Raw genomic sequence first — 102,687 nt, forward strand, 5'->3', positions numbered from 1 at the left:
GTTTCTTTCTGAGATGAGGAGGACAGACACCCTTCCTTGCACATGTGTATACATAGCTCAGGCTTCATACCAGGAGCCAAACAGGCAGAGTTGAAGTGGCAGCATCAGTGAGAAAATACTCCTGAGTGACTTCTCAGATCAGCGTATTTTGATTGTGCTGATTATCTGTGCTGCCTTTCCTAATCTCCAGCTTTGTAAGAAGTGGGAAGTCTATTGTGTTAATATCCAGATTACCTAATATAGCTTCCCTTGGCTCAGCAACCAGTCACATAGGCCACCGCAAGTTCAATAAGGGATCAGAGGCACCAGTCAGTTAAATTCTCCAAACATTTTTGTTGGAGCAAAATTGCAAACATTTATCTCACTAGAAGGATTTACAGATTACACATGGCACTGATAAATAGAGTATCAGTTTAATGTCTGACAGGTCACCTCTCAGAGGACTAAAACTTGCGTTTGCAGAGGGATAGAGATGGTTATCAAATGATCTTGCCTGTCTCTTTCCTTTATGAAAGCTGCCTATTTTGTGGTGAAGTGGAACAAAAGCAAAATAATTTGTAAGAGTTATTTTGAAGCCAAAAACAAGTTCTCAGAAAATCTGTCTCCTAGCCTTCTAGTACATATGAGGTTGTTATAAAGAGGATTATGATCAACCACTCATCATGTCCACCAAAGGAAGGACAAGAAGGAATCAGCTTAAACTGAAGTAAAGAAGATTTAGGCTAGGCAATAGAGAAAACTTTGTAATGACAGGAGCCACGTGGCACTGGGAGACATAACCAAGGGAAGTTTTTTTTTTTTTTTTTTTTTTTTTTTTTTTTTTTCTTCCCAACTTTTCAAAGAGAAGATTAAGCAAACACCTAGCATGGATGGTTCAGCAATGCTCAACCCTGTCTCAGTGCATGAGGCAGTGCAGGTTGGGAGGGTTGGGATTCACCTCCCAGTGAATTCCTCTGACTCTCGTGCTAATCTAACACAGCCAGAGGTTTTGCTGGTAGCCTAGTGCTGCTGACGGATTCGTAGAAGAGTAAATAAGTCCCTCAGACATTTTGCCCTCTTAAGCATCCTAAATTGCATCTTGTTGGACCTCTTTTGTAACGAGTGCTTCCCTGCATGCATGTAATTATTTGTCCAGGCTATTGTAGATCTGGCTGCCATATAATCTCTGGTGGGTGCCATATAACCTCTGGTGGGGCAACAGAGGGAGCAGACTCAGGTGCCTGAAAGCATGCTACAAATGCCCGAACTATCTCCTTCCCTAAACATAAAACTGCTGATCTGGAAACGATTTTTAAAAAGTGGGTTGGGTTGTTTTTCCAAATATTGTCATAGTTACTCAAACCTCCTGTAAATAATCTGCAGCAAAATAGCACAAATGTTGCACCCCAAAGGATTCTCTCAGCTGGGAGAAGAATCCTGGCCAGAACAACTGTGCTCCAGATGAAATGATGCCACTTCCCCTTCCCAGGACCTTGAGTTGATCTGATCTGATCTGAAGGGCAGGGCTTTCTGTGCCCAGATCTTGCTGGCTGCTTGGCCCTACAGACATCTTCTTGCATTAAATTACCGGTGCCACCATAGCAATCTTTGCCATGGCTGACCAAGTACTGAAAATGTAGAAAACTGCAGTCAGTGACAGCAGAGGACTGAACATGACGTGTTTTTTTGGTAATGGGCTGACACCAGGCTTTGCGTGACTTGTCACTTGATGTGCAGGCTGCAAAGTTGCGATTAATGTTATATAAAAACCACCTCCCCTCACCTTCATGTTCTCACATAAGAGAGAAACTTGACAAAAATTGGAAAATGTGATTGTACAGCTCTATAAATTAGCAGAGGGATCCCAGGTTCTGTTAGTTCCTGAATTTATTTAGAATTATTTTTTTAACTGCCTAATTTCAGCTTGATGGGCCCCGTTGAGAACTAAGCAGGTCATGTAGCTAAACTAAGCAAGAGCTTGTCTTCTTTATGAACTGCTTGTGAGTCATGTTTATACTCAAAGGGAATAGTGTCATGCATTAATTGAGTCTCACTGGTTTAATTTTCGATTGACAACTAAATAGGTCTGGTTCTTAAAAAATTATGCAACAGAAAAATCTCTCAGTAATACTCTGATGACAAATCTTCCCAGGTACATTTTTTGTTTTGTTTTCAGATCAGTACAAATTGCAAATGCAGTTGAGGTTACGTCATTCTGTTTCAATAGATGTTATTATAGTTCACTGTATTAATCTGATTATACTGAATTTTGGCTCTTAGTTAGAGTTAAATTATTTTTACTTATTTAATACAGCTGCATGTTTAACACTTAATAAATTACTAATCATTTTAGTGAATCTGATTTTGTCCCAAAGCAAGCTCAGAACAGAATAGAATAGCTTCAGTTGGAAGGGACCTACAAAGATCATGGAGTCCAAAACCATGGAAATCTTCCAAACTGCTGGATCCAGAAAAAGGCAACAGGGACATAGCTTAACGCTCAGTCTTTCCCAGCTGTTTACAGATGTAAAAGAGACTTTAAGGCTCTTGATCTATAACCAGGGAACAAGAAAGCAGGAGTACACATTATCTATGTATAGATGTCAACCCATTGCCCAAGCTGTGTGATGCCCGTGACACTTCTGCCTCAAATACTTACTTGCCTTCAATTAGGAGACTTCCCAGCAGAGAAGAAATGTGTGAGATGGCAATAGCCTGAAAACAGAACTTTGTTAGAAGCCTGGTAGGAAGAGAACTTAAGCAACAAGGATATGTGCAAAGGGAAGGGTACCTCTGTTGGGGTGTTAGCTTTGGAGGTCTGCGTGCTGAGGGAGGAAGACTCCTTCCATCTCTACTGCCCCATCCTCTGCCCACCACAGCTGGAAAAAGACCAATGGACAGTGGTGGACATATCCGCAGCTGGAACACTGAAGGCTCTGCACAAATAAACCCCTTGCTAGCAAGCACAGGGTCCTATCTGTGCATATACCCAACTGGCTGTTACTTGATTTCTATATGACATGGCATTGAGGAAAAGGACTGCTTAATTAATTCTGAATTGATATGTGAGCATGGGAGTCTCACTGACCCTTATCAATTCCTTGTTTGAATAAAATGGGAAGTGGCAGTGGTTACAGTGCACAGATTACTGCTTCTTGACATTTGCCTGTCCAGCTGCAGACAGCTGATGCAGAGGGAAGCTTTGTAGGGATTTAGCAGTCACTTTTGCACAACTACGGAGAGGTCACTGAGATGAAAGATCCAGGCTCTTCACAGGGGTGCACAGCATGATGGCAAGAGACAGCCGATACGTTGGGACAAGAGAGGTTCAGGGTAGACATAGGGAGGAACTTCTTCCCCACAAGGACAAGCCAGAGGCAGAGCAGGTTGTACAGAAATGTTGGGCAGGCTCTGTTACTGGATGTTTTCCAAGTCCTGACTGTCTACAGCCATGAGCAACTTGGGTTGATCTCAGAGCTGATCCTGCACGGAGCACGAGACTACAGACCTCCCAAGGCCCTTTCCACCTAGAGTTATCCTGTGGTCCTATGGTTACTTTAACACCCTCTGTTAGCAAAGGATCTCCCACAGGTGGGATCAGCTTGGCTCAATCTCTGCCCCTGAGCCCCCCTCTGCTGCCTGTTCTCCTCTGGCTAGGTCACTTCTAAGGGTCCCTGGTGTTGTGTCTTTGTGGGTTGCTGTCGCAAGGTTGCAAGAACAAGATAGGGTTCTCAAACAAGATAAGGGACAAGATATGAAAGGGGAAAAATCTACGACAGGCTAAATGTGAGCCTTTCAAATTCAACACTGTAATTTCCCCCTTCAGTAAAACACACAAATCTGCTTCTTCTTGTGTGCCCCGCATTATGGGGCACATTTTGCAGGCCATCTGTGGAGGTAATTCCCTTGTGTCAGTCACACTACTGAATATATAGTGGAACAGCTTCTGCAGAAATAGGAGAACTGATTATTAACAAAAATAGCCTTTGATTAGGATTAGTAATTTATTTCAGAGTAGCAATGGAAGTCTTGATACCACTTAGGAGTACATAACATTTATCTCCAATTGACTGTGTTTTCACACCTCGTTTTCCTTGAAGAGCAGATGATCGAAAAATAAGAAACCTCTCCTAAGAAACTACACTTTTATAAAATATTTTGCTTTACATAGAGCATACATTTTTACCATTTTAATTTACTAAACTCTACGGATTGTCTTCTTGAAATTATTCAAGACTGTCCAGTATCTGGGATGATCACAGTAGTTTAGCTGTGATGGGTACCAAGAACTCCAAATGTTTACATTTTCCAATTACGGCTATGATGAGGCAGGCACAGAACATAATTAATATGTTCTTTATTAAAGAAGTCAGCTTCAGCCATCTAAACATGTCCTAAATGAAAATGTCTTCAAAAGATGGCCTCTGTCCCCTTTTCTTCAAAACAAATAGACATAAAAGTAAGAGACAATCTTATACTGCATCTCAAGTCTGTTTCATGTAGTCTGTTCAGCTAGCATCAGTCAGAAATGGTGCTGCATTTCCTCTGCCCATGTAGTGACAGTACATTTACCCAGAGACTGCATCCTTGGTCAGAAAAAAAATACTCCATCTTGTCCAGAATCTATATAGCCTCTTGAATAAGAAGGGGCCCTCTAAATAATAGACTGTATACCCATGGCTAAAGCCTGCTTTGCTGAGCGGAGGGAGTTGAGTCACAACTACAGAAGTCTTAATTCTGGCTTTCCATATCTTAACTCTGATATATATATATATATATTAATCCTTTTTTCACATTAATATGCCAATGAATTGTATAACATGATGAGTGGATTTGTGTCGCTTTTTTGTGACCTAAAAAAGAGGTGGGGGTAGTGAGATCTGAAGGTGACACAAAGTTATTTTGGTTAGGTAGAACCAGTGAAGAGAAAATGCCTAAGTGCTCTCTCCTGCCCAAGTGTGTGGGCAATGGTGTGATAAAGCTACGTTGGTGCTCACAAAAGCAAGTTATGTCCAGCAGATGAAAAAGCCTGAAGCACTCGGCACAGTGCTTGGTCCTAAATTGCCATCACCAAAGGCAAGGCAAGACTGGGATGCTCACTTGGAAGCTCAGTGTCAACCAAGTCACATCACCAACAAGGTGCTGGGGTACATAAGGAATGGGGTGGAAAATATACATAAAATGATGATATCACAGTGCCATTGCAATGCAGTGATACATCTGGAATATTGCATTTGTTTCTGGTCAGCATAACACAGCAAAGACGTATTCAGAAAGGATGATTTAGTTTAAGGAGCTTACCCTTCCTAAGATCCCTCTGCAGAAAAGAGAGAGCTTGGGGCTCTCCTCAGAGGCACTTCAAGCATCTAGCAAGTGGCTATCATCCTCCATACTTCAGAATAATCTGGTTTTCTCCATTAAATCTGAGGTCAACGTTAGCTCTTTCTCTATCAAGACACTTTCTCTATCTATCAGCCAGGGGAGTTTTAGGCTAGATGTTAGGAAGAACTTCTTCACTGAAAGGGTTGTGAGGCACTGGAACAGGCTGCCCAGGGAAGTGGTGGAGTCACCATCCCTGGAAGTCTTCAAAAGACGTTTAGATGTAGAGCTTAGGGATATGGTTTAGTGGAGGGCTGTTAGCGTTAGGTTGGAGGTTGGACTCGATGACCTTGAGGTCTCTTCCAACCTAGAAATTCTGTGATTCTGTGATTCTGTGACACACAGAAATGCAAAGCACAGTTAATGAAAATCATTAGGGAAGTTGAGAAAAAAAAAAAGTAAGTTTGAGGAAGTTGTTTGATTTACATAGGGAACAATCAGAAGAGTACAAGTTAAGGAAGTCAAGAGCAGGTAGATCTGGCACTTCTGACTTTTTGATAATATGAGGGCAAAACCCATCGGTGACATTGGGAGGCAAGTTGAGGAAGGCTGCTCCACCCAGTGTGGGGATGAAGCTTCATTGCCTGAGAGCTTTTCAAGATTAAAGAAATGTCACACACTCTGCAGGGGATGAGAACATGAGCAATTATGCTAGAAAGGGTTAAAATGCAATCCCTCGTGTAGCTGTGCTTCAGATTACAACTTTGTGGAAAGCTGGATTCTCATATTTGCACTTCTTCCAGTGATGAGCAGTTTGTTCACCGTTTGCCTGCTCATAATGGTTTGGCTTTTCTCCGTGAGGTGTCTGGCACAGCTGTCCTGGAGACAAAGCGTCCCACCAGCCAAATTAGCCTTGTGATCCCAAGCCATTTCTAACTACACCGTGGCTGGCTGTGCAGGAGGAAACAGAGCACGGGGACACGCCTGAGCGTGCACGTTAGAGCAAGCCAACAGCCAGAATGCTGTGAGTGAAAGCTCACCCGCCCCCTCACCTTTCCAGTGGGGCTCCTAGCAGGCAGATTGCAGAGAAGTACCATAATATCCTGAAAAACAGTGGTGAAAAGAGACTGCTCAAATGCATTTACAACATCCCACCAAGCCGGAGGTGGATCAGCGAGACCCAAGCCATACCTAGCAGAAATCTGTCTAACCTGTTGTTACAAGCTCTGGAATAAGAGGATGCTCTGCTCAGCAGGGGTGTGCCACCCTTCTCCCTCACCATCCTAGCCACTAGAACATTTTTCTACTGTAACTGGATTGCTTCTTGCATTGTCTTATCCGCTATGGCCATAAAACAAACAAACAAACAAAAAAACCATAGCTCCAAAGAGGTGCTCTGAGCCTTGGGCTTTTTTATGTGTAGCCCTTTTCCCCACATTTGGTGATCTCCTTCTGGCATTGCCACAAGCATGGACGATGCAATCTTGTGGCTAGGTGGCTGTATGAGCATCAGTAGCAGGAACCAGAGGGGATCTCACATTTTGCTTCCAAGTGCATTTGTGGTAGGTCTTTCCAGCCCCCTGCTCACCCCTAGCACATACACACACACCACTGCCCATGTATGGCCCATATTGTTTCTCTTATATCTACAACACTGATTTCCTTGTCATGAAAGGAAATTTGGTGGATTTGGTAAATGGCAAATCACACCAAGCCACATCTCACTTTATGGAGTTAGAAATCACCCGACTATTTGTTTTAGTCTTTTCTCAGGAATTAAGTTGATGGTGATTATTTCTAAATCCCTGTCTCCACAACTGGAGATTTGTCCCTAGTTTTAACAGTGTGTTTGTTCTAGTCTTCTTCAAAAAAGGCACTGGGCTCTCTGAGCTTCTCAGCATCATCTGCCAATTTCCCTATCCATGGGTTAATTCTTCCCTCAGTTTCCCTTTCATTACTATCAGAAATACACTTAAAATGCCATATTAGTATAAACAAAGAATAGGCAAAGTATTTTATTTTGTGCCTTAGACTTCCTGATTCTGTCTCTGTATGCTCATGCTGAGTTTTTTTTTTTTGTTTGTTTGTTTGTTTTCACCATTCATTTTCAGATATTTGACCTAGTTTCTGCGTTCTGCACACTCCCCTCTTGCACTTGAGATCATTGAAGAGCTTGTGATTTCACAGAAATTTCTTACTGCGTTTTCTACCCTTTCTATACGCTGGGATATTTTGTAATTTTGCTCCTAGTGACTTTATTTATTTCATTTTTTTTTTTTAACCAAACATCAATTCTTTCTGGAGCTCTTTTCTTCCACAGGATCGATTCCCAGAGAGTTTACCTGCTAGTATCCTTTGTTCATGAAAGCCTGCTGTCTTCAAGTCCTTCGCCTTCAGGTGTATGTTTTCCTTCCTGAGGCTTACAAACCCTGTATCTCTCTCCTCGGCACTGCCCTCCACCTCCACACTCCCCAGCAGTTCCTTTCTCTTGGTTGGAGCTGACAGTGGAAATGCCACCTGGGAAGCTGCTTTCTTTACTGCTGCATGAGAAAACACCAGTGCCACACTCACAGAGCACGCTGTGCCCTGGTTAATCACTTTCTTCAAAACTGCTGGAGTAGCTAAAGACCCCCAAAACCAATCGGCCCTGTTTTTTAAAATCATTCTGCTAGCTGCTCACAAAAGAGCATCGTCTGAGTTTCTTAGTTAAGGGAAAGGAGATGAGTGTAATGGATGTAATTTTTTACTGTATTATTTCCTGGTGCTATTTAGAGATCAGGTCTATCTTGTTCTACGTTCTGTGTCTGAAAGAAATGCATGTATCTGTTTTTCCCTTGCTAGTTCATATTTCTCCAGCTCACTGCTTCCCATTTCTTCCTCCTGTGTGTAGTCTTGTGTAGGCAATGCAGGGCATCCTAATGGGAGGGGAGGGAGAGAGAAGCACCTCTTTGCAGGCAAGACCTCTAAGGGACACTCTTTCACCCTTTAAAAAACTCAAGATACATAAATTAGGCAGTAAGATTTTGCCCAACCCCGCAGCCAAAACCAAGACTGCTTTATTCCTTATGTCTTTAATAGGCAGCTCTTCTTCTTAATCTAGGCAACTTAAAATTTGGTACCGAGACCGTACTGGATCACTAAGTTTAGTCTGATGGTTTGATCTTGTCGTCTTCATCACGACCTGACTCAATAACCTGAAACAGAAACATTATAGCTACATCAAATATCAATAAAATTACACGCAGATACAAAGATTAACTCATTCCAACTTGACTTTTCACTGCATGATCCCGTCCTCGTCATCGAAATAAAAATTATTCAGCCGCAAAAGGCCCTTGAGCATAACATGACATTTACAGCATCTATGAGTATTTCTTGTTTATTTCTCATAAATTTCCTTTGGTAATAACTTAGTCACTCGGCAATGCTCTACAGTACACACATATATTACATGATTACCTCATATTTTATACAACACATGTTAAAGTAATTAATTTTCCCAGGCAAATGTCATACCATTTAGTTCATCGTTACGAGCCAAATATTTGTGCAACCATTTGTTACAAATACATGCATAACCACAGAACACTTCGGCTTCATCATATTTAATAAGCGTAATTTAAGGGGACACTGTCAAGGCTGTTAGCCTCAACTTTCACATTCATTTTTGTTCCACTTGCAATTCCTTCGAGGATCCAACCTCAACCCACTTGTTTACTTGCAAGTATCCTTGTTCAAATATTTAACACACCAAAATAACTACGATCTTGCTATGGTGTGGAACGTACTAGTGATCAGATAATTTCATGTCTGAGGATGATGGAAAGGTTTCATCTTTATTTGCACATTCTTCACCCTTTTTATCAACAAGATCTGGAGTTTGACCCATCTTCAAGGTAGAAGCACAGCAAATATTTCCTTCTTCATAAAATTTCCTTCTTCATAAAACGAACTGAGCTGAATCAGAAATTCAACCAAACTTCAAGTTAGGGCAATACATTTATTTCTCTGCAAACACAGGTTACCTCCAAACAAACAAACAAATGAAGCCCCCTTTGGACAGCAGCTTTAATTTCAGCACAAGGAAGACAAGTTAGCTGTGCAACATCAGCACCAGTTGCCTTGAAAACTACATTTGAAGGGCATGAAACCACTTCTGACAGACAGTAAAGTCTGCTTCTCCCATGCCCTAAATTAGGCCTTCCCCATACTCTGCACACACTGATACAGAAGTCCGAACAGCAGCAATGGAGCTGGGCAGTAAGAAATTGTGCTCAGGGACTCGACAGGCTGAACCAGACGGCTCCATTCAAGCTAACAACCCAGTAAATCCAATTCCCTGCAGACCGCTTGTTCTTCAGCACCTTCGATCAACAAGTGCGGAAAGGGGGCCCTGACACTTTTCTCACTTATTTTGGCCTTCGATGAGAAAAGCAGCCGTGAAGAAAAGAAGCAGAACCAAAAGCAGTAAAAGTGGAAATGAGAAGTTGTAGGAGGAAGCGAAAAACCAAGAAAACAGAAAGAGAGAAGAAGGAAATACAGAGAAGATACAGCAGAGATACAGCAGAGTTAAGAGTGAATAGAGCTGTACTGCACCTTGGTGAGACTTCTTTTATATCGCTGTGAATAGTCACCTTTATTCAAGCCAGATGCACTCAGACTGGAACAGGCAGAGAGAAAAGCATACCAGGTTGTGCAGAAGAAAGAGGAACTATCATGCAAACGGCGTGCCAAAAAGTCTGGTTTGCTAAACTTAGCAAAAAGCTGAAAGGAAATGTGATTGCTATCTATAATTGCATAAGGATCAGGCATCAAATGGCAGAAAAAAGAGACACAGTATTTAAAGGACAATGTCAAAACAAGGATGAAAAGGATAAGTTTCCCAGGAATACATTTAGACTCCTAACTTTAGGAGCCTAAATGTATTCCTGGCTGGAATGTACTTAGGCTGTGCTGGAAGTTAGAATAGAGTCTTAATCAGTGAAGGAATTAAATCTGGGGCAAAGCTCAACTCCTAACTCATTCATAATCGACAAATTTCAGTCAGTTTTGAGAAGCTGGTATTGACCAAGACTTTTGATCTATACGGATGACCTCAGGATCATTAAGACAGAGCTTGATTAGTTTAAGAAACAATTTCTGGTATGATTCCAGTAACTGCCAATGTATTGGGCTCTGGGACCGAGGGGATTCCTGTCACTCCTGTTCTGTCGTTATTCTGGCAGACTTCACCAGTTTTGAGACCACTGCTTGGAAACCCAAAATGTCCTTCTGCCTTTGGTATCTTGCGCTGCCTTAATATTTCTATGGACAATGTGCTATTATATTTGAAGCAGAATGGATGAGTCCTCAAAGCAGCTTTGATCTGTACTAGCTCCTCAAAGCAGCCTGAGAGGATAGCTTGAAAGCTTTTTATTTAAAATAAGTGGCATTTCCTCCCTCTCTTTTTAATTGAGATAGATGCTGAATGTAGGGCAAATTGTATCATAAGCTTGATAGCAGAAAGAAAGTATACTTCTGAAACAACCTGGATCAATTGCAGTTCCTTGTAGTTGTCTGTAAAATATCTATTTATTGCCATGAGAATTAAAAAAAATAAATAAATGTTGTTTATTTTTTATTTTATCCATCAGTTGAAAAGATTAAGCTGGAACACGGAGAACGGGAGGAGAGGGAGGAATTGATCAGTCATGCAGCCTCAACTGATGGCGTATCCTCAAGGCAACTTGCAAGACTTGGAGAAATGCCGACACAATTTTCCTAGGCAGAAGGAAGCAGACTGGCAAGTCTTGCTGAACAGAGCCAGTGCTGCTGCTTGTGAGTGTCTTGCAGTGCCTCCTTGGGTAGATGTGAGAGCTTTTACAATAGATACTGATATTCAGGCCACAGGCAAGTTAGGCCACTAGTACAAGTACGAAAGATGTGTATTGATGCTCCTACTGAGCCAAACCCCTCATTTTTGTCAGCAAGACAGTGTGAACGCAAAAAGAGGAAAGCCAGGAAACATTTGTGCTGCAAACAGCTCCAGTCCCACTCGCATCACAAACTGGTCAGGAATTAAAGGAAGGAAACCCAACAAAAGTCAGGAGGGAAGTAGCTGCATATCTTCCTTATCGTGGCCACAAGTGTGACCCGCTGTTCTGCCGCGTCTGATACCATCGTTAGGTTTCTGGATGCTGCATGTGAGCATTTCCCTGACTCTTGTGGGACCGCCTAGGGATGGCTGCCACTTCAGGCTGCTGGTGTTAGAGCCACGGTGCCTCCCTGCCACGGGGCCTTTGCATTTCCAGGGGATTTGTCCTCGCTCTGAGATAGCTGTTATCTAGACGGAGGAACGTGTGCTTTGCTCTTTGTGCAGGTGACAACGTAACTTGGAGGCCTCGGCTGCGTTTTGATGAGGGGCTGTGTGGCTGCCGAGTGCTGCGTTCATACTTTCCTCCCGCCGCTTTGGTCGGTCTCTCACATAACATCGCGCTTGCCTACGCGCCCCAGCGACAGCTGCGTGCCGCACTAAACGTGTGCCCGTGGTTTAATTGCCCAAATCTGCATTCCACCCCTGAATTCAATTAGAGGCTTTTCTGTCGGGTTCGTTTTACTAGCATGGCTGCATCTCAAATCAGCCCACATCATGCGGGTGCAGAGGAACCGAAGAGCTGCTCTCCATGGCAGGTCTCACTGAATATATGCAGCAGGGGCAACTCAAGACTTGTAACGCAAAGGCTCGGAGTGCCTCTTCTGCTGCTGCTTTCCGAAGTGTGGGGTACCCAGAAAGGTCTCCCCGACTTTGATGAGAGGGAAGTCAGGCTGATAGCAAACATCCCAGAAAAGCTCACACCTTATGTAAAGGAGCTGGGTATCAGATGACTAGGAACTTCAAAATGCTTTCAACAGGCATGACAAAGAGAAACACGCCTTACAGGCTTATTCTGTGAGGCGGTAAACTATTTCCATCAAGTTTTCAGAGGTGGAAGAATTTGCAAGATCCTGTGATGGGGAGGAAAGGCAGCCGGATGCACAGCCTCTAGCAGGGGGCCAGACTGCACAGGGAGTACCAAGGGGGTCCTGCAGTTCCCATTCTTCTTCTCTGCCCTACACTTTGCTTCCCCAAAGGGCATTACAGATCTGAACAAAGTCACTCGTGCAGATGTGCCTTATTAGAGAATGCTGAATTGGAGCAATTAAGCATGGAAAGGTCATTCCAGATAATGAGACCTTCCACTGGATATAACCATTTCTATTCTTGTATTCCCCACAACATGGCCAGGAGAAGGAGGTTATGGGCCACGAGCTGTGGAAATTCATGCTTTATACCTTGCCTTGTTGGGGCTGTGGGCAGCTGCAGCAATATTGTGCTAAGTGACCAGGTGGTACATGGTCAGCACAGGTACATGTGGCTACAGAAATGCCAGATTTTTTCCTCTGTGGGTTGTCTGGAGCACTCCACAGCTGCAGCCAAAGATTACAATCAGAACATTGTTTTCTGGCCACTGAAGAGGTATTGTCAAGTGCTACATGTTCATTGACTGGTGAAAACAAAATGAATGAGGGCATAAAAGACATGAGAAAACATAAGGAATCAATATTTCTAAGGATCCGTCACTGATTGTGATGGTGCTGTTGAAGGAAGGATGATATCATTTGACACATATTGCACTACAATGCACAGCCACTTCAGAATTTGCCCCTTTTTTTCCCCAAAGTTAACCAGCTACAGGTAAGGCTGCAGTTCTCTGTGAGTATGTGTGCTTAATTCCTCTGTTTGTATCCTCTCTGTGATTTCTGTGGTGGCTGTAACAGCGTTTCATTTTTTTCTTAGACAGACCTAAGGAAGTAGGTACTAGCAAGCAGTAATTTTCTGCTGTTAATTTCTGTGCATGAGTTTTAGTTATGTTCCGGTCTTAGCGTGCTTGCATGATGATCCACATAGTGCCATAATTCACTTTAAACTAGGCAATCTGGGAACAATCTAATTTTGGACGACCCAATCCTAACATGGCCTGTAAAACCACTCCCAGAAACAGGATGGAGAAATATGTATGACTGAAGCACAGACTTGTATTTACAGTGAAGTGGCATTAAGTTATGCCAATTTCAGTCACATTTTCCTGGTGAATTCTGAACTGACATAACTTCGGCTAAGGCAAGGCTTCCCCCTCACACCGCCGAATGATGTCTGACTGCTTCCTCTTGTGAGTGCAGGCAGCTTTTTGTTCTGATCTGAAGACAGAACAAACCAGGAGTCAGGTTCTGAACTATGATGTGATCCCAGCTGGAAAACAAAGTGCTCAAAACATGACTGGAAGAGAAGTTTCAGTTCTCCAAAGATTTTGCAAAAGAGAGACAGGGAGAGGGATGAAGTGCATAGGTTGGACGTGGTCCTCCACTCAGACAAATGGACCCTGGAGCCAATGCCATTTGGTCAGATTCAAAGCAATATTAAAAAAAAAAAAAAAAAAAAAAAAAAAACAAACAAGGCTGTTTCTGGAAAGTTTGCTGAGATTACAGTTTGAATATCCTTACTGATTTCAAGTTTGCTAGTAAAACTCAAAGCATCTATGTCTTTTTAACTCCAAAATATTTTCTGTGCTTTCCCCAGCTTTAGCTTCCCTCGCTTTCTTCCTCCTTTGAACTGTACAACTAATGCAGTCCTATGTACATTCACCACGATTATCCTTGGAGTACTGTCAGAATATAGTTAATTTACTACTGCCTACCGCTTGCCTTTGTTGTCATTAGCAATCTTCATTTAATAAAAAGCTTTTATCAAAAATGGTTTTCCTGTAGTACTTTTATTTTTCCCAGAAAAGGCATTAAAATTAATTTGTTTTCACTTGGTCTGTATTCTTGAGTGAATACAGCAAGGAACAAAAAAAGATAAACATGTGAGAGAAACCCCAAAGAGAAGGTAATGTAGAAAGAAGAAACTCTGCTCTAAGTAGAACATACTCTTTTTATATTTCCACATTTGAAAAAAAAAAAAAAAAAAAAAGACTGGCAGAACACATCATATTGCAACTGTGCTTCTGGTGTACTGGGCAGATGCTTCCTTTCCTTCTCCACAGCTCCCTGCGGCTTCTTTATGGGATGAGGCAGAAGGTAATAATCCTAAGCAGAAAGACTTGACCCAAAGGTCAGGGAGGATTCACAGGATTTTCTGTTGGAAATGGATTGTAGTCTCCATCCACCTCACTAACCTTCCTAAGTAAGTGTTGCTGCTGTTCCCCTCGCACGTTTTTCACCTGCGTAGCCTCTGCCTGTACTGCCCGAAACCGTGGAGCACCAGCTTATTATCGACACTGAGAGGGTACTAAAACATTTCAACTGCCCCGCTCTGTAATGAGCCACAAAAAACGAAGAGGAGATACCAGAGGATAAACGCAGTGAAAAGAGACCCTAATTCTTCACTGCCGTGCTTTCACGACGGCTGCTATTCCAAATGAGAAGTTGTGCCACCAGCTGCATGGGGCTCGCGGGAATTGGGTACAAAGCACCAGCAGCTACACTGGCTCAGTGATTTTGGAGAGGCATATTGGCATGTAGAAACGCTTTGGAGCCTCTTCCTGAAGATCCTCACTAATGAAAGCTGTGAAAACCTAAAGGTATGTTTTATGAGTACACTGCTGTCTCCTGTGCAATGCTTGTCAGATACACAAAGATGTATTAAAAGGATCACACGGATGTAAAAAAAACAGGTGATGCTGAGGAGCTGAAGAACAGCAAAGTCTTGCATGCCTGGCAATAGCCTTCCAGAATTTGCACAGCTTTCTTTCCCTCCTTACCTTCCCCATTTCAAATTTCTGGAAACAATTAAAAATGAAGGATTTTTCTGTTGAAATTAAGAGTTTTTGAAACCAGAACGTTTTGACAAAATAAAACTGACAGCAAGCGCCACAAGAGCGTTCCATGGGAGCTGCGCGGGGAATGCCTCCTGGTCTCCTTTAGACCGAAAACATCGCCCGTGCTGCTCCCCGAGCCTGTTTCAGGGAGGAGAGACGATGTGCTGTGGGAATTTCATGGTCTGATGCATCACGGAGTACAAAATACGGCAGGGGAGATCCACTCCATCCACGAGAAGGAGGACGTCGAGCAGCTGAAGCACAGCTCCTCCGAGACAGCACGAGAGCCGTGACAGAATTTAAATATTTGGGTTTCGGCTAACTACTTGATCCATTTATTTATTTTATTAGAAACAGTTCCAATTAAAAAAAAAAACAAAAAACAACAACAACCAAAAAAAAAAAAAAAAAACGCTCGTGAAGAGCCCTGTACAAAATGGAGGAGCACCACATAGGGTGCTGGGCTCTGGAGGCGACCTGGGAGGCGTCCTGCCTTGTTAACCAGGAAAATGTGAGCTTTAATGAAGGGAATAAGCTTTCCTCTCCCAAGCCACCCGTGAGAAACTCTCACTGCGCCTCCTGTTTGCAATTTAAATGGCGGCGTTAACACCACCCACTACATGAAACGAGCGTGAGTGGTACGAGGGCTGCTTTCATTTTGGATTAAAACACCTTTTAAACGTTCACCTCGCCGCAGCAAGGCGCGTAACCCAACGCTAGGTCACTAGTTTCACGATCTCGTTGGGGTAACATGAAAAAAAAAGACACAAAAAGACGTGAAACCTCCCCAAACACGCTTCCCCCAAGCCCACCAGGGCTCCCAAGTCAGACATGATGTAGAAAAAGTCCCCCCCACACACCCCCGAGGCACTGCTGCACTCGGCTCTTTCCGTCAGCGCTCGGCTCTTTCCGTCACCTCTCGGCCCCTCGCGGTTCTTTCCGGAGCCCCTTGCCAGTGCCGCTCGGCTCTTTCCGGAGCCCCTCGCCAGCGCCGCTCGGCTCTTTCCGGAACCTCTCGGCTGTTTTCGGCACCGCTCGGCCCGTCTCCAGGCAACGGCGGCCGCCGCGGAGAGGCCGGGCCGGGCCGGGCCATGGCGCCGCCGCCGCAGCCGCTGCCGCCGGGGCTGTCCCTCGGCCGCACCGTGAGTGAGGGGGGAGCCCCGCCGTAATTAGCAAATTAACAGCGGGGATGCCTCGCCGGCAAGGCCGGGAGGAGGGACCTGGCAGCCGCCCTCGGGCGGGTTGGGTCTCTGGCAGGGGAGAGGCGAGCGGGTGAGCCGCAACGGTTTTGTAGGGCGAGGGCTGTTAGGTACCCGGGGCAGGCCGGGAATGTACCAAAAAAAGCATTTTTATCGTCAACTACCGTAGCTGACAAAAGCCAAGCCTCTTCAAGCTCGTTCAGCAGTGATAATTTTCTGTCTATGACCCCAATACCGTGTGGTGGCGTGGGGCTGGAGGTAAGGAAGGGTTTGGGAAGCCTTCAGGAGGCAGGGAAAGCTGTGGGATTTCATTAATAACCCCACAGTGCCCGCAAGGGGCTCCTGTATCGTGCTGGGGACAAGTCGTGGCCGTCAGAGCCCTGGTTGCTGCCGCCTGGCTGCTCCCGAGTCTGGTCCAGGCAGGAGGTGAGGTGATACCATAGCTCGGGCAGGGTTTCCACATCATTTGTCAAGCTGCCTGCGTTGATGCCAGCGATACCACAAGCATCGGAAGCCCTTCAAGGTGAGGCTGCTCCCCGCTGTCTCCTGGGAGCCCGCTCCGAGCAGTAAGTCAGCCTGCGTGAGGTGCAGTCTGGTGGAAAGCCTCCGGGAAGCTCTCTCCAAAGAACAAGGGCTGGGGGAGGCAGGTGCAGCTGCCCAGGTGGCCCTACAGGGAGCAAAATTGTGCAGAAATACCTGGAATCTCCAGCCCCGTTTGGTGTGTGGGCTCATGCCAACACAGGACCTCTTGCAGGAGGAGCCCAGCCTACGGCACTGAGGATAATTCAGGCAATTTCTTCCCTGTGAACAACAGGCTGGGTGCCGTTGTTTTAGAAGGGCAGAAAGGAAAGATGGGATGCTGAACACTCAGTCTGTCTTGCTACATTCAAATTTGTCCTATAAAGAGTTGGTCGTGTATATAACACCCCACAGTGAGCACATCAGCAGCATTGAAATAAGGGTGCGCCATTCCTGTCTGCGAGATGGAAATAGAATAGCTCAGCTTGGGGTTATGCAGGACTTTATTGTTCTCCAGATTTCATTTACCTTAATTGATGGAGATTATTGTGTTTGGAGTATGATGGAGCTGTCTCCAGAGCCCCACAGCAGCAGTGAAGAGGCTTTGTGATAGAGACATGATGTCTCCTCTCTCAGAGATAAGGCACAGTGCTTGGCTACACAAGTTTGCACAAGATACGTGTAGACAGCATTGAACACCCCATGCTGAAGTACATACAGTGTGTAATTAGGTGTAATTTAATTTTCATACAAATGAGAGGCCAAGGAGAATATGTTAAAGGGAGAAAAAAAAAAGGGTTTGACGACTGTACACGGAAAAGAAAGCAGGTATTTTCATGCTAGTGCTCTGAGCGTTGCCATCAGGGCATCTTATCGCACAGAAACAACAGGAGCAAAGCGTTCCCTGAAGAGGGACGAGCAGGGGATGGGGGACTGCTGTTCCTGTCAGTCCTTCAGTTATAGTTACGGGTATTGATCCCGCTCCTTCTCTTAGCACTGTTCAAGTTACTGCTGCAATCCTCTCTTCTTAGCCCCTAATGCTACCTGCTGAATATAAAGGCCCACGGAAGGCAATGGCAGAGGTGTGCTTACCCATTTCATCTGGCTTGCATGTGTCTAACAAGGAGGCTGAGCTGACTCCAGCAGATCAGGGCTTTGAGGTGGTCCGGAACACAGCCAAACTCCCTGGATTGATTGCCCTTGGCAAGTGGGAATTAAGACATCCCTTCACAGCGCTTAGAGCCTCCTATCTAAGAGTCAGTGGCCCTTGCATTACGCTCCGTTATGATTATTATTACATATCGACAGCTCTACCAAGACTGTTTGCTTCCTCTCCAGCCTACAAATGGCAAAGCTTCACCTCAAGCTGAGCACGTCTTCCCCTTGCTGCTGAAGACAACGAATTGTGAGGCCAGGCAGCTTGCAGCTGGCGCTGCAAAGGGCAGCAACCCTTGTCTGGTTTCCACTTGTTGTTTTTCCCCATAAACGTAAATGACTGGCACCTCTTTCCAATTCAGCAGCTTCCCCAAGACCGCTGCTGCTGCTGCGGCTCTGTTTAGCTGTGACAAAGTCTAACTGCTCGGGCATCAGCTAATTGGAGTCGAGGGTAATACAGCAAGGTGACAGACGCTTTCAGAATAGCTGGAGTGGTTCCTACGGTAACGTAACACCGTGTTTTCCTCTGTGCTGAACGAAGAACAGGGATGAAAGCGACAGGCCTAGCCCAGCAATGCCATGTTTGATGGTTGGCTTGATGGGGGAGAAGGGCGATTGCTAGCAGAAGGCGTCAGAAGCATAAAATATTGACAGTCCACAAAAAGAGGAAAAGGAACTCTGTCTCTTCACAGCCCCCATCCCAAACCTTCCTGCAGCTTCCCATCAGGGTTTCGTCTTGGCCTCTCTCCTTTATATCCTCCTGTCATCTCCAGGCTGTACCAGCTCCAGCAGTAAGAGCAAGCTCTTCGTTCTTCTCCAGGCGGCTGATGTTGGTGCATCTTGTCCTGGGGTGTGTTAGAGGGGCACCACGGCTGCTGGGGACAATACTGAAACCTCTGCAGCCAGCTGGGGATGAAACACGCCTGGAAAATCAGTGACTAAATGTGGCTTTCCTCTAGGAACTGAGTGCTAGCTTTGTGAGAGATGCTACTCATAAATATTGTGGGAACTTCTGGTACCTGTCTCGGCTCTGTCTGCTGGTGACCTATGCTTTCCATGGGGAAGGAGGTCACATGCATTTCACTGGCAGAGTTTGCAGCATTTGCACACATTTCCATAGTGTAGCTGAAGCAACCAGGACGCTGTCAGCAGTCCTGGGTAGTTCAAGAAGTGTCACAGTTCATCCCGACACAGGATTTGAGCCGGACCTCCACGGTGCAGCTGCTGTTCTCAAGACGGTCGTGAAAAATGGGTATGGGGAAGAGCAGCAGAGTGCTGCCAGTGGCTTCAGCCCTAACTCCTTGTGGGACTCGGTTAACAAGCTGTGGCCCTCGAGACAGCGGCTGTGGTGAGAGATTTCCAGTTTGGTTCAGCAGAGATGTGCAGCTCCCTGGTGAGCTCGCTGTGACTCTGGACCGGAGCAAGATGCAGAGAGCACGAGGCAGTGCTCCCCAGGGACTGCAGTGGCTGAGCTCACAAAGCCAAAAGCTCCAGTCAGAGAATCCTGACCTTTGCATTCGTCACTGCTCAGTGTATCCCCAATATTTATTTCAGGCTCACCTCGCAGAAGATGGCCAGCTTTGCTCAGCAGATCTACAGCCTGTGTTCGCACGGCAGACACAGTAAAGCTCCTTCCCTGTGCTGCCACAGATTCCTTTTAGAAGTCATTTGGTATTTCTGTGGATGTAATATGATGTTCTGTCACTGTTTAGGGCCGAATGAGGTCTGAACTCATTAGCTGAGGTTTCCAAAATGTCATTTTTCTCTTTTGTGATCTTCAAGTATAATTACGTTTTTGCTTAAAAGAAAGAACACGTTCAGATTTTTGGAAGAGATTGTTTTGCATATAGATTTAGGTGATGTTCCCAGAGAAGGGGTTTTTATAAGTAGTTCAGAGATTAATGATCTAAAATTATCTTTCTGTCAAACCCTAAAAAGTTACAGGAACTCCACAAAAGAATCTTAATAGAATTGTGGCTGTTGGACCACTTAATTTTCATATGAGATCATGAACTGTGTTGTGATCACTAAGTTCTGGAAAATTTCCAGCAGGATCAAACCTGGGTTTCTTTGACAAACACTTTGCCACGCTGTAACTTGCCAAAACCCAGTAATGGATGAACAGAAAATGCCTCTAGAAGATGCTTCGAGGACATGAAGAGCTTTCCTCAGGATAACTGCCACCCTCGCTCACTGTGCTTTGATAACTGTGCCTTTCTCCCTAACTCATGCTTTGGTAGTAGGGGGAAAATAATTAAATACTTGTGGTGCCAAAAGGTGGATCTGCTGGATAGAGCCTTCAGTGTAAACCAGATGTTTCTGCCTACAAATTTCCCTTTTAAAACCCAGCCTGACTCTAGCTGTTCCACATTTGGCCTAATACATGCAGAAAGCTCCCTCCCATTCTGACTTCTCCCCAGCTCTTTATCAAATTACCGAGGAATTAAATTAATAATAATAAAAAAAAAAGGAACAGGATGAGAAAGGGCAGCTCAGTAGTGTCCAAAAGAGAGGGAGAAACCCATCCCAGTTGCAAATGTTTTGCAGAGCTGGTGCCAGACCCAGCTGGTGCCTGTCTGGGCCAGTGGGCACCCGTGGTGGGGTCTTCAAGGATGGGTATGATGACCACTTCCTAATGCCCAAAGGTCAGTGCTTACGCTGTGCACAGAAGCATGAAATTTTATATCCCAGCTCAAAAAATATGCTGACATTACGTATTTTGTTTTGGGAATTACTCCTGCAAATCTACAGCTCTTCTTTTAATCTTGTTAAATTCTTGGCTTGAGCGGTGCTGCATGGCAGGGGGGCCCACGAGCTGACTGTTTGCTACACAAACAAGTCTTTCCTTGCATCAATTTTCTCTTTTATTCGGTTACCCTTATTCTTGGCTTATAAAAATGATGTGGTTCAGGGCTTCTTGTTTTGAAGGGTGCTGGCTAGCTCAGCCTTCGTCAGCGTAAGCAAGGTATGGCAATTTATTATTATGGTATTAAAAACAAGCAGTTGTAAAAATACTAAGTCATGTATTCTTTTGCATACCACTCCCCTTGCATTTTAAGCAGAAATTAGACTAAGGTAGGGGCTGAGCTGTCAGTGTAAAGGGCAGCTCTCCTACCCATGGCATTGGATTTAGAGCTCTGCAGGGTGTGCAAACAGCTGCGGTTGTAACCTGCAGCGTGCAGCAGTTTGTATATCCGAGCGGTGAGTGCTACGAGCCATGAGGCTGGGGAGCTGCCTTTCAACTTCCTCACTCTTTTTTGTATCGGCAGAATAAAATAAATACTTCGGGCCCTTTCGGATTTTGCTGCTTCACTGCTTGCACCTTTCCCACAGCGCTGCTGTACCGAGTGTGCGTCGTGTTATCTTGGAGCACTTCGATGTTGCCACGATGACAAGTGGTGATTTGTCCCTTTGCTGTTACTCTTGGCCAATTTTTCATTCCCTTAGTATTTTCTAAGTGAAAAGCGTTGCTGAATTTTTGATTCGACTTCATGCTGTCTACGCCTTTTTTGGGAGGACCAGTTTAAATACTTGTGCTATAATTAGTATTGCTCAGTCTTCCAAATTCAGCAGGAGAGGCAGTTGTGTCCCTCTGCAGCATTACCCACACCCTTGCTGCTCTCAAAGTCCTGCTGTCCAGCCTTTGCACCTCCTCATGGCCTGCTCTGTGCTCACCCGTGGCATCAGTTCTAATATTCACAAGCATTTATTTAGCACTCTGCTTTGTGAATGTAAATAAGATATTTGATGTAGGTAATGAGAGCAAGCTGCTCTCGGGGTACTCCTGAACCTTTCAGGTTGTCCTCTGGAGGTTTTTCCCCTCTGCCTTTTGCAGAAGATCTTGCGGGTGACTTGCTTCCTTCTACCACGTGCCTCAGTCCTTATTACTGGGAACAGGTCGGGTAAAACAGCCAATATCATCCTGTTTCTTAGTGTGGATGCATTACTGGAATCTTTCTGATCTGGTTTTTAAGATGGGCCAGCACATTGACCACTGAAATGTATCACTTCACTTGCTGCATTCCAGTTGCTTCAGGGTTTTAGTCTCTATTAAAAGTACTTATAGAGAAACTTTTACATGATTAACCCCCATTGTGTAGCTAGATAACTCATTATTTAACTCTTACGGATTTAAAAACAAACACCCAGATGTTGTTTCCTCTCTTTTCTTCCAAACTTTTAACAGTTAGGGAAAGAAAAGTTCCACAAATCACAGCACTGGGGTTTCTGCAATAATGTTGCTATGCTGGTCGGAGAAGATAAACCTGGAATAGGAGGTGAACCATTACCTGGACAGAAGCTGAAACCTAAATACAGCGTGTTTCCTGCAGGGATGGGGAGTGATGCTCCTGCTTGGGTAGCATTTGACAAACAGGTATGTACGTACAAATCTGTATCTGCACTTAGGAAAGTGAAATTCAGTCAGTCTTGGGTAGGTTACTTGAGAAGATTACTTTATGCATCCAAAAAAGCTCCTAGTTAAAGAGGGATAACTACTATTTTTGGTAATATTGATATATTGTGCAATTAATGTAAACATACATCATGCTATATAGCAACAAAACATTTCTGTATTGGGGTACATCTCCTACAGGAGATAATAAAAGTAAGAGGGTGGTTATTTTGTGTGTGGGTGTGTGTGTGTAAATGGTGACAGCAAGTAATTAATTGGCAACCTGTTAAGAACAAATGTGCTCCTTTGCCAGTTTTTTTCATTGCTTTTCAAATGGCCAAACAAGGAAATGTGTAGCTACAAGAATGTAAGGTGGGCCCCAATCCAGGAGAAAATTTGCATGGGCACACGGGAACCACTAACCGCAGTGCAGTGCTTGAGGCTCAGAACTCACTTATCCAGTCATGTTTGCTTGCTCAAAGTCCTGTTGACTTTTATGTGAACTGTTCACGTGTAGGGATATAGGTAGATTGTGCCTGTTACAAGCACAGGAATTTAAAATTAATATTATATATATATTTATTTTGTAGGTGTGTAGTGACACCTTTGAAGTTAGAGAGTTATCAAATAACTGTGATCTAGGATGATATGAATTTTGTAGCATGCTGTCATTACTTTCCATTTTTAAATTTATGTTAAGTGCTACTTGGCGATGGTTTATTTCTAAAGCAAAAAGCCTACAATCAGAGAAGGAAAAAGATACAGAAGAAGAAATCATTCAGCAGACTGCAGAACTATTGCATGACAAAATGATTAAGGTATTTAAATATTGGGAGGAATGACTAATCATAATTTTTGTTTTAAAATGAAAGTCATGCAGGTAATTTCAGTACAGTTATTGCCTCCTTGGCAGACCAGAACTACTACAAGAAAATGTAAGACTTGATACAGATGCACGTGATTTTGGTTAGCATTGTCTCTGAAGGGCCTAGTATTGCTCACCAATTTTTCAGCAATGTGCTGGAATATAAATTTATATAATGTGCCAAAGCGTGAAGGCCTCAGCCAGTCCTGCACATGCTTTATCTGCACCCTTCTTTCAATGGGGAGGTGTGCACTGGCATCCTGGGGACGTACACAGTACGGGTCTGTAGGGTTTGGACCCAGGTTTATGACATAAAGGGGTCGCACAGGAGGCAGTGGGGACCTGCCTCTGAACATCAGGCACTGAACTTGGCTGGTGAGATGATCTAGCTGGCCTTCCTACTCTCCTCGTCTAGTCACTGTATTCCTTCCTCCACAGGGCAATCAATACAGGGCAGGAGTTCACAGGTTTGGAATTGGCTCCTGGAGGGCTCATGCCTTTGTATTAATTGCAGACAATTAAAGGATACTGCCCAGCTAATTTAGCCTCCCCTGGTAAGAGCCTTGAATGCAGCTGTGCCTGCCAGTGCTGCAGTTTGTGACTCAGAAAAGTGGACCCTATGAAACATAGCTTGAAGAGATGTTTATCTTCTTAAATGTAGTCTATTTTCTTACCCATTTTTCTTTGGTTTCTAGCTTTCAGCAATGCCAGTTTGTTGGAGGAAGGACAGGCTTAATACATCTTATTAAGTGGGTTACGAAATAGTTTTTGCAACTTCATATGCCTAATAGGAAGCAGGTGTAAATTTAATTTCTTCCGTGATTAAGTACACACACAAGGCCTCCTGGGCTTGAAAAGATGTTTATAATTTGACTACCACAGGTGCTAGGGAAACCTTGTGCCAACTTTACAATATGCCACTGAGTTTATTCAATATTTGTTACTTTTTATTTTCATGCCTAACTTCAAGTTTTTTTAAAAAGTGGGCACTTTGTACACAGCAATATACTACAGATGACACACGAGTTAGGAAGTGCTGAACTTTGACTATTTCTAAAATTAACTTTGCTTTAACATGAAAAATAAGTTGTCATCTTTTATGTTTCTTCCTTCCACCTCTTCACCCTTCCTGAATTATCTGTTTCGATCTACAACATTGCGGTTGGCTGCTGAATGTATTGTAGTTATTAGAGAATAAAGTTTAAGTGCAAAATAGTTTGTACAAACTCATCCAATGAAGTAAACCACGACAAAAGTAAACGGTCAGTGAAAGGAATAAATATGGTGTATTTAGGACCTGATTATGCTGGGAGGTGTGTGCAAACAGACCCTTTCACCTGGCTGGTGTCATGAGACAGAAAAGAGCAGTAACAGAACTAAAAAGAATTAATAATCAAATAGTTGAACAATGTTTGTCAACCAATTGTAGTGGGACTGTCAGAATGGGGAGAAGAGGGTATGTGCATCCTGTGGTTGCATGGCTTAGCAACAGCTGGGCAAGGGGTGAAACTCAGCTTCCCTGTTAGTTGAGCCCCAGGTTGCTCAGACTAGGTAGGAAACAGTGGTTCCACCAGATATATTTCATACCTTCTAAGTCCCCTGGAGTATTCAAGAGATTTACACAGGCCTCCTGGTCCTTCTAGGGTGCCAGGCACCAGGTAAGACAGCTTGGTCACCATCAATGGCATTATACAGCTATGTTTAGACAAGCAGAAGGACGAAGAAATGTTGAAAGATGATGAAGTTGTTTGTGTTGCCTTCGTTGTATGTCAGTTTTTCAATTTGACATACATCGTTTTATCCAGAATTTTCATCTTTGATCCATGAAATGGTGAAATCCACAGTTAAAAATTACATGTGGCTAGAATGTATTTTATTTATTTTAAACTATTTTCTCTGTAGGTTGTTCAGAAACATGCATGTGTTACTACTTAAACAAAAAATAATCAGTAGTGTCTAGATTCTTTTGTATGATCACAGTCAATCAGATGTAAAAGTTAACAGTTATGTATTTTGATTTTAATTTAATTTAATTTAATTGATTTTAATTTAATTCATTTTTTGATTTTAATTTAATGGTGGAGAGGGAGACTGCCCCATTGAGAAGTCTGGCTGGAACACAGGGTGGCTGCCGTTCTTGTGTGCTCTTGAGCGAGTCACTAGCTCAGTCTCCCTAGATGTAGAAAACGAGGTTGTATTTCTCCAGCAGGGTATTCTGAAATCTCTGCCATCAGTATTTATGGAAGTACTTTGAGATTCTCAAAAACATGTGTTAAAGAAATACAGACTGATCTTTTCTGTGTCATGTAGGGATCGTGGATGGCTCACTAGGTTTCTGATGTTTTCAAGCCCAGGTCTGCCAGATGCTCATTGAAACAGGGAGCAGCTAAGCTGTCTTTTTTTCTAGTGCTTCATTTTGTCTAATGAATCAAGAATAAAGGTTGTTGAATTTATTAATCATTACAAAAATGAAGTATGAATTAGCACTGATTTGACCCAAATGTTCTGCTAGTGGAAACCTAGTTTTCATTAGTACTGTCTTGTGTATCCTTACCACATCAAGCATCCTGGTAGATAATGCACAAATAAATATATACTTCTTATGCCTTCCTTTAAGCTTGGTCTTGGTGATTGAAGTCCATAAATGACACCAAGAAGTACAAAACTTGCGTAATGGTTTGCGTGGTTTGATCTAGGCTCTCCAGATATTAAGGCTACTCGAAAAAACCACTGAGCACCTCACCTATGGAGGTTTTTTTTCTTGCATTATTGTCATTACAAGAGACCATGAAGGCTGAATTGCAGAACCAGGTAAATTTTGAAATGCCGGTATTGCACAGCTCTAAGTGACTCCTGAAAAAATATCATTTCTTTCTCATAGTCTTCCATAGCATTCATTAGACAGCTTGCATGATCTGCTTAAAAAGAACTCTCATTTCCACTTACCTCAATGTTAAAGCCATTATTGTCAGAATGTGCTTTATTTTCCAGCAATTCATTGAATAGAAGTCTAAAATTCTCTTCATGACCTAGGTAGCTCATTGTACTATCAAAAGTGCTTTGTTCAGAAGATTTTCCAAGCAGCCTGCTGGTAGTTTTATATTTGATTTATTTCTTTACTGTAGGGTTCTATCTCTGCTTAGATGTTGTGATAATAAAAATGCCAAGCAAAGAATTTTAAATTTATGTGATTTAATGTTGATTTCCATTCTTACATTTCTGAGAAATAAATCTACCTCCCGAAATCCATACATTTAGTTAGCTTATAATCTATATAAGTTTATTTTATTGATGCATTTTGCAAAAGCATTGAAGATTTTGCTGCTTTATGTGTATTTATTGTTTTTAATAGGTATTGTCTTTTGATGCCTATGTAGAAGAAGAAGTGCCTGACAAAAATCAAGAGCTATATAGAATAAGACACTGTAAAATATACTTCTACCTTGAAGATGATACAATTCAAGTGATTGAACCCCGAGTGAAAAACAGTGGCATAGTGCAAGGTATGTATTTTTAATATCACCTTTTTTTTTTTTCCCTTTATATATCTTCAGCACATTCTCGGTCCCTTTTAAGGATACATACCGTGAGTTCTTATACTTAAAATGGGCAGTAACGTGAATGGCTATAATTATCTTTTCTTGTTACAGATCACAATGTGAACTTTTTTATTGCCTTAGATTTTGAAGAAGTAGGTTTTATAAGGCAGAATCCCCTCCTACACACGCATACATTTTTTTTCTCTAATGTAGCAGTTAGAAGTCAAATGATAGTTGGTCTTTTGTTGATATACTGTCACTTCTGCAAAAACGATTTGTGTTCTAGATTTCCATTCCTGAGCCTGGATCCTCCTGTCCTGGCACTGATAATTTCTCTAGCTGCATCTTTGTAATTGTTCCTTAGATGCTTCAGGTTTCTCTGCAATTACTAAAAAAGAGCACCTTTTGTGCCTCTGGATGTTGGTTATGATTAAATGCCCTTGGTCAGTAATTTTTTCTTGACACCTTTAAGTTAAGATTGAGCCTTGCTTCAGAGTTGTATTACTGTGCTTGAGCCAGCCTGAGGACCTTTTGGAGAAAGGTTTAGTAAACTGCTTTACTGGAGTATTAATGAAGTTGGTTTACATAAAGAAAATGTGAGCTGGCGGTCAACATCCTTTTGCAGAAGAGGAGCACAGCTGCTGCTGCTTGGTGTTTATGGGTCACTGCCAGAATTAAAAAGTTTTGCAAGGGATGTAGTCCAGATAAGCAGGATGTCTTTGGGATGAGTATCTTGGGATGACCGCGCCTCCCAATCCCAGAAGATATTCTGTACATTCTGGTGGATCGCTGCAAAGCAATTAAAAAAATATTAACCTTTTAACTGCCCTATTCTTTTCCAAGGTGATCAGGTGTGATCCATAAATATACCTAGCTACAGTGTAGGACAATATTTGAAAGTGTTATGCTCATCATCACAGGTATATCTGGGATAAAATTGCCTGGGAATCTTATCGTCTTAAACTAGTATTTCAAACCTGGCTTTTCCTCTATTGATTAGTTCTTCTTGCCAGAAATCTTGCCGGCTGTTCAGTAGGAACTGATTTTGAATTCAGAGGAACCTCGTCTCCTACTCATACCCCTGCCTGGGCGAGTGTTCTTTCACGACCCGAAGAAAAGCACATTTGGATCTCTTCACCTGGGAATTTACAAGACACTTACCCCCCCTGCAGCCATCTGTGTGAGGCTGGAGGTGCCCTCAGATGTAGGTTTTCCTTGACTTGTGTGTCATGGGAGTGGCAGTTTCTGGATTATGTGGCTTTGAACAGACGATCATCAGCAAAGGAAGCACAGTTAGCCTAAGAGGCAGAGGTGACGCCTCTGAAAGGGAAGGTGGAAGCCAGGTTTATTACAGCAGGAAAGCAAATTCAAAGCTGATTGCTTTGAAACTGGCTACAGGAATGAGTCATTGTCATTGCAGTATGGGTTGTGCAAGCTGCTTCTTCGGCTTGATGTTCCTGGCAGTCTAGTCGTGTTCCTGTGGTGACAGGAAGGCTACAATTTCCCCCCGTTTCCTTGGTTGTATCTTGTGTTAATGGCTGTTGAAGTCATCTTTGGTACTGGATCTAAAATGAACTGGATTGTATTAGAGAGAAACAGGAATTTTCTGTATTCCATGCATGGATGTTTTGAAGGCCTCTACGGCTTTGCATGAGCACTTTTTGTGGGATAAATGAGTGTGTAGAAAACACTAACTAGATGGATTAAAAAGAAGTATTCTGGGATCTTAACAGAGCATTTAATTTATTTGTTGCTGGTAGCTGGGCTGGTAAGGAAGCTTGGTGTATTGAATGTATGTAGGAAGGAAGAGATACTGTAGATTGAAAGGCCCCCAAACTGTTCTTCATGTGTTTAGGCTTCACAGCCAATGAGAAGATCTTGGGCCTATGCTTTGTCATAAGCATCCACATTAATACTCTGCTTATGCTGGAGATAAATGTGTGATGTAGGGGAGAAAAAAAGATGAGATGCCAATTCTCATGCTAATTTGCCAATGCCAATTTGCCAATGTCAGCAAATTCTTTACTCCTAAGCACTTGGGTAGTGACTATATGCTTCATAAATGAAGAACAGCCACAAAATTGTTATCTTAAGGGTGATAAATAATTGTTCTTAAATATATATAGAAGCAGTCTTATAGTGCTTATTTAAATAAGCACATATATATAATGCTTAATCTATAAAGTGCTTGATATGTGTATATATATACATATAGGAAGTGCTTAAACCCTTAACTGCTAGTTTAACTCAGTTTTCAATTAAAAATCGGCCCATTGCCTCTTATATCTCCTATATTATTCAAATTCCGTGTCCTGACTAGGAATACTTTAAGCCTGAAAGGAACAGAAGCCCAACTGTCTGCATTGTGAGGCTGTTAGGCTGAATCACAAAGGAATGAGTCTTGCCCGTGATCATATAAAAAAAAAAAAAAAGTTGTAACAGGAAGAGGAACTGAACTGAGCTGAAGTTCAGGGTCTTAACCATAATGCTGTCCTCCGCACCGCTGCTGAAATCAAACATTTCAGTTAATTAAAATGCCCAGGTTTTGTAGAGGAGAGTTCAACTGTAGCAGAACTTGGCTTGTTGAAGGAAGTGCAAACTGTGCTGAAGAAAAGAGCACAGATGTGGGGATGTGGATGATGGAAAACGTGTGGGAATTTGAAGAGCAGGACAGGCTCGGTCTGCGTGGACACTTGGAGCGTTGCAGTGGCAGGAAAGGGGTTGCGTAAAGGAGGAAAAGCAAAAAAAACGTGATGGAAAAAGTGCTGAAGTTTTGGAATTAATCTGCAGAAGATGGTGGGGACCCTGACTTGGACATATACCCAGGTGGGAAAGCTGTAAAAGAGACAGCTGTTCTCAGGAGTCGTCTTGAAGAGTAGATATAGCAGTGGTGGGGTAGATCAAAGGTAGGTCTTCACTTGGCTGCTTAATGCCTCAAAGCCACTGGTTTACCAGCTCTTGTGCTTTATCCCACACATGAGAGCTTGATGGTCTGTACAGGTCTCCGTGGGCACGGCTGGATTAGGGAAATGTAGTAGTTTCCTACTGTAATCTCCCCCGTGGGTAGTACTTGCTGCTTTGCAGGGAAAAACTTGGAGAGGCTTACAGACTGCGGGAAGATTTGGTGAAGAAACACCTGGCAAAGAAGTCAGAATTTCTAAATTCAATTAGGATTTTACAAAGCTGAAACAAATTGGCTTAAAAAAAAAAAAAAAAAAAAAAAAAAAGCCAGAAAATGTACTTTTACCAGGGATCAAAATCTCAGAGTGACAAAGTAAATGATGTGTGGGAAACATATTTCAGTGAGTTGAAAAAAGAAAAATGCTTTATGGAATTGGCTGCTGTACTTGGACACCGTTTTGGACAGTTAAAGTTGCTACTAAATAACCAAAATTTAAAGTACACTTAATTTTGGAAACTGCCTTGCTATAGTTTGACAAATATTGTGGAAATTATGAGAAGCATTAGAAGAAAACCGTAGAAATTTCAAAATGCAAAACACAAAGGAATGCAGAGGCCAACCTGAACTTGAGAAACCAGAATCAAAGCAAAAAATACCAGGACAGTCACAGTGCATGAGAACTAAGTAAAGATAAGGGAGTACAGAGTGGGGGGAGGACAGTAAACTCGACCACATAACAAACTGCACAATGTTTTTCTGAAGCCAAGATGATAATTATTCTCTCAGTATAAAAAGAAATCCTCCCCATAGAGAGCCAAGCTAGATAGGGTGGTGCAAGTGGTTTGTAGCTCTAACTCCCAGTTAAAAGGACTGTATCTGGCTGATACTGTCTTATCTAAAGGTCATTTTTGTCCCATGAGGTTAACTGAAGCTTCCAGTGCAACCCAGGCCTTGAGAGCTGGAGCAGAGCAGAGCAGCTGGCTGGTTTCCCCAAGGTCAGCCAGCTGAAAAAGAGAGTGGGGCTGCCTGCTGGCGGGGCTCCCAAGGCTGGCTGGCTGAAGAGGAAAGCACAATCAGGAAAGCGAAGCTGCAGTCAGCTTCTCCAATATAACTGATTATCTAAGAGTTTGAGGCCTCCCCCGAGACCTTGAAATAATTGTGATTTTGCCATGCTTGATGGTGGCCAAAGCTTGACCTTGCTACGTTCTAAGGCGGGCGAATAAGTGAATGAAGAAGCCCCCTTTCTTTCTTGGGGTGAACTCTTTGTGTTGCAGGAATGGTGATGGCTGTTTCTCCTTTCTGTGCAAGCACAGAGTGTGCAAAATCCAGGTGTTACCCATTCCTCTCCTCTCTGATGCACTCCTAAGTAGTGCAGAGGGAGTCAGTAAACTGTGCTGAGGAAATTCTTGATACCGCTTTATTTCTTCCGCAGAGCAGCGTAGCAGCAGAAGCCAAAACCATGTGGTGCCCAGCTGCACGAGCTACCCCATAGGCAGAAGTCCTCCACTACAATTAAGGTCTCCTTAAGCTGCTACTGTAGTTGTCAAATAACCAGAAACCCTGAGAAAAGAGAAGATAAAAATTGTGACGTAGAAACTTGCTGGCACCACCATTGTCAGAGAGAAGCAATACACTAACTCCCTTTACAAGAACACAGCGTAGAAAAGCTTTGCCCTTACTTTCCAGATGCAAATATTTAAAATCCTGGTTGGTAGTGCAGTAGGATAGCCTGCTTAAGACACTGACAGAAGACAAATGAAACATCAAGAATATCCATCCCTTCTCAGCAACAGGATTGTTGCAGGTGCACAGATCCTCCTCTAATGATTTCTAGCACAGTTCTATAAGTAGAAAAGTAATTATTTTCCAGAAGAAGGGACAACTTGAAAAATGCTGAGACCTAACCTGAGCTGATCACATTTTATTAAATTTCAAGTTCAACAATATAAAATACCTTCTCCACATGTGTAGATCAGGCACAGTGATACCTAGTAAAAATAAAGGAGTGCTAGGATTGATATTATCTGTACAAGACATTTTACATTAGGAAAGAAATTCTTATCCCCTCTGAACAAAATGGGCACGTGTATTGTACTTTGAAAAGTGATAGGAAATGCTAGCTGAAGGCTTATTTACCACTTCTGAGGTGGATATAACCTCAGAAAGCACCTCCTATCAGAAAATTGTTAACCGTTATATTGTAATTAAAAGGATGATTCAACAACATTTGTATTAATGTGAAGGGCTGTTCCAATTCAGCACATTGTCTGTTGAGTTTTGTGGGAGCAACCCAAGGATTAGACAAAATTAGGTAATATATTTTCAAAATACATGGTTTTGTTAATGGTAGCGTTATGCAGTGTTGCATCATGTGAAAATGTGCTAATTGCCATGTTTTCTAACTAATATTTCCGTGAAGATGTATCTTAAATATATGTATGTTTAGGCAGATACAAGCTCACATTTATTTTACAGTCAAAGGTCAGTAACAAGAACGTTGGATTTGGTATATGTGAAACATCAAGATAATGAACAGCTCTTAAATAAGTATTTTAACAGGATATAAAGTAAATTTTCTTTGTTGCCCTCTCCTCTTCCCCACACTTGCAAAAAAAAAAAAAAAAGTAAAAGAAAAGAAAAGGTAGTTAGACTAATTATAAGAGTTATATTATAGGAGACTACTCATTATAGGAGTTAGAATGTAACAAACAACTCTGATAATACTTCATACAGATTAGTCCCTAGGGAAATAAAATGAACAATAAAGCATTTCCATGGGCTAACTCAGAAACGAAGCCACGCAAACACCAAACAAAAATACACAGCAATATATTTCTCCCTCCTCCTCTGCCTCTCTTCATCCCCCCTCCACTCCCATTTACCCCCAAAACAAAAAAAGCAGCGCTGGAGAATCATCAAAAGGGACTCAGTGGGAAACACTACCAGATGCACAGCTGAAGGGCACTGGAAAGAGATCCAGTTTTGTAATGAGAGCTAATGAGATAGACCTTTCAGATAATTGTGTCTAATAAACTATTGTCGTGGTAGGTTAGTACGGGAACTATTTTTAGTTTTGGAATTTTTGTGTGTTTACTGCACTTGTTTTAAAGTTGCACCTTTTATAATTACTGTAATTTTAAAGTTGTTAGGAACCTATGGTGGCAAGGGATTATTCTAATAGCATGGCTTGGTGGTTTCTGCATGGTTTTAGCCAGAGGGTATCTGCATTATAAAGCTGTTGTTACAGGGACATCTAAGCTGGTAAGCACAGCAAAGATGCTGAGTTTGAAGACTGGACCATCTTTTTATTCTCTGTGGGTTATTTTCACACAACTATACTAATGTATTGATGTGGCAAAGCTTTCACTGTTGTCCTCTTCATTCTCTCATAGTGAAAAAAACAGTGGTCCCAGCTTTGAGAGTCTGCAGTTCTTTGTGAACTCTAACTTTGCTCAGAATAAATCATAGCTTGTTGTATGTGCAGCTGCATAGCTTTCCTTTAATGTGTGTGTTACATATTTGTTTGAGCTACTGAGGCTGTAGCTTACGGGTTATTTTTGGAATAATTGTGGTGTCTCAGAATCACAGAATGGTTGAGGTTGGAAGGGACCTCTTAAGATTATGTGGTCCAACCTCCCTGCTTGAAGCAGGATCAGCTTGGGAAGGTTGTCCAGAGCCATGTCCAGTTGGTTTTCAATATGTCCAAGGATGGAGACTCCACAACCTCTTTGGGAAGCCTATTGCAGTATCTGTCCACCCTCACAATAAAAATGCATTTCTTTGTGCTTGGATGAAATGTCAGATCTTTTAATTTGTGCATACCGCTTTTTGTCCTGTCTCCAGGCACCACTGAGAAGAGCTTGGCACTGTCTTCTTCATTCCCTCCCATCACATATTTCACAGAATCACAGAATCATCTAGGTTGGAAGAGACCTCCAAGATCATTGACTCCAACCTCTGACCTAACACTAACAAGCCCTCCACTAAACCATACCACTAAGCTCTACATCTAAATGTTTTTTAAAGACCTCCAGGGATGGTGACTCAACCACTTCCCTGGGCAGCCTATTCCAATGCCTAACAACCCTTTCGGTAAAGAAGTTCTTCCTAACATCCAACCTAAACCTCCCCTGGCTGATACTGCTGAGCCTCTTGCAACCAGAGGTATCTAGCACTTCAGTAAAGGGTCACAGAATCATCTAGGTTAATTTATAGGTGTTGCCGAGATCCCCCCTGAGCTTTCACTGCTCCAGGGTAAACAGTCCCAGCTCTCTCAGCCTTTCCTCATAGGAAGGATGCTCCAGTCCCTGCATCATCAGCAATGAGTAATTTTGAAGCATTAACCAATTCATCGATGTGAGTTTTCAGCTCATAGACATAGCAGTTTCCTTCTCTTTTAATATGGTGAATATAAACAAATGCAATGTGCACAGAACAACAGCACTTCCTTTCATTTAAATATTCTAAAGAAGAAAACTTAAATGTATGCTGACTTTAATGAAGTTAAAATCTTTCTCTCTCTTTTTTATTCTACTTTTTTTTTTTTCTCCACTTTTTAAGGAAGCTTGGTTGAATGCCCCGTCTCCAAGCTTGATAGTTCAGACCTTTTCCCTTAGTCGGGCATGCTTTTTCTCTACCCTTAATTATGTATGACTCTTCTCACCCTGCAGGGTGTACAGACAAACCTTGGCTGTCCCATATGCTCCTGCCACATTTGTTTTGCACAACCTTTTGTGTTCTTTTTTTTTTTAAAAAAAGAAAAATAATTTTACTAATGAGTGCTGGAGACTGCTTTTCAGTAAAAGTGGAAAACATCCCTTTTCTTAACGAAAGCAAAGGTTTTTGCTGTTCTTGTTGGAAAAAGTACTGACCTGTTTCATTTGTTCCAACAAATAGTTTTTTTTGTGTTTTTTTTTTTTTTCTTCTTTTTTTTTTTTTTTTCCCCTGTAATTTTATGTTGTTTTCAGAAGGTGGTAACTTCCAGTATAAACTTGAGTGCTAGAACTTGATGTTCTAGAAAATGATCAATGTGATGTAGTGCAGTTATTAAAGCAGGATCATCCTACCTCGTAGTTCCTTTGCTGAATGAAGGATAATTTTGCTTGTTCCATATGGCTTCATCTGCCTTGGTCATACCAGCATAGGAAATTAGCAAGTGTGTGAAACGATCATCAGAGCAAAGGATATTCACTCTATGAATGTATTGTAACTGTTGCACAGGAACTATTGTTCGACGTCACCGGATTCCTCTTCCACCTCCTAACGAAGATGAGTACTACACTATACATCATTTCAACATCAACACAGAAGTAATTTTTTATGCCCAAAGATATAAGATTACCGATTGTGACCAGTTCACAAAAAATTTCCTGAGGAAGATGGGAGTTAGATTGAATCCTCCAGCAAGTTGTCCAGATGACCCATATACCAAAGAGCGGCAAAAGGTCAGATGAGGCTGTAATGGTGAATACATAGTTTTAATAAGAGTGCTGTTGCTATTAGTAATATAAAATATTTCTCTAATGGCAAACAGAAAGAATGTAGAGGTAGCTATTTCAACGTAATGAATAACAAGAAAATACTTGCTTTTTAAATTCCATTATATGGCTCATTGTACAAACATAGTGAAGGCTCAAATATAACTGATTTTCACCTGATGTGTTCACACACCTTTTCAAATAAATAAATAAGGTAAAAATAAAGTAATCTTTGCCTTGTGTGTGTCTGTACATCAATTTGATAAAACTGATGGAGCTTGTTGTCTCTCATAGCAAAAAGAACACAAAAAAAAACCAACACAGAATTAAAACTGTCCCTAAATTTTGTGTCTAGTATAGCTGTACAATGTTAAATTTATGATCTATATAGGATGAGTTACTTTCAGCCTTAGATACATGAATCAGGTTTGTTATAATCAATGTTGATCTGTGTTTTCTCATGTCACCTCAGACTTTAACCAGCAGTATTGACTGGGCATAGCACTGTCATGGATTTTTATATATTACTTGATGTCTACTATAGACAAATGACTTTCATCTGTAAACATTAGTTGGTGGATCAGTGAAAATAAATGCTACACAATAGAGAAAATGCATCAAATAAATGATCTTTGAGCTAGAATGGCAATCTTTATTCTCACAGGAAATCTACTGAAAACAAAAATTGTATTGCTACAGATTCTGTGACTACAATTATATCATTTCCTTAAGCACGTCAGACTCTGTGATCTCTTTTGGACAAAACTCCCCAAGAGTCAACACTCATCACATAATTAAAAAAAAATAAAAATATGGTGGAAATGGCATTCTCTAGCCACTTGAAAACAGGGAGGTTTAGGGATATTCCTGACCTAGTTTGGTTAAGATGCTAAACTAACTTAAATGAGCACTTGAGCTGCTCTCCTTTATGGCTGAATTTGTCAGTGCCAGCTGCTGGGGATACACACAGTATTAAAAGAAAAAATCAAACTCTTACATGTTCTACTTACAATTTTGCTCGAGCTGAATGAATGACAACAAACAAGTGTTTAAAGGGAGATACAATTGGAGTTGTGGTTCAAACATGTCTCTGGCTTCCTGCAGACTTCTTTACTTGGTCTCTTCATATGTCATCTTGCATCTCTACCCCATGTCATCAACAGTGTTTTGCATGTGTAAAGCAAATTCTTCTGCCACACAGAACCCAATACTCTGCAGCTTTTATTTTATACGTGTGAGTTTTTATTTGAATAAAAACTCTTCCCACTTTTATGAGTATGCATAATACAAAATGCATACCTCCTCCCCAAATCCCCATTGTTCAGCTGCTGGATGCTATAAGGATTCCTCTTTGCAGGGTTTGGGGTTTTTTCTCCATGAGTAGTAGGGAGAGTATAATTTTATTTTATACAGGGGATAATGACAGCGCCTTTTGCTTCTGTTTTTCTTGATTAATCTGAGGGCAGATGGCACTGAATTTTTCTCCTGACTTTTTAGGACTGTTGGTGAATGTATCCAGTTGGGGTAGATCTAGCTTAGTACACTGAAAGCAACAAATACTCTATGCCAAAAATAATTTAACAATATCCTGATCTAAGGGACCTTACTGCAAGAAAAATAAGGGTCAAAACCAATCCAAAATTGTTCTCATTTATTTTCTGAGGGCACAACAACCCTGTGAATAGTTCTTTGCTAATGGCATAAATAATTTCGTATATTGTAATCGTGTAGTTTTATTTGAAAATCCAAAAATGCTGTTCTAAGATCAGATAGTACCATGCAGTTTGGTATCTTCTCTTTAAGAGCAAGTCATTAAAAAGGTGATTTTCTTGATTTCTCCTTCATCTACAGATTCTTGATAATATGAACCCTTTGCGCCCTTATGAGCGCGTTGACACTTTGAAACAATTCCTGGAGCATGATGGACATGTTTTACGTTTTTTCTGTGTGTGGGATGACCCAGAATCCATGTTTCATGACCCGCGGGAACTGGTTCTGCACTATTACTTGTCTGATGATACAATTGATATGAAAGAAATTACACCAGTAAATTCAGGTCGGGATGCAGTTCCACTTTTTCTCAGAAGAGATAAACTTCCAAAGGTAAGGAATGAAAAATTCATCTTACTTCAATTTTTTTTCCTAATAAAGAGATATTAAATGCCTTTTTCTTGAAAATCCTCCGCTAGGATTGTAATTATATTTAGAAAGTATTATCAGAACATAAATAATAATTGCATGATTTAGTTTTTATGCAATATTCATATAACTTTAAGGAATGGAAAAAATTAAGTTTAGGCTTGTTGTGCTTAAATTAAAAGGAGATAGTATTTAGGTAGAAAGATATCCTAAAATTTCCCTTCTCCCATATTAGTGTCTTAATGTAAATGCACAAATGAAGCTATGCAGTAGAGTAAGTTCAGAAAATTAATTAATATTGGTAGATAAACTAAAATAAAACTAAGATCAATTCAGGTTTGATTCATAGGACTTATATTTGGAACTTTTGGAAAAGTCCAGTTTAAGTATTCAGTAATATTACTTCTTTGTAGCAAATCTAGGGTGATTTCTTAAATTTGAATTCCTAAATTTGGGACCATATGGAAAGCTAGTTAAAGTCAATAAGAATTCATGAAAAGGCTTTGTCAGGCATTAATCAAGTGCTGATCAGTGAAGGCTCATCTCAGGGAAATTTAGCAATGACTCTGTGCTGACAGACCCCTTCTACTAGAGAAGTGCACGTTTCAATGTACAGTAACTTGATATTATTGGTAGAAATTTCTATTGTAATTTTGAAGCTTACAATAGAAACAAACAAAAAATAACTTTTCTCCCAATAGAATCATGCTGACTTGAATCCCCTGTATTTGCACAGTGTTCAGCCCAGGAGGACCAGCCCTGAGTGTTTTCTTGGCATGCTTTTGTTATTATTACCAGTCAAAATGGTAGCCTTGAGAGTGGATATTGACAAGGATGTGCTACTTTGGGTGTGCTAATCTTTGCTTTCTGTTTGCTTCAAAGAAAAAAGAAAACTTTACTCTTGGATGTGCAGTGAGATCCTGAATGCTTCTTTTTACCTACACGCAGGGTTTTAGGTTCAGTGGCATAAAGTTATCTCAGAATTTACTAAAAATTCTCCCAAGAAAACACTGTAATAATAGTCAGTCTTTAAAAAAAAAAAATGTTAGTTCCTGTTCTCTTTCTTCACTGTTAACTGCATTTCTTAACAGCCTGTCTCCTTCCTTGCAGTATGCTCCAACCGGGTTGTATCAGCCGGGCACAATCACTGCTCGCACTGTTCTCAACGTGTTTGGAAATTTAGTGGGAAACAGAGGCCGTTACATTCTGGATAATCGTAAGGTCAGATATTATTGAACACCTCAAGCAGCGGAATGTCCTTGTAGTAGTTTTTGTAACTTCTGTTGTTGTTATCCTCTACAACAAGGAGAGTTTATAAAATAGTGTTGACACTGGAGAGTAGCTCAAATCAAAACTACTGAGGTTTAATGTGAAGGTGAGGTACCTTAGCATGGAGTGCAAATGAAGTATGAAGATTATATTTTTATATTTTAAAGCACACACACTAAATGACCTGGATTTTAAGAAAAGTTGTATGATTCTGGATTTATAGAGTTGCTATATAAATGTTCCCAATTTCATTAGACAGGAGCAGTGCATCAGGAATTTTACAAAGACAGTGACCTGAAAATAGGGGAAGTAATTAATGTTTGGGGAAGGAAGATATTACTCTGTGATTGTGATGAATTCACTAAAGATTATTACAGAACAAAGTATGGAATCGGTAAGTAGTGATACTTATCCTTTCCTTACAAGCATTTTTATACCTCTGAGTTTGACAGAACTGTCATTGAATTTTATTACTGACAAAACTTGTTCATGAAAACCTTTAGCAATAATAATCTGTTGTAGGCTGTGAACAGCAAAGCGGTAATTTTTCAGGTGATCCAGAAGTGCTTTCTTGTATGTTGCTCTGCTGAAAAACAATACATAATGTACATGTTCTGTTCGTAACTGCCTCTATTTTAAAACTAGAATGACAAAATAGTCATATGAATAGACTACCATTTCTTCTCCTCTACTTCCCCATCCCATTCCAATAGCCATGTTTGCAGTCAGAAGATAATAAAGAGCAAGTGGTGAGTGGGTGAGTAGGCTCAATTATTCCCCATTATACTGTTTCATTTTATATGGATGTCACAATTGTCACATAATAAGATTTCCTGACACAACAGTAGTAGTCTATTACATTATTGTTTTTTACAGTGTTGTTTTATGTATTCTGAACCATCAGAGTATTTATTCTGTGAGGTTTCAGTGCTGAATTCTGGAAGCATTTAGCAACTATGTCCATAATGAAAAATCATTTTGGAAATGTATAACAATAGGGTCTTTTGCTTATCTATATCTGAATTCCCTCAGTCGGACTTGCTAACGGTTCTATTGTAGACATCTTTCTGCAAAAATAACTTAATTTCTGGCAGTTTATTCATTCAATAAATATAGCTAAGTGTCTGACCGTTCAGGGATGATTGAAAGAATCCTACTGTGGTCTTTCTCTGACATTGAGAAACAAAATACATGGGTAGACTATTTCTTTTAGCTTGACTTATGATCTGATAGGATGCAGTGTTTAGATCAGGGCCTCTTTGCTGCATTGAGGGAATTAGATAATGTAGTGCTGCCATTGCAATGCTAAATTTCATAATTGGCAAAAGATGTTTCATAACTTTTTAAATAATAGCTTCGAATGTCTGTGCCAAAATAAATCTCTTCGTACACCTAGCCAGTGTGTGAAGAAGCCACGTTCAATAACCATAGTATTATCTATAATAACAATGAGTCTAACGCTGGAGATGCAAAACAGGGGCTTCTTGCCTCATAATTTTTTCAGCCAAGACCGCTGCCTCTGTTTGGCAGCCGTATCAGCTGTCTGAGTGAAATATCCTGGAAGAGTGAATGGGGATTTCTTGTTCACAGCAGAGTGATAAATGAAATGCAGCTGACCATTCTGTATCAACCAAGCAGCGCTACCAAGTGTTACACAAACCCAAAGGCCCTTCCTCTGCTATAATGCTGGCTCATGAGTTACTGGTTATGGCTCTGGATATTACAGTTAGGTGCTTTGCAAGTTAGGAGAAGTCAGAAGTTGCTGATATGAAGAGTTATTGAAAATTGTGACTGTAGGTGATCTAGTCCTTTCCCTTTGTTTTGAGGCAGGACAGTGTATATTAGACAGTCACTGACTGATATTTGTATAGCCTTTCATCAACATCCTCCAGCGTGGGAGATTTATCTGCCTCCTGAGGTATCTTGTCTTAAATTCATAGTTAGAAAAGATGCTTAATAACTACTCTGAAGCTGGTTTGTGTAAACCTAGAGAGTAACATTTTTTGCCTTATCTTTGCTGGACATGGAGAACAACTGATCAATATCCTCTCTTATAAAAACCTTGTACTTATTTTATCTATTCCAATACACCATCCCATGCTGTTTGGGGAAACCCAATTCTTTCAGTGTCTCCATAGTCCATTCATCTTTTTCTGTGATCTTTTTTTTTTTTTTTCAGTGCTCCCTCTAGATTTTCTGTCTCCTCAATACGTGACATAAAAAGACATGCACTAGCTGAGACTTTCACAACACTGGGTAGTGTTTTGCACATAACTTTAAAGATATATGGTGGCAGAGAGTGTGGCTAACAAAAAATAAAAATAAAAAAATCAGTCTTGATGATGCCTGTCGTGTTCACAGAAAATACACACTTTCTAAGAGCTAAGAGATTCTCATGATTTGCTGTGAAATTATTTCTTGTTTTCCCCATCAGGGTTAAAGAAAATGTTGGCACGATTTTTTAGTTAGTAGGATCTGGGAGTGGAATCTGGGTAGTTTTTTGTCTTAGAAGCAGTTAGATTTCAAGGGTAGAAGAGATGGCCCTTTATTCTTAGTGTGTTACCGATTTTGTTTGCTTCTGGTGGACATACAAGGTACTCAGTGGGCTTGATCCCACAAAGTGCCCAACATTCTGTCCCAGTCCAATTAAACACTGAAACATACTTAATTGCAGTTTGAACCCGGAGAGACCATTTACTTGGGTAAGAGTAAGCAAGAGGATAAATGAGTTCTTACATCAAGGCGCACTTCTCAGCACCTTGCAGCATCAATCCAGCTGTTTGTTATTGTGTTTTCACGTTACTCCCCTTTCAATTTATACTCTTCTGCCAAAGTCATTAAAGAGGCCGACATTTATTTTTGACTCTGCAGTTTCAGCATCAGTTGCTTGCCAATGGAATTTGCCCTTTAGGAGAATTAAGGGCAGTTTGGATTTCCCTTGAAGTGCATGATTATGGTATCTGATGTATTTCCAATGTTGTTTCTGCCTGTTTTGCTCTTCGTACTGTTTGTGAAAAGTGAAGGAGAGCTTTTCCATGGGTAAACATGGCTAATGCCCTTCTGTAGGAAGCTAATGCCATTACTGTCATGTAACAGTGCTGTGAATTCAAGGAAAAAATAGCTTAATGCATGATACTATCTGTCTAGATCTGTTAGTGAAGCTGAAGAGAAGGAGGAAAATATTCTATAGCCATGTGTTGTGGCCAACATATAGATGTTGTGGTCACTCAGCTGAAACGTGAAATACACTGAAGTGCAATGGTGGGAAGCTGATACTCGCTCTTCTAACCAAATACAGTATCTCAGCACTGAGTTGAGTATAAATCGTCCTTTCTTAAACAACAGAATGTTCCTTCAGGAACAAAACCAGTGAAATCTGGTTTCCTGCTGATTTTTATTCAACGTCCCAGCACCTCCCAGGCCTGCCTGTTACGCCTTCTCGTGGCACCCTGTGATCCCTCTCATGTCCCGGTTCTCCTCGCCCTCCCACCCCCTCATTTCTCAGGCTCCCTCTCTGACCTGCTGCCTGGGCAGAGCAGCGTGAGCGGCTGGCCAGTACTTGTGTGCTTTTGGCCAGGCAGCTGCTGGTGGATAACAGCTGACTTCTTGCTTTTCCCTCAGTGGGGGCATTAAAGCCTGCTGCCAATTTTCAGTGAACTCGTTGGAGATCAGAATCTCTCCGGCGTCTAACCTCTCCATTAAGTGTGGTTGAGGCTGAGCTGCGGGATCTAAATATACACAGGGAGTGCTACAGGCATTTGCAGATGCCTTTTTTTTTTTTCCCTCAGGTAACCGGAATAATCTTGAAGTAGAACTCTCTAAGAGGAGATTTTCTTTGAAGCAAAACAAACACTCTCATGTTTTAGCTGCACACATGATTTTGCAAAGACTGGATTTGCTTTCATTGCTGCATGTAAACGTTGTGAAGATGTTGGTTCTGCTTTCTTATTTTACCTAAATCGTGAAACATTCATGAAAACCAAGTGTTGGCTGTTTCTTATACCTCTTATGTATAGGGAACATCATGTTAGCAATGTCAGCTCCCCAGGTTAACTCCACCTCCTCTGTTGTCCAAGGCTAGTGGGATTTCTCTCTCCTGTCCCTGGCTGTAATGCTTAGATGTGACTGTCCTGTTCCTCTGAAGGTAGAATTTCTTGCCTGCCAGTTATATGCTGATATTCAATATGGTTATCACTGTGATCCAAAATATATATCACTTTACTCTTCCTTGAAATGTGTTTTTATCTAACATGTGAGGGTTTTCCTACGGTTCATCAGCCGAGGGCAGAAGGTAATCTTACAGTGTGTATTATGATCTCACAATGTCTATTGAAACTGAAAGCAGACAAAATCTCATTCAAGCCAGCTTAATGCTGCCTCTGTGGCAACAAATCATTTTTGAGGAATTTAGTTTTTCTTACTGAGAAGGCTGTGTCATCCTCAAATTGTATGCCAAAGAGCCTGGATTTGGTTTTGGTTCTTGGTGTTTCCTGTGCTTGTTCAACTCACTCAGGTTTTGATGCCATGAGAAAAAGTTAGTAGTGTGTGATAAATATTTGATATACTAGGTGAAATAAACACCACAGTGGCAGCACCTCTCCTGCTGGGTATCAACTGAGGCAGTGATAAGGGGTGAAACAGTCCATGGGGAAAATATCTCTACTATTCTTTCTGGAACTAGAAATTTGTAACCCAAGACTTTCAATTTACCCGCTACCCGCTGTAAATTCACATTGAAAATGTTACAGCCTAGAAGAAAAGAGCATTGATTTCTTTTCCAGAATGGATGTAAGTCATTTTCTTAAGAAACAGTGATAACCTTGAGAGGGGTGCATTTTGTGTGTAAGTGCAAGTTGTCTGTCTGATACTACGCTCATGGTGCATGGCAGGGCAAAGATGAAAACAGTCTGGAACGTGTTCATAGCTCTTAGTCTAATGCACCTTCCTGGCTGTTCAAGAGTTGCAGAAACAAGTTTTTAACTAGTCTGCTAAACTGTGTTTCTCTATGTAAAATTCTTTCTGAATTTCCTCGTTCACAGGAGAGAATCTGCATACATAACCCTTTAAAATCATGGAAGCTGTAGGTGGCACAAGACTAGATGTTTGCATTATTTTCTTTAGTGAATCTGAATGAAGCAAGATTGTTTTACGCTGGGGAAAGGATGAGAAACAAAGCACTGAATTTCTCTCTGGATTTAGTTTACCCCATGCTTGGGTTGGGATTGTTTAACATACTCTCTGGGACTAACACAATATTCCTCTTAATTTGTAGTTTCCTTTCAGTTTATCCGTCTAATTTTCATCAATACATCCTCAAATACATGTAAAGGGAAATGCTTTAGCGTTTCTTAACAAATGCCTTATGCATGAGTGTTAATGTGCATATACTGTGACCTGCATGTAAATGCATTTGCTTGTCTTTAAAGTTTACAGTTTCAACTGGACGTCCTGCCTTTCCAAACAGTGTTGGCAGGCAGCGTGTTATTTAGAGCTGCACGAAGTGGAGTTTCTGTTTTCTGCTAAAAACATGGTGTTCCCAGCATCTAGCCCTCGAGGGGGGGAAATATTAATGCAGCTTAACATAGCGCGTAATAAAAAATACTTTTTAGATTTCTAAATAACATGAGGTTATGAGCCAATCAGGAGAGCTGCCTTACCGACGTCCTGCAACTGCCTGAAGAGACTTGGGAGGTGGTAAAGGAGCCGGCTGCAGTCTGACACAGCTGAAAGCCATTGCATTTCTTTGCATCACGCCTTATTAGTACGGCTGCATTGCCTACGGATCACAGCTTTTATTGCTGCCCTCATGCCACCCGAGCAAGAGAAGCGAGTGACACTGGGTGGCTCTCCCTGTCCCATCTGCCGCACACGCACTAGGTGGCACTGTTGGAGTGCAAGAGTGATCTTCGTCGAGGTTTTGGGTTTGTGCATGTGCCACATCCCAGAAGAAAACCTGTATTATGAAACCAACACGTATATATTTTGTATATGTTTCTGTTGGTAACTACATGGGTAGTTTTGGAGTAACTCAACATGCGCCAACTTGGCATGCAGAATCAATATCAGTGGGTGTTGCTTTTATTTTCTGTCTCAATATGTTGATTTACATACATAACATTTATCGTACCAAGAGCTGCATGTATAGGTTACATAACCCGGCACACTGAGAATGTCTTGAGAAGCAGTTTTGTCACAACCAGTATTGAGAAAATCGTATTTTGCTGCATGTTTACACATACGTTTATTGTTTGCCTCTGAAGCTTTGAAAATTTCTGAGTGGAATTTTGCATATGGGCTTGGCCTTTGTACTTCAGAGTGACAGAAAGGGCACACATAGTTTTCATGGAAAAAAAAAAAGTTGATGTTTTTGCAACCCCCTTGTCTCCTGATTCAGGGAAAGATATTGGAATTTCCATTAGACCATATTGTAACAGGTAAAGGCCAAAGAAAATCACATTGTGTTTCAAGTTCAAGAAAAACTCTGGCATCTGAATTCTTTTTGTATTTTTCAGATTCATACTGCTGCTAGGCAAGTCAGAGTTTAAAAGAGTAGGTTGCTTTGATCTGCTGATATATTTCTGTTTAAAACATTTTAATAACAAACCACTTCAGAAAACATTTAAAGCAACACCAGTTTTATCATTCCCCTCGATTGTACTGAAATCCAAGCTACAAGTGTAAGTTTTTAATCTCTCTTGAGTTCTCTGTTGCAAATTTAAGTTTTAGAGAAAAAACAACTTTATTTTGTGGGTTGAAGTTTAATACACTGGTCAGTTAACATCACTCTTTGCCTGCTGGGCTGCAAATTGTGATCCGGCTTCCTCTCCAGTTTACCCCACGTGTTTATCCTACACTTGGGAGCCTGGGTAGCTCTTGGTTCCTTGGGGCAGCGCCTCTGGCCAGCCCAGGCGTGGAGGTGGCACTGCTCCACCTGGGCAGTACTGCACTGGCTGGACCACAGCAAGCTCTCCAACCTTCTCATTGCACCCGTGCTGGGGCAGAAAAGGCCCTGCAGGTTGTGGTGGGCACCAGAGCTGTGGTAGCATGGACAGCAACTGTCTGAAAATCAAGGAAGGTGACTATCCCTCTCTGCTCTGCTCTCGTTGCACCTCATCAAGATAATGTGTTCTCTTTTGTGTTGGCCAGTACAGGAAAGGCATGGAGCAGCCAAGGTGAGTTTGGGGGAAGCCTTACGATGGTCAGGGTGGAGGAGCAGCCAAGGGATCATGGTTCCTCAGCCTGGGGAACAGACACAGGGCACAAACAGCCACCTGTACCCAACCATGGAGATATTGCTGGCAGGAGGGCATGAGACAATGGGCATAAATGGTAAATCAGGGAGGGTCAGAGTGAGTATTAAAAAAATTCCCCTCCAAGGTCAGCTGGGCCCAGGGCAGGCTGCACAGGCTCCATCTGGGGATGTTTCGTGCCCCACCTGGACATAGCCCTGAGCAGCCTGGTCCAGCCTGGGGCTGACCCTGTCCTGAGTAGGAGACCACGCTCCTGAGGTCTCATCCAGCCTGATTTGTACTGAGGTCCTTCGATTTATGGCTTCATTTGCTTCAAGTCTGCCCATCTGTTTTCCTCCATCTATCAGTTACTTTTCTCTTCTCGCCTTTTCCATTTTCCATTCACTATATTTAACCAGAAGACTCTGTATTTACTCTGTTGAATTTTTATGGAGACCTCATTGGAAGCTGGAAGTTGTGTTGTGAAGCAGCTCAGGGAAGGAATAAGGGGCCAAATGGAGCAGCAAGGTTTTCACCAATACAGGATTAAGGAGGGTCCTTATTGCAGCAGGGCTTTTGGGGGCAACACATATGGGAAGTGAACGCAGGCTGTGTGTCTGGGGTAGGTCAGGACTGTTCATCACTGTGAAAAAAGTTTTGAGAGTGGGGAAAATGAGTGAAAACGAACCTTCCCCAACTCTGGATGAAGTTGAGATGTGGACTGAAGCTATTGGCGTCAGCGTACCAAGATGTACATAAACTTTAAAAATTCTTCTCATATATGCATGATCTGAGCAATGAATAAAATTTTATTTATTTATGTATTTATTTTCCTCCTGGGATAAGCAGAGGGCAAGAAACTCATAAGCCAAGTATTTACTCATTAATCTGGTCTCAAAGGATAAAACTAAAAAAAGAAATTTAGAATTGCTAATTTATTGTTCTATCCCATTTTGAAGCTACATCTGTCATTTCTTTTGCCTGTGTGTGTTAACGGTTTTTGTAAAACATTTTAAGATTATAGGTAAAATTCTGCAACCCATGAAGAAACAATAATTTCGCTGTTGGTTTCTGTGGTCTTTTTCTGCTCTGTAGCAGTAGGAGGGATCCTGGTTTGACTTTGATTAGTGCTCTGTTACAGAAATAGGCAGAAATAAATACAGAAATAAGTATTCATGCTGGAAGTTTAAATCCTTAGTAGAATGGCTTCATAAGCACAATAATAAATAACTCTTGCTGTCTCTGTTGCAGAGGATTTCACACCAGTTCCATATAAAACTCTACCACCACCAAAACCAGAAAAAACGTTTCCACCATATACTGGATTTGGTTCTGAAGAAGATTCGTTATGCTCCTGTAAGGGTCTGCTTCCCAAGCCTCCTCAAAAAGATTTCAAGAAATTCCTGGAGAAAGACAGGTATTTTGAAGAAAAATAATTCTTTTTTTGTTGTTATTTATTTTTGTGAAGGCAACGGATGTTAAATGCAGATATCTTTTTTTTTTTTTTTTTTTTTTTTTGGCAAAATATGGAGTTCATGTGAGTTTTAAGGGACAGGTGCATGAGGACTAGTTTACTGACATGGAACTCCAATTTTCTCGGACCTCAGCAAAAGTCTTCAGTGGCAGTTTCATGGAAGTAGTAGTCCAGGAATTAGTCAGGAATTTTGAATGCTACAGCAGTCCAACACTGATTTGTTTTTTTCTGTCTGACTTTCTTGCGTTTGCTTTGTTCTCTGCTACAACAATATTTTAAAGCATTAACCCTTTACTTTCCGTAATGAAATGCCTTGTCAGGCAATGGTTGTTAGGGCCAAAGTGGAAACGTGGCTATGTGGCACAGCACTGGGAAGGATGGCAGGAAGTCATTCTGTAACTCAGAGAGGTAGGGGAGCCTTGGCTAAGTGGATTCCTGTGGGGGAGATTAGCATATTTCTGTGAAGACCACAAAACAGCAAATTGATGTGCTAGAGAAACAGTAACCACATGTAAAACCTCCATAAAAACAAAGAAAGCTATTAGGAAAAGACTTGGTAGTGCATACAATGGTACTGTACATCATGTAAAACATAACGAATATCCAACTAGTAAGATCATCTGATAGGCCTGATTTCATGGAGGTAGGTCCTCGTATGTATTGCCATTCAGAGTTTTATTCGAAAATATACATGTTAAATACATTTTTCCTCTATAAATGCTCTGGAAAGAAACTTGAAGCTTCATTTGCAACTGAATTTGAATACAAATTCATTTCAGAGCTTTGGCAGAGAAGCAATTTTCCCTGAAAATAATTCCTTTCTATCTGGCTGAGTCTTGTTGGTTCAGTTAATTTAAGCTGAAAATTATTTTTTTAGAAAAATAGGGAACCTTATGCCATTTCCCTCCTTGGTCCAGGAAAAACACAATTAATATATTTTTAAAATCTCAGGGGAATGCATCTCTAAGTGTTGAAAACTTTTCTCACACTCTGTTTTTAATTTCTTACATCTTTTTTAGAAATGGTCTGGAAAGTAACATACTGCGCTTTCTTGCGAAACTTGTTACGGATAGTCCTGTCGACAAGGATCGGAAATTCATTATTTGCTACTTCCTGAGTGATGACACCATTTCAGTCTATGAATATACACAGCGAAACTCAGGTAAGCTTGCAGTCAGTCTCAGTTGCCCTGCTCATTTGATTACAGTTTACAGTAAACATTGTGGCTGGAGTCAGCACTAGCAGAAGCAGGGATGTGGCTTTTTAAATGCACTGGGAATTACATCAGCAGCTCTTCTGCATTATCTTGCATAGCTGTATGTCATAATAATTTATAATCTTCATCGCTCAGAATAATGCTGTTCATGGTATGACAGCACTTCACAATGTCCTTTGGGAACTGGAAGTTTAATGTATTAGGACTTTTATTACATTTTAATTTGCAAATTTGGCCTTTAAGCATTTGCTTTTGTTGTAGATAACATACAGGAATTGTATTGTAATTGATGTGAAAAAGGAACAGGAAATTTAAGACATAAAGAATGAAAGAGTAAATCGTTTGTTTTGCAAGGCAGTGTTATGGTGTTATGACACCTATATAACATCCTTCATATAGAATCAGCTCACGAAAGCAAAGCTGCTGTGACAACTTTTAATATGCATTATCATTAATCATGCAGTGTTGAGCATCTAAAGAGTGAATGTTGCCCTGTGGTACAAGAGTGTGTGTGTGTTTGTGTGTATGTTTTTGGCACAGCACTGGGAAGGATGGCAGGAAGTCATGCTGTAACTCAGAGAGATGGGGGAGCCTTGGCTACATGGATTTCTGTTGGAGAGATGAGCCTATTTCTGTGAAGACCACAAAACATCTGTAGCAACAGTTTCACATTAGTTAACATCCAGAAGAGCTCTGGCTGCTCTCAAGATGTGCAGTTGAAGGGCTGATTGCTGTCAGCCTCTGATAAAATCCTTGGGAGAAAAAAGTCAGGAAGTCGTATTCTCTCAAAGATGAGACAAAAACAGTAATAGAAGTTTTCCTTAGTTACCTTGTAAAGCTCTTGTGGAACCTCCTGACTGGCTCTTCTGATACTGTCTGAATTGTTCTCTACCACCTTCTTGGCACAGAGAGCCTTAGTTTGTTATTTCAGGTACACTCTGCGATGGTGACCAGCTCACTGCACTTAGTGGTACCTGCTTTGTGCCCTGAGAGGGGGTACAGCTCACTGTCCACAGCAAAGACTGTCTCAGGGAAGGCTCTTCATTCTCCTTAGCTCCAGCCTCTGGTGGCAGCAGTTGACTTTGCTAAGGTTCAGTTATCCAGCTTGTAGTTAAGGGCTGAGTGTCCTTGCATCCTTACTTCTAAGCCTTTACTGAAAATGTTTGTTTTTTTTTTTTAATATTAATCCATGTCAGACCTGTGATGAACATCACATTAGTGAAAAGTGAAGGTGTGGTGAATATGTAGATCCTTCTGTATTCCTAGACAACTTTTTCTATGCCAGTGGTGCTACTAAGTCATTTAGGGTGCCCTCTCTCAGGCAAGACCTGAGCCTTTTCAATGCAAGGAACTTCTGAAGGCATATTTGCTTGTATCAAACTATATTATGAATGCATAAACAGAGACCCCACCCACCATCTGAATACAAGCAGTACTCTGAGGAGTGTTTTGAAAATGTGCAGAGCCCTTGAATAGGCTTCACTGACCTTTCACAGGTAGCCCTGCTCAAGAGTAGCTTAAAGATCTAACACTGCTTTATGGCAACAGTGTCCTGTCATTGTTATTTAACTACTTTTCTTCCATGCAGTAGCTTTTAATCTATACAACTTCTTTTATACAGCTAAAGATATACACACATGTATGTGTATTTGTTAAGTGATGCTGCCGAGAGGCTCAAGAGCAGCTCAGTTCTGCACTAGAGCATGACATGTTTGATTGGCTTACTTTATGTCTGGAGACACAAAGGATGCTAAGGGTACAGCTGCACTGTTAAATTGAGGCCAGGGAAGAGTTTGAACCTTGGATCCCTGTCATCTGTATTGCCTGTCAGTCACTCTGGATTCTCCTTTGCACCATTCCAACTAGACAAGGCCCCACAGAGCCCAGGGCCCCTCCTGGAGGATGCTTAGCTCCAGAAAACCGACCTGCAAGGCAGTGAGGACAAGGCTGCATCAGGTTTGGCTCTCTCCACCCTTATCGGTTATCTAACACTGTCCCAGGAGGTTTTGCACACTCAAAAACCCTTCCCAGGCTCTTCTGCCACACCCAGGTGCTGCAAGACATGCCCTTGGTTTTCTGCTGTAAAACACTGCTCCTTTAGACCGCAGCACAGCCCTTGCATACCTCCAAGCAGTTTGAACACACAAAAGTGCTATCTGTGTCTTAAGATCCCAAGTTTATCACATAGGACCCGGAGCAGACCCACGCACTGTGCAGTGCAGCTGTGGTGAGTCACTCGGGTTGGCAGCAGCGTGGTTGCAAGGTCAGAGATTACTCCCTGGCTTCCTTTTATTTTGGAGTAAGAATATATGCTAGGTTTGCAGCTGGGGCCCCATTAGTTATTGCTAGTTGAACAGAGCATGAAACTGTAAATGAGCAAGTTTGCACACCAAGAGTAAGAAATGCCTTCAGACACGTATGAAAGGCAAGTGCCAGCAAATTGGTTTTCAACTTTCCTGGGTTGTTAAGGAGGATGGAGAAGCTGCCTGTTTCAGAGAGGGCAGAAAGATGAACTATGTGGAAGGATATGACTAAGAAGTGCCCTCTGGAGCATTTAGTGATAGCAGCCGTGAAGGGGCAGGATAAGAAATAGAGATGAAGGGATAGAGCAGAAAGAGGTCTGGGACTGCAGAAGTTTCTTTGTTCCCATTTCCTTCCTTTATTCCTTCTGCTTTTCTCTTCCCTCATTTTAGTCACATCTGAAGGAGGAGAGACCAAGTTTCTTTGAGGTTAAGGATGAGAAGGCTTTGCAGAGGTCAGGTATGAGAGACTAGGAAAAAGGGTAAGGCGTGCAAAATGGGAGTGAGAGGAACATTCTTGTGAGGAGCAGAAGTGCTGTTGAATTGAACAGGGTGTGAGAAGAGTAAGGCTGGACACTGCTTAGAAAGTGAATGAGTTAAAATGGTAAATGGCTCCCAGAATAACATTTTGGCCAGTGCACAGGTTCAAATGGCTATCTCTTCCTGTTTTATTTGTGTGAGTTGGTACACACTGGCAAATAAAAATGTTTCAGACCTCAGTTGCTCTTGCTTTTCTAAGTTCAGGGACCAGAAGGTTGCTGAGAAGTACTTCATACTATTAGTAATAGTGTGAAACTCTAATTGAAATACACAGGGTTGGACATCTTGAAGCACTTGTTGAGGTAGGGGTCAAAGCAAGAAAACTTTGGCTCCCCATGTAGGAGATCACAACCCCTTTTTTACCCCAGACCAAACTAGCAGCTGTACAAACACCTGCAAAGTCTGATCTGATCTTAATGGAAGAGGGTCTTTGGTTGTGGTGTTTATTTTGTGCTTTGAGCCCGACTCTTGTAGATTTCCATCAAAACTTCTCATCAGGTTTCAATGTAAAATCTCTAACCTAATGAGTTTTTTTGGGGGGTTGTTTTTCTTTATACCACTTGAAATGTACTCACCCGTAATATTTAAAAAACAATTATCAGACAGAGGTATTAAGGTAAGTTTACAATCCAAATGCGCAGTTGCAGGGAAAAACAGAGACAGGAGTGAAATTTCAGTCTTACAGTGATCGATTTTGTTTAAATATTGCAAACAGTTGCCAGGATTTTACAATGTAAAATTTCATATTTGTTTTAATAGCTAGGTAAAAAGGAATGTGTTAAGATTAGAGTTACATTAGTGATTGGAATCGTTTTTTGATTTAAGCTAGACCTGACCATTACCCTAGAGTATTTTTTTGTCTTTTGCCTTTATGGTACAAGTAAAGCAATTAAGTAAGACATCTGATCCAAACTCTGGTTTAATAAGTAGTTTGGGTTTCACATTCATTTATAATTTTGACTATAAATGGCATTTTATTACACTGTTCATCAGCCTTTTATTGGACTTGCATCACTACCTAATATGTAAAACATCATTAAATGTGACTGAAGTATGCTTTTTGGCTTTTGGCTTGGAAGCTCAAATATAAACAGGAAACAAACCCCAGGCACTCCAGAGTTGTTGTAGGACACATACCCTGATGAAACTAAACATGTGACAGACTGTTTTCTAGAAAGCTTGGTAAATGTGATGTAATCTTGTGGTGCACCAGAAGATATTAATGGAAAGAAAAATGTTCCTTTTAGTATCTTACATACCCTTGAGCACAATGTACAGTTTCCAGTGGCATGAATAAAATCATTATAATGTGAGAAGAAATAATGTGACATACTATGCTCAGAAAGGAAATAACAGATCACAGGTAAGTTGCGTTGGCAGAAGAGTATGTAGAAGATAGTGTCGTGTCACTCCTGCCTTTTTCATATTCAAAAGCCCTTAAAAGCAAGTTAGAATTACAGTGTACCAGAATTCGTGATCTTAGTAGGACTGTATTATACTAAGTTGTGGATTTTTTTAAAAATTTTTATTTTTTTACTTTAACAGTTCAAGGATAATTGCCTGGATCTTGCATTTTGCATCTTACTTTTCTCACGGGTCAGTCCCAAGGCTGGCAGCAGGGTTATGGGAACCATTTGAAGAGGCAAATTTCTCTCACACTTTAGAGAAAAGAAAAAAGGGAAGGTGTTTGGCAGGCATTCAGATGAGACATGTCACAGAATATGCACAGTGTAACTGTTGCTGTGGACACTGGTAGAGGCTGTTCTTTTAGCAATGAGAAGGAGGGAGGCACACATTTTGAAACAAGAAACTCAAGGATGAAAACTAATACATAAATATAAACTGACTGGTTTGGAGTCGTTTTTTTGGTTTATTTTATTTTATTTTATTTTATTTTATTTTATTTTATTTTATTTTATTTTATTTTATTTTATTTTATTTTATTTTATTTTATTTTATTTTATTTTATTTTATTTTATTTTTTCCCTGAGCAAAGCCACTATTAATTATTTACAATTCTATTCCCATAGGGATACTCGGTGGGAAGTTTTTGGAAAGAGGTCGCATTAAGAAGCCTGGGCAGGAGCTCTTTAAGAGTGAGCCATCTGAATACTTCAAGGCTCAGGATCTGTTTGTTGGAGCCAGAGTTTGTTTCCATGGCCACAACTTTCTTTTGGTAGATGCTGATGAGTACACTATCAACTATATGGAGAAGCATGCAAATGAGGTGAAGCAGACTCTTGTTATTTTCTGTTGGCTTTAAGAACTATATCTTATCTATATTATATTTGTCAGAATTGGTTATACCTAATTTCTTCACCCAAAGTTCATGGCCCAGTGCTCTGTCTCTAGCAGTGGATGTAGGAGATGCTAGCTAGGGAGAGCTTTAGAATCTTACTGATGAGAATTTCCTAATTTGATTTATTTGTGTTCATACATATTTATTTTACTGAACATTTCCATTTTAATATTAGAAATTCAAATCACAGTCAGGAATTCAGGCTTACAGTTTGTACCAAGTTTCACTGTCTTTTAGAGTTGCCTGCAGAGGGGAGAGCAGTAATAAAGAAAGAGCTGGACTGCTTCTGTTTATGTGTACATTTTGCTACCAGTCATTACACAGGTGTTTGGTAAAAAGCCCTCATTCACAAAAACCTGAAATATATCCAATAGGAAGAAATGGATTGTCCTCCAGCAATTGCCACAAAAGTCAAAAAACAAACAGATACAGGGATGGAAAATCAAAAGAAAGAAGAGTGCCAGAGCATTTTGTGGGATTTTATGTTCATTTGGTAAAAAATGCAGATTTTTTTTTTAAATGATGAACTTCGTGCTGAAATATTTGAAAAAAATTACCCCAGTTTACTTGGGAATTCCTATTGTGTGCAGTCCCGAACCAGTTGGTTTGAGATGCATCTTAACAATGCAGCAGCTCAGGAGCTAAGGCATTTCAGCATCCCAATCCCTCTTCTGATAGTTGTTTCAGCACCATATGATCTCGAACATCGCCCTTCGGACTAGAAAGTGTTTTGAAGCCTTTGGAGCACTGTATATGCTTCATAGCTTGTGGTGGGGTCACAGCCTGAATTGTGCCTTCAACAGATCTTCTGCAGAGCTGCCCATTACTCAGGCTTGTTAGAATATCCAGGAGGCTTTATTGAGCTATGAGATGATGTTCTCTGCCTTTTAATCCAGACCCTTTGTGGGTGGGGAAGGGAGAAGGTTTAGTGCAGGTTTTAGCTGTTCCCTAACTGCTGGCTCACCGCAGTGAGTGAACCTGCAGGATTCCCCACATGCCAGTAGACCTAGCGCAGTCTTGGGGACCGAGATTGTCATCTTGCCATCACTGTGCTGCCAAGGTAGAGGTAAATTCAGTCTGACTCTACATTATTGCCTTTTGGCCACACGTGCTCTGCTGAAAATAGCAGAACGCAGCGCGGTTCCTTTGCAGCGTGGAGTCAGCACCACCCTGCCTTCCCTGAAGTAATGAGGAAGGTCTGCAAATGCTTGTTGATGTAAAATGTTACGACTGCTAAATGCTTTAAGCAATAAAATACAAAGCTATATACATTATGTTTTCTTACTGCTGGACAGTTTTTACTCCTGGTAGAATAAAAATCAAAGCTATTCTCCAAAATGCAGTCTGCATCATTAGGTTGTAAATGGTCTTTGGAACTGCTGTTTGCATTGATTGTCTTCAAGCAAATAAATGCAATCGTAGTTTTCCAGACTGAATGATTGTATATTACCAAAATAAAATCTGCAAAATGGGAAGAAACAGCACTAAAAACACTTATCTGAAGTGAATTTTGAAATGTTCTTTGCATAGTGAAGAGTTCAAAACAGCTGGTAGAAAAAAACATTTTGTTCTCCCAAGGACAGATGTTTTATTCAGATCCTTTGGCAACAGTTCCAGAAGTAAGGATACACCTTGTTTACCTCAGTTCATTGGCTATGCATACTCAACCCACAACAACTTCAGCAATTATCAGAGAAAAGCAGAGACAGAAGATGGTTAGAAGAGGGGAAAAATATTATTTTTCAGTTATTTCTAGCATTAGAAATCTTTTTCCTTCTGAATCAACAGAGGTTTCCTTTTGGCACAATACATCAGTACCTTTTCTGAACACTGGTGAAAGAAACGTAGACGGAATATTTTTCTTTTGGAAAATGAGATACATTTTCTGTTTCAAAGATGTATTTGTTGTATTGCACTTAAATTAAGGGGCAAAAAGAAATCAATGAATCTTTTTGTTTTGATCACAGCCTGCAATGAAAGTAACTTGAAGAATCTAATTTTCAAAACATTTCAACCCTTAGTTTCTTTTCCAATTTGATGAAAAAAGATGTATCTGGAAACCTTGAATTTGCTTCTGAACAGAACATTTGCATTGTGCACAGCTCTAATGGTATTATCAAGGTCTGAAGAGGGTTCTTTCAAACAAGGCATTGCTGTGCCTCCTTGGAAATGGATTCACCAACTCTGAAGCAGTTTCAGTTGCTTAAACTTCGTAGTCTTCTGTGGCACAGGCACGAAGGTTGATTTTACTTGCGTTGAATCCAACATAATGAAGTCTGACTCAGGCATAAGCAAGACAACCAAACAAAACTAGATTGTGACTACTGAAATGTCAACAGCTACAAGAGAAGTGGGGAAATTGAGTGAGGAGTTATCACCAAGCTACTCGGATACTAGATGTTTACATAGCTGTTTGCAATATATAGTTCAGAAAAAAAGATGTAAAAGCAACTGCTTTGACAATGTAAAGGGCAGTTTTTTAAGTAGCCAGGACACTTTGCCCATCTGTAAATACTCTGCAGATCTATTCCAAGTGCCCAACCTTTTCATAATCTCTGTTCCTTTCTTTTTCAGTAAAAGGCTGTGGCCTTATGGCCCAGACAATAAAGTCTTGGCAAGAGGACTGAAAAAGTTGCTGTCTCTAAGTCTTTTTGATTGCTGGTCAAGCTGCTCCACACTACTGGCTTGTGTGGCATTGCATGCCAGTGTTGTACTTGGAGCAGTTTTTGCATATGCAGCGGCAGTCCTCTCTAAATTTGAGCGCGTTACCCACAACCACTGATTTATTAATTAAATGTGGATCAGCTTATACTGCTCTGGCAGTGCCAAAAGGACTTCCAATACTTCAAATACTTTTCTAGATCTCTTTGAACAGATACGATTCTGTGAACAGACTTTAGCATGATAGGGAACGAGGCCTCATCTCTTCTGTGATAAAGTCCTCAATACGAGTCATACCAAATTTTAAGTGATTGCTTGTTAAAAGTACACTTCTTACTGGAAGAAATGAGAGAAAACTATTTTCAGACCATTCATTGTGCTTTATAACGGAGGTAGAGCATGATAGATGTAAGGGCATATCTGATATTAATATCTGGACTCAGCTGCAGTTTAATGACTAAATACATAGATTTTAATGGTAAAGGTGAACATAGCAAATAAATCTTTGGTAGAGCTCTTACACAGCAATCTGACTATAAGGTGAAAGCCTAAGTGCTCCATTTCTATTTATCTGAATTCAATTTTATTTTAATGGTCTATTTAGGAAGAAATAAGCATTCTTGTTACATGACAGGGAAAATTGTTTCCTAACTGATTTCCAATCTGCTAATTCTGAGTATGTTTTACATAATATGAATGAGCTTATCTGTTGGAACAGTTGATCAGAGCCAATGATGAAAAGATTAGTTTTAACCTGGTAAAATTTATTAATTGAGAATTCAGTCACATGCACCAACACAAAATGAGGGCAAAGTTATTAGATCTAGAATTCAAATGTTATTGCTTCAGTTTTAACAATACAATGCTTGAAGCAAAAGTGAATGCCCTTTCATGTGTCTGCAATAAGCTCTCTGAGAGTGCATGATCTGATGATTTTTGTTTTCTTATTTAATTCTCGGTAGAAAGTAAGTTTTTTTCAGTAGGAAGCTTCCCTCCAGACTTAACATGTTGCAGATTTATGCATTTGAAATGAAACAGTGAAGAAACTAACAGTTCAGCATTGCCCTGCATCCTGATAACTCTTGCTGTTACATAAGTTGCATAGTGCTTTTCTCTTTTGTCTCTGTGTTCTATTTTCCTTTGTTAAGTTCTCTGTGGCTGATACTGGTTTCATCCTCAAGAAACTGAAAGACATAGCTGAACCTCGTTCACGAGAAATCAGACAGGTGTTTGCAGCCACAGACCCGGAGCATACCAAGGTGATCGCGTATGAGCCTTTCAGGTAAGACAGTGGGTTTTGATTTTTAATAATTAGTTGAGGCACGTTCCCCCAGAAAGTATAGGGTGTAAATTACTATTGATACCTTTTGCACATGTTATCTGACAAATGGTGTATGCTTCTTTACATTTACTTGGAGACTTTGTGGGAAAGAAGGCGAACCCATGCCCGGGAAAAACAGAAATGAGAGAGCTTTTCAAGTAATCTGGAAAACACAACTAAAATCTGTCTACTTTTTATGGAGCTGGCACAGGGCATTATGAAGACGGGCAAGTAAGTAGTAATATATTAACCAAAGGATAAAGAAAAGCCCATCCTGAGAGAGTGAAACAAATTAATTGTAGTTTTGAAATTCAAGAAAGAAGGTTTGAGTTGCCTTCTGAAATGGTGTTATTTGGGTTTTGAATCATTGATAAATGAATGATTGGTAAATGAATGAATCATTGATAAATAAACCAAGGTATACTGAAATTACAGGATACAGTGATAAGCATCTTGAAAACATACTGGAAAGCAGTAGTGAGAGCAATGCTTATTAATGATGTGGAACAGAGGAGGAGATTTTACCTAGAAACATCTTGTTCTTCACGGTGGTAATAAACTATATATTTAGGAACTGTCATAATAACTAAAGTGCGTAAGTAGATGTATATTGCATGGAATGTCATCCCTATAGAAATGTTAACCAATGCAGAAAAATCCTTGTGAAATATCTCAGAGGAAATATAGATCTGAAGAAGGTTTTTCCAGTGATTCAAAGTGAAAGTAGTGACAGATGAAAACAAGATGGTATTCAAAAACCAAAAAAGCGTGTTTAAAAAGTAGGATTCAATCTAAGAGAAGCCAGAGCTAGTGGAAGTTTTTGGTCAAAACATTCCTAAACTCCTTGATGTTTTACTCAACAAAAGCAAGATTTTGAATTGTTAACTGCATTAAGAGGGAAAATGTTATTTCTAGAGTAAGAAGAGTAGAAAATTGAAAGTTCATGTGTATGTGGAGAAGCTTTATGGCACTTGTAAAAGGGTTTTAATTTACATGTCAAGTAACTGTTTAAAATCGAACAATTATGGTTTTAATTAAAATTATGAAATAATTTGCAAAATTGTCTTCTTACATGTACTAAGAGCAGATCAAGGCTTCAGAACATTTGCATGACAAAACTGGTGGAGCACACTTTTAGAAGGGTCGATTGTGCTTTCCATGTTTACAGCAGGTTTTTTTTTTTTTTAATTTATTTTATCAAGCAGAGGTTCGGTTGCACGTAATTTAATTACAGCCCAGCTGTATAATTTAGGTTGGTGCTATTTCTTGGCATGTATGGAGGCACTTGGTTTCAGCTATAAAAATACAGTAGCTCTCTCCATGAGCAAGACAAAAAACAGGGGAATCCACATAATGATGTTTTTTAGCCTCAGTGCTCACATAGGCCAGTCTGAGCACCTACTAATGGTCCACATCCCTCCTCTGGTGGGACCTAAGGTGGTTTAACAGGAATCATTCACACACTGCCACAGGAAGGATTTGCCTCTAAGGCAAATTTGACTTCCTTGCTTTATAGTGAAGAGTAGATTTTGTTTCTGTTCATATTTAATGGGTTTCTTTTTTTATTATTATTATCTTTTACTTTCTTTTTTTAAAATCCACATATTTTAGGAAAGAAACATTTTTAATGACAAAGGCAAGAGAGCCCTTCTTTGCATCTATGATAAATCACAGATATTTTTCTACAAAAAGAATATGTATTTCTCCTTCAATTTTATATTTTTCATGTTTACATCACTGCTTATTTTAAATCTGTCATGGCATTTCATGACTAAAACTCACTACAAATGATTATTTTTAATACAGGCAATTATCTGTGTGACAGCTTCAACCAGCGTAATAATCCTCTTACCTTAAATACAGCTAAAGCTTTGCTGTGCTCTAAATTTTGCAGTTCAGGTTTCTTCCTTTCTACCTGTATAATTTCATACAAGTTAAATTTAAAAATACACCTGTAAGTATGATGTAGTGAAGCAGAATTATAATTATACAATTTACTTGAAGTATTCTCAAAACCCACATCAATGGGACATCATCCAGGAAATAAATATATGGTGCGTACAGAAGCAATCCCCAATGCTATCGTTAGAACTATTGAAAGCTTTGTTAAAGAGAGAGGAAGAGAAAATAACTATAACTTAGAAGTCTGTATATCACATGGTTCTATCCAGACTGCTTTTTCTCAGAAGCTGCTGGCAAGACCATTTGCTGTTAGAAACAAAGAACCATGTGAGTTTAGCAAAGATGCCTATCTTTAATTTAGCTTGAGAAATAGCTCTCTTAAGCAGTTAATTATTATTTGTTCTTTCTCTACCAAATTCAGATTGCAATCTCTATTATTCTTCTGGAACAACAACAACAAAAAAAAAGATAACTAACTTGTGGGAACAATAGTTGCAGCTTGTTTATTTTTGTCGGGAAGAGTTTAGTTGTATTCAATGTGTGAATCTTGGGTCTCACTTGTTAGTCCCTAGAAATCACAAGAAAATTCCTTAATTCCCAAATGAGACAATTTTCTGTAGAGTTTTGATGACTTAATTGTCACCAACTGGCTTGAAAAAAGGAAAGACTTAAAAAATTCTGACAGTGGAAAATTTCATGCCATGTGTGGAAATCCAGCCTGTGGATTTCGTGTTCACATGGGTAAAGCTAGCTATATGCTTTCAGCTTTGCCAACCCAAGCATTTAGTGTCAGTCTTACAAGACAATACTATTTCATGTTTGCAGTAATACCGAAAAAAGAGGATCTGATTTTGACTGGATCTCTGAATGCTGCTACAACATAAATAATAATATTCAGTGCGTGTGGTAAGATAATATTACTAAATGGACCAAGTTTTGGTCATTGAGCTTGCATAAACTCAAAATAAGGTTTGATACTGTCATCAGCTCAACTTTTCCTTATATTTATCTCCTGTCTTTGCAAATATCTTGCTTATTTATTTAATGCAAAAGAAATTTAATACAAAAGAATACAAGAAATCTTGCTTATTTATTTAATACAAAAACAACAAACAAACAAACAAACAAAACAACCAACGAAAAAACAGCGGTTTAGTCATTGTAGACACCGTATGGTGTTTAGTATCCTTTTTTGAATAGCTGTGTGAGTGCAATCCTATTCTCTGTAGCAATATCTTCATTTGAGCAGGGCCACACAAGCTTCTGAGACAAAGAGAGTGAAAATTTATATTTGTTAATAAAGTTTTCTAATTTGAAGGGGTACTAAATTTCTGTGCTTTCAGTTCAGATGCGGATGCTAAAAGATCCACTGTCAGAATTGTTCAGGAATTTAACTGCTCTTCAGCCAGCCATTTGAGTCTCGCGTCTGATCTTTTTCTATCACTAACAATTTCTTCCATTTCTTTGCAAGGATTAGTGATCCTTGAAATTGCATCACAGTGATGCAGTACCCTCAAGTGTGCCATAAGGTACAGGTCTAGCTGCAGAAGCCATTATGGTGAAGTTTATTCCTAGTGCAGTTTATCCAGTTGCATCATAAATAGGTAATCTAATTTTGATTGAGACACACAGGCCGATGTTCGTGCTTGTTGTTAAAAGATCCCGCTGATTATGTATTCACCTGAAACAGATTTGGAATCATAATGCCAAGGTATAGTTACACTAATCCAGGTTTGTCTGCCAAGTGCTCTTGTAGCTATTGAGGTAAACTACAGTTCAGTTTTCACAGGAAAGCTGGAAGCCTCCTACATTTGCTTGCTACTGGCATTTTTCTTCCTTCCTGTTGTGTCAACACACAGGACATAGTAGGAGGAACTCTGTAATCACTGGAGGTGGCGCAATCCCTAATGCAAAGCTTGTACCATCTTCTCACTCAGTCCTTTTCTTCCCTCTCCCAAAAATATAAACCAAAGTTTTACGTATAACAAAACTATAATTTAGTCTCAGTGCTTGTTTCCATTTGCTGGTATACAATAAGTGTCTTCAGGAGCTTACCCTAAAATTACTCCAGTACTATTACCAGCAACAAATCCTTGATATTAACAGGAATGATTAGTCATTCAATGCCAGTACTGGCCCATCAGATGGATCTTAGGAACATTTCTTCTTCCTTGGGTTGGGCTGGTTCGTCTGAGCAGCACAGGCAACCTTGGGAGAGCGCATCTCAGACTTTTCCGTGTGGGATCTGATTCCCCACTGACAGTACCCAAGCATCAGCTGGTCTTGCTGCTGTGTCCTTTATTTCTTTGTTGTCAGGAGGGCTTGTGATTACAAGTTGGGTATAATTTTCTGCCCTTTCTGTGTGGCTGATTTGTGTTTCCCTTCCCCCAGCTTTTCCATGAAAGCTGCCCAACAGGGCCAGTTTTCACAGTGATTTGTGGAGTGTGGCTTGACGCTTGATTAATACCATCATTCTCTGTTGGTATCTTCTGCCCCACTTCTCTTCCGATGATGTTTTATGCAACTGCTGTATGCACTTTGTGCTTATAGATAATTAATCATACATTGCAGAATACAAAATACAATTAGGAACAAAACAGGATAATAGCCTGTATAATTCACTGTATTGTTGGACAAAGCTAATCTCTACTAATGTTCCATGCTAGTACAGCATTTCCAGGTAAAAGGTTTCTATAATGATTATGTGTTTTGTTATGAGTAGTCAACTACAGAGGAAACATGGACATCTTCCAAAAGTTAAGAGTTCAGGTACTTCCCGTTAAACCTCCTTGAACAGACCTGGATTTCAAATTTAACTGAATGCTTTCTTTAAAGATTGTAAATAAATACAGCATTTTAATACTTGTTTTCACAGAAATTTAGCAATTATTAACTTTTTAACTATTTTACTTGAACTAATGTAGTCTGTTGTTTTTGTAAACAGAAATTTGATAGTCAGTATCACTGATGGAGCATTTTCAGAACATGAAATTATGACTATTGGGCGCTACTACGGTGTGAAAGAAGAATATGAAACAGACCTCCACCTCCTCCTTGCAGTGGCTCAAGAACAACTGAAGAAAAATAGCTTTGAGAATTTTGGACAACTGTCTGCAGTATTTGTATACAATGATCGTGAAAAGTAAGTTTCCTCTATTTATCCTAGGCTGCTTTCTGGTAAACTCTACTTGCAAACCTACCTAGTTTCTGTTTGTTGCTGAGCAAATGATATATTGCAGTCAAAGAATACTTTTTTGAATCTTAAGCCTCTCTCAGAACTTGACAGTGGATAAGAAAAGGATAGTCTTTTTGTGTCCTTTTCATTTTGTTCATGTACTTTTTGTTAATAGCTGCCATACTGAGTATTCACTGACATAACCAGATGTCTGTTCACAGGCAAAACAGTATATTAAATGAAAGACTAAAAATAGTTATTTATAACAAAAAATGGATTTGTTGTTGATCCTTTATGTTAATCATTTTCCCTTTTTGTTCGGTGATGTCACAGAATAACAGAATCACTAAGGACCTCAGAATGGTGGAGACAGGCTACTACATGCATTTTGAGTTTCTAAGCTGTGTAACAGTGAAATTTCATAAAATATATTTCCATTGCCTCTGACACATTTTCCTGTACACATTAACATTAACTTGAAATAAACCTGGCTAATACCTAATGTACACTTCTCCCTCTCTCTTTCTGTTTGTGTAGATGTGGGGTGCTGCCCTATCAGATGTGCAGGACTATTTGCAAGTCTTTTAAGTTGCCACTGGCTGATGACCTTCTGGAAGCTGTACTGACCATGTAAGTTAAAGGCAGATAGTATGACCTGCATGAATGGGTGCAAATCAGTGTTAAATATTTACTACAGATGCATTTCTTAAGAATTTGTCATCTTTGTAATTTCAGTCATCACATTGTGCTGATTTTGTCCATGTACAGGTGCAGATTTTCCTATTTATAGAATATTTATAATCAACCATGGTGCATCCATCTTAGCAATGTATCTTCTTTTTTTGTCTGGCATGATAGGTCATCTGGGGTTTGCCAGAATTCTATGGATTTAGTCTCATGGTAATCAGCTAATGATACCTACCATTATCAATGAGAATCACTGTATTTGCATTAGTTGTTCCAGTTCATATAAGGTATATAAGGTAAAAACACTAATCTCATAGAAGCAGATGATGAATACAATATCAAGATGAATACAATGAAGTATCTTTGAATCAAGTCGACAGCATTAAGACTCTACTACAAAAAGTGATTTCCTACTCTTATGAACCTCATCTGCAACATTTATTCTATTGTAATTATTAAAAAGAAAAAGGAGTATTGCATGATTTTGGTATTTTCCCATAGCACATTTAACTTTTTTGAGACAAAATGTTTGGCTAGTTGTATTTAAGGAAACAGGAATGAAAAGAACTAGTATTCAATGCACTTGTATAAAAGGCTAAAGTTCAGAGTAACCCAAGGTGTTTTGAATGCTCATATCATCATGAGTTTGGTTTTCATGACCAGCTTTCCTGGTAACAGGTAAAGTACATGCTTATTGGTCTTTTCTTTCTCTTGGGGGAAATCATTAAATATTTTGTCTGTGCCTTCACACTGTGTAAAATGCAGAAGCAGGTCTTGTCATGCTTGGGTGTTTTCATGTAGATACGCTTCTTGATTTCAAGAGGAAATTCAAACTAAACATTTGGATTTATCAAATAATGAAAAGATTCTTGTCAAGCAGAAAGGTGGAATCCATTTTATTAAAACATTTATATACAGCAAGCAAGTCTTCCTACTTCAACCAGTATCAACAAGACTGCTGTTAGAAGTCTAAAGAGATATTTTCTACAAAGCCCTGTTCCCCCCCAAACCAAAATCTTTCAGAATAGTTCCCTGTAGTAGCCAGATAGATGTCTTTGATAATTGGTTGGCTATTAATCACTTCTGACAATTAGGTTACAAGTGTTAGTCATCAGAAACATGTCTGAATTTTAGCATTAATGTAAAACTCGTTTTTAGAACTCCTGCTAAGCTGCCCAACACAAAAAGTGTTGGAGGACAGTTGGCATCCTGGACTAAACAAGGAGTTCTCATAGTTTCCATTTCATAAAGGCTGAAATTGAATAGATGCACAGACAAGGGACTGAAGGTTTTCCTTTAAGTACTAACTCAATGCTGATGAAAAACAGACAGGCCCGACAAATCATAGGCTCCAGAGACATGTTTATTGTTTGTGAATTTATACTAGCTTTTGCAAGATGAACATCTTCTCTTAAAGGGTCTAATTCTAAAGAATTAGATATGAGCTTAGAAGACAAAGAAGAAGCTAAGGCCTGGATTTCACCCAGCAGGTACTCATGACAGCCAGTTTAGGATTCAGCCTCTGTAGGTTCTTTCTGTAGGCGATGGAGAAGGAGAGGCAGTCATCTCAACGCGTGAAAGGGCTGGATTTCAGAACTACCTTCCATTTTCCTGTAAAAGGGTTTGTGGCCAACTTTTATTCCAGATTTCTGTATGAGAAAGTTAAATGGTGTGAAGCTGTGCCTCAGAAATCAGTGGGAGAAGTACTGTGTATGACAGAGCATTATGCATAATGCTGGTTCGAAGTTACAGTAGCAGCTGCTTTGAAAGATGGTGTTTTTTGTGGTGAGTCACTGTGCTGCAGATAAGAAAGAACGTTGCTTTCTTAATGATGTGTGCAGTTGGCACTGCCTTGGAAGAGTATCGTTGCACAAAGGTGCAGAGTCAAGGATTTTGTGAAATGTATTTTAGAAGAGTTAATTTACAGTAATCTGGAAATGGAAAAATAGAGTTGGCTAAATGAGATTTAGACTTTTCCATTCATCCTGCTTTTCTGGTTTGTAATTCTGTGCCCTTTGTGTCCATTGATGCCTTCCGAAGGAAGCAGTGGTAGCATTCCTAATGTATGTATCCAAATTTATGATGGAAGAAAGCAGTACAATGAAAGTTGTTGGACTGATTCCCACAGAATCAGTATATATAGCTAATGCACTAGCTGGACCCTATTCAGCTATAAAATGATCGTAGACGATGTGGATCAGATAATGGTTGAAGACTGGACCTATATGTTTATTCAGCTTTGCTATGTGAGATTAGGTGGCAAAGACTTTCAGTAGGAGTTAATGGTTCTATTTTTCCATTTCAAAAGGTAATGTCCTTAAAATATTTACTATTTACATTTGCAAATTACACCACAACGATCTGTCACTTATTAAAAGCACAGGACAGAACTAGAAGTTACTGTCTAAATTTGTGGTCACCTCCAGATGATCCAGGACTTTGTCTACTCTATCAGAGGAGCATTCAGTTTCCATAAAGAACAGGGAGAATTAGCACAAAGACTGTGAGATTTTGCAAGACCCTTTTAAATTGTCTGTCTAGAGTAAATTAATACTTTCAATTGTGGGATGGTGAAATAGTAGGATTTGGGTACCTAACAAGGTGTCCACTATTGCAGTTCACTGAGCTGTCTTATTAAAAGGTATTTCCTCTCTCCATCAGCATTATTTCACATAGTTTTTCAATTACAGGACAATACAGATTTTTAATCACAATGTATTAAGCAATACATATGGTATACACTTGCTTCTGCCAGTAAACTGGGGTAGCTTATTATAAGCATTTCTTTTAATTTATGCAGGTATAATTAACAATTATGCTTTGTTTAATAAATAAATGTTGTAAAAATGCTGAAATAATGAATTTAGATCCCCCCCCCGATATTTTTATTTACTACAATGCTAAATGTACGCTAACAAGAACTTAAAAAGATACAGCCTTCCCCCAGAGGGTATATGTAAACAGCTGGCAGATAACAAAAGAAAAAATGGTGTGTAGAAGGCATGGATGACAAGTTTACAAGTATTGCATGTGGATGATCCTGCATTAGTTTAGTTGTTAAGCATATGTCCCTACTTTTAAAAAAGTCTTTTAATTTCTATTGAAACTGGCTCTGTAGTTCTCCTCTTGACAGGAGCAGGGTCAGTCTATTAGACCGTGGAGTCTTGGAGTCTGGCATTTATGGTTTTTAAGCTGTAGAAGCACAGCCAGTGGGGAAGAAGTATTATTTTTATATATATATATAAATAATATATATATATATATATATAATATATATATATTATTATTTTTAAAGGTAATTCCTAGTGCTTCAGGTAGCCTTTTCTCCCTGCCCAGCTTTTCCCTGACTTGTGGCACTGTAATATACGTATTTTTTTTACCTACTTGCCAACCTTTAACATTTTTTTTTAGGGTTGACCTGTTTCTTTCAGGAAGGTAACCCTCTTTTCCTACTCTGGCAAGTGCCCTTGTTGCAGCAGCAATTGGAAATGGCCATGAGATCGTTCTCCTACACTCTCTATTCTGCTTGTTGCCTTTGATGTCTGAGACTCACTTTGCCATTTATGATTAAAAGACTCCAGCATGAACATACAGATCTCTTAAAAGACATTATTTCTGTTATTCAGTATCTTGAGGAAGTGATGGTTCAATTTATAGTTGTTCAAGACAAGAATAAATGGATGCACAAGAAGGTAGCCATTACTTAACTGATAATGATCAGCTGCATAAACTGGTCTGTGTTTGCTATTTTAAATCTTTTCATAAGAACAGTTTATGAAAATTTAGGTGTTTATATATACCAGTGTTACACAGGGACTGTCAAACAGCTGAAGAATTGCAGCATTTTCTCTAAGCTTAAAGCAGCATAGTGCCTCTCCTCTACTGTTATCAGATTAACTACTTAGCAAATGCTATTGAAAACTAAGGAAGTAAAAATCTGCATATGTACATTATCTTTTTACATGAATGTTTGGGTTGCAGATTTCTTGATGGGAAAGAAAATATATTTATAAGTAGCCTTTACTCAGTGAAGCATCCTCAGGAACAATCTTAATGTGAATTAAATAGATTTTTCATGTATCTGGAGTAAATACTCCATTATGAATATATTTTTACAAGCAAAACTGTGTGATTATCTCTGTAACGTCAAAAAGGAAAAGAAGCTCTGCAAACAATGGTAAGAATGAGGGAGTGATTTCCACAGTCTAAAATTGTATGCAATGGTGAAGTCATAGGGCAAAACTGAAGAGAAACATAGTTTCAAGAGATCTTTGTTGCATCTTCTTGATAAGGCAAATCTAATTTCCTTTGCTGAAGAGCACTGTCAGTTCCAGTCATATTAATTCCAGCCTCTGAAATGTATGACATCTCTGTCCTAATAATGCAGAACTTGATAACATCTCTTCATTCCATCTGGATACTCTGTACCGAATTATAAGTATGTGCATTTAGTAGATTAGCACAATAAGACACAGTAGGAAAAATATCTAAAGAGTGGATTTTTCTCCTCTGGATTATTTTGGTGTAATACATTAAGCTGCTTTCTGTAGCTATTTAAATATGGGATTTAGGCGTCCCATTTCCCATGCCCACCGTAAAATCTTTGGTTATAGTTAACTTCATGTCCATGTTGTTGCCTTGGTCTGCTAGTGCTGTCAGTTCAAAGGACTTTTCTCCTTGTTAATGCTTGTCAAATGCAGAAGCAATGTTTTTCCTTGACTTCATTGCCTCAACATAAAATTGATGCTGAAGTAATTACACGCCTTCACTTGTTCTTTATTTAAAACTCCTACTTGTGCAGCTCTGCATCTTGACAGTAGACCTTATCTTTTGACTTCTCACAACCAGCAAAAGCTAAATACATATACACTAGTGCATATAATAATAATAATAAATAGTCATGATTGTACTGAAATTCAAAATCTGTGCACCAGTTGTTCTTATAAGAGCTTTTTTTTGTCTTCTTACTTCCAATGCAAAACTCCTGGTTCCCCAATTGCCACCTGAAAAAAAAAAAAGGCAAAAAAAAAAAAAAAAAAAAAGTGAGGCTTTGTGAAAATGTTAACTCACATGTGAGGTATTAAAAAGAAGAAAACCACAATAGGTTTTCTCATGGCAATGTTTGTTTCAGGCTCCTCTTTAATTCTAGTAACAGTAGCATTCTTCTCTGACTGTGCTTTCATCTTCAGCATAACTCATTGTACTTAACATTTCAGTTTATCACTAGCATCTCTGTTTACGGCTCTCAGTATATTTTATTATTATCTCTCCTGCTGACTGTTAAATGAAAGGTGTGGGGGGAGGAGAGGGAGAGGATGAGCTGCAGTTTATTGCATTTTATTTTTGTCACTAGATTTATTTCTCCTCTTTCCCAGTGTTGTTTTCCCAGTTTGTGTTATAAAGTCTTCCTTCAAGTACCTTCATGCTTAATTTTCACCAGAACCCTCTCCAGTAATTTGGAGAACCGAAGGAATTTGAGGCCTGTGTTTTGTGCAGTTCTATTTCTCCAAGAACAGAATAAAATGATTTTCTAAAAAACATGTTTCTCCAGAGATGACAGTGTGTAATTGATCTGGCTCCTACATGTGCAATAGTATTTGTGTCACCGGCTTACACGGTAGAATTATTTAACCTGATGTTTGCCACCAAAAAATACTTACTGAATCTAGCTAGTCATATATGTCTCTCCATGGACAGCAGTGAAGCACAGATGCTTCCAGTGTGTGCTTAGATGCCTAAACCAGATCCCTTTTCCATGTGGGTAGTGCTAAGTGAGACAGATGTCATTCACAGAAGCTGCTAAGGCAGTATGTATGTATAGCAGAGCAGTTAAGATGTTCATTTCAAGAACAATCTGCGTGGTAGTGTCAATTCTGCAAGGTGCATCAGCTTGCAGAATTCAAGTGTCTTTCAAGCATTTGACAAGACCCACTCAAATAACAGCACATTTCTGTATGCCTTAATCAAGTAAGTGTTTTGCTGAACTGAGGACTTTTTTTTTTTTTTTTTTTTCTGAATCTCCTTCATTCAAAAAAATGGCAGAAGGATGGCGTGGCTTACAGAGCTGCTTCCAATGGATTTATTAGGGCAGGGTAATGATTTTAGAAATCTGAGGGAGGAAGGTAGCATGTTCCATGTGTAATAGTAGCTGTAGAACCTAACTGGCAGGATATATCTCTTCATTCAGTTAGGGAACCTTTCTAACAGACACGAACATATATATTTATTCCATGGAAATGAAGAATAATACCATAAAACAACTACCAAATGACAAGGATTGATATTGTTAAATCTAGCTATTAAATTATAGGTTAGAGACCTGCACGTTTGTCAATTGTAAATTGATCCCAAGGTGTGTACAAACAGCATATTTGAGAGATTGCTTATTTTCAGGAAATGATTATAGAAACTGTATAAAGCAGGTCAATTGTGTTAAAGCACATCTCTCTTGTATCATACTACCAGTTTCTTTTCTACACAAAGGAATTATACACCGACCATCCTAGCTCCATGGTTGTCACCAACTGTGGGATCCTAGTTCTGGAAAAAGTTGGGCAATGGTTAAAAATTAAACCTTAAAGGAATTGAATGCTAGTATGAGATACAATACTGAGCAGTAAGTATATGGAACGTAACATACAATATCAAGGCCTGGCAGTTTGGAAGTGTTTCTCCATACTCTTACCAGGCTTTGGTTCTAAAGGAATGAAAAATGATTATCCAAAAAGTAATGTATTAGTATGTTGTAGATAACATGATATAACTGTGTTAAGATTTTCATTTAACCATGAGTCATCTTGTGGATGTTCTGCTTAGGTTTGAAGATGACAATAAGCAAGTGGAGTATAAAAAATTTCTGGATGGGCTGAACTGGAGAGAGAATCAAATACCTGCATTCCAGACAATAAGGCTTCCTCTCAAGGTAAAACCACTATATTTGAGCAAAGGAACAGCACAGCCAAGCACCTGAGATACTCCTGCATTTTGGCCAAGTGTAACATGAGTGCTTCATCCAACAAAGCCAATAACAGCTTTCATCTTAGTATATTTGTGACTATTTTCTTTACGTAATTATCTTTTTCTGGGAGGTTTAGAATGAACCAGAGAAGTCACACAGGGAATAGAAGATCTACTACCCACCTGTGCCTATTAGGTGTTACATCTCTGTGACATTTTTCTGAAAGAAAAAAAAAAAGAAGAGGGGAAAACAGGTGTATTTGTCCTTGAACAATAGGTGTGAATACCGTGCCACCCACAAATATTTCTGCCACATGTCAAATGATCTGTTTGGTTGCTGGGATAGTCAAGAAATTCTTAAAACTCCACTGGCACCACAGAAAATAGCTATATATATTTTATAACTCTGTGGAAACTTGTATTTAATACAGCACATCACTGGTAGGCGTAAATCAGGAGCAGTATTGAGGGATCAACTTTGTATATCTCCACCAGCCTGCTACTTAGGGTAAATAAAAATGTGGTGTCAACAAACTGCAGAGATTAATCTGATCTCGCCATCTTGTGCTGAACGGAACATTTTAAAATAGATGGTACATAAGGCAATTACGCTGATTTTTAAAAATCTTTTAACAGATAAATATGAAGCCCTTCTGCCAACGTGTAGTTTCGCTGTTCTGGCCTAGTCCATGTGTTGCTGTGCTTGTACAGAATGTGTTTGATTGCGTTCAGACCACTTAGAAACATGGCATTCCCTTGAATTTGAGTTCAACAGTGACATATCTTAAATCAATATTCCTCAAGTAGTGTGCTATTAACCTGACTGCTCTCTCTTATTGGCTTATGAGCTCTTTCTCCTGAAGCATCTCAAACTGTCTGGGATGTCTAACCAGGGCCCTGTCCTGCTGCTTCACTCTGCTTTCTCTGGTGGTTTCTTTTTCACTCTGTGATTGAGACAATTTTTTCTTCCTTGCACAAATCAGATCAAATCAAAGCCCTTTCACGTGTTTTATGCAGCAGTCCTGTGGTTCTTATGGAGTAGGTTGTGTTCAGTGGCTATTCTTTGTTTTTACAGAGTAATTCCATCTTTAAGCTACATGTATAACTTGGTATTTAACTAGTGCCTTCTCTCAGGATAGTCTGCCAGGATGAGGACCCTCATGGGCCTCAGTACTATGCAAGCAAAAAAAGGGTCAGAGCCTGTGCCCTGAGGATTTTTGCCTTGAAGATGGTGCTAAGCTCCGCACCAAAAAATCAAGGCTGAAAGAAGCAGATATCTGCACAGATATGGTTGCTGTTTAATCTGTTTGACCGTTTTTCTCCTCACAGCTGCATGGCTTATCTAGCCATTGAGCATGAGCTGCTTTCTGGCAGGTGAGGGAAGGAGATGGTTCCTATGCAGGGAAGGTGGGGTGCAAGTGGTGGTGGCACAAAAAGCGGTCTTCACAAGTTGAAGGCACAGAGGACAAGGTGCTTGTGAAACAAGCTGGAGGTTGAGTGGACATCTGTGGTGAAATGTATGTTCTGATCGGTGTAAGAGACATGGTTTTCTTTGGGTATGAAGGAGATGTTATCTTTCCTTGGTAGATTGTCAGTGGATGGGCTTTCAGGGAGTGGCTGATGCTTAAGAGCCCCAGTTGAGAGCAGAACATGGGAGTTAGGGGAGGAAGGTTACAGCTGAGGCCAGAAAGGAAAAAGGTGCATCAAGAGGAATTATAATCATTCATCAGCATGCTGGGATAATCAGTTCCTCGTTGGCTCCAGAGCCTTGCTCTGACTGTCACAGTGACATGTAGTGCTGTTTTTAATGAACTGCATCCAAATTGGTTTCGGTATTGTTTATTCATTTTTATCGACTTTATTATTCTGTTAGTTAGCTGCAATACCTGTCTTTGGTACAATACACGAGTATTTTAATGAAGAAATACTAAGACTTGGAAAAGATCAGTGAAAGGAAAGGATTTAAATCTTGTTGAATCTTCCAGCTTTAGAACCCAATTGTCATTCTGTTCCTAATTTACTTTGAATTAATGGTGGTATTTTGAGGCTATAGTATCTGTATTTCATCAATAGATTCCAGTAGCAGAATTGTGCTTGCTTAGCTGACTTTTCTTCTTTCTCTCTATCATTGTTTTGTATGGTTTTGTTGTTGAAGCATAGATGACTTGTAAGGTTTTCAAGTATAAATGTCTTAATGAAGAAAACACAGTGTTCTTTAATTTGAAAATATCTGCAGAAGTGCTCAATATGTTCAATAAAATATTCTGCAAGATTGATAAAAACGTGCATGTAGTAATGTTTTAGGAGGATGCACTATATTATATAGTGCACTATATATATATTATTATTATTATTATTATTATTATTATTATTATTATTATTATTATTATTATTATTATTATTATTATTATTATATAGATGCACTATATTATATAGGTCCACATGTTCACAGAATGATTGTAATTGCAAGTTAAGCAGCACATTCAATCTTATGTTGACCGGCTTTTATTTGTTGCTGTTTTCAATATTATATTCTAAGATATTCTCTGTATTACTGATTTCAGAATGAAGATGACTGGAACGGACAGCCACCATCCCTTCCTTTTAAAAAAATCAAATACTTGCCTCTTCTGGATGATCTGTTTGGCAAGGAAGAATGACCTGATTTGCAGAAGTTACAGCTTTTGGATTAGTGTTTCAGCTCCAAAACTTATTAGCTGCTGAAGATATTTCTTGTAAAACAAAAATAGATCGGCTGTAGGTTTTATTACACTTAGTTTCTTATTCTAACATATATGTATCTTTGTGTATTTTTTAACTCCTAAATCAACGGTACTCTTTTGTACTCATACAAGCGTGGTTAAAACTATCCTGTGAACTTTGTGCTTGGTCATATGGAGAACATGCAAATACCAAGGAATATATGAGTCAAACACAGCAAAATACGACTGACCCTATTTTGTTCTGCAAACAAAACAGGTTGTTGGGTGACCTCATATAATATTAGGCCAATTAGCCTAAAATTAGCACAATTATATAATTCTGTTCAAATTTCCTCTCTTGCTTTTTAGCTTATACCAATCTGTTTTCCTGTATCTCTATGGTGATGTTTAAGTGCTGTTTGTGTCAAAGTTTATTATTTTATGGTGGACATAGTTGTGTAGTTTTAGCATGGTATGAAGTTGCTCTGTTATCAGAGATAATTATAACCTACCAATGTGGAAGTAAATATCTGGCAGGCAAGAAGCTATCAGCTCTTGCTTTTTGTCTTAAATATGACTCAGATTAGCAACCATCCAATTTTACTCAGGTGAAATGAGTGAGGAGAAGGTACATGTATTTTGGTATCATCAGCATCTTTCCTCTGGTAGCACTGGACTTGCCCTTTGAGTATTGATAGCTTTCTCTTTGCTCAAAATTGTGAAGACTAAATGGAGCTCCTGTTAGCATTTTTGTATCTTTTTTAAGCTTGTGCCAGCTCAAAGCTGTGGTTTACTGCAATTTACTGTATGTGCTTGCAAGAGAAGTAATTACCTCCGTTTAAAGAATGCAAGAGCTGCGGTGAAGGGGGGAACTGATTCATCCATGGTGATTCCATAGGTGAAGGGGAAGAGGCGTGAGCTAGTGTACCTCTGCCTGCTGCTGGGAAGCTCACAGCCTCACTAGACTGAGAAGCCTGTGGTTTCTGTAATCTGAAATAGCAATTTGGTGATAAAGTGTTTGATTTAAGAAGATGAGAACTGAGTGTATTTAAATCCCCAAACCAAGGGCAAGACACTAGTTCAAATAATAATTTAATTCAGTCAGTCTGTATGTTTTTTTGAAACTTGAGATCCTTTTTAGATTTATGATTCCATTTTAGAAACATCTTACTGCACTTTTGTGTGGCTGTGTAAATGAAGTTTCTAATTGTATGTCTTCTCTCTAGCCCTTCAGTTCCTGAGGAGAAATTCTTTTCACGCCATATGGCAACACAAGAAGCTTTTGGCAGCTTCTTACCTTTTTTGTTAGCAAAAAAGGACTTGAGACAAGGCCTAATTATGTGTGTTGTTGCTACTTAGGAAGGTGTTTGCAATAAAATGAATGTGGTGGTGTGCGTCCAGAGGGTCAAAAAGAAAACTGTGAAATTTTGTTCCAAGCTGTAGACAAGCTTTTGTAGACAACTGTGTACTGCTTTTGATTCAAAAGAGGAAAAGAGTTGCTTACATGACAAGAAAATCATCTGACCATGGAGATAGTATCAGGAGCCAAAATAATAACAACTTGTGTTTGAAGCCAGTTTGATGAAAGCTGAAGGTTTTTTAAACATGCCACCACAACTGAGCTTGACACTTTAAATGAATGCTGTTGCCCTTGTAAATTTGTAATGTTCACCAGACTTCAGAAGGATATCTTTCAGTTGTAGAAAATTTGTTCAGCCGGTGGTTTCCAAGGAAGAATGACCCTGAACATTTAGAACTTCCCAAGTAGCTTTTAGAAGCAGCAAATTTACTTTACTTTGTTTTTCTTAATATGCATAGTATGAAGAGGAGCCCTTTTGGATTTAAAAAAAAAAATATCATAAGAAATATAATTTCATATCATTTTGTTTGGAACGCTGTGTATAGGTTTTGTCAGTCATGGTCTAGTCTGATCTGGTCATGGCCAAGAAAGGCAACTGCAAACTGGAACCAGTGCAGAGAAGAACTAGACAGGTGACCAGTAAAATGGAAATAAGAAAGAAGGCTGAAGGAGTATGGATTATTTAGGTAAATGAAATGAAGGCTCAAAAAGAATATGGCTGTTCTCTGTGTATTCATTATGGGTATGTATGCCAGGCAAGGAAAATAATCTTTCAGTTACGGACTTGGATTGCCTAAGAAAAACCTAGTTATGGTTTGCCACAATAATTTTAAACTGGACAACAAAAGAAGGTTTCTACCTTCTAATATAATAAGAGTCTCAAACAATCTTCCAGGAGCAAAATACCCAGTTAGTTTTAACATTGAGGTGGATAATCTGATAAGACTAATTATACGGTGTGTTACCTGTAAGAGTGAGGACTGTATCTGGTATCGAAAAATTCCTCCTGGTCTGAGCCCATGGAATGAGGCAAAGCATTTTATTTTTTTTAAAGAACAGAGGATTATCTGATTTCTGTTGTTTCAGTATTTCCTGTTGATACTCAGTTTTATTCATACCCTTCTGAATTCTTCTTCCTACTTCTCATCTCCTCTTTTCTCATAACCCTGATGAGTACAAAAGGATCTCAAGTGAAGCAGACAGGACCTGAAAAATATTTTCAGTGTTTGTCACTGTGCTCACAAAGTGTCATATGCTGTCATCTGATGTGTTATAAACACATTTCACCAGGGTTTCTTTTTTACAAGCAGCAGTGCTTCCAGAAGGAAAAGCCCCATCCAATGATCAATCCAATAATACTCTTTGTATAATATGACTTGCAGCATGTGCTGCCCAGAATATTTCAGCCTCTCTTCTAATCCTGCCACCAGCTTCTTCTCTCTTTTCACATTGCTGATGAGGGGCCTGAATGAAGACAATACCGCAAGATTATGTTTCAAGATGGCAGGAGGCCACAGCTTTAAAGCATGCATCGCATAAAGGGGAAGGCAGCCCTCACAGTTGCCATTAATCTCAGCTCTCGATCTCTGTAGGGGAGCCAAAGATATCTTCATTCCACAAGTATCTGTGCTGTCCATGGCAGGAGCGAAGAGATTCACGTTACGGTACTGGCTCTCCATCTAACTACTGGGATGTGTTTGATGTTAATTTTTATTTCCTCAACTTGGCGTTTGAGAATAAAAAGCTTAAACTTCTCTGGAATAGCTGCTGCAACAAGCAAGTGACCGGCTGTGAACAGCAAAGAGGACCTGTCCTTGTGTGCAGGTGGTGCAGTTAGCTTGCAGCCTTGCACCAGCTTCTGCTCGTGTCCAAGTACGAGAGCCTGCTCGGCTCACCAGCAGGTGGGTCCCTCAAGACATGGTAGATCCAAGCAGCCAACAGACAATCATACAGGCAACAGATGACAGAACCTACTGCAGACAGAAATAAAGTTCCTCAGCAAGCAATATTTGTCTGTGTCCTGCCCCTAGTATATTCTCCTAGATGGAGTCATTCATACCGGCATCAGACAGATCAGGTCTTTTTCATGTGCATGAGTGAAAAGATGCTGAAAGCCTACTTCTGCATTTGTACCTCATGTGTTGATGGGATTTGATCCTACTTCGCAGCAGGAAAGCTCTTCAGAAAAAATAAATTAAAAAAAAAAAAAAAAGGCTCTGCTGAATACTAAGTCTGCTCTCACTGTTGTAGCCCAGGAAATGCTTCTGCTCCCTCCCAAAAGGCTGATTTTCCGTGTGCAAACTGCAGGGATCCTAATTCCACAATAACCAAAATAATGGGAGTTTTCAATCACTTGGCAGTATTCAGAGAACAGCAGTCCATATACCACTCATAAAAATTCACTAGCCTCTTGACTTCTGGAGTCTTCTATATGGTTTGAGACGAGAAAAAATTACCAGTGCTTGAATATCTCGTAGTCCAGTATAAGTTATTCAGTGGTGTGGAGAGACACATTAGTTCTTTAAGTAGTAATGTCCTGTTCCCTCAGCAATGTATCCACTGCATGCTTACAGGATGTTTCTGCCTCTTGAGGTGGCTTAGCCCTCCTCTTCTGGCTCAGCCAAGGGTGCAGCAAGCCCAAATACAATGAGAACAACAAAATGGTAGCATGTTTGGGAAGAAAGAAGTGACAATATCAGGAGGAAGAAAATGCTGTGATCTGAGCTCAATCTTATTTTGATATTTATTTATTTATTTATTTATTAGATTTTAGAGGACAGAATAGATAATGCTTGAGAAAGAATGTCTTGAAAAACAAAAAGAAAAACAAAAACAAAAACAAAAACTTTTGCAAGCTACTATTTTCTCTTAATTAATTTCTTGACGTTGTTTAATTTGGTTGGTTTAATTTAACCCAGACAGAAGCAGTACTCTAGTTTTAGGCAATGGCCAAACAAGTCAGCCAGAGTTTTGGGCACAAGTCCATATCCCTGCCTATTTCCAAAGTAAAGTTTAAAGCCAATGACCAAGCAATAACCAAGAAGATGAAGTTAGTATGTATAATGTGTTATAGATTGATCATATAAACTCTTTCTCTGCACAGTTGGGCATTTCTGAATCACCTGGAGTTTTCTTCTGGTATGTATCACACATACATAAACTAGCTATCCTCATCTGGCCTTCAGCCTAGCCATCCATCCTCTTTGCTCTCCTCTTCCATCAGACTAGATTCATAATATGTCCTACGAACAAAGAGAAGCGAAGGAGCTGATTCATGAACTCTGAAACCTGATGCTGATCTCAGACAAGGAACAGGGTAGGATGCAAGGAACAGGGTAACAGCATAAATGAATTGTATTGCTTAACCCCGCTTCAGAGAGCTCCCACTTTCAAAGACAAATCTTTTAGAAGACTGTAATCTTCTTGAGAGACACAAGGAAGGCCTTTTACAGAACTGCTACAATTGGGATGCAGCCTCCCCTGTATTAGCATGAGGTTTAAGCGGGGTTTAAACTGACCCCACTGTCCTCAGTGACCTTGGCTCTGGCCAGTGGGCCTTGGTCGGATTTCGCTCCAGTTACGTAAACAGGAAAACTTGGGTTGATTTCAATGAAAATGGGATTTCTCTTGTTAGAGCTCTCCAAGAATCTAATTTAGTGAGATATTTCAGTGTATGCATAAGTCTGCCCCTTTTGTGTAAAGCCAGTCAAGGGCGTGCAGGAGGCTTGCCGGAATTGGTCTAACGAAGCACGGGTGGGAATGCTTCCTGACAAAGAGGGATTCCGAATTTGAGGCAGTTCGGAATTAAATCACGGTAATAACCCCCCCACACACACACCATATGAGAAGGTAGCAGCGAAAGGAGGTAATATGGAATTGTCTGGACATGTTTATGCAGGCTATATATTGTGTGTTGTTACTGTAGTTCTTTTGCAATATAAGCTAGCAATTAGCAATTAAATTCCCATTATGGGATCATGTTGGTAATTGAGATAAACTCTAAGTATGTAACTGTTTTAAACCTTTCTTTTAACTAACCAAAATACTGTAGCACTTATATAATTTAGAGATAATATCCCCATTAGTAGAGTTTATGGCTCAATAAACAGCTCCCACAAGTTAATAAAAGCCCAAACTGTAAACACCGAGACTATTAATGCAATGGGATTTCTGTGCCTCCCTCATTTCTTGGTGGTCTAGATAGAGCAAAGGAAAAGCTATCTCAGAAAAAAAAAAAAAAAAAAAAAAAAAAAAAAAAAAAAAAAACATTTATTCTGGCTGTATAAATATAACTGAATTGTCTTAAAACCCATCTGGAAATTTCCTATCCTCCCCATGTCCCAGGTGGTCTGGCAGCAGTGATGCATTCTGCTTTTGTCTGCAGGCAAGAGAAAGAGCTCCCATTGGAAATAATTTACATGAAAGGATTGCATATAAAAGTGCTGGTGGGATCCTCACCCCGCCTTTCCGTTCTGGAGCAATCTTCTCTAGAGTTAGGTTTCAGTGTAGTTTTCTATCAGTGTTATTATTTTATTTTTATTTTAAGGAAAAAACAAAAACAAAAACAAAAACCACCATCAAAGTGTCTGGACTTCACAATTTTTGAACCTCTCTGCTGCTGGCATTATTTTTCCCCATTTTGACAGCTAAATGAATTCTGGGAAAGGACGTCTCTGTGCCTGGAGGTTAATGCAAGCAGAGCGTTTGTAGCTGTAGCTCAAGTCTCTTTCCTTCTGGAGCTGATGAAAATGATTAATTAAGCCGTTTGCAACAAAAATCGACCCTTTTCTTTGTCTAAAAGCTTTGTTTTGCAGTGTGGTAGGGCGCCGTTCTGTTCAGCAGATAGTTGCACAATAAACCACCTCTGTCTGCTCACTGATTTTTCTGCTGAAGGACGTTTCTTCCTGTGTTGCTAAAATCATATTTTTTTGAGTGCACCACAACGCTTGAAGCTTTTGTCCTTGCTAGCCAGCTGTGTTCCCGTGGACATGAAGAGCCAGAGGTGTGCAGCAGGGCAGCTGCTCTCACCCTCCCTCTCGCATTCGGTAACACATCCCGAGGACAAAGCACATTGTGTGCGTTTGTTTCACCATTGCATCACGTCTTCTGTTCTGCCACTTCTGTGTGAGAGCTTGTTTCCAGAGGAAGCACCTCAAGGGCCTGTTGAGATCCACGTCTTTCACCTCTCTGCTGTCGGATCTGTGACCCTTACGCCCACAAGGAGGCTTGGCCTTCAGGAAGCACGTAGTGAGCAAATACGGTCTCCGCTGGGCTTTGGGCCATTTGCATTTCACTAGCCTTCCTGGTTCATCCTCAAGTTTGGAGTTTCAATAACAACAGCACCGCACAGGAGGCATCCCTCCGGGAACATGCCTGTATATCTGCTGCCTCCCTGCATGTGATGTTTCATGGTCTCTCAGCAGGTTCCCTTTCACTTCCCTGTTGGCAACTACATTGTAAAGACAACCCAATATATGGAGCAAATGAAATATTCAAATTAGAAAGCCTCGGCACGTTAATGAAGCAAAACTTTTAAGAGGCAACAATCACGAAGTGCCTGAACCGGCACTGCTGTAGTCACGGCAGTTTTACCACTGATTTGTGTGGGAGCAGGGTTTGGTTTTATTTTAGGGGAAAGAGAAAGTGCTCTACTGCTTTCCTACCCCTGCATGCAAAATCCTCAGCTAAGTCCATGTGTTTCAGTAAGTCCATGTGTTTCAGCAGCCAGGCCCTGGGACTGGACCAGCTCCTCACAACGCAGCCCTGTGGGTACGTGTGTAGGGGCCTCGTGCCGCCGCCTCTGGGGCCGCAGCGTTAGCGGCTCTGGCCCCCAGCCCCTGCTGGGATGGAGCAGCCGTGCCCTGGCTCCCAGCAAGGAAAGAGGCTGGATCAAGGCCATGTACAGGCAGAAAGGACGGATCCCGATTCTAGTGCTGGCTCCAGGGAGGTTTTGCAAATGCTGCTAGCAAGACACCTGAGGGAGCCGAAGAATTCCTGGGTGTGAGGTGATGTCCCTAATGGCTTGTATGTATGGTGATGAGTAGGACAGGGGCTGAGATCCTGCAGCAAGGAGAAGTATCTGCAATACTGCCTGCCTGATCTATTACATCTATATCACCCTGGATGCGTGAGGGGACTGATGGAGTAGCAGAGAAACCTCCGTATGAGATACTCACAAGAACAGAATCTGTGACTGATCCTAAAGTACAGCTTAATCCAAGTATGCTGGTGGGCTGTTACTTGAATTATGGAAGAGCCAACTGGGCTTCCCAGGCTTTGACCCCCATTGTATACAGTAAGGAAATGCTCCAAAGCCTCCTGACAGATCACTGGGGATTCAGGGTGAGCAGTTTCAGGCCCTTCTCTCAGGTTAGAGATGTTATTTGAAGTCTGCTGGTGACTGCAAGCCTTGTGGGCTGCCCAACTCCCCAGGTGTAGCTGGGGAGGCAATGGGAAAGCCGCTTTCCCTAAGCAGGGCCAGGGACTGCAGGATTGCCTCCTCACTAAGGAGAAGTTTCAGCTTTTGGAGAGCTGTTTTCCTTGCTGGATTGCTCAGCTCAGTCACACAAACCTTCGGCCTTCCCTCAGTAAGAAGCAGTGCTCCCTTTCTCCTGGCTCAGGGCAGCTACAGCCTTCCTCCTGCTTGGCCAGAAGAGGCTCTCAGGTCAGAAGGTGGGGGTCAGAGAAGGGTCAGGAAGGTGGGGACAAAAGGGCGGTCAACACCCATTTTCATTTAACAATAGTGCAATTAAGCTTTTTTATATTTCAGGGCCATCTCTTGAGGTTGATATTCTCCCTGAGCCTCTGTTCCTTTTCCTCACCTTGAGTGGCCACAGTGGTTTTCCCCCCAAGGTGAGTGCTCTCGTTGTTAGCTAGGCACAGGTTGCTGTCTCTGCCAGGCAGTGCTCCCCATTCAGGTGTTAAGGATTTCAGTGTGTATTTTTTTTTTTATTTTATTTGAAGCATGATGCTGTAATGTTGGGCTGATGGGAACACTGTTCTGTTGCATGTAGTTGCTAGGGAAACATCTTCAGGTTCATTTTCCTTTGAGTTTTGTCATTCAACTCGTGGCATGGCTGCAATTGTTCTTTTAAAAGTGGGACAAGTGAGCCATGAAGGGGTGCCAATCACTGATGTAAGAGCTGGCATTGACCAAGTGCTCTGGCTTGAATCTTACCAAGGCCTTTAAGGCCAGCAGAGACGTTTCTGCAGGTGCTGGTGCTGCAAAATCAAAACAGCATTGATATGAATTTGAATAATGTTCCGAGAAACTTATTTGGTTATGCCTCCAGCAGTGATTCAATATCCTTTTCTGCTGGCAGTGGTGTCCCTTGTTTTGTTAGTGAGTCTGCTAGCAGTGTATTGGTAGGCTCTGTAATGAAAGAAAATAGGAGTATTGACACAATACTCAAAAACTGACAAAAACAAAAACAAACAAACAACAACAACAAAAAACTCCTCTAAAAAGGAAATGAAATTACAAGTATTTCAGTATCCTTCAACCTTGAACATCATTAAAATCATCATCATCTCTTATCAATGTACTGCAGAGGCAAGGATGGGAGTTGTATGCACGAACCTTTGTGGAAGAAGAGGCATCTCAGAATAGGTGCATCTCCCAGGCATTTGTATGCCCAAATACTCCCCTGAAGAAACAATCAGGCACAAAATCTCTCACCCTATCTGGGGACTGAGCTGAGGACTGATTTTCTAATGGACAATTCCAAGAATTACTCTGTGAGCAGAGGCAAAACAGATATTTTGGAAAAACAATTGCAGTTCTGTCATTATCTCTCCGTAATGCCTGCATTTCAGCAAAGTTGAAGCCCCATTGTCTCATTGCAGAAACACAGCAGGAGTCAGGTCATGACCCAGAGATATCTCCCGTGATGTGGATAAGACAAATTTGGGAAGGGGTCCCAAAATGTGAAGCAAAATGACACATCCAAAATCAGCACAGCAGACTCGAGTCAAAATCCTGCCGTCCTGAATCCCCAGGTAGGTTGGGGTTCTTCTCTCCAGCAGGCTCAATCTTTTTCTCTTTTAATTTTTAAGTCTACAGCCCATGTAACTTCTTCAGAATGGCTGCTCTTGCCCAGAACTTGTGAGCTCAATCAGGGGTGGTGTCTTCTGTGGGCTTTGCCTTTGCTGGGGGCCCAGCGTGCTGTGCTGGGTGATGGTTTTTGGGTCATGCGAGGGAGGCCCCCATGGACCCCAGGGCTGCACAGGAGGGTGACCAGCTCTGGGCTGTGGGATGCCCCAGACATGCTTCACTGCTTCTCCTGCTTGTGTCCTTGGGCTCCTTGAAAGGCAGAACTTGCCAAGCATAGGGAGGCCTTTTTATTTTTATTTTTTATTTTTATTTTTTGAATGTTGCTGGTTTTGGGATAGAAGAAGAATGGTCCCTCACTGGCTCCCTTGATAGCCCCCCACCCCTGACAGAAAGCTGGGTTAGTGTTGTTTTTGTTTCTGTTTCTTTCCCCCCTTGCCAAAGAAATCACTGTGACTAACTCCTCGTCATATGTGTTTGACAGTGTTTCTGGGATCAGGGCCTTCTCATGAAAACAAAAATAATCCCTGTTGCCTCCCCTCCCAGCTATCCCTTAACATACGTAAGTGTTCAAGGAAGCCAGGAATGTATTTTAATTCAGATCATTATTAATAAGTTCAGGAGCTATGAGTTTTCCCCTCTTCATTCAAAATGAATTATGTTTTGGAGAGAAATATATCCATCTTACAAAGTTTTAGGTCCAAAGGGACACCTCTTAATTAAATTAACCAGTGGAAAGGAAATACTTGTAATAAGGGTGCAAGATAAATATTTGTACCGTGCACATTCTAATTTATCACAGCCTTAAAAGAGTCCATAAGGTTTGTTTTTCTTCAGTGAAATGTGACGTACTCAGATACCATTCTCATTTATAAATTTGTGTGTGCCACGAGGGATACCCCCCTGTGTGCTAAGGATATTGGCCTGCGAGTGATATACTGCAGCTGAGAAGGCTGTGAAGTGAAGAAGAGTAGTCCTGAAATGCAGGCCCAAAATTAAGATTACCCAGAGGCAAACACAACCCTGATCTGACTCGGGGGTGGAGGCAGGGCTGCACAGCCCCAGTGTATTACCATGTGGGACTGCACGGGGCAGCAGTGCTGCTAATTTTGAGGGAGAGAGGTGAGAGCACCCCTACTCCCTCCACAAATCTGCATTTGTGTGCCTAGGTGGTACCACGATGATACCCATTGAAATTCTAGGTGGGCAAAAGATTTAGGTGAGCCTATTTATAAAGCACCTGATGGGTTGCATTGATTTCACAGGCGGTGCTTTCATGCTTGTAATTATGTTCATGATTAAATACTTGATGGGTTGCTTTCACTGCTATAGGTAACTTCTACCTCTCTGGTTCTTGTTTATTTTGTTTGTTTGTTTTTGAAATAAGGCACAATTCCCATACATGTGCCTCTGTTGATGCATTTACCTTCACTGTTGTATTACGTCTGACTCACATGAGACTATAGGAGCAAAACTGTGGATGCAAAAGAAAATGAGTTTCTGAGGGAAGAACCTGCCATTGCATTTTGTAGTGCAAAAACTGTATCAACCCCTTATTCAAGGAAAAGAGCAACTTGGAAAATCCCCTGTTTTGGGCATACTTTGGACCAGTTTGTGGGAGAAAATAATGCTTTTAGAAGGAAAAACAATAGGGATAATTGAATGTACCTATAGGGGATATTTGTTGTCCTTCTAATTATTAATTAAACCTCAAGTTTGAACCTTTAATTCCAGATATATTAACTGTAGGTAGAAATAATTCAAGAATGAGCCCTAGAACTACGAACTAGTATGCTGGCCTTCCATACCAGGCAAAGTGTTGAAAATTGTCTCACAGGGTAGAACTAATAGATACGGATGGATCCCATAAGCATGGGGTAGTAGAAGAAGATAAATGTTGCTTCTGTAAGGGAAAGCCATGCTTTGCAAATTTGTTGGCAGCCTTTGCAGAAGTCATTAGGTATGTGACTAATCAAGGCGTCACCAATAAAGTGGATCCAGATTCCCAAAAGTGGTTTTCACACCCAGCTCGTTGGAAAGCCAAGCTGCAGAGAGAAAAAGGCCCAAGACCTTTCTCAGAGCTCCTCTAGTCTAGAAAACAGTGTAGATGTAAGTGGTATAATCCAATGCATTCATCAAAAATCTGGCAAGGGGGGATAAACAGTAGGTTAATCGAGTTTGCAGATGATACAGAATTATTCAGAAGAGCCAATATGAAACAGTCACAGGAACATCTCACACAACTGAGTGACTGGGAGAAAAAAAAAAAAAAAAAAAAAAAAAAAAAGAGAAATTCGGCACTGGTAATGAAGCAAGGTAATCAAACAAAGAGAAATTAACAAAGCTATCAGTGTTTACCCAACAGTTGGCTTTTGGCAAGCTATTGCCTTTTAGAAAGAGGTTTGGAATAATGATGGAAAATTCTCTTAAAATATTGTCCTGGTACTCAGCAATGGAGGAAAAAATAAATAAAAAAGGTAGATCGAGTACTAGATCCTACCTGGAAAGGAAGTCATCATAAATCCCAAGACCAAGATATTGCATGCTCTAACCCTCCTAAAATGGATCCAGGAGAGGCAGAGGTACAGACAAGAAAAATAAGAACGGCAAGGGCTATGAGCAAGCTTGTACAAAAGGAGTGCTGAAATAAATAGCCTATGTGAAAAGGCAGGAACACCAACAGTGATCTGGGACAAGTCTGTTCAGTGTTTCTCATAACACAAGAACTATGAGCCTTCCAAGGACGTTACCAGGTTTAAAATGAGGGCAAGGAAGTATTGATTTCATGCACAGCATAGCTGCCTCGTGGAAGTCTTTACCACAGGGAGCTGTGAAGGCCAGAGGGATAGAGGGGTTGAAAAGGGGATTAGACAAATTCAGAGAGGATAGGGCCATTGGTGACCGTCAACCGCATTGTTCCAGCTGTAGCTCCCAGCTCAGGAAGTCCCCGAACCGCAGATCTTGGGGAACACAGGAGGCACACCAGGGAGGGCTCCTGGCACTGGTCCTGTTCCCTCGGCTCCTTGCTCTGAGCATCTGCTACTGGCCGCTGCTGGAGGCAGGATACGAGGTTGGATGAACCTTTGGTCTGACCTGGTAGAGCTGCTCTAATGTTCCTTTTTCTCACTGAGAACTACAGATGTGCCGTGCTGACATCTAAATAACATAAAATAATCTAACTCTAAATAAACCAAATGTTCTCCTTGAACTAAAGAAAAAAGAAAAAAGAAAAAAAAAAGAAAAAGAAAACAACAGAAAAGAAACAAAAATAAAACCAAGATAATGTTTATGCTGGGAAACGTGCATTTTTTTCCTCCTGGCTAATTCAAAAACAGCTGTAGAGGTTTTATTCAGACTCCCACTCCTCCAAAGTTCACTTTTAGGTTGAGACAAATGTTATCAGTGCCAAAGAAGACATTTGAAGATGGCTGTAAATGAGAGAAAACAGGGTTAAGATGCAAATTATGTTTTGCTGCAACCTTACCCAGTAATCCCATGATTTACAGTAATTTTGCTAGCATTTGCTTATCTTTAAGGAGAGAATGACTCTGGTTTAGTGGAAGCTGTGTTCCACCAGAAGGATAAACAACAGTCTTACTGACTAATCAGGGTTTCCCATAGTGGTCTCCTGAAGATTTTAGGATACAGTCTCCTCAGAATATTGCTCATGAGAGATTTGCAAGAGGGCATTAGACCTGACCGCACTTAGCAGCCCCTCACACAGGCTCTCGGCACGTCACAGGACCCAGGGAAATCTGGAACTAATCTTGGTGGCAGCACAGCGGGGATTTTTGCCTTCAGTGAAGACGGGATTGCCCAACACTTCCCATTATAAGCTGTTGCTTATGCTTTCTCATAACATTGGCAAACATTAGCTGTTTGGGCTAGAATTATGCACATAGGATATCTTTCCCTAGCTTACAAATTTGGGAAAATGTCAAAACAAATGGAAACTTATGACCAGGAGAAGAGAGTGGAGACAGAAATGGGGACTTGAACCCACCTGCCAACTCGCTCTGTTGAAAGTTGCTAAATCCCCTTGGAGGTGTGGCAAAACTCTGGAGCCTGGCAGAGGAACGGGTGTCAGGAAAGCACATTTTATTGCTGTCACCACGGGCTGTCAGTTAGCTAAGATATATGATGCTCTGAAGTCCCATTTTTACATGCTTGGAGATTAGCAGAGAGGTTGCTAATGTGTCAGCAGAGCTGGAAATCCTACTGCCCTGTGATGTAGTTCCTGCACGGGGGGCACAGACATAGAGAAGGAATTACCCTGAAGAGTGTTTGGGGAGGTGGGAAGAGTGATACAATCTAGGTGTTTTCTTCCCCTTGCAGGTGATGAGAAACTGAATTTAGAAGATCACCAGTAGTGTGACTTCAGGCATGGGTGAATTAGGAAGTGTTGGAACTGAGTGACTTCAAGGACAAGGCCCCAGAAGTTCAAGGAGAAGTTCCAGAAGCTTCCCGTCCTCCAGGCGGGGTCAGCCTGGTGCTCCAGCAGTAACATCAGAGGTAAAATTTTGCCTGAGCAGCAATGGTTCAAAGGCTCTGACATGGGGAAGAGAAACAACGAAGGGTGGTAAGTACCAAACAGCTGTTGACATGCATTCAGGACTCTGGGAAGGAACATAAGAAATTTGAGTTTCCTGTTCTGCCAGAGGCACATTTGATGAAACTACCACAATATACATGTGCAGAATGTTTGAATGAAGGGTCATTATATGTTCAATTAACTGTATTGCAAGACCATTAAAGAAAACAAGAACAGGAGAAATCCTTCAATCCATGAGAGGATTTGTACCATGCCTCAGAAAAATAGATCTTCGTGTTAGCAGGAGGCCTATCATTCTTGCGCGGTCATTGGAGGAAGCCCAAGGCCTTTTGCACTCTGTGCATGTGCAGTGTAAAACAGCTTTGCATTTGCTTGATCTTTTTCATTATATTATACAACCTTGAAGAAAGAAAAGCAAGCATCACATCTGTGATTTATGGCTTGATATTTACTTGCCATATCCGGGTGCGAGACCTAGTCCAAGAAACAAAAAAGAGACTGTGAGCCCAGAACAAAAGCTACATGCTTAAGGACTAAATGTATTTTTCTTGGACCGCTGTCACCACTAGCTCTACTTGGAAAGCCGACCGCCTGCTCACCCTGTGAGGGTTTCCAGGCTCGTGTGCTTCCACACTAAAGTCTTTCTCTCTCTCAGTGCTCTTCACACTTGGCTCAGGGCAAAACCCCGATCCTCAGTGCTCCTTGCGGAGGAGATTCCTGCACCCCATGGCTGTGCCGAGAAAACCCCTCTTTAATAAATTAACTTAGTACGATGGGACCCAGGAGCATCTGGCGGTCCCAGTTCTGATTTATTTCTGCAGCAACACATGAAACATCGGGTGATAAATTATTCAGAATCAATGGGTCCTTGGAGAATAGGGCTGTGATGAATAGTGAGCAGTTGGCATCCCACATAACAGTGTGTCTCGGAGGGCTACCTAGGGAGATGGTAAGGGGAAAGAAAAGGCCGAAGCTTTTGAAGGATACAGCTGTTTGGAATGTCTTCCTTTCAACGAAAGAGTACACTGATTTTAACGCCTTATTTCAGCAGTGGGAAATGGGATTAGTATTCGGCTGGGAATAAATAGTAACCACCAAACTGACTTTCACCTGTAGCCCGATCTGACACAGGATGACAGGGAGGCAGAAAATTGATTTCCCTTAAATGATTTTTTTTTTTTTTTTCACTAATGACGCTGGCAACTCCCTTAAAAGATGTTGCTAATACCAGAGCTGTATTTCCCAACTTCCAAGGCAGGAAAATTCACAATCTGTGCCTTACCAGTAAAGAATCTACAATGTGCCTGTATGGTATGGAAACAGGAATGATTTTGAGACAGTGTTTACAGATACTGGAACAAAGGCCGGGTAATGCAAACACCTCTTGATTGCCCTGATGGTGTAGGATTTTTGCTGTACATAGAGCAGTGGAGAAAACATTGTTAAATACCTTTTTGTAATGATTCCGGAGCCCGTGGCCAGAGTGGAAATTCTCTGAATGTGGGGGTGTGACGAGAGGGGTCACGGCAGTGGGCTCTTGGCTGGGGTTGCAGGGTGGCCCTACATCAGGTAACCACCCCTGTTCTGCTGGAGCAGAACATCATGAAAGACCAGTTGGCAAGGAAAAAAATCTGCTGCAAATTGGATAGCTATGGCACCCTTTTCCAAGCATGGTGATCTTCACTACATCCTCTGAAGCAAAACGTGCCTGTATCCTCCATGCATGAGTGTGAGAGTTAAAATGTCCCCAAAGGTGAAAAACTGGAGCCAGAATGAGAGCAAGTGAGGACAGTGCCCTGGGTCTTGCCTGCCCCTGCCTGCCTCCAGCTCTTCCCAATGTATTTCCTTGCAGGAGGGCTGAGCCACCAATGCCAGTACCTATGCACGGACATCTAGAACAATGCAAGCACTTTTGAAATCCTGAAGTAGTGCTTTAGTCTGCTGTGCTTTCTGAATGATTTTTTTTTTTTTTTGTACTATTTATCTGTATTGCAGCTGGCAGCCAGCATATAACCCACAGTCTTATTTGGGAGCACAGTCATTTGCATAGATTGTATCTGACAGCTAGTAATAACTTCACTTTGGCTCCAGATTTTCATTTCACTTGCCACAGAAGCCATCAAATGCTGTCTTCCTGGCTACTTCTGTTTCAGTCAGCTCTGCTTTCAGATACATGAGTTTGAGGGAGGTATTCACATGGGTATTTACCTCAATGAGAAAAAAAATCAGTACAACATTTTCACATTTGCTTTCTCGTGTTTGCATCTGCCTCCATTTTCTGCTCTAACAGGTATTTGCGTTTATTTGTTATAATTCAGTAACTGGGGAATTCCTTACTGGTGGTGTTTTTTTCTTCTGTTTTGCTCTTGGCTGAACTACATGTTTTGGAAGTCCCTAAAAATTGCTGGGTAGATGATTCTCTTAAACCGCTATGAGCTAGTCTAAACAGAAAGGCAGAAACACCAGTGTAATTTATAATCGCTCGTTGGAAACCTTCGCAACCTTCATGTTTTTTTTTTTTTTGTTTTGTTTTGTTTTGTTTTTTTTTCCAGCCGTGAATTGCTCAATGGGCCATTTGAGCTGTTTGTTTAAAAACGGCGCGGAGGGTTGCAAAACTGCAGGTGTGGAAGGGGCCCGGTGCCTGCAGGGATGGGGTGGCCACATTCACCCGCCTGGCACAGGTTTTCCTCACTGAGCCCTGGCTGTGGCCCTGTGAGGATGGGAGGAAGGCAGCTTTGAGCCTAGAAACGTTAGAGCCAGTAGGTATGGCATGGGGTTGGGAGTGCACGGGTTTCTGATACCTCTCTGTAAGGCTTCACAGCCCAGGCTGAGCCGTGGGTGGACAGAGGCATGTCCAGGCTGCGTCTGGTGTTTCGGACTTTATCCACTTCTGCTATTTCATTGCAGGCATCATGAGTCAATGGCAACTCACTTGCACATATGAAGGCCTTTAAACACAGCCCTTGGGGATATTTTGGTGCTCATTAAAAACATTCCTCCTTCCCTCTTACTCAACCCTCTCAATTTCCAGCCTCTATTTCTTCTGTGGTGACGTTGGCACTGACTGTCCATACAAGTTTTCCTCACCTCCATTCCCCTCCATCCTTGCTGCCAGCCTGTGTTTAAAGTTCGAGCAAAGAGATCAAGGTCTAAAGGGATATTAGAGACCAAATTACTTCCAATAACCTGTTCCCTTCTCCAGCTCTCCACATCCAACCAGCAGAGCTGGAGATACCACTGGAGTGTTTCTGGTACTTACTCTGCTGACATAGGACCACAGGACTTTGGTTCCCCTGTTACTAAACCACTGGTTTTCATTACTGAAAGAAAAGTATAGCACATAGATGTCATTTAAAATACCTTAGTTGGAATAAATTTGCCACTGATGGTATAAATGACAGCTTAATTATATCTTGAGAAAAAAAAAAAAAAGAAAAAAAGCATTCACTCTTTTTAATGGAGTTCCCTCCCCTCCCCCCCCCCCCCCCCCCCCCCCCCCCCCCCCCCCCCCCCCCCCCCCGCTTCTCATGTGAGCAAGGACTTATTATCTTCATTTCCACTCCTATGTTCCGTATGTGACTCCAAATCAAACCCTGAGTTATTTCATCTCTTGCCTGTCAGGGTCAGTGTAACGTATCAAAATCAGCTTGACTTACATCTGCTTCGCAGATCATCACTGGCTTCCTTCAAAAATTGTGATACGTCTATGATGACGCCTTCCTCCCCTCCCCCAGTGCCCCAGTAATGTCAAGATTTATTGAATCTGAAGGTCCAGTTGTGACCTTGGCTCTCGCTCGCTAAATCCAAATCTCTGGGGTCTATAAATCTTTGTGCACTGCTCAATTTATAGGAGCGAACATCTGCTTATCATACAATATTTAAGTTGCAGGTGTATTCTACTAGAAAAATAAACACATGAGTTCACAGTTGCCTGTGCTATAGGACGATAGACAGATGCTGAAGAGATCGTGATGATTTCATCTGTTGGGAGAGCCCTCACAATGAGCACACACCGCTGGCCAGGCTGCCAGATGGCAGGGTGGCTCTCTGGGCTCTATGTCACAAAGAAGTGAAGGTGACATTGGGCATACCCCAAAACCTCAGCCAAATCACCTTGCCACACTGAGAATGGTGTATGGCTGAGATGCACACAGATGATATCAGGAAAAAAATCCCATCCTCCTGCCTCTGTTGTCTGGTTGGGAAAGCACCAGCATGTGTAAGGGTTGTTAGCTTTCTGCACAGCCTGGGGAATGAGAGACAGTGATGACTCTATGTCTTTACTGACATGATAAAAACCATGGTGCATAAGAAAACTCCATCTCAGAGCATGCATGGAGAGGGAAAGACCTATGAACACCTGAATATGATGAAAAAAGTAAGAAGAGTCCTGCTTCACAGTGCAACAAAAGCGTTACTGGCCAAAAATCATGGGAAAGAGAAAACAAACAAGTACCCAGTGTGAGTGCAAAGAAGGAAGGAAGAGGTGACCAAGAAAACATAATCAGAGCCAGTGATGACTAATCTGGGAAATGGAAGGGCAGCACAAGACCCAGATAACTTAGTATGACCCAGAGGAGATGATCAGGACAGAGGAATTTTGAGAACATCAATTGAGACAGCCAAGGGAGACAGCAGTTTCATAACAAAGGGAGGAGGAGATAACACGGATGACTAAAATTACTGAAAATCTCTACTACTTCGGAAGGAAAAAGTTGAGCTTTAGATACTGCTTGTATTTAAAGCCTGTGCCTATCTCAAACTAAAGCTCCTGGGACCAACTGAACATCTCTGCTAGGCCCTAACTCCCTGTTGGGAACTTAGCCTCCTCCTTGTCTCCTTGCCCGCTGGGAAGGAAACATGGCCATGGGGGCCAGCAGGGAGCCGTGGTGAGCCCAAGACGTAAAGCAGACCTTAGGCATGCAGCCTGATGCCCTGCAGAGATGAAGGAGGCTGATAAAGCCATACAGGACAGTGGGATCGCTTCATCCTGGCTCCTCTGCTGTCTGCAGGGCTTGGGGCCAGTCTCATCATGCAGAGTACACAAAGCCATGCCTAGAATAACTGAGCTCAGAGCTGTAGTGAGCACCCAGACAGCCTGGGGCAGCGTTTATGGTTGCCCTCAATCCCCACATCTAGCAGAGGTCAAGCCTTTCTCTCTGCTTTGCCCAGGAGATTCCTAGTAAACGCCTTTGGTCCAGCAACATCTGAAGAGTCAATTGCAAGCAGAAGTGCCTTTGACACCATGCATTTTAACAAGTACCCATACTCCCTTCTGGGGATAAAGAGCCTCTCTGCAAGAAGCCCAGCTTTTTCACTTTCCAGCAGATGGCTGGCTGGAGGGGGAACCAGCTGCAATGGATGCAGCTACACATCATGGCATGGTGCTGGGCTGAGAAACCAGCTGGGGTCTCACAAGCCACATAGCCACGTCAGCAATGGGCTGGCCACAGGCTAGGCAGCCTTGCTTTGTGGGAGGAGACAGGAGGACCTGGAAGAAGCCTGGACCCTATTTTGCCATGGCACATGGCTGGCCACTCTGCTTCTCTGTAGTCACTGCTCCCTCGATGCTCCAGGGCGTGCTGATGGCCCTGGTGCTGCCCATGACACCACCCCACCGGAGCTTCTTTGCACCACACTGCGCTGAACAAGTGAATTCACCAAGTGGAAGGGTTGGACAGGACATGAGGGGTTTCAGTGGCACAAATTGCATTTCACTTTCCTTTTATTCCCACATTTCTATGTAGAAGACAGAGCCCTGCAGCTAGACATGGCCTCATCAACCTGTTGCATGCATTTTGGAGGATGACCAGATCGGTTCAGTAAGTGGCCCATGAAGGAGAGCACCTAGACACTTATCAAAGCACCTGGAGAAAAAAAGATCATGAAATATTTTAGCTCTACTCCTATCAAAACATCTAGTAATATATTTTGAGACCTTCCATACTTGTTTTCTCCTCCCTCCAGGCAAATCTAAGCCCAGCTATAATTTAGCATGAGGCATGAATATCTTCACTTATTTTAACCATAAAAGAAGAAAATTGGGAATTTGTTCAGACTGCCAGGAATCTGGAATTTGTTGATGAATGGACATTTGGCTGAACATAGTGAATTCCCAGCTAATTGAAAGCAGATAACAAAAGTAATGCATTTACCTTGAAAAACATAATTTTCTTAATAAATAATTGAAATGGCAATCCTTTGACAGATGAAATAAGAAAAAAATCTAAATAAATTCAGGATTAATTCCTGTCCTATATATTATAACATACTTAGCAGTCATACCTCATGAGGAGATTAAAAACTATAAATCTATTTTTCAGCATGTTCCCAGAGAGTGCTTTGGTCTAGAAAGTGCAAGGGCCATCCTGTTCAAGGGAGTGTGGTTTCAGTCACCATCAGCCCATGTTTCTGTCTCCAAATATCGTACCTATGGAAAGGAATGCAGAAGCCAAGGGAAGAAACCAACCTCTGGAAATCATAGAGGATAGTTAATGTGATTACAAACAATTGAGTTAGCATCTTCATAGGTGTTCACCCTTCTCATCTCCTTCCTCATGAAGGTGGGCCAGCAAACCTGTTTCGCTGTGCTTTGTTGGGGAACTATGGCTACTTGTTACACTTCAGTCAAGGGGTGATGATTTTCAGTTAAAGGGAGGTGATGTCTGAAAACATGTTAGCTTGAAACAGTTGCAGATGATCTGAGCACGTCCTCCATTTTAAGCAAAAAATAGCGATCAATCCAAACAAAAGCATATGGCTCCAACTATCGCAATCTGGGTAGGGCTATGACTTGGAAACTGTTCTGGATCTAGAAGCTGGTTCCTCCCATCTTTATACAACAGGACAAAATTAAACTGCAAATCTGAACTCCAACAAAATATAGAGTTTTCAAAATGCAAAGGTAGATTTTTTTTTAATGGCTTTAACTTGGCAGCAATAATCTGTTGTGGGATCATGATTTGAGTGGAACAAAATGTTCACAAAAAGACACGAAACTTGACAATTTTTAATCTGTTGAACTTAAAAACTTGGCCATATTAATTGGAAGTGTTATTAATCTGGGTTAAGTTTGGAATTGCTTTTGAATGAATTTGTAGCAGGTTGTGGTTTTTGGCAAAACACATGGAAAACTTGGTAGTTTCACAAAATTTTAATGGGAAAAGGGGGAAAACCATGGTGATTTTGCTGAAGTCTTAATTTAAAACTTTAGAAGTGGTCAAACTGATGGGGTGCTGGACTAAAGGAACAAGTCCTGCAAATAGAAACTTTCCCACTGAATATACCAAGACTGCAGAGAGAGGTACTTCCCATTGTATCAGCTCTTCAGCTGATAAACAGCAAGAGATGCATTCAGCTTCTTTGTAAACTCAGTCTGCAAGAAGTTCTGCAGTGCTACAAAAGGAATGGAGGAGTATGAAGAAAAGAGATAAATGGTTTTGAATCTCTAGTTTTCTTGCTATTAAGTGTTCAGTAATTTGCAGATCTGAAAGTCCTTTTAGGATGGAGAAATTGTTACACTCTCAAGATTTTGTTAAAAGAACTACTGTGGGAAAGCTTGACAGTGACTAAAATTGGTGGCTGGATTAGCCAAGATGTCTTTTTTTGTGTATCTGTAAGAACATCTAGTTGGTAAAAATAAACAGTAACTCTGGGAATGTTTGAATGCTCTATTGTGTAAAGGGAGGTCTTCCTGGGTGTCTCAGTGCTAAAATGTTCACCAAAAATACATGATATCACTGACAATATCTTTTCTCATATTTTTAAGCTTAGAATAGACCTGAGGGTCCTCTAAACAGTTCTTCATGGTTACACAGCCCATGGGACTACCTGGGTATCACCTGCTTGAAATTTCCAGCTTTCAATGTTTTATAGAACTAAATTTCCTTCCTTCCTTCCTTCCTTCCTTCCTTCCTTCCTTCCTTCCTTCCTTCCTTCCTTCCTTCCTTCCTTCCTTCCTTCCTTCCTTCCTTCCTTCCTTCCTTCCTTCCTTTCTTTCTCTTTCTTTCTTTCTTTCTTTCTTTCTTTCTTTCTTTCTTTCTTTCTTTCTTTCTTTCTTTCTTTCTTTCTTTCTTTCTCTCTTTCTCTCTTTCTCTCTTTCTCTCTATCTCTCTTTCTCTCTTTCTCTCTTTCTCTCTTTCTCTCTTTCTCTCTTTCTCTCTCTCTCTCTCTCTCTTTCTCTCTTTCTCTCTTTCTCTCTTTCTCTCTTTCTCTCTTTCTCTCTTTCTCTCTTTCTCCCTTTCTCCCTTTCTCCCTTTCTCCCTTTCTCCCTTTCTCCCTTTCTCCCTTTCTCCCTTTCTCCCTTTCTCCCTTTCTCTCTCTCTGGAAACCTCCAATCTTTATGAGAAACTGATCAATAGCAAGGAGCCTTTTGGTTAGTAGGTCTGGCAGCTAATCTTTCTCCTCTGCTCTCTGGCTGTAATGCATTAGTATCAAATCATCCTCAAATCCTCCTTTGGACATGCCACATAAATTGAACTTCGGAGTCTCTCAGAATAAGGCATGCTTTCCTGTCCTTTAATCAAGTTCATGTATTTTTTTCCTGAATCCTGTCCTATTATTTTTTTTTAAGATCCTTCTTCTGAACACCAAAACAATTGTAGGAGCCACCACAACATTGTGAAACACAGAGGGTACCTCACCCCTTATTGGACCCTACTTTGCACAGCCAAAGACTCATGGTCTCTTTAGCTATTGAGATGCATGAGGAGCTCATGTTTGGCTGACTTTCTACAAGGACTTGGAAGTCTCTTCAAAATCACTGATCTCCTCAGTTGGTATATCTTGCCTCCTTTGCTGTCCCTTACTTGTGCTGTGTCACAGTTATGGAGCAAATGAGAATGGTCTCCCAGATTAGCTGTTATGTCTTCACCATTCACCAGACCTCCCTGAATATTTGTGTTATCTTCCAATTCCATCTGCAGGGAATGGTTGATACAGAGTGAAGAGCCAAGAACACAACACATGAGATTGGCTGACACTCCAAAGACAGTCTTATTTAAGGACATTTTTGTTGGTAAAATAGACCATTTTAAGTCTGAATATTTTTTTAAAATTATTATTATTATTATTTTATTTTTTATTTTTTTAATGGATTTGGGATGACTCAAAGTCATGGACTTTAGATCAACAATAGTGTTTAGACCAGTGCTGTTACGTTTACCAACTGAACTTGTAAATGCTCCAGCATTATAAATTTTTTTTGGATAGGATCTATTTTTAAAAAGTTCATGATAATTTCAAAATTTATTTATTTATTTATTTATTTTCCCAGTAGTTCTTAATAGAGTCCCCAAATAACAATTCTATTATTTTGTTCAGATTGATGTCAGACTGACAGGCTATATTTATTCATGTTATCCTAGTTACTCTCTTTAAGTGTTGGCACAACATTATCTTTCCTTCACATCTCTAACTTCTCTAGTGTTCCAAGACTTATTCAAAATCAGCAGCAGGGGTCCAGTGAACATCTTTCCCTCTTGGATACAAGTTATCCAGGAACCGCTAATTAAAATTTTCTAACTTTAGAAATTATTGTTAGAAAAAAAACGGTTGTTTTTCTTCAATAAGTTGCAATACATTATCTGGCCTTTTTTCCTAAACATAGGTGGGAAATATTTACTTGACATTTTTTACTTCCTTTGGGTTTATTATTGGCAGGCTTATCATGTCCATTTAGTAGCAATGCAATACCTTTGTGACAATCTTATTTGTAGCTAACATATCTTTTACACTCCTACTGACCCTAGATTTCTACTTGTGTCCTTTCCTTACCATACGGCTACAATTTACAGCCTGTAATTCTTTTTCATTGCTATCAATTTACCCTTTTTCAGTTAGTGACTTCTCTGGATGAAAGTCTTTAGTACAGGTTTGCTACTTACTAGACATCAGAGGACCCATTCCAGGAAGAGCCCACATGAGTAGCTGGCAATGAGCAAAGTTCTGGCTAAACTCGAGCCTTATTTGACACAAAGAGTCACCTGGTGGTGGAAGAGTCCTCACAAACAAGGGTTCATTAATCCTACTGATTACTGATCTGCTACCATTAAGCTGTTTTCAATCCTTCACATTTCTGTTTTTAAATTCTTCATCCTGACATATTCAGCTCTCTGAAACTAGGCTCTTCAAAACACCCAGTCCTGGGGTATATAGTGATGATCCCAATAAACGTTATCCAGCCATGATGGCTATTATCTACACAGTCGCTACTTTAAAAAGATATGACCAGCTGATAACCTGTAAAGAAAAAATCTAGTAGATATTATGTTACACACCAGATTTTACACACTGCATGTTATACATCACATTTATTGAAGCTTTGTTGTGTCTTCTGTGTGTCTGGGTATTCCATGGATGGGTTGGTAGGTGCAATGGGAGACCTCTCAGTTGTACTGCACAGGCTGCAGCATCCACAAAATGCAATTTTTTGTCCCTACACATCATAATTCAGTGAATGAAACTCAGTCTTCCTGTTGGCTTTAGAGTTGATGTTGCTTGTACCCATCTCAGACCCCATTTCTAACAATACAAGAACAGTTGTTGTGGAGTTACTTGGAAGAAGGACAAAGCCTTTTTCACAAACAGCGCAAGGCCTTAGTTTTTGCACAGCTGATCCTCCTGAAATACACAACTGATCGATGATGGTTGATTTAAACATTCCAGATATGGGAATCTTTCCACCAGATTTCAGTGATACTGATCAGGTCAAGCTTGTTTCTAAAGGTGAAAACAATGTTTCCAATTCACTATACAGGCAATTACAGAATTTCTTCTCTTGGTCTATAGACATGTTTTTCCTGAACTTTCTGATTTTGTGCTAAAGAAATGGTCAGATCTTCTCTTGTGTGACTTTCCTCCAGCATGTCAGGAAGGTTGGTTCCTTCCTGAGATAGAAGCTCTCCAGCCTGCACCAGAGAGCAGAGCCAGCCGAACCACAATCTAATGATAGCTGCTCTTGGCATTTCAAATGGCCAGTGGTAATTTTGCTTATGAAATAAAATTTCTAGCTGTTTCTCATGTAGCAAGGGAGACAGCCTGTCTCAGTGCAGATTGAATTATTATAATGAAGCAATCATCCTTTTACTGCCAATCTACCCGTACTCTGATGAGCTTGCACCAAGTGATAAACACAGACAATAGCAAATGAAGCTAAGATATTGGCTGACTCCATCCAGAAAGTCCCCTCAGGTCTTTATGGAAGCACGGAAATAGAGCCTAGGTTGGGCAAATGTTCCCTGATTATTAGGATGAGGATAAAGAAGTGAAACATGATGTCATTCTTCTTTGAATGCTTAATTCATTCATTACATTTATTAGGACAGTCTGGCTGGTTTTCATATTGATTTAATGGAAATGTGTCACTTCTTAAGATTTCCATCTTCGTTTTCTTTGATATTTGGTTTTGGGTGAAAAATCACAGAAAGAATAAGTTAGCTAGAAAGAAACTGGTCAACTGCTAACAGAGGCCTTTTGTATGAGTGTGTTGGATAATTGTGAGGCTGAGGCCAGCCATCTTAAACACCATTCTCCAAAACAGAAACAAGTTGTCCTTGGGGCTGATGGCTTTCTCTGACCCCAGAGATAGAGTCTGTATGAAGTGGCCACTCAAGGCTCTCATAAACCCAGGACAGTATTAATCTCACCTGGCTTTAGGTAGCTAGAAGGTACCCATGTGCAAGCTGGTGATGTATGTAGGCTGCTGTTGTCATCAGCGGAGAAGAGCAGGTTTGTCAGACCTCAGTCTTCTCTTCCTAAATTAGGTGTCCAGATAATTCAGGGTGCATTTTTCTCTCCAGTATCAGGGTAGTAGAACAGGCCGTGTCCATTCAGTTTATCCGTGATGTGCCAACATTGTCTTGCTGATTGCCAGAATGCTACTCTAACTCCTTTAAAAGTGTATCCACCATTTTCATGACTATTATTATTTTTAAATAGTACCTGAATTCTCACTTGGGATAACAGTTTGCACATAATCCGCATACACTTGAAGAAATCTTTAGCCACTATCAGCTTAATGAAGGGCTGGTGTAAATGAGAGGATATTGATAAGTAGTTCAAGAGAAAGCCAGGAGAATAAAACAGGCTCCAAAAAGGGCGGCTTGGAGCTTGGTGTGGAAACTCCAGACACCCTTGGAGAAAAGGCTCTCTGGATGAGGCACTGGGTGGACAGTTGTGCCAAAGCACTGGAGCTCCAGCAACTCCATAGAATTTGTCCCGACCTGCACGTGTGAGATCAGAGCCTGGAATAGCAGCTGGAGCTGGGAGATATTTTTCTCACAGTCTTAGCATCACCAGTTAATTTTTCCAGAAGAAGACTGACAACAAGCTCTGGAACATGCTGCCTGGTAGCTGATCGAAGGAAACACGGTATAAACCCCACTGAGCTCCTTTGGTTCTTTACAATCTTCAGTTTTGATTAACAGCATTTACTCATTCTCATCAGCATCAAACTCTGTGGGCAGCACTGGTTCCCTCAGCCAGACTGCCCCAGGAGCTATGTCCTACCCACACTGAGCGAGGCTGGCAGAATGCAGGCCCGTCGTTTTGCACTGAATGTGCAGTAATTTGATCCATTTATTTAGATTTCAGAGCTTGAGAGAGAACAATGCAATTCTCGCAGCTCTTCCCTTCTGACTGTTCTGCCAGACTGGAATGCTCTTCGGCCATTTGGGAAGATATTATACTTGCAAATCCATTTATTACTTTGACTTTGGCATTCTCATTAGAGCCCTAGCTGCAAATCTGAACTATTACCCCAGCTCAGTTTACCTTCTTGTAAACTTTGCTGATATGCGAAGTGTTGGATGGGTCCTGTGTAAAGCATATTGTCCTATTAAAACACATTTAAAGAGTCTTGTAAACCCTAGAGATTAACCCCAATGTTTATGGAGAGTTATAGATGCTAATTCTTGCATACTTGCCATTCCAGAGCATGGCCTGGTGGCAAACATTCTTTCTACCCCACAGCATTTACGTCAATGGGATTTGTCCATGCTCTGATTCCTTAGGACAGAGAAATGAAATGGTGGGAAAGTGAGGAACATGGGCATTTACCATCCTGGACTATATTTGCTGGCCATAAAACCCTGTAGCTATCTCATAACAGGAGATCTCAGACTGGGAAATTGAAGAACTTTCCCCAGAAGACAGTATTGGTTAAAAGATTATTGGTGGATGGTTATCTTGTTCAGTTGGAAGAATAATTTTCTCTTTCAGATGATGTTCTTGTGATGGGTCACATCTATGTATGATCTCCCACCCTCTCTGTTCTGCCAGATTGAGTGGCAGCAGCATCCTCACAAACCTTCACTTTCTTTGCCAACTATAGGCATCTGCTCAGCATCCATCATTTTTTTCTTGTCTGGGTTTAACAGATTTCAACAAACTTCTAACTGGTGGTAATACAGTAAAGAAGAAAGTGATGAACTCATCTGTTTGGTGTATATGGGTGTATCTATAGGAAAACACAATATATGTGTTCATTTAAGTATGCATATAGGTTCTGTGCATTTGTGGGTGTGTGTGTGCATGTGTGTATACACACACAGTTTAGTGCGCATTCATATGAGTAAAATAAATCTAAGTAAATTCAGTTTGCCTAACCTGACATCTAACTACACCCCTGTCTTTGTTGATATCTTAGATAAGTGACTTTGTAGATCTCCATAAAGCCAAACCTGCCAACTTTTTGGTGAAATAGCAAGACATGTTTTGTATGGTATCATCTCTTTAGGATGCAATGGATATATTAATTATGACACATAGAAGAACCACAGCTATCTAGAATGTGAATTTCATAGATACATGGACTTTTCTGGGAGAACTGAAGTATATGAGAGAGGCTACCAGGACACCATCCTAGAAGGAGGTGATGAGGATGGAAAGGTAGTGCAGCTCTTACCAAGAGCTTTAGGAACAGCTGCTGGCCAGAAAGGTTGTGAAGGGTACCTGCAAGGAGCTCCTTTCCCAATGTTAACTATTTCTGACTCCAAAAGAATAGGTCTGTACACTTTTTTTTTTTCTTTTTTTTTTTTTTTTTTTCCCCTTAATTTGGTAAATAAACGGGATACCATCAATGAATTGACTGGGATTGTTATCTTCTTAATTTGAGACAGTCTGCTGGAGCTCAAATTCTGGCTGACCACTGTGATCAAGAAAGGTTAGTTAGACAGAAATTAGTCATCCTCACACCAGCCAAATCACACCCATTATTTATTTATTTCTTTATTTTGAAGGAAAAGGAGTCTTGGAAGTTTACATGAAGAGAAAAGAGTCTCTATATAGTTGGGAAAAAAAAAAAAAAAGAGAGACAATAAATGGACAATTAAAGGAAAGTAGATTATACAATCCTTTTTGGTTAGACTGCTACTTAACAAAGCAGGGCTAATAACTCGTCAGCAAAAATCAATCTGATTAATTTCATCTCTATTTTTCTTTTTTAACGTGTTTCCAAGAGAGCTCATTATTTTGAATGTGTTCATTAATCAACAATACTTTCTGGATGACTTTTGAAAAATATTCCTTAATCTCTTGGCCTGGAGCAGGTCATGGTGAGTAACAGATATTTATGATGCTTTGGTTACATGCTTAGCCATTTAGCATGCTTCTGCTGTCTGTGCCTAGGGAAGTGCAAACTAAAGAATGAGGTTTCTAGTAACTATATCTACTTCCCAGCTATATCTATTATGTGGCATAGAGGAAGTTACATTCACCTGTATAAGAAAATTTTACGTGCAACATAGATGGTGAAAAACATGCCCCTTTGGCTTTGGGAGCATGATGGTGTTCTTTGTTTTTAGTAGAAGATAAATCTTGGAAAACATTTTCCCTTAGTCTCCTTGCTGTGGCCATTGTCTATAAGCAGATGTAGTTAAGGGAGGTGTGTGAAATAACTCTTGCCTCCACAATGACTTGTCTGTATATCCCTAACATTTGATTGTGCTCTAAACAAATAAATAAACTAAAAGGAAGCCCTTGTAATGAGCCACTGGTTTCCAGCTCCAAGCAGTGCAGAGCATAGCCATTTTACACAGGTGTAGCTTTCAGCTAGTGCTTTTTCCACTTAACATTTAGTCCAGTCAGAAGTACCCACATACTCTATCTTATGATTAAGCATTTATTCTGGAGGCAAGTTTTGCCCTGCACTGGAAATTTAAAATAAATAAATAAATAAATCCAAAGAGGTGAACAACATGCCACCAAGAGTTCAATTTTTAGCATTTAAAAGTGCTTTGAAAACACATTACCCTGCAGAGTGACTCTTGGGGCACTCTTGGGAAGACTGTCTCCTGGCTGTTACTAACATTCAGGTGCACCCTCAGGTGTGAATCTTGTGTAACTCCTGGGAGGAAACATGGGTACAAATGGTTATTTCAGGCCCATGGTGTTTATAGTGAAGCCTTTGAGCAACTATGCCAAACCTGGCACTCCTTTCATCAGGCTTTTTTGGTTATCCTTTACAAAAATTACAGCCTTCCATGAACAGTTGTGTGAGCACTGCACAGAAATGATACTGATAATGGTTGAATTTCACCTCTTGCACTTCTAAAATTCAGAGCTAGTTATTTCTCACTGCTCCAGGTCATTTCATACTAGATGGATTCTCATTTAGAAAAAAACTTGACTAATAAAAAGCAGCTTCTGTGTCTTGCTGATTCACATGCTTGCAC

General features: G+C 40.7%; 1 protein-coding gene across 2 annotated transcripts; it reads left to right on the forward strand.

Annotated features, from left to right (window-relative positions):
- Positions 1-16,224: 16,224 nt before the first annotated feature.
- On the forward strand, positions 16,225-76,611 carry EFHC2 (EF-hand domain containing 2). 2 transcript variants are annotated; one of them, XM_032207141.1, is made up of 15 exons: positions 16,225-16,276; positions 22,194-22,382; positions 26,618-26,768; positions 34,927-35,150; positions 37,035-37,286; positions 38,433-38,543; positions 38,847-38,985; positions 47,072-47,237; positions 48,314-48,456; positions 53,381-53,577; positions 57,459-57,592; positions 62,478-62,675; positions 63,246-63,338; positions 70,212-70,317; positions 72,917-76,611. In XM_032207141.1, exons 1-15 carry the CDS (start codon positions 16,226-16,228, stop codon positions 73,010-73,012), a joined length of 2,250 nt encoding a protein of 749 aa, XP_032063032.1. In that variant the 5' UTR covers position 16,225; the 3' UTR covers positions 73,013-76,611. The 2 variants fall into 2 exon arrangements, with proteins under 2 accessions (XP_032063032.1, XP_032063040.1); XM_032207149.1 differs by lacking the exon at positions 16,225-16,276 and adding an exon at positions 16,302-16,591.
- Positions 76,612-102,687: the final 26,076 nt, after the last annotated feature.

Source organism: Aythya fuligula, chromosome 1, assembly GCF_009819795.1.
Source record: "Aythya fuligula isolate bAytFul2 chromosome 1, bAytFul2.pri, whole genome shotgun sequence".
In the NCBI taxonomy this organism is placed as follows: Eukaryota; Metazoa; Chordata; class Aves; order Anseriformes; family Anatidae; genus Aythya; species Aythya fuligula.

What these genes read in the sequence shown, in the direction of transcription:
- EFHC2 (XM_032207141.1), top strand. Translation starts at nt 16,226, where the DNA reads ATGGCGCCGCCGCCGCAGCCGCTGCCGCCGGGGCTGTCCCTCGGCCGC. An exon ending in AAACAGTGGCATAGTGCAAG is followed by an intron (nt 26,769 to 34,926) that starts GTATGTATTTTT and finishes ACTGTTGCACAG; the next exon opens with GAACTATTGTTCGACGTCAC. An exon ending in GTATACAATGATCGTGAAAA is followed by an intron (nt 62,676 to 63,245) that starts GTAAGTTTCCTC and finishes CTGTTTGTGTAG; the next exon opens with ATGTGGGGTGCTGCCCTATC.